Source organism: Fundulus heteroclitus, chromosome 2, assembly GCF_011125445.2.
Source record: "Fundulus heteroclitus isolate FHET01 chromosome 2, MU-UCD_Fhet_4.1, whole genome shotgun sequence".
In the NCBI taxonomy this organism is placed as follows: Eukaryota; Metazoa; Chordata; class Actinopteri; order Cyprinodontiformes; family Fundulidae; genus Fundulus; species Fundulus heteroclitus.
This window is the reverse complement of record NC_046362.1, coordinates 7,198,569-7,339,494: the sequence shown is the minus strand read 5'-3', so window position 1 is coordinate 7,339,494 and position 140,926 is coordinate 7,198,569. Positions and strand designations below refer to the sequence as shown.

At 41.1% G+C, this 140,926-nt stretch overlaps 9 protein-coding genes and 1 non-coding gene across 18 annotated transcripts in view; 7 read left to right on the top strand and 3 right to left on the bottom strand.

Annotated features, from left to right (window-relative positions):
• The window catches only part of tdg.2 (thymine DNA glycosylase, tandem duplicate 2), a 7,041-nt gene extending 5,200 nt beyond the window's left edge, over positions 1-1,841 (top strand). For both annotated transcript variants that reach the window (XM_012862526.3, XM_012862525.3), the window contains exon 10: positions 1,476-1,841. The gene's annotated coding sequence lies outside the window, so the exon portion shown is untranslated. The remainder of the gene's footprint in view (positions 1-1,475) is intronic.
• A 3,064-nt stretch (positions 1,842-4,905) lies between these two features.
• tdg.1 (thymine DNA glycosylase, tandem duplicate 1) lies at positions 4,906-14,895 on the top strand. Of its 3 annotated transcripts, XM_012862520.3 has the most exons (11): positions 4,906-5,058; positions 5,637-5,711; positions 8,429-8,595; positions 8,924-9,252; positions 9,351-9,420; positions 11,006-11,141; positions 11,287-11,369; positions 11,455-11,549; positions 12,386-12,557; positions 13,744-13,896; positions 14,098-14,895. In XM_012862520.3, the coding sequence occupies exons 2-11, from the start codon at positions 5,653-5,655 to the stop codon at positions 14,220-14,222; spliced, it is 1,389 nt and encodes a 462-aa protein (XP_012717974.2). In that variant the 5' UTR covers positions 4,906-5,058; positions 5,637-5,652; the 3' UTR covers positions 14,223-14,895. The 3 variants fall into 3 exon arrangements, with proteins under 3 accessions (XP_012717974.2, XP_012717975.2, XP_036002608.1); XM_012862521.3 differs by lacking the exon at positions 5,637-5,711 and having other exon boundaries at positions 4,907-5,058; XM_036146715.1 differs by lacking the exon at positions 4,906-5,058 and having other exon boundaries at positions 5,618-5,711.
• Positions 14,896-17,665: 2,770 nt separating this feature from the next.
• Positions 17,666-25,836, bottom strand: LOC105926195 (patatin-like phospholipase domain-containing protein 2). 4 transcript variants are annotated; one of them, XM_036146706.1, is made up of 10 exons: positions 25,233-25,407; positions 24,378-24,605; positions 22,094-22,159; positions 19,634-19,843; positions 19,357-19,417; positions 19,208-19,247; positions 19,035-19,174; positions 18,738-18,870; positions 18,075-18,153; positions 17,666-17,977 (listed from the first exon to the last, which is right to left on the bottom strand). In XM_036146706.1, the coding sequence occupies exons 1-9, from the start codon at positions 25,305-25,307 to the stop codon at positions 18,090-18,092; spliced, it is 1,017 nt and encodes a 338-aa protein (XP_036002599.1). In that variant the 5' UTR covers positions 25,308-25,407; the 3' UTR covers positions 17,666-17,977; positions 18,075-18,089. The 4 variants fall into 4 exon arrangements, with proteins under 4 accessions (XP_036002599.1, XP_036002587.1, XP_012717873.2 ...); XM_036146698.1 differs by having other exon boundaries at positions 17,667-17,977; positions 24,378-24,610; positions 25,233-25,833; XM_036146694.1 differs by having other exon boundaries at positions 18,090-18,153; positions 19,035-19,247; positions 24,378-24,610; positions 25,233-25,836.
• A 723-nt stretch (positions 25,837-26,559) lies between these two features.
• LOC105926204 (patatin-like phospholipase domain-containing protein 2) lies at positions 26,560-34,419 on the bottom strand. The gene is made up of 9 exons (XM_036146679.1): positions 34,207-34,419; positions 32,701-32,933; positions 32,373-32,438; positions 30,200-30,409; positions 28,831-28,891; positions 28,524-28,688; positions 28,282-28,405; positions 27,058-27,159; positions 26,560-26,820 (listed from the first exon to the last, which is right to left on the bottom strand). Exons 1-9 carry the CDS (start codon positions 34,391-34,393, stop codon positions 26,580-26,582), a joined length of 1,389 nt encoding a protein of 462 aa, XP_036002572.1. The 5' UTR covers positions 34,394-34,419; the 3' UTR covers positions 26,560-26,579.
• Positions 34,420-34,588: 169 nt separating this feature from the next.
• Positions 34,589-41,106, top strand: si:dkey-10o6.2 (isopenicillin N synthase family oxygenase). Its single transcript, XM_012862483.3, has 7 exons — positions 34,589-34,842; positions 34,919-35,043; positions 36,683-36,749; positions 38,529-38,685; positions 38,839-38,981; positions 39,269-39,379; positions 40,566-41,106. The coding sequence occupies exons 1-7, from the start codon at positions 34,690-34,692 to the stop codon at positions 40,743-40,745; spliced, it is 936 nt and encodes a 311-aa protein (XP_012717937.2). The 5' UTR covers positions 34,589-34,689; the 3' UTR covers positions 40,746-41,106.
• LOC105926243 (nucleobindin-2) lies at positions 41,025-53,166 on the bottom strand. The gene is made up of 13 exons (XM_012862482.3): positions 53,024-53,166; positions 50,628-50,765; positions 50,248-50,355; positions 50,017-50,149; positions 49,481-49,584; positions 47,240-47,425; positions 45,402-45,492; positions 45,184-45,242; positions 45,018-45,110; positions 44,547-44,636; positions 43,844-44,014; positions 43,430-43,484; positions 41,025-42,013 (listed from the first exon to the last, which is right to left on the bottom strand). The coding sequence occupies exons 2-13, from the start codon at positions 50,763-50,765 to the stop codon at positions 41,901-41,903; spliced, it is 1,341 nt and encodes a 446-aa protein (XP_012717936.2). The 5' UTR covers positions 53,024-53,166; the 3' UTR covers positions 41,025-41,900.
• Positions 53,167-61,874: 8,708 nt separating this feature from the next.
• pik3c2a (phosphatidylinositol-4-phosphate 3-kinase, catalytic subunit type 2 alpha) lies at positions 61,875-119,446 on the top strand. 3 transcript variants are annotated; one of them, XM_012862466.3, is made up of 33 exons: positions 61,875-61,981; positions 67,105-68,330; positions 83,135-83,226; positions 85,761-85,921; positions 92,569-92,689; positions 94,626-94,737; positions 94,884-94,963; positions 95,039-95,102; positions 95,434-95,580; positions 95,675-95,708; positions 96,281-96,524; positions 100,241-100,363; positions 100,460-100,627; positions 100,718-100,835; positions 102,576-102,718; positions 105,226-105,417; positions 105,576-105,669; positions 105,806-105,900; positions 106,327-106,507; positions 106,623-106,727; positions 107,121-107,213; positions 108,393-108,522; positions 108,994-109,130; positions 109,511-109,680; positions 110,702-110,858; positions 112,586-112,695; positions 113,197-113,404; positions 113,501-113,625; positions 115,315-115,432; positions 115,515-115,596; positions 115,813-115,919; positions 117,227-117,352; positions 117,436-117,618. In XM_012862466.3, exons 2-33 carry the CDS (start codon positions 67,185-67,187, stop codon positions 117,616-117,618), a joined length of 5,166 nt encoding a protein of 1,721 aa, XP_012717920.2. In that variant the 5' UTR covers positions 61,875-61,981; positions 67,105-67,184. The 3 variants fall into 3 exon arrangements, with proteins under 3 accessions (XP_012717920.2, XP_021172020.2, XP_036002542.1); XM_021316345.2 differs by lacking the exon at positions 61,875-61,981 and adding an exon at positions 65,446-65,527; XM_036146649.1 differs by lacking the exon at positions 61,875-61,981 and having other exon boundaries at positions 67,185-68,330; positions 117,436-119,446.
• Positions 119,447-120,938: 1,492 nt separating this feature from the next.
• On the top strand, positions 120,939-125,655 carry rps13 (ribosomal protein S13). Its single transcript, XM_036146628.1, has 6 exons — positions 120,939-121,035; positions 121,548-121,596; positions 121,679-121,757; positions 123,851-124,020; positions 124,362-124,462; positions 125,579-125,655. Exons 1-6 carry the CDS (start codon positions 121,013-121,015, stop codon positions 125,610-125,612), a joined length of 456 nt encoding a protein of 151 aa, XP_036002521.1. The 5' UTR covers positions 120,939-121,012; the 3' UTR covers positions 125,613-125,655.
• LOC118557351 lies at positions 124,631-124,758 on the top strand. Its single transcript, XR_004927825.1, has one exon. It is a non-coding gene; the product is annotated as a small nucleolar RNA SNORA19 (small nucleolar RNA).
• A 402-nt stretch (positions 125,656-126,057) lies between the features above and the next one.
• ppp1r15b (protein phosphatase 1, regulatory subunit 15B) lies at positions 126,058-130,313 on the top strand. Its single transcript, XM_012862527.3, has 3 exons — positions 126,058-126,469; positions 127,440-128,713; positions 129,376-130,313. The coding sequence occupies exons 1-3, from the start codon at positions 126,313-126,315 to the stop codon at positions 129,604-129,606; spliced, it is 1,662 nt and encodes a 553-aa protein (XP_012717981.2). The 5' UTR covers positions 126,058-126,312; the 3' UTR covers positions 129,607-130,313.
• The last annotated feature ends 10,613 nt before the right edge of the window (positions 130,314-140,926 follow it).

The window sequence follows — 140,926 nt, the reverse complement described above, 5'->3', positions numbered from 1 at the left end:
AATCATGCATCGGTGTGTCTCAGTAAAGTGAAAATATCAATAAGTAGAAGTGGAAGCCTTGACATACTGCTCTCCTCATTGGCATAATGAGGCAGAAAGGCATACAGAAATGTAGAAATGAGTGAATGAATGCATAAATAAATGAACGAATGAATAAATGTATGAATAAACACACACATGAATAAATAAGGAAATTCTAAGATAAAGTATCCAATTAATCATACTTATCGAGCATTCATTTATTTCTGCATTTATTCTTATGTCAGCTTGGTCCTCCATACTCTGCTGACCTTGAATTTGAGAAACCACGGTGGACCTACCCTAGCAGATGACATGAATTTTATTTAGATTCATCACACATAAAGTGCAATATTACAAGCCTTATTTTTTTTATTTTTTTGTAATTTTGGTGATTATGGCTTACAGAACATAAAACCAACCTTCAGGGCTCATGATATTAAAATATTCTGATAAAAGTTCAATATTGGAAACTCATGTTGTCACACCCTAATGAGCTAATTAAGCCAAAACACCTGCAGAGTATTCCTAAGCCGCTAAAAGGTCTCAGTGGGTGACACAACCATGGAGAAGACTGCTGACTGGACAGATTTCCAGAAGACTGCCACAGACACCCTCCGCAGGAAGGGTGGGTTTTCTGAAGTCCACAGTCAACGCAGCCATCTACCAGGAAACTCTGGAGCACTTCATGCTTCCTGCTGCTGACAACCTTTAGGAGATGCTGATTTCATTTTCTAGCAGGACTTGGCACCTGTCCACACTGCCAACAGTACCCAAAGCTGACCCGAACCCCATAGAAAATCAAGATGAGGATAAGAGACACCACACCCAACAATCCAGATGACCCAAAGACCTCTATGAAAGCAACCTGGGCTTCCATTACGTCTCGGCAGAACCACAGGCCGATCACCTCCATGCCAGGCCACATTGATGCAACAATTTATGCTAAAGTAGGCCCAACCAAGTATTGAATGTATAAAAATGAACACACTTTACACAAGCCTGTCTGTTTAAAATATCATTTTTATTGCTCTTATGTAATATTCAAATTTTCAGGGATACAAAGTTTGTTTACAGGTAGTTGAGTCCAAAATGGGAGTAGGAATTGGCAACGGGGCAGACTGACCTGCAGCTGCTGTGTAAACTTCACACTTGGCCTCAAGCAGTTAAAAATCTGAGCTTCTTTAATCATCTCCAGATGTCAGGGCCTTGATTTCCGAAGGAATCTTTAAATCATAAACTTCAGTTTTTAAAATTTTAATTACAGATATAAACTAGTTTTCAAGTGGTAATTTAATTTATTGCAATGCACCGGTACTCCCTGCTTACGTACTTGATGTTGATATACATTTTTGTTGATATTAAATTAGCAGCACTCTACTAGAGTTATGATTGATAACCTTTAAATGACTTGTAAAAGAATAACAACAAACTGTGTGTTGTGCTTTCTTTCACAGACGTTGTCTATATACACCAATCAGGAGACAGAAATGCGCAGCTGTGGTTGTAAGCTTAAATAATATACTGCACATTACCTGAACTAGTCACAAGGTCTATCAGCAAGGAAAGGATCAAATGAAAGAAAACTGTGCTGCACCCAAGGAACTGCATGAAGAGGCAACAACAGCTATTTTTCTAACACTCTGGTATCTGTTTTTATGGTATCTTTTATTACTATTTATTGCATCTTGTACATTTGTGTCAAGTTAATTATTTTGTATTTTGATACAACTGTAACTTATCATTTATCTGCTGTATACATTGATAATTGAACATATTCTTTGATTTGTAAGCACCGCTTTATTAAATCTCATGTTAAGATGCTCATTGTGTATTTTTTTAAGCGAGTAATGGCTTCTGAGCGATACTGAAGAAAACCCATAGACTCCTTAAGAAAACTAAGGTACACTTTGAAAACACAACAGGTCTAAGTAAGGGGGAGAAAATGGTATTCAATAACTTATGAAAGGGACTGGGGAATGTGTAAGAAACAAAAAGATCACACATAATGGAAATTAAACTGATCAACCTGAGATCAAAGATGATCCAAAAATATGACAGGGTAGTCTATTTAGCCAAACCCTTGTTGCAATTGCTCAGAATGGTACTCAGTAGTTTATATGAATGCATCAGGACACGCTGCTTATTTGACAGCAGGAGGCCCTGGGAAATCTCCGGCTATTAGAGAGTCGGAGACACAACCTCTACAATCAGATGGGCTCAGTCAGAATAAAGTCCCAGATACTGGATTCAGGTCAGATAACTGTGGGGACCAGTCATTGCTATTAATGCATTCACATCCAAGAGCTCCATGCATGCTCTCAGCACATGAGCCTGGCCATCGTGTTGCACCAGGAGGAACCCAGGATCCACTCCACCAGTATAGGGTCCAAAGATTTCATTCTGATACCTAATGGCATCAAACCAGTCGTCGATGACGAGCAGCGTAAGGTTCTTCAGGGCGTCATCAGACTCTTTTCACGTCTGTCACGGATGTGCAGAGTCTTGCACGGTAGAGGCTTGTTGTTGGAGTTCAGGCTGTGACCATGGTCCTCCTCACACAAAAGAACACATACTAGTCCTGGCGGCGGGTTAAGGACCTTCTACGCTTCTGCAATCTCGTCCCCGATCTTGAGATTGTCCTGGGAGACGTCCAGTTTTTTGGACGTTCCTTTTTTTGCTGTTGGTGGGAAGGTCTTATTATTGTCCCTGTGGTACAACTGTTATTGGTTTTTAGACTTAGACTTAGACAAACTTTATTGTAATTTTGTATGCACAGAGTGCGTACAGAACGAAACTTTGTTTGCATGCAGCTTGAGAATTTCAGTGAATTGCAGTGGATTTCAGAATAAAGTAACTTTGCAGGATAGTTTCAGGATAAAGTGCAGCAGTGATTTCACAGTACAGCAACTGAAATGTAAACAATGCAGGACACATGTGGTACAGAGTCCAGTTATAGCTTCAGCAGTTCAACAGTCTGATGGCAGCAGGGAAAAAGCTTTTACAGAACCTGGTGGACCTGCTGTGGAACCTCTTCCCAGAAGGTAGCAGGGAGAACAGTCCATGGTGGGGGTGTGTGGGGTCTCTGATGATGTTACGGGCTCGGGCCACGCAGCACTGAGATGAAATGTCCTTAATGGAGGGAAGAGGAACCCCAATGATCCCTTCTGCTGTTCTCACCACTCTCCTCACGTTCTTCCAGTTGGAGGCACTGCAGCCTCCACCCCACACAGAGAGACAGCTAGTTAGAATGCTCTCTATGGTACTTCTGTAAAAGGTCTTGAGGATGGGCGGGGGCAGGTGGGCTCTCCTCATCTTCCTCAGGAAGTACAATTGCTTCTGTGCCCTCTTCACCAGTGACGAGGTGTTCACAGACCAGGTGAGGTTGTCCGTGATGTGCACCCCCAGGAACCTGGTGCTGCTGACCACCTCCAGAGCTAAGCTGTTGAGCAGTGGAGCATGGTGAGGCTGGTTTTTCTTGAAGTCGACGATGAGCTCCTTTGTCTTCTCCACGTTCAGGGTCAGGCTGTTTTCTCTGCACCAGCCCACCAGCTGCTCCACCTCCTCTCTGTAGTCCTGGTCGTTGTCGTCTCTGATCAGGCCCACCACCGTTGTGTCGTCTGCAAACTTCACGATGTGATTGGTGGTGAACCTGGGAGTTTCACCATAGTTGCTGAAAATAATTTTGTACCCCCTTAGCTGCATGGCTGAACAGATCATTATCACAAGTGTTTTAATTGACTTGAGGCTGTAGCCAGATTAAAATGTGTTCCTTTAATTATTTTCATTTTAAGAAAGTAATGTGAAAATCATTAAGAGGTGATTCACTATTGTCCATATCTTCCAAAGTGTGCAAAGAGTGAACGCTGTCTTCCACATTGCTCAGCATGATCAGTTTGGGGGTAAGTCAGTGTTGGTCTGGGGAGGCGTATCCATGACCTGAACAGGTGAAACAATGGCCCCCTGACTGACAATAGGTATCAACGACATCTTTAGACCCATTGTTAGACACTGCGCTGGTGCAGTGGGTTCTGGGTTCCTCCTGCTTCATAATGCTTGGCCGTATGTAGCAAGAGTATGTAAGCAGTTCTTGGAGATTAATATCACTGACCTAAATTGCCACCAGTTGAGTTCTTGCGCTGACATTTCACCAAACTGGACCAGTCTGTTTCACTAATTTTTCAATTTCACTTCCACTATGACTTATAAGCCCTCTGTGGGTTGATCATTCCCCTTTTCATTAAATAATTTGGGGTCCTTTGGTTGATAACACATTACCAGTTCCACATCAGTATGGATATCCAGCTGGATCTTTTTTTCCTTCTTTTTTTGAACAGTGTAACGATAAATCATCTGACATGATCAGACACAGGCTAAAATGAAAATATACATATAAAAACTTTATAATTTGATCATTTTTGTTTTCAGATTAATAAAAATAAGTCAGGGTGTATTATTTTGTGGCCTGTTTCCCAAGGAAGACAAATATAACCTTGGATCTTGAAAGACTCGTCATACCTTTGTTCAAATACAGAAATTAAAGCTAGTTCTAAATCTATAAAGTGTAGTTTAAAATAGGGGTTCGACTTTCTGGTACTTTGTTAGTCTTTTTGACTGAACGTGGCCCTTTAAACATTACTATCGGCCAATAGGGGACAGTCTCGCGGTGTTTAAAAGTTGCGCAGCTCGTGCCAACAGTACAACCGGGGTGATGTGGATCAATTATTTGCCGTTCATGGCGCTTCAACAATTAAAAATATAGTTTGTAAATATAAAAACATTTTAAAACATCACAACAGTTTTTATTCACAGAAATATAATGTTATGGTAAATTTATCCTAAAAACATGTAAAGCCGTGTTTTCCCGCTCCCCCCTCCGTGTACGCCATGAGCTCTTCCCATGTCAAAGTTGACCGGTTGGCTTGTCATGTCTTTGTTGCTTCTGTAGCGCCGCAGAAACTGTGAATTCATGTGTGGAGCCGATGGAAAATAAGCCGCTACTGTCACACGAGAGGAAAGCTTAAACCTTACCCGCACAAGGTATGTTGACGTGAATAAAAAACAATGAAATGTATAGAGTTTCTTCCGGGCTTTTTCTCAATGAAGCGAACCCCCTCAGCCGTGCTAGCGTAGTCGACCAGCTAGCTGTGGGCTAGCATTAGCTGTGTTTAAAGCTCAGTTGGTAAACAGCGCGGGACAGACCATTCTCCTGAATACGAAACTGCTTTTTTAAATATTAAACTCGTCCAGTTATAGTATGTACCGCGCCTGTAATAGCAAAAGTTAGGCTGAATCTATACTGAGCCTATTTTCATTAGTTATGTGTTAGCATCGTGTTGGATAAGAAGAATAGCTTGAGCATCTCCTCTTTGTTGTCAAGGAAAATACTCTTGATAGAGTGGCATCAACAAAATAGCCGGTCGACTGTAAAGTCATCGCCCATCACCATTGTCTGATGTTATGTTTCTTTGTTCTTTATTTTGTACTTTCTTTGTTTGAATATGTGAACGCTAGCACATGCATTCACTTTCATGCCCTTCCCTAGACTTGCATGCTGAACAACATGTACACTCACTAGCTATGTCTCCTCAACATGCATGTTGATTTATTTGATAAAGTCCAAAGACCCTAAAGATGGAAGAAAAGCTGAACGGATCTCTGCCTGTTGTCTCCCCGGAGTATCTTCATCAGTGGTGAGTCCTCCTCCTCACCAGTATGGCCAGGAAGTGATCAGTGTGTGTGTGTGTGTATATATATATATATATATATATATATATATATATATATATATATATATATATATATATATATATATATATATATATATATATATATATATATAAAACCTCTTAGTGGAAATGAAGGCATGTGCAATTATTCACCTTTTTGTTTTCGTTTTCTCACTGTCTTGATCATGCAAATGGGTGTTGACCATGATTGACGATTGACAGTAATAAACGTCGTTGATCTCTCATATAATGTCGACCGATCTTTGAAAAACAGTATGTTTTCTCTCAAAATATAATTTTTTCTTACTATTTCATTGACTGCTAGATGACTGCACAAAGTTTTCCAGATGTAAAGATTTCAGCCATAGCTATAGTTATGGCTTTGCCTTTCCTATGTGTAATTACCAAAATGGCTATGTGTACAGTTTTTATTACATTGTGATTTCTTATAAAGATCTAAAAGCAGCATTCAAAACAGTTTTTGTAGCTGCTGGTGAAGATTCTCAGTCATCCAGGTCATGGTCATTCCAAAAAGAAAAAGTAAAAAACAAAGCAACTGGACTTGTTTTCCGTAGCTGAAGACGTTTCGCTTCCTCTCTAGGAAGCTTTCTCAATTCTAAAAGTCTGGAGTAATGTGCAGTTTTTGTAGCTTTCCTGCCATAAGTGATCACAAGCCCTTTAAACCCTTCGGTTAAAGACAAACTCTTAGCTCATGAGTCACCGACAACTTTATGTTCCTTCTCACTTCAAAATGACTTCTGTCCTAAAGACATCTGATCTTGAAGCCGGGTAGTTTTTTTTTGACTTTCGTCCCATTTCAAAGCTGCATTTTGTGTCAAACCACATGAGGTTGTGGTTGCATAGGTCGCAGATCTGGGGCCCCTTTCAGTCTAAAGCAGCTCTCCATTGATACTGCTTTAGTAAAACTTTAAAATAATCTCTTAATGGCTGCTGATGTGATAAAATGCTGTATTGTTTTTCCTGCTTGCTCTCAGAGTTGCTTTTGATACTATTGACCACACAACTTTATTGAATAAGCTAATGGATTGGCTGGTATTTCTGGCTCTGCATTGGTAGGGTTTTCTTCTATCTGTCTGGTGGGACATTCTGCATCAGGGCAGAGAAGTTATACCCTGAATCTGTTCCTGTAACCTGGGGGTTCCCCAAGGCTTAGTTCTGGGCTTATTATTTACTTTTTACATTCTTCCATTCATTGGCTTTATTAGCTCTCTTTCTTACATCTATTAAATCTTTGTGGATGATGTCTTTTGTATGCATCTTTTAAGCTCCACCTGGTGGATAGGCCAAAGGTTTGGAGCATTGACTGGCTTTGTGGGTTTTAAACACCAATAAGACAGAAACTTGCATAATGGCTCCTAATCACCTACATTCTAAAACTAATCAGAAAATGGATGTGTTTTTTTTTTTTTGCCAACTCAATCAATATTAATAAAATGTTGAGGCTACATTTTTTTTGAAAGACGTTGGTCTTTGACTCACACATCAGTTCTGTTGCTCATTCCTGCTGCTTTCGCAGTATATCGATATTGAAGGCCAGCATATCGATATTAAATAGAATTTTAAAAACATCGATATTAATCATTGTATGATATTGTAATGGACAGGGTCTTTCAGTTTGTGGCTCTCAAACCGGGGAACAGTTTGCCCCTGCAGCTTTGCTTTGCTCTCTCTCTGGACGCCTTTAGATCTTTCACAAGGCTCTAATGTTACGATTTTATTGTGCTTCTCCATATTTGCTCGCTGTTATTCTATGTGTCACTTAGATATGATTTATGTCAGTCAGAGCATTGCGTCTGGAAAAGGACCTTTATACATAAACTCTACTTACTTGTCGCCTCCTATATGCATGCAAATTCTGCATACGCATAATATATTAGGCATGTTGGATGGACATTAACTGTCTTCAATTCCCACAATGGATGTATGTTTTTTTTGTGGCTGCAATGCTCAAACCTACGAAGAAAATGTCGCTTTAAAGGACTAAGTATGATCAGGACAGGAAAATGTGGGTTAACCGTAACTGATAATCAGCAGTATCAGAATGACATGTTTTTCTGAATGGTGCAGCTCCACGCCTCTGTGAGACTGAAAACAGCTAACTTTAAGTCTTCTTCACTCAGTTATAACGTCCACACCAAGGAGCGTTGACGTCAGTGTGACCCGGTGGTACTTGACACGCTCGCTGATCTGAGAAATGATCGCTCAGGACCAATCAAGCTGAAACATAAACCTGTTTGGTTCAATAGCAATTTCTTGGATTATTTTTGCAAAGGCTTCATCCCAATTTGCGCCTATACGTTAAATTTGCTAAACTGATTCCATTCCTGTTGAAATAGTTCCAGAAAAGTTTGATTTCACTTCACATTTATGAATAATGCATGTAAGGTGACTGTAGAAATGTACATGCATTCCTAAAAGATTTATTGCCACCATAATATTGGCTTCTGCAGATGAGGTTCCATATAAAACTAAAATGCTTGATATTAACATGAATAACTGATAATTAAATGCAATTAAATGTTATCGTCTAATGTTACTTAAAAGGAAACGCAGTGATTGGCTGAACGAGGACGGCGGCATGCTCACAGAGCACGCCTGTGCCACTTTGCTTGACGTTCTGGTAGTTAACCTGGTGTTTCACCCTTATTGTCCTGCCGCAGGGTTCGGTCCGCCCAGCAGTTCCAGGCTCTCCAGGCCCAGTACGCCAGCCTCAACCCTCAGCATCAGTTTCACTACCCAGAGAATCCGCCTGCAGAGGCAGCCGTGGCACACATGGCCGCCCCAGAACCCACGACGGAGCAGATGGCGCCGGCTGACCTCACCAAACGTACTAGGATTCTCAATTATTAGCAGTAAAAATACACCATACTTAGTGTATCTAGAGCATCTAGTTCTACTTTTTCACGTTTATCAACTTTGCACCTGAATTGTGTCAATGACAGTTTGCATTATTACCTGTGCTGTTGACCTGTTGAATATGTGTGAAAATGTGACGTGTCATCGTTTACGATTGAACATGGTAGACCAATATTAAAGGAATTAAGTTATCTAGAGACGTTGTAGCGACAGCACTTTATCGCACTTCTGGGAGACGAAAACGGTCAGTCATGAAGTTCTAACCGATGGTTTTTGTCATACAACCTTTTTCCTCATAGCTCCAGCTAAAAAGAGAGGGAGACCAGCCCAACCCAAGGAACCAGGCGTACCGAAGCCTCCCAAAGTCCCCAAAGTCCCTAAAGTCCCCAAAGTCCCCAAAGCACCAAAACCCCCTAAACCCCCCAAGGACCCGAATGCACCTAAAGCTAAGCCAGGTCCAAAACCCAAGAAGGCCGCTGAGGCTCAGGGTGAGGGAAAGCAGGAGAAGATTGATGAGAGCTTCAAGAAGGTGAAAAGGAAAGTGGACCGCTTCAAAGGGATGACGGAGGAGGAGGTCATGAAGAAGACGTTGCCCGACCTGCTGGATTACAACCTGGACTATGTCATTGTACGGTCTAGTCTTCACTCGGGATTCGTTGTTTGGAAAAGGGTGTGCTTGGAGGGATTTCAGTGTTGTTAACCTAATAACGTCTCTTTGGTTTGCAGATTGGTATAAATCCAGGACTCATGGCAGCTTTTATCGGCCGGTGGTTTCCAGGTCCTGGGAATCATTTTTGTGAGTTCTGATTCTGGGGGTATTTTGAATTTGTGTCAAAGTAAAACAATATTGCTGTACCGCTGGAGTATTTTTAAGGTGGCAGCTTAAGCACACACGTAGTAACGTGGGTTAAAGCCACCACTAAGGCATTTTGTGTACTTTCTAGTTATTTATCATCATCCTCTTTAAGTTTAGCTGATACAGTTGGCGGGTTAAGTTGAAGTTATCGGGGCTGGCCAGCAGTAGAGCTGAGTTGGTGGATGAACGCAGCGTTACATTTAGGGAACAATTCCTGTTCTTTACATGCAGAATATTTCGCAATTACCTCTTGTCTCTTGGAAGCCCAGACTGATCCTGTGTTTATGCCAACATCCCTTTTATTTAGTCTGTATAAGTCACCAAAGCTGAGCAGCAGTGGTTTAATCAAACCACCTTCTTTCACTCAGAAATCTGGTGCTAACACCCATTCTGGGATCATGGCAGAACAGCACTAAATACGGCTATGAAGACCTTCATAAGCGTTGAGTTCAGCTTGGTTCTGACCTCTATCAGCGGTGCTCTGGGTCACCTTCATCTGCATTACCGTCTTTTTCGGACCATAAGGCGCATTGTCAATTTAAAGAAAATTTAAGGATTTTAAGTGTGCCTTATAGTCTGAAAAATATGGTAGTTTAGCAGTGTGAACGCAGTTCCTCCTGAGACACACCGCAGGACCCCCTCTGACGTGACTTAAAATGATTAAACAGGTAATGGATAAACAATTTAAGCACTGTTAAAATCCTATAGAAAATCCTTTTTTTCTATAACTAAGTATTTTGTCTCAAATGGGGATTTTATTGATCAGTGGATAAACGGACAGGGCATGAGTTTTCTTTTTTTAAATAATATGCAGCACATTGTAACTACTTTTGGAGCTGTTTCCATTCATGGTTTTGACTTCTGCCAGATTTGTTCCTTTACCATTTCATAGCTTTTAGTAATTAGCTCATATTCCATTGTAAGGCGACGTGGTTATAAAACTCAAATTCACTTTGTTTTGAGCGTTATGAGCTTTTTATCACTCACATTTTGTCAATCAATGGGTGGATTATAAAGTTAACAGAAAATAATATGCAATTAGAATAAATTATAATTAACACTTGTCTATTTTTTTGAATCTTTTAACAATAAAAATACTTGACTAGAAAGAAAAACAATCAGATTGGCACAAAATGGAAGTAAAAAGGGGGAAAAATAGCAACGTTTGGGATGAAATGGCAAACGGTGTGATGACCCTGAGCTGTAAGAGTGTTTTAGAGCACCTGCCAGCGAGCCATTAGTTTTTACTGTGATTGACCTTTTATGGGCAAAAAAGTGCTGACTCCAAGCTTTCTGTAGTCCCTCTTTTTTTAACTCTCCTTAAGGCGTTAAAGGGATTTGCTGATCGTTTTTGTTAACAGGCCGCTGCACCTTTTTATAAGCTACTGTGTGTGTTAGGGATCAAGAAAATAATAATACACAATTGCATGTAGATGCAATCTAATATCACCTTTGGTTGTTTTTAGGTGAGGAATGTAACTTTTTATGTGCTACACATAGATTTCTTTTCTGTTTTTTTTTACAGGGAAATGTTTGTATCTGTCTGGATTTACAGAGGAGCAACTGAACCACATGCATGACACAACACTGCCTGTTAAATACAAAATGGGCTTCACCAATATGGTATCCAGGGCCACACCAGGGAGCAAAGACCTCTCCAGGTAGGCATGTACACGGGTAGGGGCAACAAAAGCAAAAGCGAACCACTTCATTGGAAAAAAAAAAAGTGTGTGGAGCTCCGATTTTTCTAAAATGCGGCTTCTTATTTATTTTTGTTTTGTTTACGTTTTTTTTTTTTTCCCGCAGTAAAGAATTGCGAGAAGGCGGCAAAATTCTTGTGGAGAAGTTAAAGAAGTACAGACCCCTCATTGCTGTGTTCAACGGGAAATGTAAGGCCCTCTTCCAGCTAGTCGGTGACATTCAGAGATGCGAAGCTGGTTTGCTGCGACGTAAGATTGCATTTCTTTCCCCCAGGTATCTATGAAATGTTCTGCAGGGAGCTGTTTGGCAAAAAGCCGCAAAAGCTTGAATTTGGTTTGCAGCCGCACAAGATCCCAGAATGTGACGTGGTGAGCACAGACGTCTGTCTTGACATTACGCGCTAGTGTGAAACGACCAAGATCCCAACGCAGCAGGGGAAACGTCTGGAGAAACCACGAGAACTTCAGCACCGCTGTCTGCTTTCTATAGTAGTGTTCATACCTCTTGAACTTTTCCCCATTTTCTCGTTACAAACACAAACATCGGTGCATTTTATTCCAGTTTGTGTGACAGGCCTACATGTATGTCTGTGAAGGAAAAGGAGGTATGGATTTGAAGACCTTTGCAAAAATAGATCTTAAGCGTTTTGAATATTTTCTTTCAGCCTCTCTCATTCATTATTTGGTTAAAAACACAATTTACTGCATTTACAGCTGCAGCTCCTTAGGGGATATGTCTCTACCAGCTTTGCACATCTAGAGATTAAAAGCGTTCACCATTCTTTATTTACAGAAAAGCTCAAGATCCAAAAAAAAAAAAAAAATCCCTGAAGATTTTAGTTGTAACTTTAGAAAATGTGGAGAAGTTCAAGGAGCATGAGTGCTGATGTAGGGCAGTGTATAGTGTGTCTTACAATGCTATCAGCACTGTGGGGGGGAAAAAGCTATTGGGTATCTTCAAACTTAATCCCACCTTTGTTAATAAAATATTAGGAGATTGGGACCATCCCTACAACCAGTTTTTCCCCCCATCTGTCAGACTTCTTAAAAGTATGTTTTAATTTTAATAGCACAACATTTTCCATTAGGTTTTTGTTTAGTAAGACTAAATGGAAATGCTTTATGGGCAGGTTGGCGTTTTTAAACCACGGAGTTGCTTCCACAGCGGTCTGTGCAGGGATGAATCGTATGTGTTGCCCCTACAGGCCTTGTACCTGATGCCTTCCTCCAGCGCTCGTTGTGCCCAGTTTCCTCGAGCTCAGGACAAGGTTCACTTCTACATCAAACTGAGAGAGCTCAGAGATCACCTGAAGGGCATCCGCAAAGCCACTGAGATCGAGGAGGTCAACTACACATTTGATCTGAAGTTAGCTAAGGGTAAGCATGGTTATGAATGCGCATATGTAAGTTAGAGAGTGAGTAACCTTCACCGTTAGTTTACAGTAAGTGTTTTTAGGCTTTATACACTGCCTGACCAAAAAAAAAAAAAAAAAAAAGTCACCACCAAAAAAAGGTCACAAACTTTAATATTTCTGTCTCATGCTCCCTGATCCACTCTTTCACAATTCAGCCCGATGAATCCTGGCATCATCATCTTTGAATATGGCCGTGCCATCAGGGTAGAAAACATCCATTGATGGAATAACCTGGTCCTTCAGTATATTCAGATAGTCAGCTGACCTCATTCTTTAAGCTCATACTGTTGCTGAACCTGGACCTGACCACCTGCAGCAACCCAAGATCATAGCACTGCCTCCACAGGCTTGTACAGTAGGCACTAGGCATGATGGGAGCATCATGCAGGGTCAATCTGGACTCATCAGACCATGTGACCTTCTTCCATTGCTCCAGAGTCCAATCTTTATGCTCCCTTGCAAATCAAAGCCTTTTTTTCTGGTTAGCGTCTCTGATTAGGGGTTTTCTTAAGTCAACACAGCTCTTCAGTCCCAATCTCTTGAGTTCCCTTCATATTGTACGTCTGGAAATGTTCTTAGTTTCACTATTAAATGTAGCCCAGAGTTCTACTGTTGTTTCTCTTCTATTTGATTTCACTAAATGTTTAAGCGATCGCCGGTCACGATCATTCAGGATTTTTTTTTCAGACACATTTTTCTCCTCGAAGATGATGGGTGCCCATGTCCTCCTAGTTTTTAATACTGCGTTGGGCAGTTCTTAGCTGAATTTTGTTAGTTTCTGCAATCTCCTTAGATGTTTTCTCTGCTTGGTGCTTCCCAATGACTTGACTCTTCTGAAACAGACTGACATCTTTTCCACGACCACAGGATGTATCGTTCCACACAGTCGTTTATGAAATGAGAAGCTACTCACCGCACCAGTCTGTGTTAAATAACTTGCTGCCAGTTGAACCATAATCGCCCATGTAGTTATTATCCAATGGGAGGCTCGTATCTATTTGCTTAGTTAAATCCAGGTGGCGACTTTATTTATTTAAATTTTTTTTTTTTTGGCCAAGCAGTGTACGTCTCGATATTTAAATATGAAATTCAGTTTGGCTGAGTTTTGTCCGGCATCCAGTGCATTCTTCCTTTTGCCCTGTCCACAGAGGATGCCAAGAGGTTAGCAATAAAGGAGGAGCAGTACGACCCGGGATACGAAGACGCCTACGGCGGAGCGTATGTGGCGGGAGGCGCTGAAGGAGGCCAGCCTGAAAGCCAGACCAACGGCCACTGTACGTTCACCTCTACCCCAGCCTCAGGTAAGCACCCAGATAACCAAACCTAAAACAAATCTTTGTCAAATATCCAAACAAGGTATTTTTTTATTTATTTTTTTTGTTAAGCATGAATCATTGACATGATTCATCAAGACATCTTGACTCCTTTATCCATTCCAGGCCTTTTCTCTATCCAGGATTGGTTTTGCGTAGTGAATTCAATAATTTGTCTCCCCTCCTCAGAAGGAGCACAAGAGGCGAGCACGTCCCAGTCAGAGGGCCAGCTCCCAGACGGACAGTGGATGACCCAGTCGTTTGCTGATCAGATTCCTACCATAGGCAGCGGACCGAACGACGGCAGCGTGTGAGGAGGACAAGAAGAGCCCTCGTAGGCTTCCAGAGACACCAGCTAACTCACTTTTTAGACCTCAGTTAGTTAGATCTTAAATGTTTCCTTTTTAGCAAGGTGCATTATATACACTTTTAGGAGTTTTTTTTTTTTTTTTAAATGGCAGAATGTTTCTTCTGCCCGGTTTATTTTTGTTTGTTTTTTTACATATATGATGGTCTTCACTGCAGGCTGTTTAAATATGTGATATCAGGGACATGACTCACTGTCTTTGAAGAAATGTGTGTATTTAAGCATTTGTTTTTATCTCTGTGAACTGCACTGTGCTGCAGTTGAATCAACATTATAGTCTACTGTTTAACAGTAGACCAAACAGGTGACCTTGAAGCTTGACTTCTCTGTGTGAGGCGGTGCAATCCTCTGCAGGGAGGGAGGATGGACTCAGCATCACTGCTGCATTTATGGTGCTATGAACTGATGAAATGCAAAATTCTGACTTGTTAAAACCGCACACATCAATGCCGTGGGTCCCACAGCTGGACCTCACGAGCCTTTTAATGTTACACAGCTTATAATGGTTTTCATTATTCGTTTTTTTCTTTAGATGCTTTAGCATTATGGCGTTTATTAAATTTCCATGTCACTGAATTATATGAAACATTTCTTGATTAAAATGTTATTCTTCTGCCCCATCAGGATTTAATGTGATTTAATTTAAAGTTGCAAAATATTCCATAACTTAGTCATTCCAGGGTGTTAAACTGTTCTCCACGTATGATTGTACCCCTTTTTATACCAATGCGCTGCCATTTTTCCCTTTTTTACTTCCATTTGATCAGAAGTACCTACCTGTTCCTAATGGGGTTTATTTCAGTTATAAAAATAATCACTCATAAGCTTATTACGTTGCATAAAATGTAACTATTTTTGCTGAATGGCAATCAGGGCCACCCTGAGGCATAAGCAAACCAAGCTGCTGCTTAGGACCCCCAGGCCAGCAGCCAACTGCTGACGATTCTGATAATAGAACATTTATTAAAATCATCCACCATCAAAGCATAGATGTATTCAGGGTCAGTAAAGACAGGCTTTGACAGAATGCATGACTACATTAGAGATCTGATGGTGAAAAAGATATTTCAGTCCCTCTGAAAAGTTGACTTAAAAACCTTTCCCTATGAGCTATGTGGTGCCGGCAGGACTAAAAGGTACAGAAAAACCGATTTGAGCACCCAGGATCTACCCCTTCCTGTTAAGAAGCTATAAGCCAACGAGCAGCGTCATTGTTCTCCACCTAGTCCCCCCCCCACCCATGCTCCACTGAGTCATTTCTAAAGCGCACAAGAGACAGGAATGGGAACTGCACACAAGTGAATGTTAGAAACGCAGTGGAAATAAAGATAGAAAATTATCCGTGGGTACTAAAAAGGGACAAAACCTAATAAGGGAAAGATGATATGCACATATTATGTATGGGAAATTAGAATGTTCCAAAAATGGAAAACACCTGAGGGATAAATCCACAAGAAAAGAATTAAAAAGATACTCAAAGCTAAAGTGTAAGCTAAATGAGTATTACTGAGGTCTAAAGTCATAGATGATGGCACATTGCTCTTAAGATCAAAATTTCAACTTCACTGTTTTTGTTCCATTTGTTGCCACAATACTTTATAGAGACATTTATTCTGTATTTAGTCTGATGCAGCATGTGTGGTCCTTGACCTAAAAGGAAAAGTCTGACATTAATTTATCACGAGATTTCACAACACGATCAAGAACCGGAGGTTCTTGGTAAACTTTGTGATCAGAAAGTGGCTGAATGTGCACCCATTCTGTGTTTTACTTACTGTGTTTCCTCTGTAAATATCACGCCCAGTCGCTTAGGAATGCGCACAAGGAAGAATGAGGGGAACTAGAAAGCCATCTCAGCAGCTTGAGTAAAATTATCAATGTGTATCACGACGCCACTAACAATTGGAGGATGCATTTGCATGAACACAACCATTCATGAAGATTTCTCCTGTGTGAGACCGTAAATTGGAAGTAGCGATAGTAGTCTTCAAACCTGGGGTGCATCATGACCAGTCATTGGCCCTTATCCCCACCAAGAGGCAGATTCCTAAGGTGTGGTGTGAGGCTGACGCGGTATCTTTGCTTCAGTGAGGAAATGTATTCCCCTCTCATCCCTTTTTGTAGAGCTGAGTTGGAGCTGAAAAAACAAAGTGGAGCAACGTCTCGTTTCACATCACTTCTCTCTAGAGGCCGTAGCCAAGCTGTGCCAAAACACAAACAAGCAAGCCGCCAAAAGAGGAGGAAAAGCACAAGTGGACAAAGCTGGATGAAGAGGATTTTTTTTTTTACAAGTCTGTTGGGCATATTTGCTATGTGGTCCTGGTACAACCTGACAGCATCCAAGGTTATTTGAGGAAGGGGAATCTTCTATCTTTGAGCCTTCCAGTACAGATAATGTTATGTGATAAAAACCACAGTCTCCAGGAACCTTCATCTCACTTACCCTGATGAGAACGATGGCAAAGCTGACTCCAAGACATGCTATCATCCCTACAGAGATTCAAAGATTCTTTATTGCCACCACGCGTTACCATGGGGAAATTTCTGTTTGTCCACTCCAGCTAAGAGTACATATAATAAAGACAAACAAACAATTAGCCAATGAACAAGGGTTACAGTGTTTTTTTTCCCCCATTATAATGTTCAAAAGATTAAAAAATTAACAAGTTGAGCATTTAAAAGACCAGTCAGTAGATGAGAAAGTGGCTGCAGCTGAAGCTGATCTGGGATACAAACTGTTCGTTCTGGCAGATTGTAGGAATGGCTATGCGTTGGACTTTTCTACGTACACTCCGATCGGCCATTTTTGTTGACAGTGTTATCACCAACTTATCCACTTGTAACTTCGGCATCCTTCAGCTTGGACCACAAAGCTCTCCGAGAAATAAAAATGGTGGCTTCATGAAATTGGTAAGCCAGACCTCAATGACCATGTCAGCAGTTCTGCAGCAATACTGTGATCTAAGTGTTCAAGGAACGTAACGGAAACTGAACGGCTTTAAAAATGACCCAAAAGGAACAGAGATATCTAAGCAGATCCTGGAACAAGTACACAATAAAATGTATTTAAGGGTTTAAAAAGTGGATTTTGCATGTTATGTTTCCCATAAGACTGGAAGTCTGCTCTGGTGTTGTCCTTTCATGGACAAGCTGTTTGGACCAAACTATCAGCGTGAACGTTGAATGAAGACACCGCTGATTGCTTATAACCTAAAGCTTATATAAGAATTATCCCTTCAATAACCATTTCCAGTCCATATTAAGTCCTCCATCTGTTTCCCTCTCTGCCGTTTCTACTGTCCAGCAACTGTGAAAGTCCACTAATACCACATTTCTTAAAAAACAGTTTGCTATGCCTTCTTTACTTTCCATAACAAATCCGATCAAGGGATTTTCCAGTTTTTTTTTTTGCTTTGCATTTTATAGAGAATCCTAAATACACAGGAAAAGGGTTGCAGAAAATATTCCCTCTTTTATTAAATGAGGGAGCTTGATATTACAAAGTAAAATACAAACATTGGATTTTTTTTTTATATATATAATTGTGTGTTTCTACACCTGTGTCTGGCATCACTTTGCCGTTTTCCTGGGACACAAAAGGCAAGGGACCACATTAACTATTGGACTTAATGTAGTCTGGGTTCAGCGTCTGTGTCTCCATCTGTGATGTCAGCAAGGTCCAAGTCACGGGACCTATTTCCACTGTTCATTGAAGAAAGGATGAGAGAAAAGGAGAGATAAGCATTCTGTTAGTTGCATATTTTGCACTGACTTAAAGCTCTGAATTTATTAGACAAACCTGGGGTTACGACACCTAATGGTCCATGTGTGTCTGAAGAGACCTGCTACATGCATCGATAGTTTGTTCGTTCCACAGCCTGACAATCAGAACATCCAAATAAACAAAATACAGTTAAAAGCGGATATTTAAATACATTCTACAAAATATCCCTGTCTGACAATAAATCTGACTGAACCTTTACTGTACCGGTAGGATTACCTTTTTTACCTATTTGCTCAATGCCAGGATAATCTAGAACCTGTTTCTTATTACTTTCTTCATATTAAGAGTGTTACATAAATTGCCTTTTAACTTTATGGCTCAGATCAAACATTTTGGGGATCCACCCACCAGATTTTCATCCAGCCAGGCAAAACTGGCCCATTCCTCCAAAAAAGAACCAGTGCAACTGAGTACTGAGATAACGTCCTTATCTGAAGAAAGTAGTAAAAAATTTCAGATTTTATTGTGACTGACAAACTTGGATAATCCTAACAGCTAAAACAAGAAACGTTTCATATAACCTAATGTCAGAGAGTGGGGGGAAAAGTTTCATTTGTTACACAGTGAAGATACAACACCTAGTTTCAACTGTACGGTACATTTAAAATGTTCTAAAAGGGTCACGTTTTCCTTTCTGCTTTTGCTTTTTAGAAAAAAAACAACTCAAATCCACTTTACCTTTGGCCAAGCAGGATGCTCAGCAGGAGGGGAAGGGTCAGCATGTAAATGATGCGTTTTGTTGGGAGGAGGTCAGTGAGCGGAGACCAGCAGCTGCCAGTGTCGGGGTTGTACCGGCACGCCTCACACAGCACTGACGCATGCAGACACAATCAAAACCCCACTTTTACTGTTTGCCTCAGAAAACATTTAAAATGCAGTATCTTCATGCTGCGTCTGTGACCTCATGCTTCATGCTGTTCAACCTCGCAAGCCTCTGGGCTGCAGCTGGGTGACGGTGTTGGTTCACGGTCTTACCTTTCCCAACGCTGGCGGGGAGGATACCGGTGACTGTGCGGTTCGGCGATATCTGATCTTTTTGCCGACGGTTTCTTGCGTTACGCCGCAGCTTCGCCCTCAGCCTTGCCTTCTCTGCGTTAGCCAGTTCTTTCCCGTGCTCGAAACGAGGAGGTTTGGTCCAGCCTTCCCCAAGCGCTACACTCCGGGGGCTGTACTTCACACTGAGCAGATCTAGATTCATATATCCGTCACCGACGACATGCTTAGACCTGATGTTGCACAGGACAATAAAAACTGTTCAAAGGCTCGCCCCAGTGACGATGGAAGTGGGATTGCTCACCCCTTTCTTTTATGAAACGAAGGGCATCCATGTAGCCGTTCTGGCAGATCTCCGCCAGCTTCTGATCGACACAAAAGCAGAAGGAAGAACTGAATGTTTTCTCTGTTGCGCTCAGGTCTCAGTTGCACATCCCTGGTAAATGTCGACAATGACGTTAATTAACAGTGAGAAACTTTATGGTCAGATTTTGACCATAAAGCTTGACTTGGACCTGAATCGCTACTCAGCTCATTACAGACATTTGTCATCCAGATCAAATTTCTGCATCTCCACTCACCTCTAGAGTAGGAGGGAGGAACGACGAACACACGCGATGGACGTTGCCGGTGTTGACCTGAATGCTAACGTTGCCGTAGCTGACCTCAAAGAAGTTGAATGTGCCCTCCTTGGGGCAGATGTCGCTCTCGCCCGAGAACGGGGCCATGGTGATGGTGTTTCTGTGCTCAAACAGAGGCATGTTGTTGCTCAGAGCTCCGTCCACGTAGTGCTGAGAAAGAGGAGGTGTGTGAATGTAGGTGATCAATTACAAAAGCTCCTTTCAGGTTGCACATTTGTTCCCTAATCAAAATGTGTTCTTTACGCTTCAAACTACACTAAAACATCCCACCATGCAACCAAACAATTTTAGCATTGCTGATCCACCTTGGGAGGTGGTCACTAGCCCGTAACAACTATGAAATGCGAGGGGTAAAACTAAATTGCAGAACAAGTGTGACATAGTAATCTGACACTAAGCTAAGAGAGCAGCACAGTCGTCATGGGCCCAGAATATAGCCACAGGATGCTCCTTGATCCATCGCTGAATGTAGAAACTTCATACCGGACTTTAAGATAAGATAAGATAAGATAAGATAAGATAAGATAAGATAAGATAGGCTTTATTGATCTCACAATGGAGAAATTCACTTGCCACATCGGCTCATACAAGAAGGTGCAGAGTAGGAAAGGTGCATTCAGTTATATACAGTGAATCATATATACAATGGATCAAAAGAATACCAAAAGAAATAGGAATGGGCATATGATGTCTTATTTACATTCATGGTGATCTATATATATATATATATATATATATATATATATATATATATATATATATATATATATATATATATATATATATATATATATATACATACTTATATATATATCTATCTATATATATATATATATCTATCTATATATATATATATATATATATATATATATATATATATATATATATATATATATATATATATACGCCTACATACATACGTACCTACGCGTATGCAATGTGGATTCTGTGCCTCTCCACTCTTCCTCTAGACTGCGGGGCCTTGATTTCCAAGTAAGATGCAAAATTTCTATCTGAAAACAGGACTTTGGACTAGTGAGTCCAGTTCTTTTTCTCCTTAACCCAGGTAAGAGGCTTGTAGTCCATGTGAAGGATTGATCTGTGCGAAGTAGCTCATCCAGCCTCAGTCCACTCCTTGTGAAGCTCCCCCACATTCCTCAATAGATTGTGCTTGACAATCCTCTCAAGGCTGCGGTTCTCCCTGTTCCTTGTACACCTTCACCTGCCACACTTCTTCCTTCAACTCAGTTTCTGTTTATATGCTTGGATACAGAACTCTGTGAAGACTGTCTTCTGGACATCGGTCCAGTCAGCAGTCTTCCCCATGATGGTGTCGCCTACTGACCCAGAGTGAGAGACGTTTAAAGGCTCAGGAAACCTTTGCAGGAGTGTTGAGTTGATTAGCCGATCAGGGTGCGACACCATGAACATTTTCATTATGTGTTCAAATTTTCTGTGATACTAAATATTGTGTTTTCATTATAATCATAACAAAAAAAAGGATTGAATATATCGCTCTATGTGTAATGATTCTATATATGAGTCTCACTTTCTGAGATGGCTGGTAAAAAAATATTGTACTTTACGGACTTTAGTGGGCGAGCAGTGCTAGATTGCTGAAAGCCTTGAGCCAGCAGTTGTCCAGTTGTTTTTTCTGCTTGATTTTGTCTTTTTAACATCTTTATGGATTTTCCCTGCCTTGCCATATCCACAACGGACATCCACACATTATGGACTGTGACCTGGACTGTCTTCTTGAGTCCGTACCTCGCCCTGCCCCATGGATCTGCCTGCCTGTCACTGTCTGCCTCCTGGTATCTACCCACGTCTGTCTAACAGATCTGGTTTTAGGCTCTCATCGCCTGCTGCAGTGGAAGCCAGCTTTTCTCTGCCAGACTGTCTACAGTGGAGCTTTCCGTCCTGCACCAAGTCTCTGTGCTTTCCTTTATCGATGAACCTTTTAAAGCGCAACACCGTGTCTGGTTGGATTATCGGGCTCTGTTTGTCTGGCACATGACACCCTGAGCGCAATGACAAAGGTTTAAAGATGCAGTCTGCACGTCTCGAGGCTACATTTTATGTGCTTGTGGCCGTTAAAATTATTGGAAAAGTCCTGAATTCTGTGTTTTGGAAGGATGAATATTGTTGGTATTTTTGTATATAAAGCTAATTCAGATTTTAAAATGCCTGAATATGCCCTTTAACTTTTGTCGGTTTTTAAATCCATTTTCCAAGTTGGGTTACTGTTGAATTTCTCATGCTTGTCTGTTGCTTGTTTGTGTTTCTCTTGTAAAGCACCTTAAGATGTATGTTTACTTGAATGCTGCCATGAATATAGCTGGGTCAAGCTGAGCTGAGTTTATCATTGATGTGAAGACAATACACAGGAATCACACTCACCACTCCATGGTATGACGGCGGTATAAAGCCACAGTAGACCGGAAAGAAGCAGCTGCACATGAGAACCTGTAAGGGGTGACACGAAGCACACTGACTTAGCAACGGCTGCATTTTCTGCAGCTTTCTTCAGTGCATTCTACTGAGCTGTGGTTGAGACAGTAGGTACACCTGGTCTGGCATTCATTTAGCTGTGACATTATCCAGGGAAGACAGAACAACCGCTATTACCATCTAACATAGAAAGGATTCCTGGATCAATGTGTGCTTCTGTGCTTTCTGTGTCTCTGCTCTGTCTTCTCTAACCCCCAGTTAGCCGAAGCAGATGACCGTTCACACTGAGCCTGGTTCTGGTTCTGCTGGAGGTTTTTCCTTTCCCGTTAAAGGGGAGTTTTCCTCTCCACTGTCGCTTCATGCATGCTCAGTATGAGGGATTGCTGCAAAGCCATCAACAATGCAGACGACCGTCCCTGTGGCTCTACGCTCTTTCAGGAGGAGTGAATGCTGCTTGGAGAGACTTGATGCAATCTACTGGGTTTCCTTAGATAGGAGTTTTTTTTTGACCAATCTGTATAATCTGACCCAATCTGTATAATCTGATTGAATTAGATTTTGTAAAGTGCCTTAAAATGACATGTATCATGAATTGGCGCCATATAAATAAAGTTTAATTGAATTATTATTCAGATTATTTGTTTTAAAACGTTCATTAAGCATTATTTAATTTAATCCAGTTTTGTTTTGTTGTGTGCCGTTCAATTATGCATGCAGAGGCTTGCGTGCTGCAGCCCCAGTCTGACCCTGTGTGGTTGAATCCCCAGTCTGTATGGCAAGCCGTATTAACATAAATTCGGTTTCGTCTGACTATCCGTAATTACATTCCAGATATCTTAAAATGCATTTTGACTAGACAAAACTACATTTTGACTATCCGGAATGGTAATTTAAGATATCTTTATTTACATTCTGACTAGGAAGAGTAATAATTCAAGATATCTTCAATTACATTTTGACTAGTCAAAATTCCTTTCAAGATATCTCAAATTACGTCACCGGATTCGTCATTGAAAGCGTCACACATCCGTAGATGTAATTTAAGATATCTCGAACGTAATTATGACTAGTCAGAATTACAATTTAAGATATCTGAAATAAGACATTGCGTGTAAGCCCCTTATTGGCTGTAAGCTGCCCAAAGCTGCCTGAACATTCAATGGCGCTGGCTGTTTTCGACAAAATTGTAAGAAAATGCCACAATATAGAAAGAGCTTTTTAAGTATGGGATATGCAGAGAGGGCGAAAATAGTATACTTGAAGAATGCTTAAGAAATTTGCAAAGAATTTCGGATTTACTTGCTGCCGACGCACACAATGCACTGAAAAACGGCTAGCTGAAAGCGCTACTGTCGACTCATGTCCAAGCTGGAAATAAGGAATATTCCTCAGCCCGGACCAGTTCTGTTAATAACCAGATGCAGTTTTTATACTGTGGTAAAGCATCTGCCTCTTGGGAATTATGGTAAAGCCAGCTAGCTCTTGATTTTCACATTCGAGACGGCACAAAGCATTACAGCACCCTCCTTTAGCTTCTCTGAAAACAAAAGCGCACGCCTCCGGTTCCTGTGTGATGACATATGGCAAGCCGTTTCGTAATTCAAGATATCAGTAACGTCATTTTGACTAGTCAGAATGTCAATTTAAGATATCTTAAATGGAAAAGCTGAATAATTCAAGATATCTCTAATTCATTTAGAGATATCTTAAAAGAAATTTTGACTAGTCAAAATTACAATTCAAGATATCTTAAAAGGAATTTTGACTAGTCAAAATTACAATTCAAGATATCTTATATTTATTTTTTACTAGTCAAAACTGCATTTCGCCTATCCAAAAATACATTTAAGATATCTTGAATTATGGTGGCATTTGAGATATCTTTAATTAGAATTATGACTAGTCAAAACTCAATTTAAGATATCTTGAATTGTAATTTTGACTAGTCGTAATTTAATTGTAGATATCTGAAATGGGTATTTCAGATAGTCAGTAATTCATTCGAGATATCTTGAATTGACGTCTCCATACAACTCAATGGAAAATCTGATGTCATTTCGACTAGTCAGAATGTAATTAGAGATATCTCGAATAGGTATTTTGACTAGTCAAAATACAATTAGAGATATCTTAAATTGCTAAAACGTCTAGTCATAAAACAATTTGAGATATCTCGAACGTAAGGGCGGTAAAACCGAATTTATGTTAAAACGGCTTGCCATACAGTCTGTACCTGAATGAGCTCCTCTCTGGTGTCAAACGTCGACACCAACACATTCCCGCCATCTGCCAGTCTGGTGAGGGACACACAGAGCTTCCCCGTGGCCCGGAGGTGGGCGTCCTCCGGGAGCATTTCCAGCAGAGAGCGGCGTACAGTCTGCAGCATCCTGAAGGTTGGGTGAAAAACTCCCAGAGTGTGTTTCCTGGCCCCCTTCGCCAGGTTCAAAATACTGATGCAAAGCTGTTCTGAGGGGGGGGGGGGGAGATATCACAACAGTCTTTAAGTAATGAAATAAATTACAGCTACTTTCACTACAGATCTAGAAATATTTGTTCTTAAGGGGTATGAAATATGTTATAGCTTCATATGGATTTCCTTTAGTATGGAAAAGTTTGTACTTTTTGTTTTTAGTTTGTACTTTTTGTAAACTTCTGTAATAATCAAATTCTTAAAAAAAACCAATGACTTCACCGCCTGTTGTGAATACGGTGTTTTTGCTTTGACTCTCTTCTGTTATCTTCAAATATGATGTGAACTGTGGAATTTGCCCTCACGTCTGCACGGGTTCAGAAGTCGTCAGTGAACTCGCAGAGTACAGTATTAATAACAACACGTGGTTTGAGATCACATATTCCTAACTGGTGGGAAAAAAAAGGAAAACTAACGGATTTAGCTTCAAGGATAAATGTCAGAAAGTCTTTCATTTGAAGCTGTGTGGCAACATCATGCATGTTTTTTTTATACAGATGAATTTTAGGTTAGAAAAAAGTCAATTCCTAATGAATGTGTGATTATCATTATTCATTCATGTAGACATGTGAGAGATGCCAAGCAGCGTAGCGCTGGCACGTGCAGTAGCTGACTCACCAATAGGAACACCCACAGCCAGGGCTGCTGCCACGAGACAACCAGAGGAAGCTCCCCCAAATTTAGAGGCCCCATGCACCAGCTGTGGGACCCGCTCAAGGAAACAGCTCAGAGCACCGACATAGTAGATACTCCTGAATCCACAGCCAGCAAAAGAGATGTTCCACTCCTCTGACGGGTCAAACATTCTCCCGGCATCTTCCGTTCAGAAGAACATTCCTTAGCCCCTTTTCCTCTGAGCGATCCCCACAGCCCAGCTGGTCCTGGGCCTGGTCCTGCGCTGGTTAACAGCGTGCGAGGGGGAGATGTGTTGCATAAGCAGACCTTGAACTCTATCACTGGCTCATAGTTACTCATATCATATTGGGCTGGAAAATAAGAATGTCCTTTAATAGCCTGGGATTGTTTGTTTGACACGAAGAAGGTTCCCCTGACTTCTTAGTTTTAGGGGATTTAAGGTTACCCAAATTCTTTCTCAAATGCTCAATCTCAGAAAAATGAGTGAGTGAGTGTTTTTTTAAATTTTCATCAAGTTCTGACATCAAAGATTACTAGTTGCTTGCCTTTGAAAAAAATTAGAAAACCCTAATGATGGTGTGCTGGCTCTGTCTCACTGCTTAATTTAGTTTAATAACCATTTGAGGTGTAAGGGGGGAAATCTGTCAGTTGTTTTAAGACTACACCTCAATCACACTTCCTTCTTGTAACATCAGGGAGTAATCAAAAGTAATCTGGGAAAATATGTTCTGAAAGTACACTTAACTTTTACAGTCATAGATGGACATCAACACTAATGCTGCTAGTATTTGCTTTGACCGCTTGGGGGCAGCAGATATAAGCAACAACTTGTTTGAAAGAGCCTAAAAAGGGTAAAAAAAAATGAATCAGTAGCTTCTTAATGGGAGGTGACATTAGAACAGGATCAGAGAAACAGATCTGAATTGCAACATTATGTAAAATCATCAAGACTCATCAAATCATAAATGATAGGAAAACAATATGTTTTTCATCTGATTTATTCAAATTACCCAACAAAATGATCACATAACTTTAGAATTACATAATTTATTCCTCTGTGGCCATATTATGTTTTAATTAGTAACCTACTGCTAAACGTACATTTAAAACGTCTTCATATTTACAGAAATGTCAGAAAAGTGTATTTTTTTTCTGTAAATTATGAACGATTTCATCAGCATAGCATTAAACCAGGCTAGCAGCGGCAACATTTTTTTTTTTGGTGGAGTCATCATAAAATGTGCAACTTATGTTGCGTTTACAAATTACAACTTGAGTGCAATATTGAAAAGAGTGTGTTAAAAAAAAAAAAAAAAACGCATCTTTAGATTATTTTGGGTCTGACATTTTCGACGATCCCAAATTTTGGAGTAGACCCATCACTCTGCCTAAAGCCCAGCCTCTCCCTTCAGATGGAGGTGACTTCATCGTGGCTTCACCGGTCCCAGAGCTGGCGTTGCTGGATGAGGGGGGGCCTTCTGGACTCTCCAGGAAAGCATTCATTTCCTCTTTTTTCCCACATAGGTGCAGGTCAGACGGAAGGCTTGTGCATCTGCGCAGACGTGGTCGACTGAGGAGAAAAGAGAAAACCCACAACAACAACAGACAACAGAATAAAGTTTAGCTCGTGCAGTTCTTAATGTATAATATTGTCTAATAGGCCCAAGTTTCATTCATCAGTGTGCAAGAGAAACAATGTTTATATGTGTTTTGTGACACAAAAAATGTCTGAAGTTAAACAGCTTAACAGCCTGATTATTTATGAACAACCAAATATGGAACACATTTCATTCATTGCTTACCCTACCTGGTTTTGTATTCCAACCTTTCCGTCAAAGCTTGTTTGTTTGCATCCAGGCCAAAGAGCCAGCTAATGTCCCTCGGCACATCAGGAATCCATCCCCTCACTCTGGAAATTGAAGCCAATATTTTAGGAAATGATTTCTAATCTAAACTGCAGGAAAAAGACTAATTAATTAATACAAGTGTACCAGATAGAATTGTCCTCTTACCTGCTATGAAGTGCAAGGTCAATGCTAGCTTTGTTTGATATTTACATTTTGACCTTACCATGGATCATCAGATCAATATAGAAAGGCTAAAAAGCTTTTTGGTTTTTTCCTTCTTTAAGATTTATTGAAATTGAGTTTTAACATTACTATTTTTAACTAAATAATCCAAACTGTGTTGTTTTAACACAGCAGTTTTTAAAAGTGTATGAAAGTCTGGTTGACCAAAGTATCGTCCATTTATTGGCACCACTGGCTAAAATCTGTGAAAAGCTTTAAAATAAATGGTGAGCTTTTTAAGGTAAGGTAAGGCAAAGCAAATTTATCTGTATAGCACATTTCAGTACAAAGACAATGCAAAGTGGTTTACATGATTAAAATAGAACTTCCCTTTAACTTTAAACTTCCCAGATAATCCTCCTCACTGCGTGTGATGGTAAGATCCACTGAGTTCTCGTCCGGCCCTTTTTTCCTCCAGTTATTGATTAAATGTTAAATGTTTAATCATTGACATTTTTGCTATTTTCTTAAAAGCCTTTTTCTGAGTTATGAAGAATGACACATATAGCCCCTACTTGTCAAGCATGTTTTCTTCTTTTTCCCATTTTGGAGAGTAGCTATAAGATAGGAGCCAATGCAAAGACCACATAAATGCCGTTTCATATTTAGGTCAAAAGGAGACCATGAAGTCATGTCATAGTTAAAGTATACAATAAATAATTATTCACTTACACTTCATTTATCAGCATCAGTATTGGGAGCTCCACTGACTTTGTAAAAAAGATGCTTTTAACATGATTTATCAGGTTAAATATACCTTTTTTTTCAGTGTCCTAAAGGCAACCAAAGATCTAATTTTTTTAATTCTCTTTACCAGAGGTGCCGATAAATATTGAGCGCAATGTAATTAGAAAAGCATGTGGAACATCTTTATTGCATAAAGACAAAAATAATCTAGGTATATCAAAATGATGTGGCCCTTTCCCATGTTTCAGTGTGACGGACTGGATTCAGGGAGGAACCTCTGAGCGACGGAGCGGGTGGAGTCAAAGGCCAGATAAGACGTCACTTTCTTTGGCAGATACTCAGTTATATGAGTCAACAGGCCCCCAGCAGTATGCGTCTCCCTGCAGGCCTTACACAAGACTGGCACATATAAAAGGAGAGACAGATGAGTTGAACTGGGTCATATAGAACATTGGAACGCCCCCCTACCCCTGAGCAAGAAGAGTTCTTTTTTCTATAAAGCAAACAGACCCCTTACCCCTCTGAAGGTCAGCTGGGAGGTTCTGTGTAAGCTTCGGATCGAGCCACAGGTGATCTCGCCGCCCCGCTTTGCTCTGACCTGAGTCTTGCATTAGCTCACAGCAAGCATGTTTAGCTGCGTCGCTCCGCAAACCCGTCTGGGGAGCCTCGCTGCTGATCAGGTCTGAAAAACAATCAGAGATCAGCAGCAACAAACCAGCGGGACTCATGCTGTATGGACGTGGTCGCTGATGTACAGATGATGCTCTGTCTAATGCTGACGACGAACGGGTTGAACAGTCCCTCTTCTGTCCGCGTGTTCGTACCGTTCTCTTGCAGGAAGCGAAGGGCATCCAGGAAGCCATTCTGACAGATTTCCGCCATCGCCTGCAAGTTCCAAGAACTCGAGAAATAAACATCTGTTCGCTCTATTTGAGCAAATGATATAGATGGTTGATTTCTATTATTCAAAATGCATGCTGCGTGTGCTCCCTTTCTTCTCCTCTCATTTTGTTACAATACAGAAAATTCCCAAAGTGTTGCATGTTATAGAAATTTCTTCAATTACATTTTTTTTAAAATTGAATTTTATTAGATGTACACACATTCAAAACCTTTGCTTTGACACTCAGTTGGGTGAACCGAGCTGTGGTGCACCTGTCTTTCACTGACCATCCTTGTAAGTTGATCTGTGGTAAATTCAGTCAAATTGAGCAGAGCTCTCTGTTTAAAGTCATGAAGATGACAGTGCATGTCAGAGCAGAAACCGTTCTTTAATCTTGATGGCGGCTAGCAAACAACGATTCTGTGCATTTCCTCCACGGACTAGTAAGGAGCGTGAATCAGGACAAGCATGCTGAAGAATCGAAATAAAGAAAACACTACGTATTTTTAACTGAACCAATTACCTTCAGATAGCAGAAAATCATCATCACATATCTTATATCCAAATTATAATTTTTTAAATCTTAAGAGCTTTATAAGATTGCAGTGTTCTTTTTATTGTATATACGTGCATTTCTTGGATGTTTCTTTCTGTGAAATACGAGCATTTCAAATCTGTTAAAGTTGTCATTTGAGTCTCTTTTGATAAGTTTTCTTTTAGTAATTAGATGACCAAACCTATAAAAACTATCACAAAAAAGGAAATGATTAAAAGCTGAATTGCTTGGCCCCAACCCAGAATAAGGCAAGATGAATTAATTCAGAGATATCCTCTCCCTGATTTCTCCACCCGAGTTCAAAAGGAGACATACAAGTGGAGATCTTAAAAAGAAAATGAGGAAATCTTGTTGAGATTTCACTTTAAACCCACACAGAGACTAAACTGAGACTCCTTCTGCTTTATTTGCCTAACGCATGCATGGAGACTGACATGAGACACCATGAAGGAGATTTCTCCAGTGCCTCGTGAGCTGCAAAGGAGAGATAAAAACTGTGAGGAGAGCTTTTTAGGACCACTTTTTAAACTCATGCTGAGACCAAACTGAGGCCTTTTCTACTAGTTTTAATTTCCCCAGGGATAGCTGACAACCGAAACCCACACATGTTCGACTGTTAATAGAACGGATGGACTGGATTAAAAAGTTCTTGTTTGAAGTTGATCGTTACAGTTTCCATCAAAGTTGAATCTACTCATAAATCCCTCCAGGTGGCGGCTGCAGTCAGAAACAGGGGCCGGCTGTATCTTCTCACCTCAGGCTCCGGGGGGAAGAAAGTGCTGGTCACCCTGTACAGGTTCTCCGGGTTGACGTGGATGCTGACGTTGTTGAAGCGCACCTCGTGGAAGGTAAGCGTGCTCGCTCTGGGGCAGAGGTCGCTCTCGCCAGCATACGGAGAGACTGTGACTGTTCTTCCCAGCTGACAGCGAGGCAGGTTGTCACTGACGGCACCGTCCACATAATACTGAGAGGAATGATTATATGGCAAAAAGGTTAATTGATAGACTAGAATCAGATGCACAAGATTTAATGTATGGAGAATTTCCTCAAGTCCACAAATGATTCGCCTCAAATCTAAACATACACCCACACTAATATTTGGATAAATGTCCATTACCAAGTAGCCCAGAAACCACACGCTTGTTGTTGCCATTAATCAGCTTCTGAGATAATTGTGCATGTGTGTGTGTGTGTGTGGGGGGGGGGGGGGGGGGGTCGGACCCTTCGCCTTGACACACCCGGCAGAATTTAAATGTGCTGCTTTCTCAGCATGGAATCCGGCTTGGAGCATAGATCATGAATCCTACGTGAGTCAGAGGTCTTCGTCCAGTTGGAAAACTCAGCTGGGTCCGAGTGCCGTCGAATCCCAGCTGTTACCCTCAGGCTAGTTTTTAGTTTGGATGTTCATGTACAGTTCAAGGCATGGCATGAACTGGGAACTGCTGAAACACCAATACCGCTGTCCACAGAGAACCAAGGTTGACATCAGTATAGACTTAGAGCAGGGGACTGCAACCTGTGTCCGCAAGTTTCTCTTTGGAAATGATAAAGTACCAACTAATGCTTTTAAACATTTGTATAATAAAAAAAAAAATCCAGGATTTAGCGGTTGTTCAGTGTTTTCATGGAATAGTTGCATTGAATTTTCACCTCTGCCTATCTGCCAATTTTTTTTTTTTTTAGATCTGCTTTCTTCGTCCTTAGGTTGGAAACTGTCTGCTTTTGTTACATATTTTTTCACTATATATTAACATCCCATTGAAATATCCTGTTTTTCTTTACTTTAAACTCTAAAAAAATAGAAATAAAGTGATGGTTTTTCAAAAATGACAACACATTTCCTCCAGTAGAGTTTAATTAGCAATAAACTTCGAACGGCTTTTATTTAGCTGGACTGAGGAGAAAAGTGACTCTTTGGATTGCAAAGGTTGCAGAGCCCTGACTTAGAGGACGCCAACCAAGAGAGAAGCCCCTGCTTCAAAATCAGCATTTTCAAGCTTCTCGTGAAATGTGCACCAACCCACACACACACACTTCTCCGATGCCTTCTGGAGAAATGTTTCATGGTCAGATGAGACAAATACAAAGCTATTTAGCAGTAAAGATGAAATATGCCTGAGGGAATAAAAGTGATCCTTTCCAACCTAAGAACACTGTTCATATACTGCCAAGCGTGGTTGTGTTAGAATCACGCTGAAGGTCTGATGAGCCAGTGGTACTGGTACATGAAACAACTGGCTGGAGTAATGAAGATAGAAGGCTTCCCCAAAGTTTTTCAGTGGTACCTCAAATCAATGCACAGATGACTGAAACCCAAATGGGTGTTCAAACAGGACGATGGTTGCAATCACAAATCTAAACTGGTTTAGGAATGGATAAAGATGCAGAAAATTAAGACGCCACAATGGTTTTCCCAAAGCCCTGACATCAACCCTGGTATTACAAAACTAAATAGAAACTAAACAATTTGAAAGAGCTCTGCCTGCTCTGGTAAGTAAAGTAGTCACATACCAAAATAATTCTGTCAAGAACTTGTTGGGGTCTATAATAACTTGAGGTTTCTCTACAACTTGCTAATGGACATGTATTCCAGAAGAGTTTTTACATAAACCTGAGTTTGTATACATCATTTTGACCTGGTGTGGATCAGAAAATAACAAAATTCATAAGAATGTCACTTTGTGTGCCCAATTTTGGTTTTTCCAAAATCATCAAATCTTTTTTTCCCCACAAAGTCTCTGAACTTCAATGCTTTATTTTTCTGTTTGACAAATGAAAATGCATTCAGTCTCAGCATCCTGAATTCCTTTGTGATGCAAGAAGAACGAAATGTGACAGGATGGAGCGGGGACTGAGGCGCGCCCGTCCTTTATGGCCTGACGGTGTCAACGCGTGTGCTGCAGGTTGAGGTCTGCTAGTTCTCTCACCACTCCACGGTAGGTGGGGGGAACAACACCACAGTAAAGCGGGACAAAGCAGCTGCATATGAGGGCCTGGGGGAAAAAAAAGAAAGGTTTCAGTAGCACAAATCCCACTTTACCAAAAAAATGAACTGGTTTTGTCCGCCATTTTTTACCTATCCTTTCATCACACTTCAAAATCTCTAAAGACCATTTTAACCTACTTCTGAATCATTAAAAAAACAACTATTCCTACATAACTAACTCCCAGTACTCAGCTACACATATCTGGGCCTCCTCTGACTTCTCTCCTGGCCTCAAAGACAGAATTCAGCACATCTCATCATCCGTATACCTGAATGAGCTCATCTCTGCTGTCAAACTGAGACACTAGTAGGTTCTTGCCATCAGAGACTCTGGTCAGGGACAAGCAGAGCTTCCCAGAGACTCGAACGTGAGCGTCCTCTGGGAGTTTTTCCAGCAGGGACTCCTGCACCAGCTGTAGTAGGTTGTACGCTGGGTGCAGGGGCCCCAGCTTGTGCTTCCTGGCCTCTTTGGCCATGTGCATCAAATCGGTGCAGCACTTATCTGCACACACATCAAAGTAAAGCAATTAGATGCTGAACCTGCACCTTTTCAGAAGTATTTATGCCCCTCAAATCTTACCACATTTTCTCCCCTTACAGCCATAAACTTACATGTGCTTGATTTGTATTTTATGACTAAAATCATAGCTGGACATAATCATGAAGTGGAAGGAAAAGCATGCATGGGTTTAATTAAAAATAAAATAAAATCTGAATAGTTTGGCATGAATTTCTGTTTAGCCCCTTCAGTGTGATATCCCTAAATAGGTATTTTTTAAAGGTCTGATGAATACACCATTACCTTAGCTGATGGGAAGAGGCATGAAGCTAAACAGAATATCCTAGAAGAACACCTGCCAGGGGATCTAAAAGACTTGAAACTAGGACAGCGACAGCAAATTCACAACCAAAGCTATATAGATACAGACATTGTCCATCCAGTCATACAGAGCTTCAGCTATTTTGCAAAGAGGAATGTGTACCGATTTCAGCCTTTAGAAATGCAAAGCTAGCAGAGACATGCACTGAAACATTTATAGCTCAAATTGTATCAAAAGGTCAATCGTACAAGGCGTTGACTCTAGGGGGTGAAATGTGCTGTACTTTTTCACATTTCAATTTGTAAAACAGTTTGAAAACCACTAAACTGGGCCTATTTGTTTCACAAACTGCTGCAAGATGGAGTGAACTGGCTCAACATAAAGAAATGCAACTGAATTTTAAGCTATACACCTGTCTAGGGTGTAACCCGCCTCTCACCCACTGACACCAGCCCCCCTCGTAACCCCAACAGGGATAAGCGTGTTGGAAGATGGATGGATGGATGGATAGTTGTGCGTGTGTGTGCTTTTTGTATTTTGATTATCAACCAGATAATTTTTTCCAAAAGCATTTTGAAACTCTGCTGTGAACGTGCTAGTCTGCAGGCATTTATAGTTTGTAATAACTGGAGAAAATGTAAGATAAAGTTGAAGAATATTTTTCATCATCAGAGGCTTATTTACCATACCGTACCATACCCACTTTATTTCTAAAGCACTTTAAAACAACAACTGTTGTTAAATGTGCTGTACATACAGCTGAAAATAACAGTAAAATGAAAATAGACAGGTAAAACACAGGCAAGCTAAAATAGAAAAATAAGATATTTAGGTAATGCAGGCCGATGAGTGAACTTTATGAAGGACTCTGTAGCTAACCCATAGTTTTGATCAGTAAACCCAAAGCAGTTTGGTTAATAATAAAAAGGTCCATAAGCGAGGCCGCGCACTCACCCAGGGGGATTCCTAGAGTAACCACAGCAGCCATGAGGGCCCCTGCAGAGGCTCCATAGATCTTTGAGGCATCTTGAACAAAGCGAGGAAAGCGTTCAAGGATGCAGCTGATGACTCCCACATAATAAATCCCCATGAAACCGCATCCTGCGAAGGAGATGCTCCACTCTGTGTTCAGGTCAAACATGCTCTCATAGGCTGGACCTCACTATATGAACGTCAGGGCAGGGCGTGAAACACAACCACTCTGACAGCGGAGCCGCTCTTCACCTTCGCATTTCACCTGTGAGTCAACATCCAAAGGTGAAAGAGCAAGGCGGTGTCGAACCGCTGCACGGCTCCGGGAGCCCCGTTCCCATTGGCTGGAGAACGTCACGTGATTCCCCACCTTGCGGGCTGTCAGAAGCGGCCACTCCGCGTGCGTATTTTACTTTTATTTGCCCCCTCTCTCTCTCGGACGGGTTTAAGCGGAGCTCCACAGAGATGAGCATCCCTGTGGTGGACTTTGGCGTCTACAGCCTGCGTAAGGAGGATGTCACGGACGAGCAGCTGCGGACCCTGAGTGGAGAGCTGAAAAGAGCCTTCTCACAAGTTGGCTTCCTCTTCCTTCAAAACTCCGGGATCTCAGAGGAGGAGGTGAAGCCACCTGAGACACAACTCGCTTAAAAAGGTTTGGCAATAGCGTCTAAACGGTGAAATGTGCCGTTCACAGGTGGAGCGTGTAATGGAGACCTCCAAGAGGTTTTTCCTGCAAGCAGAGGAGCTGAAGAAGCCCTTCACCAGGAAGAGCTTCCCCAACAACCCTAACCACGGCTGGGTGGCGCTGGAAACCGAGAGGCAAGTCATCCAGAAGCGAGACCGGGCCTTCACTCTTACTCAAGTGCCTTCTAAAAATATTCACACCCCCTTTAAAATAATAATAAAATATAAAACAAACTTTTGCAAGAATCTCCAACTTTGATGCATTGCATACTGATATTTGGCGTGATAGACCAACGCATGGGAGTGAGAGGGAAATAATACATGTTTTTCAAAGTATTCTTTCAAGTAATATCTGAAAAGTGTGGCATGCATTTGTTTTTAACCCCTTCCAATCGGATGCCTTTATACGAAATTCACCAAACCCAGGTTCCACCTGTGCGTAAGGTGTGTGCAAACGTTGTGGTGGCAGCATCATCTTGTGGGCATGTTTTTTCCTCCAGAGAGACGTGAGACCGGGAAGGAGGTTCACCTTCCAGCAGGGAAGCAACTCTACAGACACCGGCAAAACTCCAGCAGAATCATTTGTTCACTTTTATTTAGACAGGTTATCTCATTGAAGACCGGTGGTGTCATTTACAAGAAAGCCTTGTAACATGGACGCAATACATCAGTTACATAGAATAACAACACAATAATCATAAAACATTATTGTAGCGAAGTTTAAAGCTAGAGTCGGCGGTATTTCTGGAAGTCCTTTTTTTGAATAACTGTGCATGCACCAGACCGTCTTACCGTGCTCTTCCGCTCCTCAGGGTGGTTCGCATAAAATCTCCCAAATCCACTCTGGTCTTGTTTCTTTCTACTGCGGCATTCCTCTTCTCCTCATAAACATGAACGCTGTTCGCTTCTTGTGACTCTCAGCCATGTTCAAAGTCTACGGTGAGAGCAGCGGCGCTACAATGAACGGCTAACCGCTAACCTAGCCGCTAAGCTAACCGGATCTACTTGCGCAGCCGGCAAGTGGAAGCCAGGAAGGAAAGAGCACGGACACTGGCATGACGTCAGCACGTCAGAATGATTGGCATGTGGGACAACCAGTATATATGGTGATACCCCCAGAACTTGAGGAACAGAGGGGGGTGAGAATATAACATCTATGGGTGAAAGTGGTAACAAAATTTTGACAAGTCCATGCCCTTCGGACCGAACGGCAGAGAATGGTTAGAGTTTTTACAGGCCTGCAGCAGAGAAAGACTCTTTAACATCCTTTTTGTGAATACGTAGTATACTAACTACTTTCAGGATGGAAGGACGATTTTACCCAGTGTAATAAAAAGTACAGGATTATCAACTATAGCTTTAAAGCAATGCTGTGTTTTTTGGGGGGGGGACAATTTAAAGACGCTCTCAGTCCAGTCTGACTGAGCGTTTTCTCTTTTGCAAAGAAGAATGGGCTAAACCTTCAGTCTCTAGGGTGAAGCACACATGCATCAAGAGGCTTACAGTTGGTTTTACAAAGTATTTACTCACTGGGCTGAGTGCCCATGCATGCCACAGTTTTTATTTATTTATGTTATTTGTGGAAACTGGAAAGGTTTTCCTCCGACTACACTATTATGCGCTAGTTCGTTTAATATACAGACATTGTGGTGGTTATGTGAAAGAGAGAAAAAAAAAGAAAGAAAATGCTCTAGGGGTATAAATACTTTTGGAAGGCACTATATAATAACTTTTTAACTTCTACTGATTGTTAATCTAGATAAATGCTTTTCAGGTTGAATCCCAGCCAGCCTGGAGACCTAAAGGAGGCATTTAACACTGCATCATTTCACCCTGACATTGTAAGGAATCACTGTAAATACTTTATGCCGCGTGCTTTTCTGGGTGCTTACATGTGTTTGTGTTCAGTCACGTAACCAAAAGAGCTCACGGCAGTAGTTATCGGTGTGAGGTTAAAGTACAATGCATTACGTAGCTGTTGCTATTGGCTATCTCTGTAGGATGACTACACATCTGTCTATAATAATGATCCACTTTAGCCGTGCATTAATGTTGTGGCTCAGAGTTTTACAGCAACCCTAACAAAGGAGGAACATTTGTACATTGTTTTTCTGTTTTTCTTAAATAAAAAAAAAAAAAAGATGTATACAAGTGGACATCGTTTCTTACGAGAATGTTCAGACCCCATTGAGCCTTTTCACATTAGACTTTAACTAGGCCATTCTGATTATATAAATGTGCTTTGACCTGAAATACCCCGTAGTAGCTCTGGCTGTATGTCTGGAAACCTTCGCAGCCTCTAACAGGTTTTCTTTCATTGTCCAATAAACTCTGACCAGCTTTCCTGTCGGTGCTGTAAGACATTCCCACCGAATTGGTCGCGCCACAAAGTGTCCCTGCTGGGACTGTGTGCTTAATGTGAAAAAAAGTTAAAAAAGGTTATGGATACTTTTGAAAAATACTGAACATATCTAGTTTTGCAGCTTATTTTTTATTTTTATTTTTTTTATCTACAGTCATGGTACAGACAAAGTTTTTTTCTGGTGACAAAAATGATGTTTTGTGACTTCAACATTCTTTATAGTTTACTCTATAATAGTTGTTTAGACCACATAGTGAACAGAAATTAGAAATACTTGTGCAAAGAGTCAATATTTCTCCTTTATAACATCTAGAAAATCCTGGCTAGAGTGAAGGTTATTTGCTGACCTTTTGAAATCTGGAGGCTTGCCTGCTTATGAGGCCAAAGTTTTAATGTCATTATATTTTGCCGTGTGACCAGGTTCTCTATCCTGCTCAAACAATAAGCCGACCATTACCAAACTATCTGAAATATTGGAGGAGATTGCCCTTTGGAGTACGTTATGTCCCCACTCTATGTTTCTAACAGCAGAATTAGGAAAACAGATCAATCAGGAAGAGGACTTATCTGAACCATTCATCCAAAGTCCCTCTATGTGGGCGCTACACAATACTGCACTGATGTTTTTCTTGGATGTCATTCCTGCCCATCTTGTCATAAAAGTATTTGCTTCCCAGCGGGTGCAGTTACATTCACACTCACCTACTGCCAGTGAAGACCGAGCTCTGCACTGGTTGCAACATGGTTCCTGCAGCACATTGCTGAGGAGAAGACGGTTATTGTGTTTGCATGGGCTTCACTGGATGACCTGAAAAGCCTTCTTCGCTGCAACGGAACCTCTCGCCTTCAAGCTCTTGATCATTTAAATAACTGTGTGCAATATTTTTTGCAGCAATTCCCTCATATGTTAAGCAATACTGTGGAAATGATGCAAAGCAATGATGGTTGCAGATGTTTCTTTGGAATTGACCGAAATGATTTTAAGCTCTGCTCTTTCGCAACACCACTTGAGCTTATGTGGAAATTAAATTGTCAGATGTGTTTGTAATCAGGAAAAATAGGGACTTTTTAAAGTAATTGTTTTATGAAGATAACCTTTTAAAGGTAAATGTTTGGCAGCTAAACACAAAAATAAGCATAACAGTATTGATTTAAAAACTAACGCTGCAAACTTGCCAAAAGTCAGCATTTCTGTCTCTAGAAAATCTTTAGGTCATTATGTGTCCTCTGGTCTAATCAGGTGTTCTCTGTTCTGCAGAAATGGCCGTCATCAGATGCCGTCGCGGGTTTCCGAGAGATCCACACATCTTTCTTCCAGCGCTGTAAAGAGCTGAGTCTGCGGGTGCTGAGGGTGATGGCCCTAAGCCTGGGCCTGGATCCAGATGTGTTCCTGCATGCACATCGTTTTATAGGAAGTATGTTCTCCACGTTGTCTCAATGTATAGGCGCAGCGATCCGTGTAAGCAGAGCTCATGGTGCACGTCCTGGAAAAAAGACGAGTCTTTGTGTATGTGATGTACACTTTGCGAGCTTATACACTTTTTACAGTGCCGCTGTCCCTCCTGCAGCTGATGAGAACGGCACAACACTACGCTCTCTTTTCTACCCGCCAGTGAAGAGTGCGATGGCAAAGGAAGGTCAGCTGCGATGTGGAGAGCATTCAGACTACGGCAGCATCACGCTGCTCTTCCAGGGCTCTGAGGGTCTGCAGGTACAGTCACTCCACCTCCTTTTATGGATGTTCAACAGAGGCATAAACAGGGTTTCACCATAACATTTTATATTGAAATCTACTGTATTTCTAACTCAAAGAAGTTCCAGTTTTTTTTTTTGGCATCTCTCTGTCCAAAATGAATTCCTAATTATCATATCCATGATCTAATAATTGCAACGTATGTTTTGTGAAGCATTTGGAAATAATTTTAGATAATTGAATTGTATTTAAATAGTTGATATTGTATGGTTTTAGTCATGTCATGTACCTTAACCTTATTACAGGTCTGCACACGCTCAGGTGAATTCGTCTCTGTGTCCAGTGTCCCTGGAGCCGTCCTGGTCAACATCGCTGACCTGATGCAGCGCTGGACTAGTGATCAGTTAGTCTCCGTGGTAAGACAAAAGGAACATGCACATTTTCTTGTGATATTTATTAGATTTTATTTATATTTTTTATATATATGATTTATATATTTTTATTATTCAAATGGTAACAGGGAGGTTAAACAATCGTAGTTCTTATCCTTGTGACATTTAGCTGCAGTGCTGGCACACTTATTGGCAGTGCTTGATAAATCTAAAGTAAAAATCCCCACTTCAATTTGAGAAATTTGTTCACTGAGGGGGATGGGGGTAGTGGGGGGGGGGGGGGGGGGGGGGGGGGTGGGAGTGATGCCACAAAAAGAAAAGGCCTTTTCTGTTCTAACATCAATTCAACATCCCCAGAGCAATAATACTGACTTCAGTATTGAGGCTGCACGTAGACATGATTTAGACCTGGGTCAATATTAAATCTATATGTAGCTACTGTTTTGACATATATATTTCATCTAGGTTGAAACTATGCAAAAGTCCAGATAGCACCAACCAAAATCTCAATACAATTCAATGTAGTTCATTTATATAGAGCCAATTCATAACATGTGGACTCTTTACAAAAAAATGAAATTCAGTTAAATTATACAGAGAGATTCTGTATCAGTTACTTACCTTCCAATTGATCTTAGTTATGAAATATTGCAGTCAAGTTCAGTTTATTATTCAAATCGGCTAAAAAGTTTTGTATCTAAGGAAACCCAGCGGATTGCATCGAGTCATCGACATGCAACATTCACTCCTCCGGGATGAGCGTGTAGCCACAGTTGTTTGCATTGCAGCAATCCCTCATACCGAGCATGCATGTAGCGACAGTGGAGAGAAAAACTCCCCTTTAAAACAGGAAGCAACAACCTAAGCCACTCTAACTATAAGCTTTGTCAAAACGGAAAGTTTTAAGCTTAGTCTTAAAAGTAGACGGGGTGTCTGCCTCACGGACCAAAACTGGGAGTTGGTTCCACAGGAGAGGAGCCTGATAGCTGAAGGATCTGCCTCCCATTCTACTTTTAGAGACTCTAGGAACCACCAGCAGACCTGCAGTCTGAGAGTGAAGTGCTCTGTTAGGAACATACGGGGTAATCAGAGCTCTGATATATGATGGAGCTTGATTATTAAGAGCTGTGAGTAACTGGGCTGTCCGAAAACCTGTAAGGTTTGAAGTTTGAGTGAATGTGGTTTGTAATATTGCTTCCTGCCTTTTCAGCGTCACCGGGTTTTGCTGCCCCCCGTTGGAGACTCCAGCACTCGTCAGTCTTTGGCTTACTTCGTCCAGCCAGACGATGAGGCCCTAATCACCTGCTGCGATGGCTCAGACAAATATCCTCCTATCACAGGAGGGGACTACCTCATGCAGCGCTTCAGCGAATCATACGCAAAGAGCTGAACTCGCTAATCTGCTCAAATGCTGCACAAATGGCAAACATCTCCATTACATTACGTCCTTCACATGCATGGAGATTTGCATGTTTCCCTTTAGATTTCAAACCGGCTTCAGTTGATCTGGATAGGATCTACATTTCCTGCACAGAACGCTGGGAAGTCTTATTGTTGAGCAGCGAAATAAAGCTAACTGAATTAAAAATTTTCTTAAAAGGTGATTTGAATAAGAATGCATTTATAAGAAAACATGTGAGCTTGTGTTGACAAGATACAAATGTTACACTTGCAAGATCATTCATTTTATTAGCAACATTCAGACCATGTACACCATGACGTCATTCCACAGGACTGGGAAAAAAAAAAAACTGTTCTACCAGTTTTCTGTTTAGCTGAATTGTTTAAGAAAAATAAAATCAAGATTAAATAAAACAATCTGTTGCATCTAAAGTCCCCTGAGAATTAACTCGTACTGTTCTCGTCTATCTTTAAACTTCTGAAGGTTAATTTCAAGTAGATTTAGAGAATAAATAAATTATCATGAGAACACAAACTCTTCTGAGCAATAACAGACACACTAAACACAAAAACCCACGTTAGAAATCATAAACCTGACATCGGTTGTAAAAAGTTAAAATTAAATATACAGTGTAGAGAGGATCTTTTCTTCGGTCAGCCAGTCCAGAGGACACAACGGCTACAAAAAACAGTAATGCGTAAAACAGGAAGTAATTTCAACGGAAATGGTTCTATACTGATATTAATTTAGTGATTATCTCTTCACAACAAAAGTACATGTTTACAGTCTTTGCCATAGATGATCTCACAGTGCCCAAAACATTAATTTGTCCCATGTTTCACTGGCGAGGATTTCCCACACAGGACACAGAGTCCTTGCTGTGAAGGAAGTTTGTAATAACCAAGTCAAAAGAACCAATTGTCCATAAAGGAAACTCTGGCTCAGTTCAGCTGATTTGGCCAGAAAAGGGAAGGTTGGCACTAAATCTGAGCCGTGAATCAGCTTCCTTCGAGGGCTCCTAATGCTTTGGCTGTTTTTGTTTTTCTTTAATCAGGAGAAGGTTTTGGACTTCCAAACAGAGAAGTTGGTTCACAAAAGGGAAAACACAAAGACGCTCACTCATAACGGACAGGGCGACGGGGCCTAGGAGTGTCCTGGCACTGGTACGTCCTGCTGTTGGTGACCAGGAGGCAGTGGTTGGGTGTTCCCTGGTACGACTGGTGCCGGCTTACCCTCAGCTATCGGGCCTCCAGACTCTGAAACAGGAAATCACATGTGCATAAGCTGATTTAATAGTGTTTTTGTTTAAATACTAAGAAATACACACCTTAGGGTTTCTGGGAAGTGTTAAGTCAGACATAAAGAGCTAACATAAAACACTTTTCCATTGATTTGCACCAGAGTCCATTCAGACTCAGTCCCAATTAATAGGGTCATGTTGTTTTCTCCCAAAATGTGAAGTGATGTTCACATTTTGTTGCATTACAATCTCAAACATCAATAAAACTCAAAATAGTGTATAATTATGTGTGGAAGGTAAACTGATACATAGCTTTTATCTATTGTATACTACTGAAATTTTTAAAAATGTTCAGTAACTTTTATTCTGATACCCCTAAATTAAATTCAACTTCCTTCCAAGTCAACTAATAAGTCAGTGGAGGACACCTGGGTGTAATTTAGCCTCAGGATGAATCCAGCTGTTCTTTGAGGGTCTCAGAGAAAGGAGAGCACCACTGATAGCAAGGAACACAGCAGACAGGTCAGGGAGACGGGTTAGAAGAAGTTTGAAGCTGGGGTTTGGCTGGGAAAATATCTAAATGTTTGCACATCCCACAGGGCACCGTTTGAGCAATCTTCTGATTCTGGAAATTGTGTGGGACAAAGCCGTTTTGAAAGAACGCTACGACAACTCTTCTTTCCAGGTTGCAACAAGCCATGCAGGGGACACTTGTGCTCACATGAGGCCAAAGCTGAACTTTGTTTAGCCAAAACCAAATACCAGATATGTGGAAGCTGCACATCAGCTTGAGTACACCGTCTTTATTGTGAAGCACTGTGATGGAAACATGATGGTGTGGGGGTGTTTTACTTCAGCAGGGACAGAGAAACCGGTCAGAGTTGACAGACTTGAGATGGAGGTTTAAGCAGGACATGCAGATCATCATAATCATCACATTCATGTGTTAGAATGGCCCAGTTAAAGCCCAGGGCTAAGTCCAGTGGAGAATCTAGGACAACTGGATCTAAGCTTCAGCTGCTTTGTAAAGAGTGGACAGAAATGTCTGTCTCCTAATCTATCCTAAACAAGAAACGGCTGTAATTGTAGTGAGAGGTGGTTCTGCAAGCTGTCCATATACTCCATATATGCACGTTGCACTTTTCAGATTTTTATTTGTGACGAATTATAACCTTCCCACTTCCGAACCCTCCTTTGTGTTGGATCTATCATATAAATCTGTAATAAAATCAATTTAAGTTTGTGACCTAGAGTGTCTTTTGGAATGTAACTCACGCCAGAAGCTAAAAACACGACTGTGTTCCTTGTTAAATGTTTCTACATTTCTGCGCCATACAAAACTTAGTCCTTTAACTGAGTCAGTATTTTTAAAGCGTATTAACCTCTCTGGGAGAAACTGACAGCAGACGAGAGTTGCCAATGTCATACTTACGTTTTACTTCAGCTTTTAAGCTCTGGCCTTTGATCCTTTCCATTTCATCCATTGCCTGAGCGAGGAAGGAAAGAAACAAAGATAGCACACAAAGGAATGCTCTTATTAGAAAAACAACGATGTACTACAGTACATCCACCATAAACAAGTTCACAGTTTCAGATTCATTTAAAAGAAGCGTCCACAGTTGGTGAGCCTTTGCTTATCTCAGGTAAGATGTGAAAACCCTGGAATGAACTAATTATTCAGTGAAGTGATTAGCTATAAGAAACTATGTTCTTTTGCATAATACATTCTAACAGAATCTGAAATGTGGATTGCCATACGATGTGTGCGCTGCAGCTGCAGAGAACGAAATAATAAAGTAATTTCCCCTTTTTTTGCACGCTTGCAACAAGAGGTTTCTTTATTCACCTGCTTCAGCCCCAACTTCTGGGTATTTAGTTCCTCCTGTTTTCTTTCAAGCTCCTCCCTCTGTTTCTGCAGCTCCGCCGCCTTCGTGTTGATATCGTTCTCCTCGTTGGCGAGTTGCCGCTCGTACTCTCTCAACTCCTCCTCTGTGTAAACGGGGTTCTGATCCAAAGTCTGTGAGGGGGGGGGGGCACAGGAAGTAAACAACGGGACTAACTTAACGTATCAAAATACACTTTATGTCGTCCAAAAACTAGCAACCACTCATTCACTGGCAAAATGCTGCACACCCAGACTGACTAAGAGGTTCAAATGAGCTCTAGTGCTCTTTTTCTGCCATAACCTCACTGTCAGCACAGCAACCTTACTTCAATTGCAAGAAATGTCAAAATCCCATAGTATTTTTAACTAGGATCATTCTGTGTGATATCATTGCTGACAATACGTCAACTTGTATTTTCACCGACTTTACAAAATATTGATTTTCTAAATCTGATTTTTTTTTAGGAGTGTGAGTTTTACAAATCCATCTACATGCAACATCATTCTGATTCTGAGGCTACCCTGTATTAACAATCTTACATCATGATTTTACCAACATATTACAGCTCTAAGTACACACCTCTCCAAACTGTGGCTTATTGAATATAAAAGTAGGATAAAGAGGCAATGATCCTCTGTCTGAGATGAGCCTTTCAAATCTCACCTCCCACTCGTCCTTTTCGTGGAACTCCTCCTTCTTGGTTGCTGCTATGAACTCGCTCAGCGACACCAGCCTGTCCTTGTTGGTGTCCACCTAATGATCCGCATGGAGAGCAGCGTTCATCAACAAATGATCGTTGGGTTAAGGCTAATGGATTATCTTTCTCGTTCATAAAATATATAGATGCACACGTTTATGTACCAGTCATAAACATCACTTCTGAGGAAAACTTTGTACATTAATAATAATAATAATTCAAATAGTTTAAATTAATGCTTTAATAGGTGCTAAAACTAGTGACTGAACTAGAACAAAGAGCTTTGGTTGATTTTAAAATGTTTTAGATTTGATTTCAGACTGTAATACGCTGCCGAGCTAACGGCCATGACCTCATTACTTGCCGGGCCTAATCAGCGCCGCATTAATAACAAACAGGACAAAGGCTCCATGCTCTGCTCGGCTGTTCACGCTGACCTCGTTCATGACGTGCTCCCTCATCCTCAGCCTCTCTTCCTCCATCTCAACCATGTCGTCCTCTTCATTCGTAGGGTCGTACACCTTCTCCAGCTTGAAGAAACATCCAACCGTTACAACGGAGGCCTCTTTGTGTAACTACTGTCCTAAAACGTGACAAAAGTACCTCTTTTGTGAAGAGAGCCTCCAGCTCGCTCTCGTCAAGGAAGCCATCTCCATTGCTGTCTGCAAGACAGAAGACAATAATTGAGGAGTAATTATCCATACTGAATTTTTCTCTGGAAAGATAGTATATTGATACAGATAATTTCTTTAGATTCAGAGATGGTTGCAGAAATAAGTGAAGATTGTTGTCATTGTGGGATCTTTAGGATCTGTGGTTACCGTGCATTTTAAAGAAGGTTTTGGGATCAAAGTCTTCTGGGTCCAAACCGTCTGCCTCCTGCCACACCTCCTTCAGCTGGTCCTCACTACCCTGAACACACACACACACACACACACACACACACACGCCACCTTAGTCCTAAATGTGGCACCCACTAATGTTTGGTAAGTAGTGGAGACACCATAGTAGCCATCAATTCAATTCAAAAAAATTTTATTTATATAGCACAAATTCATGAAACATGTCACCATAAGGCACTTTTCACTAAGGTGGTAAAGCCAATTTAAAGTGGTTGATTTCCTGCCATGAACTCCTCTTTTAAGTAAAGTATATATTTTCTATATGGTCCAGGTCAGGGCCACTCCAGAACGTTAGTCTGCATCATCCAAGTATAAACCATTATGATGTGTGGTTGGCTTCCTTCTTGTGTTGGAATGCAAAAATATGTGTAAGTTTCAGCCGTCTGGCCTGAACAGCCGTCCTCAGATAAGAGGAAGTTTATTTGAATGTCCAAGAACAACCCAGGAACCACCACGGCTCAAGGCTATCATAAACGACACGACTGTGTCTTTGTTCACCATAAAGTCAGCTTTAGTATCAACATAGGCTGAGTGGGAGACGAAAAATAAAGCTACACAGCATCCTGCATGGACAAGCCAAGTGGGTACTGGATAACAGCTTTACGGTAATCTTTGTGGTAATGGATGACAAGCTATTTTATTTTACTAGTTACTGGAACACCAACCAATTAAAATTAATTCCACCATTGTTGATGATAAAAAAAAATAAGATAAAGCACAAACATACCTACTCAGGGCCTTGTTAATCTGTACAAACAGCCTGCATTTACTCCAGGGCTGGGCAATATGTCTTAAAAATAAAATCTCCTATTTTATCATACCGAATCTGATTAAATCGATTTCTTTCTTTTCACAAAAATAAAGTAAAATAATTATTAAAAAAAATAGCTTTTATGTCAAGCATGTCATCTGGGAGTTGACCTGCATTCAAAGTGCAACTAAATACAAGCTGTGAGACATGCTTGTAAAACAAGATGGCGGCCCTGCCACTGAAAACAATGACGATATAAATGTATGCTGCTAGTGGTATTATGCAATGAGCTAAGAACAGGCTTCACTTCACTTGTAACTTCGAACTAACTTTATTGAAGTGCCTCGAATTATGGGAACAAAGGGTTTGCTCTTTAAAATATTTCAACAATATATTGCCATTCTCTTCATGGAAGCCCAATAAGTGCATTAGCAAACTAAAATTAAGATTCTCCAAAAATGAAATCTTAAATTCAAAATTTCTTCACATAACTTGATTTTTTGCCTTGCCCTGATTTTCTCTGAAACTTGCTTAAGTATATACAATATATCCTATATCCAAAGCCTAGTTGAGTGTATATGTATGAGCTGATGTGTGTTAAGCTAAAAAAAAAGTTTGGCTCAATGAAATCATTGATTACATTTGTACAGTAAAGGAAACGCCCTTCACACAATCCAGACAAGCCCACGAGACAAACTCAAAGCAGCCTTAGAATGCCACCAATCAACCACTGATCCAAATTAAAGAGGGTATAAAAATATGTTAAAAACAGTCAATTTATCAACGCAAGCAACATTGCTTTAAAAGACAGGAGGACACAGGCGTACAGGGCTTTCAATCAACTTGGTCGCTTGTTGTTGGCTGATGACGAAAGCAGATTGATTAATGAGAAAATAAATTAGATCTACCCTGTGTGACACAGACTGGCAGACTATTCTTCCTACTGTCATTTAATGCACTTTTAAATATGCTCTTTTCTAGGCGTTCATTTAAGCGGTTGTCTTACAGGGTGGTTAACTTTGGGATGGTTGGCATGTTTCTTCTTCATCTCCTCGTAGTGCTGCTCCTCCTTCCTGCGGTCCTCCTCGCTCATCGTTTTCAGGCGCTCCCTCCTCTCGTGCTCCTTCGTCATCTCGTACCTCTTGAACTCGTCGTGGTGCTTCTTGTCGTAGTTTTCCAGATCACTTGTTGCCTTAAACGTTAAGAAACAAGAATGAGTTTTCTTCTGGACAATACTGATTACGAGAACTGGTTGTGGCTTTTGTTGTAGATGTAAGGCTAAATAAATAAAAATGTTGCAGGGGTGTTTGTGTGATAGGCTCAGAAATTATGCATTGATCAAACTGTTTAGCACAAACATACTCAAAAACTCAGAGTGGGGGCTTTTCAGGCGCTGACTATTACATCAGATCATGGGAAAACACTGCAACCCAGGACGCTCTCAGCGGACTGCTAGAACATTGTGAATGGCAGCTTGGTGATATTTCTATTATGAATGGATAAAGAGTGAAATGCCTTATGAAGCACGTTGTGCACAACTGACAATTTCAAGATACACAAAACGGAGCTGTAAGTGCTGACTGTCATTTAAATCCTTGAATATAACGCATGAAAACGCTTAAAAAGAGCCGATTGGTACAGCGCCTTGCAGAATTATTCAAACAACCTGAAACTGAACCCATTTTGGTCACGTTATAACCACAGACTTTAATATATTTTATTAGGACGGCACCTAATGGACCAACACGAAGTGGGAACTCAATGGACACGGCAGGCAAGGAGAGTGTAAATCAGCACAGCAGCCAAGAGGCCTATGATCACCCTGGAGGATCTGTAGAGACCCACAGCTAAGGTGAGAGCATCTCCACAAACTGGGCCTTCGTGGAGCAATCCTAAGAGGAGAGCAATCTTTAAAACAAAGCCACCAGAAGTTGTGTTTGCAGTTTGTCACAAGCCACGTAGGGAACACAGCAGACACAAAGGAAACGGTGCTCTGGTGAGAAGACACCAATATTAACATTTTTGGCCAAAAATGCAAAAACACTATGGAGGTTAGCAAACTAACACTGCAAATAACCCAGAAGAAACCAATCCACATGGCGGCAGGATCAAGGTATGGGCACGGATTTCCTCTGGCAGGGACAGAAAACCTAGTTGGAGCTGATGGAAAAAGGAGTGAAGCTACATAAAAGGGCAATCTGGGAAAAACAACGGTTAGAGGCCGGAAAAAACATTGAGACTGGGGTGAAGGTTCGTCTATTAGCAGGACATTGACCCTAAACATACAGCATGAGCTACGGAGGAATGCTTAGGATCAAAGCATGGACACGTGTTAGAAAGCCCCCCTCAAAGACCTAAGTCTAATAAAAACAAAAATCTGTGGCCAAACTGGAAAACTGATGCCTACATACGCTATGCCACAAAGAATAGGCAAAATGTAGATTCTCTAAAAGGAGGAAACCTGGAATCTCAAACCCCCTCTAATCTGCCAGCTCTTCTCCACTGAGCCACCACTGTTTCAATAAATATATATATATATATATATAAATAATCAACATTCTGTATATCCTGTTTGTAGATCTTTTCTTGCAATGTTTGTTTCACAATTTGAAAAAAAATTTATATAAATCTAACACCTTTTTTAAGGCCTGTACATCTGAAATGTTCCTTATGTTCAGCTCAAACAAAGCACATTGCTAAAACTGTTCAACCCTTAACTGTAAACTGTGAGGCAACTTCCTCATCAATCTTAACGTACAGGAAACGCGTTGCTGCATAAAAAAAAAAAAAAAAAAAAAAAAAACTGTTTTACTTTCAGAAAACCTGACCTCTCCTAATATGGCTTCAAGTTACAACATTTAAATGAAGGAAGGACAGAACAGATGAAAGAGCCAACACGGGAGTAATTCTGATCGTTTAATTTAAATCAAGTTATGACTGAGAAGTGGAGAGATATTGTACAACGACCAGTGCAACAATTTTCATAAAAAAAACAATGAAAATTGCTCTGCAACTGTACATTTCCTCTTCAGGACCTTTTTTTGGTATATTCACTTACCTTCTAATGACCGATAGCCCTTACAGCCCTAATGTAGTGTGTTCAGGTTTAGAAGTATGGTGTGAATTAAGTTTTGGTTTAAGGTAAGTGTTGGGGCTAGGTATAAATGCAGATCCTAAAATGAATGGAAGTCGACACAAAGCGCTAACATGGGTAGAAACACAAACTTGTGAGTGTCTGTGTGCGTACCGATTGGATGAGGCGATCCAGGTCCTCCACCTCAAAAGTGTGTGGGTTCATGTGGTTGAGGTGCTCAAACTGTTTCAGCAGGGCCTGGTGGTCCGGTGTGTTCCCTGCATAGGGAAAGAACTAAAAAGTTAAGCCAATTAAGAATGAACAACGACTACTGCGCATTTTTAAGTTGTAAACCGAGAACTCAGCCCAGTATTTCTGATCCTTCGCCATACTTCAGCTAGCAATGATGAAGAACGCTTAAACAATTCATGTTTTCTTTCTGCTGAGCAGTTTACAAAGAGCCTTGGAAAAGTATTTGACTCTTACTTTTGCATTCGTCTGTCACATAAAAACCTCTAAAATTCGCTGATGTTTTTGGGTTTCAACAGGATGAAATGTTAAAAAGTGTAAGGGGATACTGATATTTTTGCAAGGAACTGTAGCTCCTGCATCTTGAGTCACCTACTAACTTGTATTACGGAACCAGTTTTGCCATTTCATAAAGCCCAGATGTGCCAGCGAGGCGGCACTAACTGACACCCTGTCCTCACCGTTCCCCTCCCGCAGGTCGTGTTTGGCTTTGATCAGCATCCGCAGCCTGCTCATCTCCTCCCGCTTCAGCTCGTCCAGCTTAGTTCGAAAATTGTGTTGAACAAAGTCCAGCTCTTTGGAAAGTTTCCCTTGCTGGAGGCAAAGAGTGCACCAACGGCAAAGTTTAAACTACAGAGCAAGTGCAAATAAATAGATTGGTAAACAGAGGGGTTCCGTCAGTGAGCAGGTACCTTGATGTCATCCATGTTGGCGTTTTTCAGCTTCTCTCTAAAGTGGGGGTCTTTCTCCAGGTACTCGATGACCTCCCTGAGGTAGCGGTCATAGTGCAGGCCGGTGTCCTGAAACACAGAAGATAGCTCACATTTATTTGGAAGCCTGACGCTAAATTCGTTACAAGAATATCCTCTTGGTCATTTACCGCTGACTAATGACCGCTAAAAGCTTTTTTGTTTGTTTGTTTTTCCATCAGCCTTTTTCCTCACAGTTGAGTGCAATTTGCATCCGTCTGACACAACGAACCCAGCCGGTTTTTATGTGCGCGGTGAAAGTAGCTGTAAAACCTCTTATTAGCAAGCACATCCCTGTGTTGGCCAAATTGCCGCTGACTCACAGCGCTTTGGGGTGGCTCCAGCTGCTCCACCTCTGGCTTGTCTTTGGCCTTCTCCACGCTGATAGGCACCGAGTGGATACACAGCCACAAACTGAGCAGCACCAGCCCGCAGCGGGCCAAGGCTTTACTCCACACCATCTAGTTACAGAAACAGGAAAAACAACGGGAGGAAAAAAGAAATGTTGGAATAAAATCGTCATTTGGTTTAATCGTACATAAAGTTTGCGTTTCTGTTGGAAAAGCCTGATAAAGACGTTGATTGTGAAGTGGTATGAAAGTAATGATACAGTGTAACCCAGCGCTTCCAGAAGACACCTCGTTCGTAAAACAAGTCCGGCTGTGTGTGCAGCTGTTCTGTGACAGCCTCAGAGGTTTGTTGTTATTCGATTTCAATTTATTTAACCTTTATTTACAGAGGTGTTCTCGTTGAGATCCAAGATCTCGTTTTCAAGAAAGATCTCTTGTTAGAGAACGTTACTGAACAAAAAGCAGACTCCAAGGAACCCGGCAGACAGGTCACGGTTAAAGTTGGAGATGTCCGAAGCAGGTAGGGCTGGGCGATATGGCTTTAAAATAAAAATTTTATTATACCAAAATCCGATTTTTTTGCCCCCTCCTTTTCATTTCTTGAAGAAATTATTTTAAAAACGGGCTTTTATGTCAAGCATTTCTTCTGGGGGTTGACCTGAATTCAAAGTGCAACTAAATACTAAATAAAGTAAAACGAGAAGGCGGCCCTGCCACTGTAAACATAGAAAATACAACAAAATGTTTGCTGCTATCGATATTACACAGTGAGCTGAGAACAGGCTTCACTTCACTTCACTTCACTTGTGCAACTTCCAACTAACTTTAAAAAAATAAGTAAATTAAAGTGCCTTGTCATATGATTGAAAAAATTTCTCTTAGCAATATTTTGACAATATATGTTCCTTAAAACAATATGTATATGGAATATGTTCCATTGCATGCTATTCTCTTTATGGAACTTCAATGAGTGCGTTGGGCAAAATAAAACCCTGATTTTCCAAATATTAAATCTTTCAAAAATGGTGAATTTGAATTAATCAATTACATCGATTTGTCGGTCAACCCTAGAAGCAGGGTTTGGTAATGAAACTACATCCTAATCTTAGAACATCTCACAGAACTCTGTTCAACACTTCGTCCCAAAATAGAAAGAGTATGGCACAACTGCAAACCTACCAAGCCTGGCTCTCCAGAGAGACAGCCAAGAGAACTGTGACAACTTTGGTGGAGCTGTAGAGAATCACAGCTCGGGTACATGCATCTATTGAATGGACAACTATTTGTCGTGAAAAAAATAAAATCTAGCCTTTATACAACAGAGGAACGATGAAAAACAACTGTGGAATAAAAAAGCATTTCAATTTGACCACCAGCAATACAACAACAAACTGAAAGGAGGTGTTCTGATCAGATGAGAGCAAAAGGAACCATTCGGCCAGTGGAAGAAGACCATGTACTGCCCTTTAACCTCAATACACCACCACCATCATGGTAGAGGCAGCAGTCTGCTTTGCACTTTCTTTTCTTGAGCAGAGACAGGGAAGCTGGTCAATGGTGATGGGAAGATGGATGAAGCTAATTACAGGGGAATCCTGGAAGAAACCCTGCTGGAGGCTGGAACACGCTTGAGATGAATCACCTTCCAGCAGGACAAGGACTCGGCACCTACAGCCAGAGCTAGCTACAATGTTCGAATGGTCCAGTCAAAGTCCAGCGGGGGAAATCTACTGAAAAACAATGCTTGCAAATTCAGACTTTCCATCCAGTCTGAGCTTGAGATATCTGGCAATCCTCAGAGACATACCCAAAGACCAGAGCTGTGATTGCACTGAAGGGTTCTACAAAGCATTGGCTCAAGGCGACTCGACACAAATGCGTAGCAGCGCCTTACAGATTCTTATTTGAAAAACAATGGTTGAAAACAATGCGTGACTTGTTTCAATGATCGTTGCAAGGTGCTTTATCCACAGAGGACAACGCCTTCATTTTCCAATCATTGCTATTTAGGAAAAGGCTCATTTACTCACAGATGAAACGTGGGCTCGTGTTACGCAAGTTGGTCTTAATCTTAAAACAAACTCTGCCACAAGAAATGCGCCCCGGGCAACACACACCACCCGTGATTACTGGATAAAGCCCAAACAAGCTTATTTTTGAAACGGTCGGAACCTTTCATCAGCGCTAAAGGAAGCAGATGTGTGAGTTTGCCTGTCTTACACACGTCTGCCGGGGCGAACAGGTTATTTATCAGTCATGTAAGGCGAATGAACGCTTTTTTTTTTTTCATTTTACCCAAAATGTAGGAAAGCTACAGAACAAGCCGAGTGGTTAACTAACCTATAACCCATGTGTCAAACAAGACTTACTTGTCAAACACTCGTTGCTTGTAGTTCCTCTTCTTATTCCTCAGCGAGCTTACGCCGTTAGGTGCTCTTCGCGGAGCCAGACGTTCACGAGCGCTTGTTGACAGCCGTCATCCAGTACAACCAATACATGGCTCAGGTAGCCACAACCTAAACAAAAGAGCTCCCGTTTACCATGGTAACGCCCCGCCCCCGCGCGCTCCTATTGGGCGGAGAAAGTCCACTTTCTTTGTAGAACTGTCGCGTTGGAAGCTGATTGGCTGCGGCGACTGCCACTCGAAGGGTCTCGAACTCGTAACGGCGGCTTAAGGTGAGTTGAGCCAAACTGTACGTGGCGTTCAGGCAACCCCAGACAAGAGGCGAGAAAGCTCTTCATTCACGAGTTGCATTTCCAGGATATGGTCTGAAACACCGTTATAGTGTTTTTAATTTGATGCGAAGCCACCATAGTGGCAAAACAAAGTTGTGTAATTTAGTGAGAACAATTTCGTAGTTGGTGTTGCGAAAAATTCAAGCTTCCTGCACCTGCAAGAGCTCTTCCCAAGAGCTGTATGGCGGAACTATTCTTTAGAACTAAGCCCCTAAAATGTTTTAGAAATTAGGCACGGTGGCAGGTTTTTTTGTAGAGGCCAAAAAAAAAAAAAAAAAAATACTATCATGGCTGCGTAAAATACCAGCTCTTTGGTTGGTATTAAATTTAAAGATGTATACCCAGGCTACTCTTTTTAGTAAGCTGGGCTGAACTTGTAAACACTTTATAATCACACTGATAAGTTCTGTATAACATTACACTGATACACAAAGGTAACTTGGGGTTAATTTACTTTGCCCAAGGGCACATCAACCTGACAGAGGAGCAAGCTGGGATAAAACCCACAACTTTCTGAACAGAAGACGACTACTTTTCCCTATGAACCTCAGCCTTCCCAGCATATTTGTGCAGAGATTCTTTAAAACACTGCCTTAGATTTGTGAAATCTTTATTCTATTTGGAAAACAGAAAAAAACAGATTGCGACTTGGATAAGAAGTTTTATATAATGAGTAGTCAGGTCTGGACTGAAGGAATAACTCTACACATTGCAAATTCTAGGGGTGCTTAAAGAGGGGGGGTCCCATCCACTTATTAAATGTCTTTAGAGTTTCTTTCAGTGTTTATTGAACTTAAAACATATTTATCTACTAGAGGTAGATGTAGACTAGTCAACATCCATAACCAGCAGAGTCAACACAAAATGTTATCAAAAAATTATGAGTTTTTCACTTAATATCCAACCTAACTGTAATCTAACTATACATGTGTTCCAATAGGTGCCACCTCTCCTTTTGTTGATTGAATTTTGATCAATTTTGATATTTAGCATTTTAAATGTTCTGTAAGCTGTTAGAAGGAGCAGCAGAGAGAGAGAGAGAGAGAGGCTGGCAGGTGCTGTCCTAAAGGGTTCATAAGCAACAGATGTCTGAGGACCTACTGGACCTATATCAATGTGATCAAATGTTGACAACATTTGCATCAAGGAGCCTGTTATAATTAAGATCTTCCTTGTTGTCACTAAATGGTTTAAAAATGTGACTAATATGGCAAAAGATTGCAATAATTGTTTCAAAAGGCATTTTGTAAACATACTGTGTGAATGCTATAAAGCAAAGAAGGCATTTTGTATCACTGTCTGATCTTAAATCAGTCTAACCATCTCCTGTTTCAGGTAAATTAGGATTACAAGAATTTTTTTTATTTGTGCATATATTTTGTCTGATTCAGAAGTTTATGTATTTCCTTAGTATTTTATGGAATGGCCCTCTAAACTGTATGACTTGGATCAAACATTGTTTTGGGATCCTTGCACAAACCAGTTTGCGCTAATGGTTCTTCCGATAGTTTGCTGGAATTTTGACCCATTCCTCTTGACAGAACCGGGGTATCTGTCAGGTCTGTGCTGCTTTGCTCACACGCGGCCTTTCAGCTATGACCGCAACTTTTCCGTGTTGTCTGAAAGCCATGATTCAAAGCCCTCAGTATTGAGATGAGGGATTATAAGGGCCACCCTGAAACCCTGACTTTATTCTGTAGGGCTTTTTCTAACTAATTTTGCTGTATGCTGCTATTCAGTGTGCATTTATTTAATACGTTCCTTTAAAACATTTCACTGTTCTAATGTTTTTGCTGATTTGTACTCTTCCAACAGCTGTTTGTGCTTCACTTCATTTTTTTAACATTCATGGGTAACACTATTTTCTAGTTTTCATATTGATCACATTTAGATTTACATGCATAACAGTAAAATATTTAAAATATTAGTAAGGCCTACGGATCACCACAATTTTATTAAAACTCTTGCAGAATATAAGTCACAAGATATAGAACAAAAGACAAATCCTGCAAAGACAACTTTTACATCAATATTAATGAAAAGCTCCAATTATCATAGTGACAGTCAGTTTAATTAAATGTTTTCATCAAGACAAAATGTATATATTATTCACTTTAATCGCAAAAACCTACAAACTTTCAACACATTGAAGAGTACATTGACCATTTCAATAATTATTAATATTGATGGATATGGATTAAACTATTAGAACAGAACAAACAAACGTGGAGGAAAATTTTGTGGAGGGTATGACAGTGGCTATAATACAGTTGAACTGTATTGAAAAAGGTGAAAGATTCTTATTGTTGGTCTAGAGGGGATATTTATTTATTTATTTATTTATTTATTTATTTATTTGGATCCCCATTAGCTGTCAGTAATCTGACAGCTACTCTTCCTGGGGTCCTTTTAAAATTATACAGATATACAAAACATATCAAATGATCATATCATAAGAACAACTATACATTTCAACTTATTTCACATTACAGTACAATCTGTTACACAATTATTCAAATATTAAGGCTTTCAACAAAGTATTTTTTTTTTAAGTGTTTTAAATGTGCCTTTCGTAGTAGCAGTCAAGATGTTATGTGGCAGTTTGTTCCACAGAGTCACAGCTCTGAACAGCACAGACCTGCACACTGCTTCTGTTCTTGGAATGGGTCGAGTCAAATCACCAGAAGCTGCCTGCCTGGTTAAATAATTGTGCTCATTTCTCACATAATGTAACAAGCTGAACAAAAGAGAAGGTTTTCCACAAACAACAATGTTCCTCAGGCAACACAAAACATTACATTTCAGTCTCTCCTCTACTCTGAGCCACGACAGACGCACATGCAGCTCAGCAGAGCTCTGAGTCCACACACAGGGCAGTCCCAGTGCCAGCCTGGCCGCTCTGTTCTGTGCGGTTTGTAGTTTAGCCAAATGTTTCTGAGCTGCACCTGACCATACCACAGAGCAGTAGTCCAGGTGAGACAGCACTAACGATTTAATCACCAAAATTCTAGAGGCTGAAGTCATGAAAGATCTGAATCTTTTAATGCATGACATATTTCTTCCCATCTTTTTCACCACCGTATCTACATGTTTTTCTCAGGATAGCTGCTCATCAAATGTTACTCCAAGAAGTTTCACCTCTTGAACCTGTTCTATGTCGATATCCTTTAGCACAATATCAAGTTTGTCATCACATTTTTTATTCCTAGCTTTAAAAAACATACACTTTGTCTTTGAAACATTCAAGGTTAGGCTATTCTCATTAATCCAGGCCAGAAGCACCTGCAAATCCAACTGCATTGTTTCTTTTAACTCTGATATCTTTGTTGCTGCAAAGTAAAGTGTAGAATCATCTGCATAAAGAGTTATGTTGCACCTTTTTAGGACAAATGGCATGTCATTAATAAAAATCGAGAACAGCAATGGTCCTAGGCAACTGCCTTGTGGTACACCACAATGCATTTGTTGAGGTGATGAAAAGCTTCCATTAAAAAACACATTGTGATCTAGATGTTAAATAATTTTGTATCCATGTCAGAGGAGTGGCTCCAAATCTGTATGCCGATAACTTTTCAAGTAACATTTGATGATGCACTAAATCAAATGCAGCACTAAAATCCAAAAACACTGCACCAATTATCAATTTTTTGTCTATGCTAAGCAACCAATTCTCCGTCATTTCTGTAAGAGCTGTACATGTCGAGTGATTTTCCTTATATGCATGTTGTGATTCAAAAATCAATTTGTTACAGTTTAAATATGTTGAAATCTGTCCAAAAACAACCCTTTCCAGCAATTTACTAAGTATAGGCAGAATACTAATGGGCCTGCTATTGACTGCCGAGAGACTAACATTGGTAGTTTTTGAAAGAGGAAATATTTTAGCAGATTTCCACATTTGAGGGAAGACTCCTTCTGTCAAGCTTAGATTAAACAAATGGCAGACTGGTGAAGCTATCACACTTGCAGCCATTTTCAGTAATTTACCATCAATCTCATCCATTCCTGATGGTTTGTTTTCTTGTAAACTTAGAAGCAAACTTTTAACTTTCTCTGTGCTTAACAATTGAAATGTGTAATTACAGCTTTTATTCTTAACAATCAAATCATTGATTATTTGAGATGAAGTGCCCAGATTGCTGTAACACTTTGTATCATTCATGAACTTATATATTTTATCATAATAATATTTACCAAAATGGTCTGCGATATCTTTACCTTTTGTTAAAAAACGTCCATTCACTTCTAAAAAAATATATTTAAACAGTGGATGGAAAACACATTTTTCAAACGTTTGAATATGACTGTTTGTCTGTGGAGACTACAATATTGATTTGCTGAATTTAAAAAAAAGAATAATTTAACAATAGGTTATCAGTGCTGCATGGGCTTGTATCAAAACATTACCAGTCCTAGTGGAATTACTTCATATTCTGGTGCATTAATACATAATTTATTGCCTAATGATATGGAAAATAAGGTATCGAGTGGGCTCCTACAAAACGACATGAGTGATCATTTACCCGTTTTTATTGTAAATATAATAAACTGAAAGCATCCAACCATTTCAAATTCAATTGAGTGAGGACATAGGAAAATATACATGCATTTAAAAATGACTTAATAAAACAGTACTTGGATGTGGTATATGAGGAGGGGGACATCAATAAAGTACATGAAAAGGTACTTAGGATATTTTAAAGATTATACAGTAAGAGTCATCCTGTAAGACAATCCAATAGTGGTCAAAAGCAAAAATAAAATTATAAAACAAATGGACAAAGCTGTTAATGGGTTTAATATTTTTTGGATGGTAGAGCCAATTAACCTGACTTTTGGCAGATGGATGTCGTTCCGGCAAGCTCCACACGGTTCCACACACACTCTGCAGAACGAAATCCAAATTGCAAGAGTCAGGATAGGGGTCAACATTGTCTGAAAAAAATAGATGCTTTAAAATCTGATCTAAGGATAAACCAGAAGGATAGGAATCCCAGCTCAATTTTTCTTAAACCTATAAAATAAAAATAGAAATAAAGCATCAACTGAATGATTTAAAAAAAAAAAAAAAAAGGAATTGAAGAAATTTGGCCATTCACAGATATTTGTAACTTGGAATTAATGGCAATAGATTCACTGCCAAAGAGCATGAAAAAAGCTAAAGTAATACCACTTTATAAAGCAGGACACAGACATCAATTTACAAATTGCAGGCCAGGTTCTTTTTCATCTCAGTTTTTCAAGATTCTGGAAAAACTGTTTTCCGATACATTCGATGATTTCATGGAGAAACAAAAACTACTATCTGGCAGTCAAAAGGGATTCAGAAAAGAAAGCTCCACATCTCCAACATTATTGGAATTGGTTGAAGAAATTCACATGCTATAGACAATAAAAGATATTGTAACGGAAATATTTTTTAAATTTAAAGAAAGCATTTAATACCATTGATCATAAGATATTTCTCACAAAACTGGAACAATATGGCATCAGAGGGATTGGACTAAACTGGGTAATGAGTTAAATATACAAATATTAAACTTTATAGTCTCACAGAAGGTAAATTTGTATCTGCATTTAACCCACGGAGAGCAGCATGCTGCCAACACTGAGTGGTGTACGGGGAGCAATCGTTGGTCTTGCTCAGGGACCCAGAGTAACAGCCTGAGTTTCAAACCGTCGACCTGTGGGGCCTCTGCAAGACACAAACCCACAGCTCTCTAAGCACCAGGCCACCACTCCCAGGCAGAAAGCAATTAGCACAAATGGGTGAATACAAATCTGCTTACATGGACATAAATTGTTGTGTTCCTCAAGGTTCGGTTTTAGGTCCTAAACTGTTCATACTATACATAAATGACATTAATAAAGTCTCAAATATGCTGAAATTTATATTATTTGTAGATTATGACAATATTTGTTCTGGGGAGAGTATACAGCAGCTTTTTGAGACAATGACATCAGAAATTTGTATTTTGAAACAGTGGTTCGATATGAATAAATTGTCAATAAATTTAAGTAAAACAAAGATTATGTGGTTTGGAAAACGAAAAATAGTGGATCAAATACAAGTAATGTTGAATAATACTCGTATTGAACGAGAATATGAATACAAATTTCTGAGTGCTAGGTGTGGATCATAACATCTGCCTTAAGCTTTACTTTAAGCATTAAACACATACAGTAACAGCAAAGATTGGCATTGCAGTGTTGGTAAAATAAGACATGTCCCAAACCAGGAATCCCTGAAGACACTATACGGTCCAACGCTGTCATCATATATGAATTACAGTGTGGAGACAAGATAGAATTTAAAAATTTCCTTCTAACGTATAAAGCCCTTAATAATCAAGCTCCATCATATATCAGAGCTCTGATTACCCCGTATGTTCCTAACAGAGCACTTCGCTCTCAGACTGCAGGTCTGCTGGTGGTTCCTAGAGTCTCTAAAAGTAGAATGGGAGGCAGATCCTTCAGCTATCAGGCTCCTCTCCTGTGGAACCAACTCCCAGTTTTGGTCCGTGAGGCAGACACCCCGTCTACTTTTAAGACTAGGCAAAACCGGTTAGATTATGTACAGAGTAAGAAATAATTAGTCACAAGAAAATATTTTTTTAAATTGTTAACGAAAGGAAGGGGAGTTTTATAAAACATAAATCACGTGCAGCAATAAGGAGCATGTGCATAGTGGTCTGGCATGAATTTGGGAAACAATATGGATAAGGACTTGAAAATGTTGTATAAATATACACATGTACTTTACAGCCACTTTGCGCTCTTTTACAAAAAAGAGCAGTCAGTCAATAGCAGCCAATAGAGATTTTTTTATATTTAAAAAAAAAAAAAAATATATATATATATACATAAAAAAAACTCTATCATCAAAGTACATAGATGTCACAGTTGGAAGCATCTGTATGCAGACTGTTTGTGGATCTTGTAGCACTAACATTATATTGAACATGATTAGATGTGAAAAGACTTTTGTTCTTAGCTGAAGATCAATGTAGTTATATGGATAACTTATAGGAAACAGAACAGATGATGTAGACTGCATAACAATAACATAATTATAAAGATACATAATGTAAGTGTAGAAATTGTGACATGGAGGGCAAATTAAATGTGTAAATATTTATTACAAGGGGCTTTACATGGACTCTACATTCTAGTCTGAAATACCTGATATATACTCTGGACAAGTCAATTAGGGGTAGGATTTAATAATTGCTTCTTCCTACTCATTTTCGAACTGAACATGAACTTTTGTATTTATGTTTGTTTGATTATATTTTTTATTCATTTCATTTTTTTTCTCTCTGATATGATTTCTTTTTTTTTACACGTTCAAAATTAGGATGTCAGTTCCTGGGCATCAATATTGAAACAGTTTGTGATTGAAAAAAAACCTCAAAGCAACAATCTAATCTAGAGCACGAGTAGTGCGACTGAGTAGAGTAGCCAAGCACTGTTGCATTACTCCAAGATAAATTTCAATTCAAAGTAAAGAGTGGTTAAATGAAAAAAAAAAAAAAAAAGAGCACAGCGTATTTGGTAAAATGGCAACTCAATCACTAACTATTTGGTCATAAAATCTGATTTAATTTGTGAAAATGGAGGAATCACCCATCCACTGTCTATACCCACCAAAGGGCAATTGCAATTTAGAGTAACCAGTTATAACAGACTAAATTTTTAGACTGGAGGAGAAAAGCGGAGTACCCAGAGAGAACCCACACATGCAAGGGAAGAACATGCAAACTTCATGCAGAAAGACCCGAGGCTGGGATTCGAACCCAGTGCTACCAACTACCTACCCTCTAATTCTGGTATTATGAAAAGTAGAACATAAATGTGTAGAAATGTTACAAAACAACAAGTTTTGCAAGAAGACACACACACATATCCAATTCAAATTGTGTCCCAATTAAAGCTTCCAGATTTAATTGTGACAGTACAGTGTAAAGCTCTTTCATTGACAACATCCACTGTTTACTGCATATGAACGTGCCTCCCATGGCTCAGCAGGCTCAGCAGATGGAAATCTTTAACAAAAAGTGTGGGTGTGTGTCTGGTGTTTCATTTAATAAAGTAACTTTATGTGGGTAGACTTGCCAGCAGTTGTACTGAAGTAAGAATTGCGTTACTTCAAAATAATACAATACATTATTCAAACTTAAGTTAAAAGGTGTGGAGGACCAACTCTGACAATAAACACAGAAATAAATAAATGATCAACAAATAATGATGGGGCATTAAAGTATTTTTTTTTTCTTCGGGAAACGATTTATGTAACTGACTATCTGAGTGAATGTGAGCGCGTGAACCACCTCTGTAATCTAACGAAGGCTTCTTCTTTTATGCGCTCGTGCATCTCCCACTGATGCGCTGGCTGCCTTTGCCCGCGCGGGGGCGCTGTTTACCCGCCTGACTTGCCCGGGCAGAGATGCCGCTTTCGACGCTTCATCCAAAAGTCGGCCGACTCCGCCGACCAACTCAACAGGAACTGACGTCTCCTTTGTGCGAGTGGATGGAAAAAAAAAATATGCAGGCTGCAGGAAAAATGGCTCCAAATACCGGACCGCTGAAAGGTGAGAAACAAAGCTTCGTTCTGTGCTGTTTTACAGCAGGCCTCTACGACAAAAAGTTGAACTTTGTTGAAGAGTGATGCTTGCTGCTTTTTGCTGCCGTCGTAGGGCTGACTGCCTCCCGTTTAAGGAAGCCTGTCTTTCTTCCCTGTTGTGGTTAGTTGGGCAGGAGCGAAGCTGGCAGTTGCCGGAGTACTTTTTAGACCATTAAACCATATTCTCTTAAGGCCGGGTAGCGGAGCGGACAGACGCGGATAAAGTCGGGGGGCTGTTGGCGTAAACATCGCGTTTGGCGCTACTGGTTCAGCTGGTTTAGCAGCCGAGTTAGCCTCCAAAGTTGGGAGTTCCGTTAAAGCGGCTACCAAAAGTAGCAAAAGGAGGCTATATGTGAGCTAGTTTCCCAAGTTTACTGATTGTTGGGGTGGCGGCGTGCTAACAGCGACCCAGCTCTGATTCTTAAAGATGCCAGCAGGGCGAAGATGAGATAACGCCGACGCAAAAACCGTATTTCGCGTCAAGCGGCAGAGAGCAGCTCGGGAACTGATCCAAGAGTCTCTGCTCCCTGTTCCGAATCAGCAACTTTAAGTGCTCTTTCCTTCACCACTTACGATTCTGTTTAGAGGGCATTTCTTTGCAGGCTCTTTAAAACAAAAAACAATCCATAATACCATCAATGAGCGTCCCCTTTAATCTCTGCTGCAGTGCAAACTAGATAGGAAGTACTTTAGTGTGTTTGTTATGCACTCCAGCTGTTTTGCCATCAGGAACTTATTGTTATTATTATTTTTAAAGAAAACAAATTTAAGAGTGTAGATTGTTGCGTCTGTTTGTGGATTCAAACACAGAGTCATGTGTGTGACTAAGTAGCTGTGGTGGTCAGCTTATCTACAGCCACATCATGTCACTTTTTGGTTTGTTTATATTCAGTTTCAATCTCCTGCACAGGTCAGCATTTCTGTGACACAGCCACACAGGGTGAAAAGAGAGTTTTCAGTGTTCCCTCTATTGACACCTTACAAATCTTGTCATGCTTTATGACCACTTTACGTAAGTGGTCAAAAAGGAAAGACCTGCAGTCGCATTTTAGTCTAAATCTGAGGTGGATATAGAGAAGTGTACATTAGGCTCTTCTCCATTCAAACCCTGTTGACCCATAATTGTGCATACTGGTGCAAATTTGCAGTTTTAAGCTGTTTTTCCTGTTTATTCACAATCAGATGTATATGAATTTTACATAAACTTGGACTAGGGCTGGTCGATATCGACCCAAAAAACCCCCAAAAAACCTCCATATTTTTAGTCTGATTCCGATATATGATATTTATCTCGATATGTTTTTTTTTTCTCATATGTAATTATTTTAGATAAAGTCATAAAGTAAAGGCATCTCTGAATCAAAGCTTTAGGAATTTTTTTTAACAAACAGCTGTACATGAATATGAGAAGCACCTGAAAAATAGCCTACTGAAATACAAAAAAAAAAATCTAAATCTAACACAACATGGACCATCTCGATATAAACAAGATAGCCTCATCTTATATCTCTTTAAAAAGAAAACTTGATATTTTTAAAATCTCAATATATTTGGCCAGCCCTACATTGGACAGTCAAATCAAATTGGTTTATAAACACAATAGATGTCATCTCAAGGCACTTTCCACTGTCAGTTCAATCAACTGGCCAAAAATGTAATATCTAAGGAAACCCAGCGGATTGCATCGATTTATTAGCTACGTTTACATGCACTGAATGTCACGATGGGATTGAAATGTATTCGGATTAAAAAACAAAAAAATAATGGGATTGCACTGTTTATATGGGCACGCAATCAATCTGATCACGGTGTGCGTTTATATGCACCAGGCTTTATTCAGAAGAGAAACACTTCGACATGCGCAGGGATCAAACTTCCTTTGGAAAACGTTTATCTGTTTTTGCTGAGAAACAAAAAAGTAGCCAACAAAGCTTTAGTGTACGAGTTCGTTTGTCTTCCAGGCGCCCAGGCTGTACTTGCACCAGGTATAGTTGAAATGAAAATGAATAAATAACAATCCTAAATTCTTGTAATGTTTCTAATGAAAAGGTCGCATTGGGAGCACAGCCAGTTTTGTTCCCCGATATATTTCCACCACTCCGAGCAGAGATGGCACACGTGAGGCGCACTCAGGTCAGCTCGCCACAGTCAGAACACCTTGATCTGGACAACAACGCACGTCGATCGGATTGTAAATCGGCATCAACCACCCTCTCATTTGGGTTACAATATTAATCCGATTGAGCTTGATCCGATCACGATATTTTGATTGGCGTGTTTACGTGACGCGTTTTTATTCTGATCACTTTTGTCCACGTAAACGTAGCTTGCAGCCTTCTCTCCTTGCCATTTTAAAAGATTAGTCAAAGCTTTCGAAAGCTGCTGTAATTTTCCTTCATGCTGTTCCTACAGTAGTCATCCTTTCAAAAAAAAAAAGTGCATAAAGTTGCAGAGTTTCCTCTGGCTGATCGTAATAAATCAGTGTAATATTCTGGGAAATAAGTAGCTTAAAAATTCTAAGTTTAGTCGAGGATTATTTTCTAGTGTTTGTTTTCTGGTATGAAAATCAAAGGCGACAAGAAAACAAATCTTACAGACTGTCACTGAAATATGTTACTGTTGCAGTTGTAGGAATAGTTGCAGCTGGAAGAAGAAGTGGAAGAGTTTTAATATTCGACTTTGCTCTTTATAGGTGTGTTCTCTAAAGGTCCATTTCTGGCTAGATTAGACTCAAACAGATCCTTTGCAGTCTCTGAAAGTGATGCTTTCTCTCTTTTCATGTGATGAACTGGGTTTCATTATTGTTTGGTAGTGAGATTTTTGTTAAGACTCCAGAGTTTGGGTGTTGTTTCAGCGCCTGCTTGCTCTGAAAAGTGGCAGCACTGGAGTTGAGCCGTGAATGTTGCAGCGATCCTGCAGTCCAGAACTACCCACGGGAAAACAATGTGCAAGTTTCTGAAGTTTTATCAGACAAGTTTCCGTTGGTAGTTACACTATATAAACATTAAAAAGCCTCCTTATTGTATAAAAGTAGCAGAATGCAGATCCCGTAGCAGCGTCCGAGGAGTTTCTGCAGAACAAGAGGCCACCGGTCACAGCAGGGTAAAAAAAGACAAAATAAAACGTAATCTACATGGATTTTTATGAGGTGTGGTGTTAAACTGGGCACTGAGCTCTCCCAGATAAACGGAGCCACTTTTGTCTCAGCTTGTTGGGGTTTACGCAGCCGATAAGACAATCTTGAGCCACGGCTGTAATGTAAGGCTCACAGAAGGAAGAAAGCAAGCCGGTGGGGTGCGGCGGGGGGGTTAGCATGCCAAATTCCTCAGCTGCACAATAGTGTTGGGCGAGCCTGAGTCCCGGCACAGCCGGCCTTCTGCGCCACAATGGGAGGGGAAGCTCAGGAGAGGCCCGTGATGCCTGGGGAGGGAAGGAACTCGCTGCACTGCCGTCGGTCAATGAATGGTCGCTTTGAGGACACGCTGTGTCATCTCCAACCACCATATGATCTGAGGCAAGTTTGTTCAGATTGTTATTGCCAGGCTAGTAAATATGTCAGCATGAAAAGAAAAAAAAAGCCTTTTCTTTCCTACAACTCGTGTCGGAAGGATTTATTAAATAATGGAAACCGGTCTGAGCAGATTTACTAGTGACATTCCTTTTGAGAATAACTTGTAGATGTGTTCATTAGCCGTATTTCCGTAATTGTGACGAGTCAGATGTCTTGTCCTCATTAACAGCCCTATGCTGCTGTTTTCCGTTCAGGCGCGTTTGGTACGGAGGCCCCCCAGATTCAACGCGTACCCTCTGATGTGAAAGCGAACCAGATTGAAGACGTGTTTCCTGTGAGCCACCTGCCTGCGTGAACGCTATAGATACTGATCTGAGTGGTCTGGCCCACACCATGCCCCAGATTTTCAGAGCAAGCAGGCCGAGTTGCATGTGTGACAAGCCACAGTTGGTCAATAAGCAATTAAAATGCGCTTAGAGCAACAGAGCGTTGATGATTTTTAAAGGCTAGCTATAGCTTAGCGGGTAGATTAGAAGCCCGTTTTAGATCGTCGCTCCAATTTAAACACACAACCAGGAATCTTTCCCCATTACCGATCACTTTGTGGTCGATCCGCCGAGTTCTCGGCTCTGAGTTCATGCAGCCGGGGCTACAGAATAAAAGGCAGCTGACTTGGAGGGTAACTCAGCCCCAAGTCAACTTTTTTTGCTAATAAACTGGTAACATGGTTGTGTGCGTCTACATATCATGATCATTATTTTGACAAATTGCTGCATATTTGCTGAAATCCTGTCAGTGTGGCGCCCTCCTAAGGCTGAACAGGTGTCTATTGGTTCAAAGGTTTTTGTGACGTCACCCAGAATAACTGATGTCGGTAGCTTCGCTGCTCTGAGGTATGAAAGTGGCTCCGTCTCGTACGCCTCCGTGGCAAGTTGGAGTTTGAATAGTGAGTTTTTTGTGCTCCTTTTTATCGATTTTTCCCGGTTAGCGATTTATTAGCTTAGCATTAGATCCGTTTGGCGGCTTTGGTGCGCACCTACTGACGCCATCTGCTTTGAGTCATTCCTCCGTGGCGCACCTGATTCCCAATCCAGCGGTACGTCTTTTGATGTGTGCGCCGTTGGTGGGTTGACTTTAACCCCGCATTTCAGGACCTCTAAGCTGGTGCGAAGGACGCAAACGGCACACAGATCACACCACAAAAAGGATTGCATTAAAGGAGACGGAGATGTAACTGGCTGTCCAGTATTGGGTCATTTTTCTCCCCTTAACCAGTGGCTGTCCGGTCAGAAACTCAAAACCGGGTTGTACCAACAGCACTCCTTGGTGTGAATGTTGTAGTTCATCTTACAGAATTGGTGATGTGTTGCAGTCAGAGGATACACAGTAGGGATGCAAACCAACAATCAATGTACTATTAATTGACCACTGATGGTTTATTAGTTTAAAGTTGGTTCCATCCTATGAACTTATAAAGTCTACTTAGGAGGACCTTCTTTAAGGAGTTTGGAGTGGCTGGTCATTAGATTCTGTATTTTCCAATTTTTTTTTATGCCCATTTCTGTTTTCTTTTCTTTTAGGTATTTAAATCTTTGCACTGCCACCCTTTGGGCCACACCGACTTAAACTCTGTCCCCCATGGCTCCCTCCACCTGACAGAATGGCCCAGACACCGAACGGTAATGGGTTCAAAATGGACGTCCCCAAGCCAAAGGGGGTTGTGGGTAAGGAGGAAGCCCTCCGCATGGAAGAAGAGGCATTGGCTAAATTGAGACGGGAGAAGAGACACACGGCTTCGGTTTTGACCCCCTCGCCTTCCCCGAAACCTTCGAGGGTCGCCGCTCCCACTGCTGCTCAGCCTTTGCCGTCTGCTACCGCACCCGTCAAGGACCTCATCGTCTTCCCAGAAACCAAGAAACAAGCAGAGGGGGACAAGTTCAAAGACATCGATGTGGAGAAGTTGACTAACGAGGAGCTGGAGAAGCTCCTGCTCGACGACAACTTTGGCGTCAACAGCAAAGCGCCCCGCCCCTCGGCGCTGCTGGGGTTCAACCTCAGCGCCTCTTACCCCGGTGGCAATCCCTGCAGTTCCTCTCCTTTCCAGAGCAGTCAGTGGACATCGGTTCTGCCCGCCCAGTCCAGTTCTAGCATTAGCACTCCCACCCATCAAGCCAGCCCACTCTTCCCTTCTGCTCCATTTCCCAAACCAGGCACGTTTCAAAATGGTTTCACTCCACCCATGTCGTCCTTCATGGCCCTTCCGCCTCAGCCGACATCCTTCATGGCTTTACCCCCCATCCAGGCTCCCGCCCCCATGGTCTTCCAAAAACCAGCCGTGGACCCGGAAATGGCCAAACTGTTCGACAAGATCGCAAGCACCTCGGAATACTTGAAGAACGGCAGATCCTCCTGCGCCGATGTGGATTCTTCCCAAGTGGGCGCAGCCTCTCTGGCGCCGAACCCGCCGCCCCCGCAGGCGGCGGCTGTGGAGTCCTCTCAAGTCCGGCGCTTTGAGTGGCTGGACCTGGACCCGCTCACGAAACACAAACCCGAGAACGAGGAAGCGTCCGCGGCGCCAGGGAGCGACGCGCAGGTCGCCCCCGGGGTTCCTGCGGGGGATCCGTGGGACGCGGTGCTCGAGACGGAGGGGAGCAACGTCGGTCGCAGCGCTAGCCCCGCCCTGAAGGGGAAAGTCTCGCAGACAGCTCAGTCACCGCAAAGGAGGACTTCAACCGGAATACCTGTTACACGGAGCCACTCGCTCAATATCCCCGGGACGTCTTGCCAGCAGAAACCAAACAATCAGGTAAGCTGATCGACTTTGGCTGTTTGTTCTTCTGACAGGAAATGGATCCTTTCAATGATTTTGGTTAAGGAAGTTGGGGATGTTGGTGTTCTGCTCGCATTGTAGTCGAGTCAGGAAGGAGTTCGAGAAACGGGATCACTTCTAATTAGGTTCTTTACTCTGGCCGAGTACCTGCAAGTGACTTCGGTACCGACTGCTTTAGTTGAAAAGTTGTTATGAGCCAGGAGGAGTCTGAAGGTGCATCTCTAAAGTGTGCACTCCCTTGTTAAAATGCCAGGCTTATGCTTAGCACAACATGATAAATCATTTGAATAAATAAATCCACCCTGGAGATGCTGTACCGTTCAACCACTAAAAACCCAGTTATTAAAAAAAAAAAGCAAAGATTTCACACAAATACTTTTTTATATGACTCCATTGTTCTATGGTAGCAGTCTAGCAGCACACCACACCTTGGCCATTGTTTGCCCTCTCTGTCTCACTAAAGGTCTCTGAACCTGTTAGATTCTCAGATAAAGACGCGCATTTTCTGTTGGCTTTAGCTCTGGCTACTTCAGTGGGAGATGCTGCAAAACAAAACCCTGATCTTCAGCTGTTTTAGCAGCGGCTTGAGGATTTTGGGTAAGAACCATCGGTTGTTTGAAGGTTTTTATTTTCCGCAAGTAAGCAAGTCCCAAACACAATGCTTCCAGCCCCGTGTTTCATTATGAGGATGTTGTTAACTTGTTGATGCTCAGAGTGGTTCTAATGCCAGACTTACCTTGTGGGAGAAATGTCCCAAAGGTTTAGGTTTGTTTTCATCGGGCTATAACACACTCTTCCACAAGCTCAGAAAGTTTGGTTTCATTTATTATTTTACTATTTTTAATCACCTACTGTTCAGCACTTTTTTAAATAAAGTTATTATTCAGATCTAAATAGTCGCTGGCATGTGTGAACTCAAGAAGACTGAATGATGAAAGGATCTTTAAATTTACTAGTTCAAAGGTAAAAAATTTTGTCTACTGGGTTTCTATCACAATATTATTTGTAATAGTTAATTGCTTGTAGTTGAAAAAGCTATATGGCTATTAGCTTGCTGAAAATAAAAATAAATCACCAGAGTGGTTAAAGCTAAGAGCTGGAGAGATGTACGCTGAATATCTTAACTTCTGTGAGTTATAACGCTGTTGTCCAGTATCAGCAGTCTGGACTTTAAAACCAGGCCGTTATGAGTTCTGTTTGGTTCTGCTGAGCGGTCCAGTTTTGGTTAATCCTGCTGGTTGAATTAGTCCGTCAGAGGCGCTGATTGCGGTTTCCAGCTATGAGACCAGGAGAACACAGGAGCAGGCCGTCCTCAGGTGGCAGGCTGGTTACAGCAGCTGACGCCGTCATTTGGAGTAATTTTCAGTCGCTAAACTCAACGGTCTACATCTCACTAGTTGCTGGCTTCCACCATTCTCAGTGTTACTTTTCATTTTCAACAAGCTTGTTGTGAAATGGCTTTTTTATTGCAAGGAAATTAGGGAACTATTACCGATAACGACCTCAGAGAACCTCACTTCCACAAAAAATCACCCAATCCCATCTAACGCTTTAAACCTTCCAGTCCTCAACCATCCTGTATGTTTTTACAGGTCCCTGTACAGGCCATTGGTTTGATTCGGATTTGTTTAAAAGGAGAAACATCTAAAACTTGCTGGGCTCCTGAGCCCCGAGTTTGGAAGCCGTCCAAACTCAGAGAAGTGTTCTTTTTAAACAGCTGAATTAACATGGATGACTAACAGATTGGTGTGTTTCTATGTGCATTAAACCAGATCTATTTTGCTTTATTAATGTAACATCAGAGGAAATAATGATTTATAATAATCTTACTTGCGACACCACAAAAATCTTGCATTTTAAGGGAGGCAGGTGCACTTCCATATGCGATAAAGTTGAGCCGTTTGTCAATATGGCCGCCATCTGAGCTGAGGCGTTAAGGCGACGCAGGCATGTCAGCCATGCTGAGACCAGCCAGCGTGTTTAAACTTTGTCTGCCCCCTTCACCGTCACATATTTCTGTCACCATATATCAGCACTTATACACAGTGTTTATATGTGTTACATTTATAATTTCACTGGATTGTCTGAAATAAATTATTCATTCTGTCATAGTTTTTCATCACCGTTAATTTTTTTAATGTTTATTGCTGTGTATTAATTTGTCATTGCATCCTCTTCCTGCTCATTATTCTTAAAAACTCTCCCGATCAAAGGATTTACTTCTGTTGCTCTCCGTCACACCACAATGCGTATTAGCTTTCCAACAGGGCCCTTTGTCTTTTATTTCCAGAATTTCTCAAAGGCTGTAATAAATAAAACCTCCTGAAGTTTTGCACGGCGGATTTAGCGTTTCGCCTATGAAAGGCGACCAGTCCGTGGTGCACGCCCCAGTGAGCATCCCTGGGCTGAGGAATGCCTCTACACCCGACGTGATGAAACGGGGCTTGTTTACTCTTGCCCATATGTTATGTCTGGGTTTGCATGCGTTTGTCGTGCAGTTTGAGCCGTTTTAACCCCACGCGCTCGCTCGTTCGGGCTCCGTCTGTGAAGCGTGCCGCCTTTATGCTCAGCAGGTCACGGCGGTGTGCGTGTTCGCTCGCTGCCCTCGTTCCTTCCGCCGGTGGCCAAGTTGTTCTGAACAGGAACAAGCCTGTGCAGGTCCTCAGCGCCCGGCGGCGGCGGCCGGCGGCTCAACGGCCCAGACGGATCACCCTCGTGCCGTACTCTCATCAGACGGCGGATAGCAGGGAAGTCTCAAAACGGGCAGCGTCTGGGGAGCTAGCTGCTTGATTTTTGTCATGCACATATCTCTGCATTTCTATCTTATTCATGAGAATGTGCTGTAAAGCTGGAATGTACAGCAGCAAAGCCAAAAGAACAAACTGAACAGTATTTTATGTTTTTATGGGTAACTATTCTTCTAATGCTGCTAAAATGATCTGATTTTTTGAGATTTATAGTTATAATAGTTTTGTCTATCCTGCCTTTAGTTTTTTTTTTTTATAAACAGACTGAAAACATAAATGTAGTTGTTTCGTTAAAGTATGCTTTCCCCTTGCACATATTATTACACTCATTAATTCCCTGCTGCAGGAAGAAAACATCGGTGCCTTTGTAAGAGCAATAGGTAGTAGCACTCCTTTAGCTTCCCTACTGTGTCATTCCATGTTTTTCATGTCTTCATATACTCCTAACGGCCAGATTTGTTCGCCCCGTAAGTAAGGATAAAGATTAGTAGTAGAGGTTGACCGATAACATCGGCCGGCCGGTATTCTATGACGATATCTGTGTTTTTATCCTGTGTCGACATCGGCCGATACGTGCTTCCATTCGCTAGTCCATTCGCCAGATCTCTAGCTGGCCGCTGTGCGTTCCTTCCCATGGAGAACCGTGTACGCACATGAAAACAATCACCAATAGTTACGTGTACAGCATAACTTTACATCAAATAATGTCCGTACACTGCAGCGGTGCTCAGTTTTTTTCTCCTCCTTCTCCCCCATTACCCTAAGAAGCTCTTTTCTTTCTGTGACACGTTCATTAAGTGCGACCAACGCGCCGCCGTAAGAGTTGTCCATCCATCCATCCATCCATCCATCCATCCATCCATCCATCCATCCATCCATCCATCCATCCATCCATCCATCCATCCATCTATCCATCCATCCATCCATCCATCCATCATCTAGGCACACTTATCCCTCATGGGGATAAGAGTCGTGACACGTTTTTTTTTTTTTTCCAGTGTACTTTCCAAACGTCGGTCTGAAGCTGTTAATATTAGACTTGAGTAACACTGTGACCTTGAGGACGGACATACTTGTAAGGAACCATTCAACAGTACATATGAAGAAAAAAAAACATGCTTTGACATCTTTAAATTTCTAATTCTGGTGTGTTTTTGTTTTCTGTGCATCAAGGGATGTTTGGGGTTTGCCTATTTTTTTACCAGCTTGTCTAATTTGCCTTTATCTTTGTTTAAGAAATAACTGTAAGGGTGAACTTTGTTTTGTTCCGCTTCTTGTGACACAGGCTGAACCGATATGTTATAAGTGATACTTTCTAGCGCGGTATACCAAAACAATCCTCTTTGTATCTCTTTTTTATCTGATAGCCTTTTGTTTTTGTGCTTTTACCGGGAAAAACTATGAATCACCAGGAATTCCCAGAGACGCCGACCCCCCCCCCCCCCTTCTTCCTTGTACATAGTGTTTGCTGTAAAGTAGGAGAATACTGTTAGCCTGAAGTAACAAAGCCTGGAAGGTGTTGGGAGAAACAGACTGTAACAGGACAGAATAGGCAGCAGGATGTTAAAACAAAGCTAATGAACTTGACTTCATATCCCCCCCCCCCCGACTTTCACTCTATTTTCATCATCCTTTTCTGTTTGACCTTCACTCTGTGTAATTCTTACTTTCCCCCAATGTCTTTGTTACTTTTTCCCACCCACTGCATCAGTTTTCCTCTTCATGTGGAGGGAAACCTTGAGATGATGATGAGCTGCAGTCAAACAAATGACTTTATCTCTTCCTCTGGCGGTCACGCCTCACTGGGTGTATTAAGACTTCATCAGTGGAACAGCCAACGCCTCAGACGTGCCTCTTCAAACCTTTGAGTTTAACTTTGTTTTAGTTAGTTAGTTAGTTAGAGTGGCCCTGGATGTCACGCATCCCTAACCACACTCTGCCACGTCAGGGTTAAGACGAGACAAGCTGGCATTAAAGTCAGTTTAGGAGCGTCGCTCCACCTCGTCAGCTGGAGCGGCGGATTGTTTTTTTTATCTGAGCTTGTTCTGGTAAAACATCCTGTGGCGCTGAATACGTCAGCTTCTGGTTTCTAACAATGCAATCTGGATTCTAACCAGTGGGACCGCGGTTATTTGAGGTTCTACCTGAGGAAGTGGTGCTGGAGCGTGTGCTGATCTGGGATCAGGACCGGCTGAGCGTGCTCGTACCTGTCTGAGCCTCCGTCTTTCCTTCTAAATGTCTTGCAGACTGATTTTTTTTTTTTTTCTGAGATGACCCGCTTTGTCTCGGCCGTGTGTTGTTGTTGATGTGTTTGTGTGAGAGAAACCGAAACCTGCGGCATGTCGGCGTGTACTGTACTTTTTTTTTTTTCCTTAACATAACACAGACATAAATTCTCCGCCCCCGCACACTTCCGGGGCCTTTCAGAAGCTTTTTTTTTTTTTTTTTTTTTTAAACGCCTCCACACTTCAGACGATGCCCCATTTTTTTCTTTTATGATAGTTTAATTGCGCGCCCTGCACAAATGTGAAAGCCTACACCTTAATTGACTCTCTCTGAATGTTGCTGCAGTGGGCAAAACGGCAGGGTTGAGGATGATGCAGCTGTTAGAGGATGTTGCATTGATTCTTGTCCGGTATGACTCACCTGACGAATGGCACACTGTCTCCTAAACTTTGACCCCTTTTACGTGCTAGATGGGAGCAGAAGTTGTGCAACTAAACAAAGTAAGCACAATCCGTATTAAAGCACGTAATAAAAGCGGATAAAATGCGTTTAATAGCCGCGCCTGGTTCGTTTGCCCACTGGATCACGTCTTGTTTATCACAGTAAGGGTGACTTAGATAGCGATCCTGTCCCATACTTCCTTATTGAAAGAAGAAGTGGCTCTGCTTTGAGAGAAGTTGGTTCCCCTGACAGGCTCTTTTTTTTTTTTTATACCTTAGCTTTGTATAAGCTTGGAACGTGTTCCTTTCGTATGCTGCCAAAATGTTTCGCTGACACGAGCCGCTGCCGCTTCCAAAAGCCATTAGGGTCAATATTCTGTCGGCGCTTCGTGGCAAAACATCTCTCAGCATTTCCCATATGGCTTTAGGCTGTGAAAGTGAATAGAGGGTGCTGCACGTTGGTGATGTAAAAGCTTCAGGTCATTGTTGATTGTTTTTAATACGGCTGAATATTTATACAGCCTTCAATGCCTCAGCAGTGGAGGGTGTTGTTTTCTTTTTTCGGTTTGTTTTCAGGGTGTCGACCCTTTTCTGTTCCTCCCATGCAAACCCGATACCCGAGGAATGCCTTGGTGGGATTTGTTGAGATGTGGCCTAGAAGTTCACCACATGGTCTCTGGATATGAACTGACTGGAGGTCAAAAGTATTTTTCACGAGACGTGTTGCGGCCTGTTTGCTGTTGCCGGCAGTAAACTTGTAACAGGGCAGAATAATACCTCGCACCCAGCAGATTAAAACTAAGCTTTTGTTGTTAAATCCCAGTTTTCCACAGAACTATGTTTCTTTCCTTTTGTCCAACTCTAAATCTTAGAAGACTGTAGGTTTTTTACTGACGTCTGCCATCAAATTTAAGGTTTGATTCAGGTTTGGCAGATAAAAACATGCAGTCAGTATTAGACTTTTTGGTTTAGAAAGAAATGAGTTGTCTGATATTTAGGAGGCTGTAGTTTTCTCATGCTAAGTGTGGGATTATCACTGGGTTCCAGTTGAAGTAGCTGGACATATTTTATTTCATGTTGTCTTAGACGGTGACCGTGACCTGTGTCTTACTTAAAGGAGCATTGTATTTAAAGGTTAAATATTATTTATTTCCTTTCCCCATTCATGCCCTTACAATGGGGTACCGCGCGCGAGCTATTTTTAGAAACACAACGTCACGATGACGTCACATCACGTGGTACGCAGTGGGGCAAACTCCGGAAAGCCGCCGTTGTTTCGCTGTAAGAGACGTGCGTTAGCCTTGGTTTTACTCGGTAAACGACTGCTTTTTCCAAATCTAAGACCATGGTTTTTAAACATTGTTGCTATGGAACGTGCAACAGCGACTCGAGTTACGCTGATCGGCCGTATATGAAGGATGTTTTCTTCAAGACTGCCAAGGAGAAATGTGTGCGCTGGGTACACCGGGGCGGTCGGCCTACACAACAGTTCAACCCGGAAAAAGTTACCAAATTCAAGTACATATGTAGCAAGCATTTTGTTGGAGGAAAGGGCCCAACCGAAGAACATCCTGACCCAATTCCAGCGACATCAAGTCAAGGTAAGAGTATTTTGGTGGCCGACATGTTAATAAAGTAGCGCCTGCTACCATGACAGCATATAGGCTATCATGGTAGCAGGCGCTAACATGATAGCCTGCTACCAGGATAGCTTACTCAAAAACATTTCAAATGAGACAAACATTAAACATATACCCATTCCTGGACGGTGATTGCAAACAACAACAAAAAAAAAAACGTCCGACGCTGCCATGACCGCCGCGCAGGAAAAAAAAACAAAGCTTACCGTTCATCAACTCGGCCAGTTTTCCAGTCTTTTTAAGCCCTCGAACCTCAAGCCATCGTTTGAGCTGAAGGTTGGTGTGTTCTTCGACAGTTCGACCAGTAATCCGTGCGCCCTGGACATCGTCTTGGGAAAGTTTAACGGCTGTAAAGTCGGTCATATCGCTGGTTCTGTTGCGCTTGTAATAGCTGGTTGCTACGGGCGTTCTCTCCTGTGTGCCCTACCTAAGCGGCAAAAGGGGCGTTGCTCTTGAGACGGTGACGTCACGTGCGCGGTACCCCATTGCCCGACATGTAAGATGACGTATCCTCCATTTACCGCAGTTGCCTCTATAGGCTGGATAGTCAGTTTATGAGAGAGTGATTCGGGCCGAGTCCTCTGGACGTGCACATGGGAGTGACGCGCTGCACGCTCTCGTTCACCTGGCTATTTTGTTGAGTCTCTGCCGTAATCGACGCATTAGCGAGATATTTAATTATTGACTATTGTAGTTAGGGCTGCACCAATACACACACCCCAACGAGATGGAAATAAACATTACTTGCTAATGTTGGCCCAGCTTCACGTATGGGACCAATACTATGTGTTAAAAAAATGCCTAACAGCCGACATTAATGCCGATATATTGTGCATCCGTAATTGTAAAGACCTATATATGTTGATTAGCTCACATTTTCCTCGCTCTTTTCTTTCATTTACATCTTCATGATGTCCACATGGCTCTCCCTGAGCTTTAACATCACAGTCACTTAAAATTAGAGTCGCCAATTTTTCCGGAAATGCAAGTAAGAAACGGCAAAGTCCCTTTTTTTGAAAAACTGTGCATCAGCAAAACCGTCTCGCCTGCTCTTCCGCTGCTCAGGGGGATTGTGAAAAAAAAAAATCTGGTCTCTGGTCTAATTTCTTTCTACTGAGGCCTTCCTCTTCTTCTAATAAACATGTACGTGGTTTGCTTCTTGCGACTCTTGGCCTTTTCCAAAGTGTACGTTGTGAGGAGCGGAGCTACAATGAATTGCTAACACTGAAGCTAACTGGATATAAAAAACACTAAAGTGTGCATGCGCAGCCAGCAAGCGGAGGCTAGTAAAGAACGAGCAACGCAAACTGGTGTTACGTGAGCACGTCACAATGAACGGCGTGTGGGACACTCAATAAACAAGGTGATACCCCCGGAGCTCAGGGGACAGAGGGGGCTGTGGGCAGGACGAGACATGAAGGCATCTGATTGGTTCTTTCAGTTTGGATCGAATGGCAGTGATTGGTCAGAGTTTTTACAGAGATCAAACATTTCTCACCCTCTCTCTCTGAATACATAATGTATTGACTACTGTCAGGATGGAAGGACCCAGTATAATAAAAAGTGATTCTGAGCAGGATTACCAACTATAACCTCAAATGGATATGTAACTATACAGATGTGGGAATACATTTCAGGAGATTCATCCAAATATGCTGAATATGTTATTGGCAAACAGAGTTTGAATGAGTTACACATGAAACATAACACACTACCAATTATTGCATCCGAGCAGTCCTTTACCCCTGCCACATAACACACATTGAAATCGTGGCGATAAATGTTTATTTGGAGCGTCGTGCAGCTGTAGATAAGTATCTCATCTAACCTGTCCCACGTAACTAAAAGAGGCATAGGCTCATATAAACCAGGCACTACCGTTCTGATTATGCAGCAACAAAAGTCACTTATTCACTTCTACAATAAAGACGGGGCCGTTTAAAACTGTGGCATTTAAAAAGTAAAAGCCTGCTGACCTAGAGAGAGATATGAAGTTTAACCAGTTCAAATTGTAATGATGACCCCAACATTTAAGAGCATGGTGGAGCCTGTGTTCATGTGCAGAAATAATATCTCATTCCAAGATGGTTTCAAGCCTGCATATAATCTTATTGCTTTCACAACTGTTGCTAAACTGGTATTTAAATGGTAAAACAATCCCAGATGAGTTCTGTACAAAACGAACCACCGTTACAGCATGATTGTTGTCATTTCTTTCCTTAAGGATTGATGAGAGATGTGTTTAAACCACTTTAACTACCGGTGGTTTAAATTAATGTTCTATCATGTTCTTATGGTCTACGGAAAGGAAATGTGGTTTTATGACCTCTTTATCTTATGATGGGTGTTGTTTTGTTATGTGGGTTGAATCAAGAGTCATAATCTTCACGCCCCAAAAAGGGATCCAAGTCCAAATGTTTCTAAATATAGTGAAATAAAAAACTTTAAGAAAACAATATGCAATTGAATCATATTCAAGATTTGACATTTGTATGTCTGTATAGCTCCATAACTTCGGAGAAAAATGAACTCAGGGGTACGAAAAGGATTTGGAAATGAATGAATGAGGGGATGAAATGGCGACGTGTGGGTACAAAACGGGGAATATGAAGCGATGAAAGGCTGAATGAACGTGGAGCTGCTGGTTACAGACTTTTTTTGTTTTTAGTTGTTCCAAAGACCTGAAGACTTTACAATTTAAGAGGGACTGAGTGGCAGAATAGCCTAAAGCTTTGCTCAGTCAGAGTGCAGCAGCTTGTCCTTTGACATTCACAAACAATTCATTCATTTTCTGGGATTTCTTTTTCTATTGTGCTTGGAAGTTGGGTCACAACGGGGCATGTAATGAATGATGGAAGAGTAACAGTGCAGTATTTGTGATTTTTTTTTTCTTCTTCTTTCCAATAAGTCGTCACACACATTTCTGCCCAAAGTATCTAAAAGTTTGAGAGTCAAACAGAAGGTTTTGTAAAACAATTTTAAAGCTAGGACCGCAGATTTTGATTTATCTCGACTTTTGCTTTTTTTTAATTCTTTTATAAGGCTAGTTGTGTAGTTTCTGTATGCCACTAAAGTTTTGATTCCCTTCCAAACCCTCAAGATCTTGAGTAACCTTCTGAGGGGGTCACGCCCAACGAGTTGTGAAGAACTTCGTGTCTTCATGTCTTCAATATTACTCAGTAGTGCGAAGAAATCTAAGTTTGGTGTTGGACTTGAAATCAACCAGTAGCCTTATTCATCCGGCTGTACATCATATCAGCACAATAGATTTGCTGGTTTTTCAGTTTTGGCGATTCATGCAGACCGAACAGAAGTGTGCTGAGTAATGTTTTTGATTTTTCTTTTTTACTTTTTTAGTATTTATTTCTTTAGACTTAGTCTTTGTCAGCTGCACATTCATAAAATTTCATTGCAAGGCTCTGAGCAAAGGCAGAGGTTTTTCACTACAGCACCTCTGCATCACCTCCCACTGAACAGACACTTGATAATAGTTCATCTCTGGTGGTTTTATGAGGTCGAACATGCCCGCTGGCAGCGTTTACTCTACAAGTCATCCCAGAGGGACAGTCTTGCCCCCTTAGCACCGCACTAGGACTGGGCAATAAATCGATTTTATCGATTAAATTGAAGTTGCAACTCTAAAGAGAAAACTTTTTTTACCCTGACACAACATGTATTTGATCGCGGCTCACCGCCACACCAAATAAAAGCCACCGCACCTTCACAATCAATTCAAAAAATATGTTAAAACATATAAAGCATATGATATAGCATAGCTACTGTATATTTGCGCACATATACTAATCATAATCAGAGTTTAAAATGAATTTAAATATCATGAAATGTTAAAATTTACTTTATTTTGAAAAACCGACCCCTCCGGCTCCTGTGCGTATTGCTGCAAGCTGCTCCCTGTAGAGTTGGAAAACTAGAGACGACACTCCAGTGATTCCTACTTAGCCAATCATATTTGGGGACTTTTCAGACCTCCATCAGCTTTTATTCAAAAAAGCGACTAGAAACAAATCTAGTGACTTTTATTTTCTGTGTTTTTGACGATTTAGCAGCGCTGTCGCACAGGCAGCACTGTGTGCGGGAGACTCATCTTTGTTTCAGAGGAACCTTTTATTTATTTAGCCTTATTTTAAGTTTGCACTTCAAGCCCAATAAGGAAATTCATTTTGGTTTGTTAATATTTTCGTGTACAAATAAAAACATTTATTTGAATGATTTCCTTGTTGTTGTTGTTTTTTTTTTTTTTAAATAATTAAAATTGTGATTTGGCTGAGCAATTGGAGATTTTATTTTTAGGTCATATCCTCCAGCCCTACACCACACGTCCATGGTGTTCGTAGTCTTTCCAAATAGCGCCACAACATACCGTGAGCTATTGTGTGTCTGCTACTCGACGTTCAGCCTTTCTTCGTTGTTTCACTGGGAGATGCTAATAGGCGTTAACCACTTCCTTGTTTTAACCCCTGCTACGTATGCGCAGTAAGTACTTCCGTTAAAATTGTAAATAAACACAAAGGGCTTTACTTGCTAACAAAATAAGCAAAGACAAAGCATAAAACACCAAAGTAACAACTAATACCCCAGCAGGACATGATGATCTTTAATAAAATCTTAGTATGCAACCAGAGTGCGCTACTGACGTATAAATGGAAAAAAGTCAAATAACGTGGCTTTGCGCCGTAAAAACAGATTTTGTCGACCACAGCACTGGGACATCAGAAATCCTTAAATGTCCCAAATGTTTCTGCCTCAACAATGGAAAGAAGAGTAAATTTATTAACCTCAGTCTGCTTCCCTTCAAGTCTGAAGAAAGCTGTAAAAGCTTGCATATCTGCAGACAGTAACGGGTATCTGAAGGATGCTTCTCTTCTCTGCTCATTGATTATAACATTGTTGGGACCTTACGTTTTCACGGGAGAGCTGCCATTTGAGTGTTATTTGGTCATTTCTCAGTTTGGCTAAAGAGTTGCACAAGAGTTTTCTTAAGCCAACTAAAATGTTGAGTTGACCCAGAAAAATACCAGGAATAGTTTTACATTTGAGTCATTTGTTTAACAAGAAGTCAGTAGGTTTGTAGTTGGTTATCTCTCACTTTAAGGTACAATTTGGATAGCCAGGGAAGTCTAGAAACCACAAATTATCCCTCTTTTTTTATTTCTATACCCTTTTCTGTCTGGAAGACATTCACCTTAGTGCTGAGAGTGAAGTTTAGTCCACTCTACCCATATTTCTTTTATTTCACAGCCAGGTTTTGATACGAGTTTTCGTCTTTCTCTATCATTGTACTTTTTACAAGACCTTGCAGATGGAACACCAGTAGGAGTATAACTACAAAAATGATTTTTTGTTATAGATTGATAACTTAAACTTTGGCCCTTTTTCTTGTTTAGTTGACCAGTGGCATTGGAGAAAAACAAAACAGGAAGTAAGAAAAGTTAAACTTGATTTCCTTATCTTAGACAGCAATGATGTGTTCAGGGTTGACTTTGAGGTTATTTACTTTGTGAGTCTAATTCTTGAACTCAAATCCCCATATCTGTTTTTATACAGATAGGGTGTTCACATCTGGCTGAAGCAAGAAAATATTCAGCCACGCCGCAGAGCCTCAGCTGGAGCGCCATCCGACATGACCATAAAGCATGAGCATAAAAATGATCACTGGGATTGGCTCACATGTGTAGCGTTGTCCAGTCAGATTACTAAGAACAAGCGGTGGTATAATCTTCCTCACTGTTGCACAGTGTGTTCCTGGCCTTGCAGTCAGCGTCGTGGCACATTACCGGATGTGCTGAGAAAAGATGTTAGATTAGTCAGCGTGTGAATCTAAAGGAGCTGTTCCCATGACTTCAGACACGCTGAGTTGCCGCTCTGTTTCTGGCGAAAGACGATTGCGTTAAACAAAGACGGGCCTTTTTTAATGCATCACACGCCAAAGCAAGCCTAATTCCAGCCATAAATACTTCTCACATGCTAATCGTGCCTTAAGTATCTATTTGGATTTCTTGAAGCAAAACAGGCAATGCTGATTTCTCCTACTTATTCCATATTTTCTAACACCACTCCCTCTTTGGGCTCTGGCTCCGTAGCGCTCTGCCTGTCGCACAGACACCCGTTAGTCCTTACTGATTTCTTAGATATTACATTATTATTATATTTATCATATGGACAAAAATGAAGGAGTGCATTATTGTGAAAGGACAGCATAATTAAACGAAACATGCAAATGAAAATCTATGAGATGGTCTTCATTTGTATTGAGTCCCCATCAGTTTGTGTGTACAGTAGCAGCCATAATTACAGCGACACATCTGTCTGTCGTATTACAGCTGTATAAACACTGCGATTCATTTCCACACAATTACTCCCAATGCCATTTCTGAACGTCAATGGTTGCACTAGAGTTTATTCAGGTCTGTCAGAGTAAAGGGGGGTTAATACCACACCAGGTGGTTTAGCTTTTTCTACCTTTGCCTATATAGCAGGTTGTTGTGACATTTTGCTCTTTATTTGCCCAAAAAAATTATAAATTCAGACAGGAAGGGGTTTCTCATCAAAATCCAGAGGAAACGTTTGGGTAAAAATGGTTATTCAGACCGTTCTATCAAATTAAAATTGAAATACTGATTAGCTATTGATTTTACAAATACAACTCCTGTTGCAGATGAGTTTTGCCAAACATATAAATAACATCCGGCTTATTTTTGACACTTATAAGGGGATAGAGAAGGCTGAGTGAAAGTTTTGCTGAGAGAATCAGATAGTCAGAAGCTAGCATTTGTAGTTTTAGCTCTTTATATCTTTCCACAGTCAAGCCAGACACCAGGTTTCCGATTTGGCTCCAAGTGGACCTAAAGAGTTACCGCTACAGCCTGAAGAAGGAGTAAACTGTTATCGACGCATTCCCTCTCGTCCTTTTTCTTCCATCTTCCCCGTTCTCTCGGCCTCATGTGGGCTGACGTCAGACGGGCTTTCAAGCCTTGACTGAGCACTTTTTGCTGACAGCCCAGAGCCCACAGCAGGAAGGGGCGGAGTCCTTACACTTCTCATTTCCTGTGCCACAGGAAGCACATTCCTCAGCTGCTGACAATCAGACGGCATTAAAAGGCTGAGAGTAGCTGGGATTTCTCTGCTGTGGGCTGACCTCCAGGAATTTCTTAAGAGTCATTCCAAAGGGAGCCGTCTCAGGATTTATTTCTCTGTGTACGACGACGGAAAAGTGCTCATTTTCTAAATAATTTACTAGAAAAAAAAATCTAAATGATTTCCTCCATTTAATACATTATTTTTCTGGCCTTTGATGACACTGCCTTATTGCATAACATTTTTATGAGCTTTAATTTAAATCAAAATGCTCGCCCAAACACCAAGGCGGCGTCGCTAAAAGAGACGGCGACACAAAAGGTCTAAAGATTTACGGCTTTGGTTTCGTGTCAAGGCGTTACTCTTACTGACTTGTTGATTCACTCTGTAGGATTAATAGCGCTTAGGTGTTTTTAATAAAATAATCCCTTCATCAATCTTTAAATGCTCTAAAGCTCTTCCAACATTTGCCTCTTTTGCTAAGATGTGTTGAAGATTATGTATACTTTACGACATACAAGAAATAAAACATTTTAATTGAAATGTTTCAGTCAAGCTATTTTTCCTTTGTGCTTTTTTTTTCTTTCTTTCTTTTGAAACATGCTAATGTTTGTGACTCTTTGCTTCTTTAGGGAAAGGGGAAAGGTTTGGTGAAGAACGCTGTGCTGGAGGAACAGGACGCCCAGAACCTGGAGATTGTTACCTTTTGTAAAGACTTGGCAAGGTAAGATAAGATCCACTCTACTGGCAGGACAATAAACCTCTCTGTCACATCTGCAATGGACCAATATTGGTACAAAATATTGACAGATATTCATGCAACGCCCTAGAAAATTACTGGCACCTCTGGATAAGATGCTTACGAAGCCTGAACATAAGTACATGCTTTGTTTCAGTTGTGTAATCACCATGAAAATGTCAGAACAATACAACCCTAGAAGGGAATATCGTTATTCAGAGGGAAAAGGTCCCAGTTTAAGAGATTATTGTTTTTGACTAAATGACCAATGCCAAGTTGGTGCAAGCATCTGATTAACACTTTTTACAAGCTCCGTTTGTCAGTACGACAGCACTTAGTCTTCTACAAACAAGATCAATATAAGAAGGTTTGAGCATGTGCAGAGAGCGACCTTTGACCATTTCCCCTTGAATCTTCTCATGTGCTCTTTTTTTCCCCCCTCAGCTCACTTTAAGTTTTTTATAGGATTTAGGTTTGTGGACAGAAATGGCCATGGAAGACTTGTTTTTTGTGTCACGTGAACAATTTATTTAATTTTTTTCATATGTTTTGGAATCATTTTCCTACTCAAAAGACCAAGTGATTCACTGATTTCAGTTATTTTGCTGAGCTTAAAAGATTTCTTGTTTTCAAATCTTGCGATAAGTCATAGAGTTTATGAGACAACGTGTCCTAACAATGTTCCAAGTGCCTTTGGAGGAGAAACAGGCCTACAGCATCACAGATCCTCCACCGTACTCAACTGTGCACATGAGGTTCTCTTCCACATATTCAGCCATTTTATTCCAGACCATCAGAAGTGTTTGTTCTCAAAAACCTCATTGTTAGTCTCATCAGACCAAAGCACACATTTCCAGTTAAAGTCACAGTAAACCTAAGCAAACCCCACATATTTATTTGTGCGTCCCAAGCAACCAGTTGGCATATAGATGGTGTCTAATGCTTGTTATGGAGACACGGTGACCTCGAGATGCTACTTTTGCTTAGAAGCATCATTTATTGCCAGGAGTTTCAGTAATGGAGGAAGGTGTCTGTCTGGTTGAAGAAAGGTCACAGTAGCTACGTTTACAGGGACAAAAGTAATCGGAATAAAAAAGCGTCACGTAAACAAGCCAATCGGAATCTTGAGATCGGATTAAGCTCAATCAGAATGAAATTGTAATCCGAATGAGAGGAGTGGTTTATGTCGATTGATAATCCGATCACTGTGCATGGAAACGCTTGTCAGGATCAAGTTATTCAGAATGTGGCAAACTGTCCCAAGTGTGCATGTGCGGCTGATGTAAACGGGAAGTAAACAAAACTGTCGGGGCTCCCGATTCAATCTTTCTGTTGGAAACATTAAAAAAGCTCAAAACTGTTACTTATTCAGTAACCTTTCAACCATAGAATCTGGTGCAAGTCCATCCTGAGCGCTCGGAAGACAAACAACCTCATATAATACAGCGTTGTTTACTATTGTTGGTTGTTCATCAAAAACGGAAGTTTTTCTTCTGTTTTTTTTTTTTTTTCAAGGGAAAAATTATTATTATTATTCTGAATAAAGCCAGGTGCATATATTAGGATCGGAATAAAAGATTATGTTTCCATATAAATGGTACCATCTGATTATTTTTTTAGGCTATTAATCTGAATATGTTTCAATCCGATTGTGAATTTTTGTACAAGTAAACATAGCTACTGTGACTTGTTTAGGGAAAGGGTATTACATTACTCTAAATACAATGTAGCTTCAAGTGTAAAACAACCAAAATATATTTCCTCCTGATTCTTTCACATTGTGTTTACAGCTTTTTTACTTGAAGGGAATAGAGGACTCTGTTATTATTTGAAGCAATAGTCAAGTTGTTGCTTTTCAACATAAACAATTTATAGTTAATTCAAGATAAGGGGAAAATTAAAAAGTATGCAGAAACTTCCTATTTTTGCTTAGACAGTTCAAGTGAATGCATACATACAAATGCACACATTTTGGCTTCATAATGTGATTGCGGTTTTGTACATCTCTGGGGTCCTTTCAGAGTGTCTCACCCCAGAGTGTTTGGTTTGGGTGGAGTGATGACAGAGCCTTGTTCACTGGCGTGCTACAGTCAACGCCCCGCAGACGTCTGGGGACAGCGCCACATCCGGCATGCTCAACAAACTATTTGCATAGTTTACGAATCAAAATAACTTTTTACATGTAAATGAGGCAAAGGGGAAGTTTTCTTGGTATTTTGACATTCTAGCAGAAAATATCCGGTCAGACATGTTAGATTTCAAAGCATTTTGTTTGCCATGCACACGGTGCATTAAAATATTCACTTTTCCTTTTTTACTTCCCCATCCATCCAGTTTTTCCTTTTCATTCTGCCCATGATTCCTCCAGTAGTCTTATCCAAATCATCTGATTTATACGCCTGGCTGGCCTTTAGTTCCCCCTGTTGTTTTTTCTCTCACTGGGCTAGAAGACTAAAATATATATATATATAAAAAAATGTGTTGACTCTTTTTGCGCTTTGTTTCTCTTTCTCTTGCAGCCTACGTTCCAAATTCCCTCATGAAGACACTGAAACCAACCCTGGCTTCGTCCTCAGCCCCGTCATCGCGCAGAGAGAGAGCAGACCTGACAATAACTGCTCTGTCAAGGTTTCTATCGAAATCCCTGAATCACAGCAGCCTGTAACTTTCACCTGTGATGGTAAGCATCTGACAAATGACATAAAAAACATCATTTTAATTTTTCAAACATCTTTAGCAAGATGAAAAGCATGGGTAGAAGTCACATTGCCCACACATTACGGCTAAATTCTGAGATGTTGTACAGTGTGAATGCCAATTTTATATGATGGACATTTTAAATGAATCAAAGCAACTACTTCTTGCTTTTAGCCTTGTCTTTACATTGTTTGGATCTAAAATATCTGACCATGGGATAACTAATACAAAAAAATCTTGAAAAAAACAAAAACTTAGGAAAATCATCAGTACTGATTAGGCCTGCATAATGTGTCACAAATGTCCCATTTTTGCTGCATCCATGCAATATCGATGCCACAAGAAACTGCTTGAACTTCTATAGAGGTTACAGTTATTTAAGCACTATGCAAGTAATACACTGTATATGGTCATTCTTGTTGATTAATGTAGCTTAAAATTATTTACAAGGTAAGTTATGGTACGGTGGTTAAATCTTAAAGAGACCATTTGATACAGTATGTATATTTGCAATGCATATAAAGGAGAAGGACGTTAACATTGGTAATTGATGATTTCTTGACAGTCAAACCTTTAATGTGTCATTCACCAACATTATTACATGTTTTCCTAATATGGTGCAGCCCCAGCACAGTTGGTACACCGTCTCGGTTAGCTGTGGTTGGTTGATTTTCTTCACTTAATGATTTTCTCTTTCTTTAAAAGGGTCTAGCTAAGGTTTTACAATGTGTTCTCTGGGTCTTTGGGTAACTACGATTGACTGACCCCTTTTGATTTGCCCACAAACCGACAACCCCTGATGGTAAGGACTGTAAAGGCTCTGAGCCAGCTTCTAGTATCTGTTAACTTGACATTAACAGAGACAAGGTCAAATTTAGGGCTTGATTTGGGATTAGGTTAAATTAAGGGCTTGTCATAACAAAGACATTTTAAACAATGTCAATTTTGCTTTAATAGTGTCATAGTTTACCGAATGACAATGACAACAGTCCTAAACATTCATAAGGAGTCATTTATGTTCATAACAGGTGTTATGTCATGTTTATGACAGTGTAATGTCAGTCTTATGTACACCCCTTCAAATAAAGTGTGACCAAAAACTGTCTTAATCTGACATTCCTCTCTGAGAAGGCTAGATCAACAATTACAGGCTCATATGAAATAGTTACTACATTCCCCAGTTTACACCTGGATTATACCTTCCAGTATTCCTTTAGTTTCTCTGGGTTTCCTTTCCTTTCCTCCTTTAATATCGCTGGCCCAGTCACTTTCTAGCTACATATCCCTCCTTCCTGTCATGGTATCTATTTCCTTGCTTCCTTGTTTTTTTCTGTCTGTTGTCAGCAGTGTGTTGACCCACATAGTTGATGTTTGGATTCCTCTGATAGGACAAAAATCTTTTATAGAAACAATGGGCCAATTGAGGAGTCCGTCTGGAATGGTTCTCTTTCTGCATTTCTTTCTAGGGTTTTATGTTCTTCTCATAGATTAATATTATCAAGCAAATGTTCTTGATTGTCTCTTATCCTTTATCTGTTGCAGCTGTTTCCTTTACTGTGTAAGATTGTAGTTAATTTGGCAAAAGTTACGAAACCCTCCTTTCCCTGATTTAACTTTGTTAAAGTAGACAGTGATCGTTGTTCACATTACTTCAAAACAACGTATCTAAGTATAATAAAATTTGAAATTCAAAGCCAAAACTGGTCAAATGTTTAAGGATTTTTTTAAGATTTCTGAACGTATTGTAGACTGTACACACAGCCACAGTCCTGATGCAGAAAGGTTGGCAGGGAGCAGTGGCACATCTGTTAAAGAGAACAACTTTATGTTATTACTCGAATAATCAGGGAATTATTTGATAGATTACTCCTGAACTAAAATGTTTGACAGATGCTGCCCCTTCTTATGTTTAGATGATAAAGATAATACAATCGATTTGCAGATTGTCTACATGTTTTAAGTCTTCATGATCCAATAACATGATATTGTCCACCTCTGCCTCCTACTAAGAAAACTCCTGACATGCTACCCAATGGGTAAAAACAAATACAACATATATAATTAAAGATTTCAAATGTTGGCATGTCTGACAAAACGCTAAGAGTCACCATAAATACCTTCCTCTAAAAGGAAATGTATTTTATGGTCCACAGACTTCTTTTAGAAAGATCCTAGCCAATAGTTCTTGTTTTATCTTGAAAGGTTAGAGAAGATGGTTGTGTTGCATCCCAAACTCTAAATCTCAAAAGCAGACAAAAGCCCCAAACCCAACATCTGTGTCACCCATTTTTGTTTTCTCTATGCAATTTGAAATCAGGCTGCTCTGTTCCTTCACGCAGTCAATCATTTTTATGTTCAGCTTCACCAAACTTATTCCAGGAATACCCTCCTTAGCTTTTCCTCATTTTAAAGCCATGATCCATCTTCCTGTGGCTCCAGCAAAACATTAATCTTACCTGCAGGTAAAGCTGTTTCGGGGGCTTCCTCACCAATTGCAACACCAGCTCGGCTGCGGTCTAAAAAAAACATTTGTTCCTATTGCTGCTGCGTGCAGAAACATTTTTGCATTGTGCTAAGTAGAGTACCAGTGGAGCACAGATTCCACTTTGGTGTGATCAGCTTGGGCTGTGCTCAAAGTTGTTCTCTGAATCACTGGATCTCAGGATTTTCTCTCACTGCCTTTTCTCTTCCTTTCTGTCTCACTATACTAAGTTCAGTTCTGTTGTTGGAGGAAGAAAGCTAAGCTCAGCGAATGTGTTTTCACTGTTAAAGCCTCAAATACATCCGTTAGCAAAAGTATTGTTGATGTTGTGCGGTTATGCTAAACTAACTGTTTACTATAGTGCAAGGGTGTCAAAATCAAATACACAGAGGGCCAGAATAAAAAATAAAAAAAATGGTACAATCGAGGGGCGTAGTGGTTCAGTGTTTATTGAAAACAACTACAATTTGCTTCTTACACATCCTGAACCTGGAACTAACAAGGCTAAGTTGGCAAAAATTCTTTGCTTCACAGAAACAGATCAAATGTCCTGTAAAAGAAAAGAAAAAACAAAGCAAACTAGAAAATGCATTAAAGCAGGAGGGTGCATTTTATACAAATGACTTTCTTTTTGTAAACAGCAACAGCAGCAGCAGCTAGGTGCACGTTTATTAGAAATAATGTAGCAGTGCGTGCAAATCACTTTATACAGTAAAGGTACACCTGTTTTACGTGAGGCATTGCCAGATTATTTTAAGTTAAAAAGCTGCAACATTTTCTTTAAACTCATAAGGACCATTTGTACCTTTACTGTTTTTTGTATTTGCTTTTCAAATTATATAAAATATTGACCAAATATCTTTCCAATTTATCCTTTCCAATATGGGTTATTTAGTACTGAACTTGGATTTTTGTACCTTTTTTATCTAGATAATTTGATGTGTGTTAGGTAAAAAGAAAAAAAAGAGAAAAGAATATGGTAACAAAAAAATACTGTATTTTTCAAACCATAAAGCACACCGGATTATAAGGCGCATTAAATATTCTTCCAAGTGTGTAATATCACTCTGCCCTTTCATGTACATAGCTCTCTCCAGAGAGTAAGCTATCTGTCTCTGTTGGGAGGACAGAGTAGTTGGACGACACATCCCTGTTTCTAACATAAGGTCAAAATAAATGTAACTTTTATATTGAACTAACTTACTAGGTTTATTGTTGCTAGCTTGAACTCTGAGCGTGGGCTGCCTTAAATGAATGCACTTCTAGTTTCAACATTACAGTCAAGCAGTCTTGTAGACAGCTCAGGGAGCCGATCAGCTAGTGACACAGTGTCCCATAATGCTCCGAATATCCATTGAGTGGAGCGGCTTTGTTGCTAACCAAAGTCATACTTATACATTTTGATAGATTTTTGAACACAACATCTATAAGGCGCACCATAAGGTTTTGAGAAAATGTAAGGTTTTTAAGTGCGCTTTATAGTCCTAAAAATACAGTAATATAAAAAATAATATAAAAAAAATAAAAGGGAATTTAAAAATATTTAAATGGGATTTTGAAACACAGATTTCATATGACCCAGTATATGGCAAATTGTGCCCGTTGGTATTCTATGCTGGTGTCAAAACGCATCGGGTTTTTATTTTTGTCCTCTTCTTTTAGCCTCACTAAATAAACCTCAAGCAGAAAGCCTTCACAATATTTTTTTTTTACTTTTTAATTCAGAATGCAGTTTTGAGTTTGACTGAAGTGTTCCAGATCAGCTGTATTTTCAAGAGTTGCTTCATTTACAGTTGTACTTGACACAATTAGGCAAATATCAGACAGAAATGAAAATCTATTCAAATCTATAAAAACTTATAGTTGTATCTTTTTGTTTCTTTATAGGCCTTATTTTAACATAACATTAAATAAGAAGAGGAATATGTTTTGCCATATCGCCCACCCTTAGAGGCTATAAAACATAAGATCGCATTAACCCTAACTGTCTGAACATCTGTGTGTGGCTGTAGGAGCTGCTACGGAAGCAAAGATCTTTGTTTGCTTTGTGTCACGGTGGAATTACAGCCCTCCCGTTCACGTCTTTATAATGTTTGCCTTGTAGATTTACTAAGCGCTGAGTGACTTCTGGCTTTACTCGCCCTCCTATTAGCTGCTGCATGAAACTGGATCTGAAATCCGTCCATTTAGTTATTTAATTTTGTTATAAAACGGTCGATTTATTTCAGATCCCGCTATCCTCCTGATTTGGCTGAAGTATGTTTTGCATTGGAATAAAGCGTTTTGTTCTTTAGCCAATCGGCCAGCACCATCCATGTGTGAAAAATGAACACAGGATATTTTTTCTGCGAACGCTAGCAGAGTTAGCCATGGCTTCACTATTGTGTTCGAAACATCCGTGTATTTCATGTGCTACCAGCACCACCGCTGGTTCTGAAGTATCGAGAAAAGTCCATTCCCCTGAAGGGTGGTGGTCTGTTGTTGCTGGAGTCAGAGGTGGTCTCTGCCGTGTTTGTCTGTGCAGTAACCTGAACCTGGATGCCGAGTCCAAAGCAGAAATGTTTCTGGGTGCGAACTCTGTCTGTGTTTGCCTCTGAGCCTGTGTTTGTGTATAGTACCTGTCTGACGAAGTGGATTAGCAGCAGAGTAATCTGCAGTGTGTCAGGTTACGCTCTCTGCCCCGTCCTCTCCTGGATGGACGTTGACTTCTCATCCCCTCTCAGTCGGTGTGATTACACTGCAGTCTGGTGTCATTTCCTTTTATTTGAGAACACGTTTATTGTTATTAGCAAGGCTTTGTCTATTATAACTTAATACGGTATTCTGTTGTTGGAGAGATATGTCGATTTTTTTATCCAGAAAAATAAATCATAACATGATTTTAATAACTTAAAAATTGTGTGCTAATTTTTGGCAACTTTCACACCTGAAGTGTTAATGAATTGTTTATAGCTATCGAGTTTTTTTTTTTTTTTTTTTTTGATGAAGCACATACTCCCTTACCTTGCCGGCAAACTGAATTCTCGCTGTGTTTGTGCGTTCACAAACACAGAGAATCCGTCTTGTATTACATGTATTACATATGTATTACATATTCTAACTGCTTTATAGAAAAGCAACAATTGTTTCTTTCACTGCTGAAAATGTCAATTTTTTGCTATATATTAACTATCATGTTTTCTTTTTGAGTTAGACTTGTATATCCACCAAATCTTGTAAAATTTGTTAATAATTTTCAAATAAAGGAGCTATTTGTGTAGAATATTATACCTTCTGTCAGTCTGCTCTTCATAGAGTAACCCTGAGAGTATAGGCATGCAGTCGGCTGCTTAAGACTTTCAGCTTTCCAAATGAACTGAGTGAAAGGGGGGACTCCTTTAGTTTTCACACTATAACTGTTTTTCACACCAGAAAATATTCCCAGTCAGTCTAATTTGTCTTTATTCTAAGGGAATCAAAAGTCTAGGAGTGTTATTCAAGACGTAGTAACAAGTGGGGTAGAGGAACAAAACTCGATTGCTGTACCACTTTCTCTGGCATGTTCTTAAAAGGACTTGAACTTGTAGGAAAGGTTTGACCGAATAACCAACACTTTTTAATGCCTCGGTGAAGCTGGCCGATATTAGGTAAGTGAGTGATAATGCTGGAGAATATTGCAATTAGAGTATAACTTGCTATTCATTTAATTTCCCTGTAGGAAGTATTTTTGAATTGAATAATAAAACATTTCACTTGACTTGTCATGTCTTTCTCCTTTGGGTCCATTGCAAACATAGATTCCAGGTAATTAGTGGTCTAGTTCAGCTACTGGGAAAAATGTTATTCAATATTTCCATCCTGATGACATGTTTTTATTAAAGTCTGCTTCTGTATTAGCAAAAAAACAACTATTTAGTTGTTTCTGTCTTACTGACTCAACCAGAACATCTTGGTGGCTCCCTAAAACATTTTCTACTGTATAACACGAAAAGCATCAACACATGTATCTGCTTTAAGTTTCTAGTTGGCGTATCCTTATTGAAGTTGAAGCAGTTCTTTGCAGTATTAATATTGTAGACGGTGATCTTGAGATGTACTGTGTATTTGCAATGCTCCTCTTACCTCAGTCCATGTTTCTGAATATTGTCCTCCTGCTATTTCCTCTCCAGTGAGTTCTCCAGTGGAGCTGTTGATCAGTCAGACTCTTTGCTGGGTCCATGATGACCTGGACCAGGTGGACTTCTCCAGTTATTTGCTCAAAGTCTGTGGTCGGCAGGAAGTGCTGCAGAAGTGAGTATTTCTAAAACTGCAACATATCTGGAAGCCCCAGTAACCTCTCTTCTTGTGAGGGTTTACGGGGGTTTTAGTTGTTTTTCATATGTCCCTCTCTCTCTTTTCCATCTCTCTTAGTGTGTCGCTCTTATTTTGGCATCCCCCCACGTCTTGCACAAATAGGAATGGTGGTTGTTTTTCTACATCTTCCTTTAACCTCCTCCACTGCTTTTAGTCTGAGATTCATGCAAACTGCAGCTCTACTTGGCAGCACTTAAAGGCCACAGTTCATTTAAGTGTTCAGAGTTAAATGTTACATATTTAATCTAACAAATGTTGAGAGGATGACTGTGCTGTCACAGACTGCCCTTAATTGCTATATATTGAACCTTATTTCCACACGCAATTATCTTCAAGCCTAAAAGACTGCTTTTAAATAAGAAGCATCAAGTTTCCTCAGCCATTTTCAAAGGATTTTTTTCAGCAACTTCGTGTTCATTATTTAAATGACAATCATAGTAACACCAGCCCTCTCAACATGGTGTTCTGGTCTTTGTACTTTAAATAGACTGCCAAATGTCATGTAGCATTGTCTGAGTGAGTAATGTACTGAGTAGGAGTGTAATCCAACTCATGAGAAAAGACATTATACAATATTCATATTCATCAGAATGAGACATTCATTGCTCTAACCTCATCAGAATGAGGTTAGAGCAATGTTTTGGGGGAAAGTTAGAATTTCATATTAGGGTTTTCACTCATAGAGTTAATCTTTCTATCAAGGGATCTATAATCAGCGTAGGGCAGTCATTCTCAAACCTTTTCCAACACGTGCCTCCTCAGTTATTACCAGTTTTACCACCGTAAGGCAGGACTGTGGCTTGGTCAGGTTGTTGTGTTGTCGTTAAAAATCAGCACAGCACTATAGGTTCTTGGGTATGATGTAATTGTGCGTTCCATTTATCTCCAAAGTAAAACATTTTTCTAATTTAAAGGAGGAAAAATTAAAAGTAGAGTTTCCAGAAGCTTACATTTAAAGTTGGATAGTCTGAGGTTTCTCACCAACCCAAAATCAGAAAGGGCCATGTTGCTTGTTAAACTTGCATTGTGGCGACTTTTACCTTAATAAATCTTTCAAACACATACGCAGCTTCTTTTGATCGACGTGTTACACATTTTGGTGTATGAAAGTACAAACTGTAGTAAATCATCGGTAATCTATCTAGGCTTTTTGGTTGTAGCAGCTTATCTGGGCACAGATCATATCAATTAACAACGCTTAAGTTATGTTTAATGAGGTTTCCACTTCCAAACTCCTGAGTTTGTACAGGAACTTCTGAAACTTCCGCTTTAAAACCACGGCACTACTCTGTATGTTGCAGTTTTTCTGCTTGTGCAATTCTAAAGAGCCGCTAATGGCAAGAAAGCATTGAAAATTCTGTCCTTTTATGTTTTCACAAAAAAGCTTTTACAAATCTGAAGGATCTTAGTTCAGCATAGACATTTCTTTCTTTTTTTTTTTGGTGCTTTTGTTGCCGAGTGACGCTTTGGTTGTCAGCATACTGAGAAGCCATTGTTTGTTGACACCATCAGCTCAACAGCGCTAATCAGAATCTACATCCTTTCTTGCAGAGTGTATTTGCAATATTTACTCATAATAACTTAGAGTTACTTCGCCAAACATTATCTGTTGCTGAAAGTAGCTCAGGGGCTGAGCTACTTACAACTGTTTATTGTTAAAGGTAATTAAGTTTTGTTTGAGTTTGTTTTTAAATGTGTGATTTAATATCCTATATTAGAGTGTTTCTGCAGTCTATGGTTTAATGAAAGCATGTCAACCAACCAAGTAAATGTAGTTGACCGCGTTGCGCCCGTCAGTAGGTCCACATTGTTACTTTGGATGGCCAGGATTGTGATATCGCTAACACTGGACCTCTGCCACCCTGTGCCGCAGTAAACACAGCCTAGGCAGCCATGAGTACATCCAGAACTGCCGGAAGTGGGAGAATGAGATCACGCTACAGCTGCTCTCTCACTCGACCATGAGGAGGGACTTGGGTCGAAGCGTAAGTTACTTTTACCTCTTTCAGCTACCTGAAGCATAAGGAAGTTGAGCTATTGTCCCACTGCATCTGTGGTTTAATTACGTCAGTTATTATCTGTGATGTTTGATTTCTCTGTTTTGTTCGCTCCGCTTTCTTTTTATTTGTAGGCAGAAGATGATACCTCTCGAATCGACCTCGAGAAACATCTCAGCAACGTGGACAGGCCTTTTAGGGAGAATGTCACCAGGTACAAGAGTCCCCCACTGGGTGGGAAGCAGATGTGTAAAACTGGTTTATCATAATAATCGTTATCTGGTTGCAGACAAGGTCTCGCTGACTATCTGGAGGGTTATCACAACCAAGTCAACATCTGCTTAGAAAATGAGGTACATGTTCTCCCTGTAAGCAAAACGTGGTACGAAAAGGGTTGATTTTGTAAAAAAAAAAAAAATTTTTTTTTTTTTAAATATTGTATTTGACGTTTTTCTTGTTCTTTTATCTCCATAAACAGTAATCTGTTGAACCTGCTAACAGTATATTATAGAAAAACAGCAAGAAATGATGAGAAGTGAAACAATTAGAGCAGATTTTTCAGATGACTTAACAGGATTTTTGTTCTTCTTCCAAACTTTCTTACTGCGGGGTCATTAAAAGGACCTTTGAATCAGAGCAAGGAGCAGATTGAGACCTTTTCGTTGCTCTATATTTTGTGTGCAGAGTACCCAGTACAAGACGGTGGACCGGGTGGTGCAGACCGTAAAGAACCTGTGCTGTGCTCTAGACGAGGTGGAGACCCAGTCCATCACAGAAGCCATTAAGAGACTCCGTCACTCCGTCAATTTAGCCCGGACACGCTCACCCAAGGTGGGCCCCTCATAAGTACATGTGCTAACACATTCGGTGGTGGTGTTGAGTTAAGATCATGTCATTTCTAAGACCAGCATGCATTGCTTTCTAGTTGGGGTCAACATCACCTGGTCAGTCATCAAATAGTAAGTTATGTGCATCCATACAGTCACACATAACCTCCACTCACGCCATGCTATAAAAGATGGATTTGCTGTGTTTTCAATCACATTTTTTTCACTCCAGTCAAAACTAACTTACAGTGCCTTGCAAAACATTTATACCGCTTGAGCTTTTTTTTTTTTTTTTTTTTTTTCACATTGTGTCACATGCCACACAGAAAGACTATTGTGTTTCGTCAGGCTTTCAACGTTTTTCTTAGCAATGAAACTAGAATAAAAGTGCGGTGGACATTTGCACCCAGGTAAACTCCAGTACAATCCAAACAATTGCCTTCACAAGTCAAATGTGGTGTTTAAGTTTAAAGCAGGGTTAGGTTAGAAAACAATACCCCATGCTGTAAACATGTAGAAGACTTCAGACCCTAGTAATCAGCCGCAGCTGCCTTTTAAGGCCAAATGTATTGTATTAAGATAAAAAAATAATGGTTCAAGGTGTATAAATGTGGGTTGCAAGGCATAGTAATGTTCTCATCTATCATGTTATTAGCCTTGCATCACTGAAGTCTGGCACTGACCCAATCCTGACCTGTCGACAGGTGGCTCTAGTCCTGTGGAGGAGAGTATGGCCTTGCTGACAAAGGCCGTCTACGACCTGGTCAAGCTCTACCTGCGCTCCTTCTGCCCTCCGTCGCCGTCCTTCAGCTTACCCGCTTTGGGCCAGCCTGCAGAGGAAGGTGGCGCTGTAGAAGGGAGGAGAAGCAAAGAGGCTTCTGGCACCACAGACCACCTTCAGTTCACTCTGTTCGCGTTGCACGGCATCCCAGGCCACTGGGTCAGCAGGTAAAACACTGAAGAGACTCAATACCAACATAAAGGCTGAAACTCTCGCAGTATCTTCATATAGAAATCAGTGCTCAGCAGCAAAAGGTCATGGTCACAATATTTGGTTGTTGTTCCCTTATATAAAACCAAAACATGAAACTTTACACCGATTTGATTAACCGTTCTTCAGCTTATCGTTTCAGTTCTTTATCTTTTTGTAATTCTGACCCTCATTAATATTATTTGTATTATCACAAAAGAAGAAGTTCCGTGACATATTTGGGTTTGTAAATGATTTAGTCGGTACGCGTTTAGTAAGGAGCTCGGTGCGTTGTTGCTGTGACGCTATAATATTACAGCTCGGTCTCTTGAGCTGTGCTATCGCTGCAGCGAGCCTCGACTTCTTTTACCACACAGACGGCTCTGGTGCTGCTCCTTGTGTCTTATTTTTCCGTGCAAGTGTCTCGTTTCACGGCCGACCTGATCTCCTGTCTCTGTGCGAGAAGCAGATCTGATCCAGTTTTTCCATGCGAGGTCCTGTAACTCATCCGTGACCAGGATCCTGCATGGGGTCAGAAAACCGAACGAATGTTCTTCCCCCTTCACTTGGATATAGATTGTAAAGCCCAGTTAAGACCCCCTTAAAAATAATTTTGGTATGAAAGAGCAGGGTTTGGTTGGTGCAGTAAGCCTGACAGCGAAGGAAGCAGTTTAAAAAAATACTACTTTTGAAAAAGCTTCTTTACTGTTTCTTGTTTTCTTGTCACTTTTCAGAGGGTTTCATTAAAAGACAAACTGCTAAAATCGGGTCTTTTTTTTGCTCCAGCACACTGTTTCAGGCCAGGAGCAAATATGGCCACAGCGGCAGCCATTCCGAAGACGCCTTAAAAAAATATTCAGCTCTCTGCAACCCGAGGCCGGAGCGGGACACGCTGAGCTCGGCTCTCCTCCCGCGCAGACGAGCAGCGCCGCGTATCCGTTGCCGCGCTGCTACGACGCCGCCTTATTGAGGTCGAAGTGTTTAGCATTGTTGTGGCTCGTGTGTCGTCCATCTGTGGCCTCGCCGCATTGCCAGCTTGCAGAGCCACCAGAAGCAGCGCGGGGCTGCCAACACAGATGGCACCAAGCAGTGGCTCGAGCTTGTTGTAGCGTAAAGTGTGCATCTGATTTACTTGTTGTTTTTCTCCATAGTCACACGCATGGATCTGTCATTAATTAAAGCGAGTTTATTTTTAGTCCCGTGGAAACAAACCAAACGCTTCATCACGGGTATTATTGCCTCACATCTGGAAATATAAATAACGTCCTCTTAAGGCAACGCTGTATTAACGTTACAGCATCGACTGTTAAATCCCAAGCGTACAAAGATAGGAGCGCTGAGGCCGTCTGGATGGCTCAGGTGGTTTTACTGGCTGCCTGTTTATCCATTGAGATTAATCAGACTGCAGCTCAAACAGATGTGGCCTTGCCTGTTGCTTCCGTCACAGCAGATATTTACTCAACCCATTGCTAATAAATTAACGGCTCTGAAGAGGTGTTTTGCTTTTACGTTTTTGCTTTCCACTTTTCACGTGCGTACATATTCGCTGGTTGGTTTTTTGTATTTTTTTGACATCTGTATGAATGACACGTTCTTAAGGTTTACATGAAAAAAAGGTTTTCATGGCCTCTAAAACGTTCCCACATTGTGTCACCTTTAGCAGCTGCAGTTTGTTTTGTGGAGGATCTGATGTCAAGCGGCGACACAAAGTGGCATGATTTTGCTTTTACACATAAAAATATAGATAGTATAGCACGCATATATATTCACTCCCCCTGTGTGAGTGCTTTGTTGGTCCAGCTTTTCTCTGCAGCTACAGCTTCGTGTTTGTTTGTTTTTTTTTGTTGTTTTTTTCCGGGTTTGTCTCTACCACCTTGGAACAGTTCAGAAAGCAACATTTTTATCCATTCATGGCAAAATAGCTGACAATGAGGCTGATTGGTTGAGGAGCGCCTGGGAGCAGGAATTTTGAAGTTTTGGCACGGATTGACTATGCCAGTCTAACACTCTTTCCCTTGTAGCTCGGTCTGGATTTTTAGGGCCAATATGGTCTCATCAGACCCGAGCTCCTTCCTCCACGGGTTTGCCGTGTACCCAGCATGGTTTTCAGGCAAAGTGCAAATGGAACTTGTGGCTTTATTTCAGCAATTGTTTTCTTTTTGCCACAAATGTTTGCCTGGTCTATGGCTGATGGTTGTCCTGCCAGCAGATTTAGCCACCTGAGCTGTGGATGTCTGCAGCTCCTGCAAAGTTACCACGGTCCTCTTGGCCTCTTACTAAATCAAAGCAGTTTTTCTCCGCGTGTACCCAGAAGATACATTATCCAAACATTGAGAAGAGCAGAATCTCTCCACCCAGTGTTTCTCAAAAACAAGCGCCGTTGTTAATCAGCTGCCGACCTGAATCCTCCCCTCCCTGTATGTGCCACCGGCTGAATGGGAGCACCGTTGTCCCTGCTGGTGTCCACAGTCGGCACGGTCACAAAAATCTGGGCCGCACACAGACGTCTGCGGACGCCGCTGGCAGACCCCAGAGGGCAGGCACACATGACAAAGTTTCTGTCACACAAGCTTCACGACCAAACAGACTGCAGGGCGGACCTGGGGGTATGAAGCCCAACGCTCCTCCTGTCCTCTCTTCTCGGTTTAGGTGGACGGTCCTGAGGGGTCTGCAGTTCTGCTATATTGTAGTAGTGGTTGGTGAGATACTCAATGCTTCGGGATACTGCTTTAAACTTCTCCACAATGTTCTCCCTGACTTGTCCGCTGTGCTCCTTGAGCTTCATGATGCTGTTTATTCACTAATGGTTAAAAATAGTAAATGGCCTGTACTTGTATGCAGCGCTTTATCAAGTCCAGATGACCCCACGGTGCTTTGCGCTGCGTTCACTCATCCGCCGGCACGCTGACGGTGGTGAGCTACACTGTAGCCACGATGACTGACACAAGTGAGGCTGCCATACGTTGCAGGACGAACATCCTGGCTCCTCGCGTCACAGTCGGCCCACATGCACCAGCGACTGAGTGGATAAGCACTAATGTTCTCCAGCAAACCTTTCAGGCCGTCACAGATGAGCTGAAATCATGCTGAGGGGGAATCACACGGGTGGCCTGGCAGCATTTATTCACAGCAGATGCTGTTTAGGTGTGTCTGGATCAAGAGATGCTGAAGATAAATATGTCCGACTGTTTTTATCTCTGCGTTTATCGTTTTCATACCACTTGACAGCTCTGGCAGCCGACCTGTCGTGTCGGTCTGTCGCGCAAAATCTCTGAAACCTAGATTGAAGGTTGTGTTTTGTAATGCGACAAAAATGTGAAACAAAAATGTTCCAGGGGTGGGAATACTTTAGCGAGGCACTGTATGTGACTGTAGGACTATTGTGGGAATTGCTCAACGCTCCTTGAATGGTGCTGTTGGGATTCACCCACGCGGGATTTTTGCTTGTTAAAATTAGACCGACCAGACCACTGGGGTCTAAGTGGGCAGGTTCAAAGACTTCCTGAGTTGCCTTTGAGCAACTCGCTCAGTAGAAAATATCCTGAGCTGAACAGTGTTTACATGCATTAAGAGATTAGTCCAGCACTGTCAGAATATCACCTTAAAGGAGCTCTTTCTAGGTCAATTCTAGACGGTGGTTAATGATAAATAAAATATTAAGCATTACTATTGTTTCTTGTCTTTTTTTTTTTAGCTATGAGAAGTACTTCCTGATGTGTTCGCTCACCCACAACGGGAAGAACCTGTTCAAACCAGTCCATTCCAGGAGAGTGGGCACGTATAAAAGCTTTTTTTACCACATCAAATGGGATGAACTGTGAGTCCTCGCGCTCCCCCCCCCCCCAGCTTTTATAGATGCTGCTGTTTTCACTGACTTGCTATGCTAATGATGATGCTGTGCTGTCTCCCCAAGGATCATTTTCCCCATCGCTGTAGCAGTGCTCCCGCTGGAGTCCACGCTGACTCTGAGTCTGTTCGGGGTGCTCAACCAGAATGCCAGCGGCTCACCAGATTCCAACAAGCAGCGGAAAGCCCCAGAGTTTTTAGGCAAAGTCTCTATGCCCCTGTTTGACTTCAGACGGTGAGGAGGAGGAAGGATCTTACCTGCTTGTAACAACATAAAACGTGGCTTTCCTTAAGTGTCTCACCCTTTTCTGACTGTGTTTAATAGAGTGCTTGCACGAGGCACGAGGTTCTTATGTCTGTGGACATCTGCTCAAGGAGCCGCTGGCGCTGCTGGGGCTACAAGTAGCCGCAAGAGGCTTCCTGCTGAAAGGATCATATTACAGGTTAGTTTAATGGGATTATCAGATACAGTCATGGGAGAAAGGCAGGACACCCTGTGACCTCCCTGCCATTTTATTAGCATATTTGGATATTTCATATCATTTTTACCAAAGGGAGAAATCAAGTAATCATGCAGTGAAAGGGAGTGGCATTCTGCAGGTGCTGGTTAAAAGCTTTTAGAGCAAACCAAAGACATTTAGAGGGGATTGCTTAGAAGAGGTATGCTACATTTGATTTCTTCTTTTGATTGGCCTTAGTTTTTTTTTTAGTTGTAGTGATTTGTATTTACAAAAATATTCATTGGGTACCTGTCCCTGATTTTGGTGTGAGATTTGTGTAAATATGGTCTATATTTTTTTTCTGATTACCTCATTTCATGGTTGCTTCCTGTGAATTGCTCTGGTTCAACTGGTCGTGAAAGGCAGCCAGTGGTTTTCAGCGTGCCACGAGTTGTTGTCCACATGACCCGCATTTCGAAAATAAATCCACCTTAAATCGGCCCTTGCAATGAACATGGAGTCCTGGCCTGTCAAAACGAAAAAACTGCACAGGTTAAACTTTTATGGGTGGTTTACAAGGAGAAAACATTTACTTTTTAAGAGAAAACTGGTGGCCAGTCTAAAGTTTAACAGAGATAAAGTAGAACGTGTCCAGAACTTCTGGTCTTTTATGGAGCGTTAACTGCTACTACTGTGTGGACGTGTAGTGAGAGACAGGAGAGAGACGCAACGGATGGCTAAAATGGGACATGACCGTTCCGACTGCCGACTCTCTGAAAAATAAGGCTTCACAATTAATCACGATTTAAAAAAACGCAATTTCCATATCGCAGAGGTCAGCAATTTTTGGCTATGTAACAATTAGTGAATAAGACGTCCTTTAGGTGTTTGTAAAATGTTTAAAGTGGGTTTGCCTCCACATGGAAGGAAGAGAGTTGCAGCAGTGAGATAATCTAATTTCATTACATGTTTTAGAGTTTATATAATCATACATAGCATTAAGTACAGGTCAATCAGTTTATTACATAGACTTGCTTGTTGGTTGCTTGTAAAGTGCACTTTGTGTTGAACAAGGATTGATGTCCAAATCAATTAAAAGCTGTTTTCTTGAATAATATTCTGATTAATAAAAACATTAAAAGTTCTTGTTTTAAATGGTCCTTGTTTACAAACATCTTTATTTAGAGGCCATTTTTGTTGCTTGTGGTTAATGCAGAGAAAAGTCAAAATTGCAATTTTGGTTGAATTATGTCGTAGGCAGAACGCAATAATTTCTGCTCCAAGTTTAGATGCTGTGGGTCTTTTAGCAACTAATCCGCACGTCGAGGAAACAAATTGATTTGTTGTTTGTATATGTTTATAAAGACATGATAAATTAAACTGGAGGAAAAATCGCATTAAATCGCAATATCAACATAAAAAATCGCAATTCGATTATTTGCCAAAATCGTTCAGCCCTACTGAAAAATATCCAATTCGTATACGCATTAGTGCCACATATGGAAGTGGCACAGATCAGATTTTTTGGGTGGTGAAAAGTTTGGAATTGAGCCGATCACATTGCCGTAAAAAAGCCATGTGTGTCATGTGCCATGTGTACTCACTGCACAAACATAACACGTAATGAGAACCAGCAGTTTGGGAAAGTGATGAAATATGTGTAAGAATATCAGGTTTTCTCAGTAGTTGCTTTGCACTGTGAGCATGAACCAATCCTAGTTCTGATACTGTCTTTGCCATCAGGTGGACTTCCCCAACTCAGCAGTAGATGTTTTATATGTCGGACCCAAGGAGGCCCCCAGCCCCGAGCCGCACACACTGGAAGAGCTGGATCCAGACCTGAGACGGAAGCTGGAGAAAATCTGCAGCCGAGCCTCGAATTTTGGGTACCAGTACCGTTTTTTTTTTTTCCAAATATGTGAAAAGGGAGATTCTACAACAAATTTGTTCTGAGACAAATGACATTGAATGAAATCACTGATAGCTGTCAATGCAGCTGGATGTTGTGAACATGTGAGGCCTGAAGATGGGATGAAATTGTGGTGTGAAGACTTCTCAGAACGTACTGGAAGTGTTTGCATTAATGCTGAGTAAAATAAATCAGATTTATGTTTCGTTTTATCAGATTCCCAGTTTGTTTTTAGTACGTTAGTGAACAGAACGTTTTGAGTTGAGACAAGCTGCAGGCAGTTTTTTTGACCAGTCGAATTACACAGGACTTCGTAGAGCCATCAGGAGACGTTAAACCATCTGATTGACCGCCACATTCCTCCATCAGCGACTGTGTACGCTGCTCCAGTGTGTCTGTTCTCGCCAAGCGGCTTCAACCCCCAACTAAATGCTCTAATCCCGGCTGCCGACCAAATCTCTTCCTCCTCGCTGCCAACATCCGTGAGACTCGGCTGGCGGTTCAGACAGAGCTCTTTGTCGTCAGGCTCCAACATCCTGTTTTCTGTCCTGCTCATTCATTTCTCCAGCAGCCAGAGTCACTGACTTGTACACAAGCAGTCCACATTTCTGTTTAATGACAGAAGAGGAGTGGCACCTATTGGTAGAAGGGCAACTTTCAGTAGTTTTAAGTAGGGCTGAACGATATTGGAAAATAATCTAATTTTTTTTCTTAATATTGCGATTTGATGCGATTTTTTTTTTCAAGTTTAATTTATCATGTGTTTTTAAATATATACAAACAACAAATCAATTTGTTTCCTCGCTGTGCGGATTAGTTGCTAAAAGACCCACAGCATCTAAACTCATTTCAACCAAAATTTCAACCAAAATTGCAATTTTGACTTTTCTCCACATTAACCACAAGCAACAAAAATGGCCTCTAAATAAAGATGTTTGTAAACAAGGACTATTTTAAGCAAGAACTTTAATGTTTCTATTGATCAGAATATTATCCAAGAGAACAGCTTTTAATTTAATTGGACATCAATCATTGTTAAACATAAAGTGCAAAGTCCAACCAACAAGCAAGTCTATGTATTAAACTGATTGACCAGTACTTAATGCTTTGTATGATTATACAAACTCTCAAACAAGTAATAAAATTAGATTATCTCACTGCTGCAACTGTCTTCCCTTCCATGTGGAGGCAAACCCACTTGAAACATTTTACCGACACCTAATGGACGTGTCTAATTCCCTAATTGCTACATAGCCAAAAATTGCAGACTTCTGCGATTTGGAAATTGCATTTTTTTAAATTGCAATTATATTGAAAATGCGATTAATTGTTCAGCCCTAGTTTTAAGTGGAGAAGTGGTCACAATGTTAAATATTCAACAGTAGACAACAATAATAAATGCGGATTACAAAGTAAGCCAGTCCTGCTTTTATGTTGTGGAGAAAACTCCAGCTTTCACTCTTTTGTTTTCAAACAGTTCAATTAAAATTATTCATAGCCCATATTTAGGTTTAAAGCAATCTTCTGATTTCACCTTCACGTTTCTTCTGTACGTCCTGCTTCTACTCAAGAAGTGCGAGCTTCCACAGCAGCTGCTGGTCATCTTTAACACGGCCCTTGTTCAGTCTGTGCCATGCTCACCCATCACTGTGTGGTTTGACGAGACCAGACTGTTATTAGGTCCGCAGAGGGGATCATCAGGGCTGACCTTCCCTCCAGAACCTGTACGGGTCCAGGGTCAGGAAAAGGGCAGCTAACATCTCCGCAGACCACACGCATCCTGGAAACAAACTGTTTAAACTTTTCCCCTTCAGGTCAGCGCTGCAGAGCTCTGTTTGCTAAAGCCAGCCGCCACAGAGACGGCGCTGGACGCTAGTCGACCGTGTCTTCCTCTTTTGTTGATGTATTATTGTGGCGTCCAACGTTAAATTATTTGTATTCGCCTTTCTGTGTGCTGTACTTAAAATGTCTTCATTGAGATAAAAGTGGAACCAAAGCCAGATTCCTTGTATGAAGCAAGTTCTGATAAAAAGACTTAAAACTGCTGGAACAACATGACAGATCTTTAGCAGTTTAATGTGTTTGCTTTCTAAGTAAGTTAGAAAGCCGTACAACGTTTATACAGACAGTAATAACTGTCATTTTGCTCTTTTCTGTTTTTAACTGCAGACTTTTTTAATCCCGGTTAACATTTGTAGCGGAAATATGCTTTACCATGATCCTTTTTTCGTTTTTTTGGTCTAATGTTTTGTCTCAAGAGGCCACACTTGGTAAATCCTGATATTCAGTGGGTGACCAAGTGCAACACACGCTGCATTTTATGCAGTCTGCTGATTTATTCTCCCAATAAACGCCGCTTAGGTTCCAATCTAAAATACTTTTTGGTTTAAATCTAAAACTACAGCATTTAAATTGCTTGTTTTAATGCAAAAGGAACTGTTCCCTGCTTCATGCTCCCGTTTTTTTTTTTTTTACCATCCACAGGTTAAAGCGGTCAGACCACCAGGTCTTATGGGACCATCGGCTCCACTGTCGTCGGGACCATCCCAGCAGCCTCCCTAAGGTCTTGGCCAGTGCGCCCAGCTGGGACTGGGCCAGCATGGCTGACATCCACTCCCTGCTGCACCACTGGCCCTCTCTGCCCCTAGTCACTGCACTGGAGTTACTTGACTCAAAGTATGCATTGTACACACATCTCATGCCTAAGCCCTAGCATGCATTTTAGATTTGGTCAAAAGAGTCTTAGTGGAAATGTGATTCTGCTGCCAAGGTGTGAAATTTCAGAGGGAGACTAAAAGTTTGATGTCTGTTGTTTGCGTTGTATGTTTATGTAGGTTTGCAGATACTGAAGTGAGAAGTGTGGCTGTAAGCTGGATTGAGAAAAGCAGTGATGACGAACTTGCTGACTACCTGCCACAGCTAGTACAGGTAAAACTAATAATACGTGCACTATAGAGCAGAGCGAATGTTCTTTAAGAGAACTCAGATTTCTTTCCCATGTTTGTAAAATTTCCCATGTGCAGATTTTAAGTTCAAAATGCCTTTCTTCTGTCGTCTCCTTAAGGCAATAAAGTTTGAGTGTCACCTGAACAACGCCCTCGTCATGTTCCTGCTGTCCAGAGCTCAAGGCAACATTAACATCGCCCACTACCTGTACTGGTGAGTCTGCAGCAGCACTGAATTACAAGCCAAGCACAAACAAACGGCTACTCTTCTGTGAACTGATGGCCACAAAAAATGCCTTAGTTGGATACTAGAATTACTCCTTTTTTAAAAAATATTTGCTTGAACATACAGAAGAAACTCTGTAATCTTAACCACGTCGTCTCTATACGTAGATTACAACAGGATTATTTATGCGGACTAAATCTTAACCACTTTGGTCTCGACAGTCTTGAATCATGGAAAGAGCAATTGCCGAGCCAGGTCTTAGTGAGGTTCTTCTAAGCCTTTTAACACCGTCTTACTCTGAAACAAGAGGCAGGCTGATATGATTTTACGTTCACAGTGACAAAAAGTCAAAGTGTGAGTTCTTTAGCTGGACTGTGGTGTCCTTTAAACGGTGGATGCATGTGTTCGCTCCAGGCTACTCAAGGATGCAGTGCAGGACTCTACCTGGGGGCGGCGCTATGAGCTGGTGCTGGGTGCCCTGCTGTGCCTGTGTGGAAGCAAACTGAGGGCAGAGCTGGAGAAACAGACTCACCTGGCCACTCTGCTGGGAACGGTGGCCGAGAGGGTCAGACAGGCGGGGGGATCTACCCGACAGGTCGGTCGCTTTTGTGCGTCTCTGTGTTGAGTGGCGTAAAGTTAACAGGCGATTCCTTTTTTTGTGTTTGTATGTGCGCATGTGCATTACTTAACGTGTTAACGTGGCTGTTTAGGCGACGCTGCAGGAGGGCCTTGAAAATATTCAGAACTTTTTCCAGAGAAACAGCTGCCGACTTCCCCTGAACCCGAGTCTGGTGGCTAAGGAGCTAAACTTCAAGGTGGGTTATGCATTAACAGGTCTTAGATTCATCCAATTAACACAGTTTATAAAATCTAGAAAATATAAGAAGTAAACCTTGATTGAACCAGGCAGGCAGTTTTGTTTTTATTATCACATTGAAGTAGGTCATTTAAGTAGTGTACTTCTTTCCTTGTACTAAAAATGGAGGAGTCGACCAAAGCTTTGTGTTGGACAGAGGATTGTGATTGGTTAATAATCTTTGCTGTCTTTGTGGCATGGGACAAGCATTTACACGCTAACTACTAATTAAATGTAAACCTCTATTCTGCTTTGTTTTGTCGGTCTAAGACTGTGATGGAAATCCATGTTATGTGTTTTCTTATAATAATGAGTTCCTAATGTTCAAAATTGTTATCCTGCTTGTTCGTAGGCCTGCTCCTTCTTCAACTCCAACGCCGTTCCCCTTAAGCTGGCTCTGGCCAATGCAGATCCATTAGGAGAGGAAATCAATGTTATGTTTAAGGTCCGCCGTACGCCTACACACTTTCATACACAGCCACGCCGACAGCGGGACATTATTAAAATGCAATCAGCTCACAGCGCCGTGCAAACGTATTCCTATCCCTTAACTTTTTACATTCTGTCATGTTTCAGACACAAGATTCAATGCATCTTATCGCAATTCTATCTGATATACCAGCGCAAATTTCTGCACAAATGTGTAGTGAACAGAAAATAACTAGTTTCAAAATATTATGCGTGCAAAACTACTACTGGTGCATCTTTGTACTCACCCCCCTTTATTCTTATATACCTAATTAATCAGGCTATGAAGACCAGTTTTTTTTTTTTGTTTTTTTTTTTTAGAGAACATTAATGAACAAGCAGCATCAGGAATACCAACAAACTCAGCAAACGAGTGACAGCTAAAGTTTTGCAGAAGTTTTAACTGGATTATGTTGTAGAAACACATCCCAGTCATGATAATCCATCCAAAATCCATTAAATCAATGATCTGGATGAATAAAAGTCTATGGTACAACAGCAAACCTACGAACACATTGCAGTCAACCTTAACTAACAGGCTGTACTGCATGCAAAAAGGTTATGTGATTAAAAATTTACACTGAACATCTCTTTGAACACACTGTAAAACATGGGCAGTAACGTCATGGTGCCGGGATGCTTTTCTTGTCCAGGGAGCTGAAGCCGATCACAGCTAAAGGTAAGATGGATAGAGCTATAAACAACTCGATCCTGGAAGAAAACCTGTTGAAGGCAGCAAAAAAATAAAAAATACAGAAATTGGGGCAGAGGTTTGCCCACCAGTGAGACAACAACCATATAGCTGCTATAAAATGCTTTAGTTCAAAGCGTGTAGATGTTTCAAAGTGGTCCAGTTCAGACCCTAATCAAATTAAATAGGTCTTTTTGTGTCAAATATCGTATATAATCCCAATAAAATACATTGACAGTTGGGGTTTTAATGTGACAGAATGTGAAATAGTTCAAGGAGTTAATGTTTGCAAAGTACTGTGAAACAACACCAGGGACATGGGTTATTTTGGAGCTGTCACAAGAACCTTTCCCTGCTTCCCAGATTAACTCTGCGCCCCCTGGTGGCTGAAACGAAATCCAGCAATACTAACTAAAGTTGGGTGATTTTTGGCTTTACCGCTCAGTTGCTCTGTTTATGTGTCAGGTAGGAGAAGACCTGAGGCAGGACATGCTCGCTCTCCAGATGATTCGCATCATGGACCGCATCTGGCTGCAGGAGGGGCTAGACCTCCGCATCGTCAACTTTAAATGCATCTCCACTGGCAAGGATAAAGGTGACGCTCGTCAGATTTTAAACCGAAGTGCGCCTATATCAGAGAAAACCATGAACACTGTGACCAGTCAATGCAACAACAGTTTTAGTTTTCCCAGGCCTGTAACAGCGCTCTTATTTATGTATGTACAAATGTATACACGAATGTATATGCACATATATACGTGTAGGTACGTATGTATGTAGGCGTATAGGTACATATATATAAGTATGTATATATGTTTTTATACACATAGATCACTATGTATGTAAATAAGACATCATATGCCCATTCCTATTTCTTTTTGTATTTTTTTTGTATCCTTTTTGATCCACTGTATATAACTGAATGCACCTTCCCTACTCTGCACCTTCTTGTATGAACCGATGTGGCAAGTGAATTTCTCCATTGTGAGATCAATAAAGCCTATCTTATCTTATCTTATCTTTTTATGTTTGCACCGTGCTGATAAAAGATTTCTGGCTTTTGAAGGTATGGTGGAGCTGGTGCCTTGCTCTGATACCCTCAGAAAGATTCAGGTGGAATATGGCGTCACCGGATCGTTTAAGGACAAGCCTCTGGCCGAATGGCTTCGCAAGTACAACCCTGCTGAGGATGAATATGAGAAAGTACGCACACACACACAATATGCTAACACCGGTGTCTTAAAGTAAGGTTAAAGAAATACCACCCCAAACCCACCGTTTAAATGCCTCGTGTAAAGTCTATAGCCTAAACCTTTATTACTCTTCTGTCTCATTTAGGATTTCATGTGTTTATCTATTTATGGGAGAGAATCCTCCACCTCTGGGGTTGTTCTTTCACTTTAATTTGACTGGACACCACATAGCTACCTTTGAACTTTGTGCCTGAAGCTAAACTTTAAACCCATAATTTAGTTTTATTATATTGTAAAAAATAATGACAAAACACTTGTGTATACACACATATATATATATATATATATATATATATATATATATATCCAACCTCTTCTCTATCTTCGTAGGCATCTGAGAACTTTATCTACTCCTGCGCCGGTTGCTGCGTTGCAACCTACGTTCTTGGCATCTGTGATCGCCACAATGACAACATCATGCTGCGCTCCACTGGTCACATGTTTCACATCGACTTTGGCAAGTTTCTGGGCCACGCCCAGATGTTTGGCAGCTTTAAAAGGTGATGACCATACGGTTTGTGGTAGATTGGGTTGTTGCTGGTCCGATAAAGTGGGCTTTGGTTCGCTGCTATCAGTGATTGAGGGTTTGTTCCTTTAAGGGCGGACCAGGATGTTGATGACTTGCGGTTTTGTTTTTATGACTTTGTTGCTATCAGAGCAGCTAAAGTGTCCTGCATCAGCTGATTTGAGTTGCATCGTTCACTCAATGGCGTGATCAGAGCAAAGGCAGTTGAAGCTGTCGTCTGCGCTCGTCCAGGAACACGCGTAAAAAGTTGAATGGGGCTGCCAAATTATGCCTTAAAATATTTAAGTTAGGTTTCAAAGCAGTTGTTTATTTTATTTTTAATAAAGAGTACTGCAAATTATAATGTCTACATAACCGTTTGGTAATCTTTTACACAATTAACACACAAACAGCAATAATAACAAAAGTAATTTAGTTCAGGATTTTATTTAAAAGTGTCTCTGGCTCCAGTCCTCCAAGTATCTCCTCTCTGGTTTTTAGGTCACCGAGTTTTAAGTGCAGGAGAAGCTGCCGTTGCATGAATAATGAATGTTTCAGGCATGACCTGCTTCTTATATGCAACATCCACATACTCAGCACTTTCACAAGACATGTCTTATTTTCATGGTTAAAAAGAACTCATCACATTTAGATTAAGATTAATTCAGACTCATGTCCCATGTGTCCTACACATACAGTTGGCATTGACACAGTCTCAAGTTACCAGTTCCAGGCAGTTGTTTTTCTTTTTTTATTTTCCTTTCTCCTCCTCCTCTTTTCCAAATAAAGGAAGCTCTTTGGGGAGTATCGACGTTGCAGAGGTTGTAAACAGATGTTTGGTGTTTATTCTGTGGAAAGTTCATCAGCGTCTGTAGGGTGTAACGCCAAACACCTGCGTATCCGAATACACCGTTTCCACATTAACGTCAACATTCAGATGTATTTCCACATGTTTTTTTTTATTCCCCGTCAGAAGCCTGTCACCTTAATCGCCCTCTTTCTTCTGTCTGAATCAGGGATCGAGCTCCATTTGTTTTAACCTCCGACATGGCGTACGTCATCAACGGGGGCGAGCGTCCCACCAGCCGCTTCCAGCTGTTCGTAGACCTGTGCTGCCAAGCCTACAACCTCATCCGCAAGAACTCCGGACTTTTCCTCAACCTGCTGTCTTTGGTGAGGCTTAGTAAAAGAGCAATCCCTCAGACAGTACACAGTCTTTAAGGGGAAAATTGGTTGGTTGCTACTTTTTGGATTGGAGTGTGTGTGAATCTTTGGGTTCAGAACTGGCACAGCGTTACATTAGCTCTCTGTGGCCGGGTGGTTGTAGATTATTCAGGTCATCATAGCCGCCCTTCTGTTTCATATCTAAGCATGGGCCATGCAGAGATTCTCACAATGTGCTAACCTGGAGTAAAAATATCTCTGTGCTTTGACAAAATAACACAAAACAGAAGAGCAACACCTATTGCGTCTGCAGCTAAAACACCTGGTCACTTCAGCAGTTTGTCTGGTATTAAAGGATTTTAAACTGTACTAACAGTATGCAGGATATTTTTGATGGCTTTTTAAAATCTGTGTTAACCTTAAAATCTGTTAGCGGTTTATGCCTAACCATGCCTTGTTAAAGTTTATTCACATTAGTGCTAGCATTGAGTAAGCAGTAATGGTGGCTAAAGCTGCAGCTGAGCAACACGTGTCGATATTGCTGGCAGCAGCAAGTTCATTGTTGCCATTTACAGAAAGGGTTGGGAGATTTAATTTTACGGTTTTTCAAGTCTAAACAGGTATGTAAGGAGATTACCTTTTCTATTTTCTTTAAGATACAAGACAAATTTCTGGGGGGAAAAAACTGAACATTGACATTGATTTACACTGAGATGATTTGCCAGCTGAAAACCTTTTTGTAACTCATTAACCCAAAATAAAAGTGCACTCATTAAGATCCAAAGCTCTGTTTTAGAAGCCAGGCCAGACACAGTCACTCCCATTTTTTGGGATTGCAAGCTGTGATCTAATACGCTGACTTTAAACCAATCCAGATTTAACATCTCTGTGTGACATTGTGTACGTTTTGGACCTAAGCAGCTCTTGTTGAGATGCCAGAAATGTAAGTAAATAGTCCTTTACCACACTGTTGAATTGTAAAACCGCTTCACTATTAAGGTGTTTAAAGATTTGTGGAAATGATGCGACCCAACTTGATCTGTGTTTTGTAATTAAAAGTCCAAATGTTTTCTTAACTGCTGGAAAAACTAGAAAGTTGTGTGTGGAAAAGTATGAAAATTTCTAAAGGTAAGTTTCTAGTAACCATGTCCAGAAAAACCCTGTGTGTCGTAACTGCATCAGGAGCCTGGTGGGAAAGGACATCTTAAAGCTACACAATGAGGAGCTGACACACAAATAGCCACTAACTACTTAAAGTTACATTGTATGAAAACATGTTCCCCAATTAAATGAAAGCTGTTTTGAATCCACAAATCACAGATTTTATCAACTCATCCCTCTGAAAGCAGGAGCACCTAGAAAACGAGTTGTTTGTGCAGTAAAGATGATGCAGTGCAGTTTGCATTCAGGACATCTTTAAGATTCTACAAAATGTCTAGTTTAAAGTTGTGTGTGTTGGGTAATATTAAGAAACTTTAGCTCTTTTTTTAAATAATGCTTAAGCCTTTTTTCTTTCTTTTTTATTATTTTGGCCTACTTTTCAAAGAGCCTGCTTTCGTTTATTTTGCACTCGCAGGAATCAGAGTAGTGTATGCAACTCAGTAGCCATTTTTATTTTATTTATTCATAAACTAACGCATGGAAATGTTCATCAGTGGATTGTGCTCTATGTTTTTTTTACATTCAGAGTCTGTCTTTTTATAAAGTTTGTGTTTTTTTTTTTTGTTTTTTTTTAGATGATGTCATCAGGGCTGCCCGTACTGACTGGTTCCCAGGACCTGAAGTATGTGTTTGATGCCCTGCAGCCTCACAACACAGATGCTGAGGCCACCATCTTCTTTACAAGGTAATCACATTAACCTGCTCGCAGGGGCAAAATGAAGCGCAAAGGTCTCTTTGATTTTGCTGGAAAGGCTCAGATTTTGAAGCAGGGCTGTCACACAAGTTTTGCACTACACTACGACTCCAGCTTCATTGTTTGCGACAAATTGGGCAAATGAAAATTACATTGATACATTGATGAGTATCTTTGAATAATTCATTTATTATTGATTATATCAACATATGGATTATTTTGACATCCCTACTTTGAAGTAGTCCCATGATCAGAGATTTTAACCTGCTACAAGCTCACAAACCACCAGGTGGCATACCAGAGTTATGGTAGAGACCAAATGGCAGCTGTCTTAATTTGCAAAAGATTGCACATGGAAACATTTACATCATCTAAAACAATACTAATTGGCAGAAAATAGTTATTTACTTATTTTAGAGTTTTGTTGCCATTTTCACCCTAATCTTATCTCACTGTTTTTTCCTCCTTTGTTTTTTCGTTCTTTCTCCACAGGCTGATCGAATCCAGTCTGGGAAGCATAGCAACCAAGTTTAACTTCTTCATCCACAACCTCGCACAGTTACGATTCTCTGGCCTTCCTGCTAACGACGAGCCGATCCTGTCCTTCTCACCCAAGACGTACACCATGAAGCAGGACGGGCGCATCGTCCACGCCTCCATCTTTTCCTTCCAGAAGAGATACAACCCTGACAAGCACTATGTGAGCCCCACCAATACTGTTTGACGTCATCTTTGCATCATTTTATATCAGGACTGTATTAAAGCAGACTTTTTTCTTTCTGTCCTGTGTGTGCAGACCTACGTGGTGAGGCTCATGAGGGACGGCCATAACGAGGCCCAGTTTGTCTTCCGCACTTTTGACGAGTTTCAGGAGCTCCACAATAAACTGACTATCGTCTTCCCCCTCTGGAAGCTGCCGGGGTAACACATCACCCTCACTGACACGTTTATTAAGTTTAGCTTCCAAGTAGAAAACTGTAATGTTCAAACTTTTTCTTAAATCAGATGATCAGCCTGTTACCAAGAAAACAGTTTGATCATTAGCTGTAGACCAGATCCGGTGTTAGTCTGGTTCTGGTACTCGCTTAGAACCAGTTCTTTGTGGTCCCCCTGCTGCAAATTATGGCTTTCTTACTAACTTTGAGCTCAGCCAGAGGAAGGAACAGTGTTTGTCAGAAGTCAGAGGCGGCTTTATGGAGATAAACAACCAGCTGAAATATTATGAGAACCACATTTACAGCTCCAGAGTTAGTTTAGCTTTTGATGTCCATTTTAAGACAGTGAAAATAGTAAAACTTCAACATTAATGAAAAATCGAGTTAACTGTGAAATAACACGTGCTCACTGTTTTTTAACTTTTAGTGTGATGAGATCCTTCCTGAGAAATTTTAAATGAGCCGCTACACTCACAGCCAAAATCTTCAGCTGAATCCATGAAAGTCATTTCGGACTCAGTCCTTAAACACTGTCTGGCTTTTATTGTTAATAATTGTCGTTCATAAATGTCGCACTAACCTTTGTGTTCCTTTTGTTAGCACTCCTGGTAGCCGTCAAATCAGCTGATCTAGGATTGTAAATTGTTCCGTAGAGTCATTTTCTTTGTTAGTTAAAACGGGATTTATAAGTCAAGATGGCGATATTGGGGCGTCAGTTTTCAATAGCCTGTTTTCCATTGCATGGACTTTCAGCCATTACCCGGGATTTTGAAAGGCCACTGTGCATTTTGACTCAATTTTACCCATGTCATTTTAAATTCCTAGGTCCACACTTGGATAAATGGTCCTGGTCTGGTGGTGGGACTGTCAGATTCCCCTAGGATTGTTGAGGGGCGGCGTTAAAGCTGATAATTCAAATGGAAGCAGTAATGGCGGAAATGTGCTTTCAGCAGCTGCGTGTCGGTATGACTGGGCTGTACAGGTGCAGCCTGCAGTCTCAACCTCTCCATCCTCCGTAAACCACCACCCAAGCGTTATGAAAGTAATTATTCATACACTGGCTTGTTTGAACATCCGCCTTCACGTACACCAAATTCCCGTGTTTGAATATCAACACACATACTCTCTATGTAAATACTGATGAGCTTCTATGTAAATACTGATGAGCTTCTGAGCTTGTCAGGTTGTTCATAGCGTTCCCGTCTACGGACTCAACAAAGTACGAAAATATTTTGCTCGTTGTAACATTAGGCCATTTAGTCATATTATCCTCCCAGTTCAATATTGTAGCAGGGGGAGGAATTGATAAACCAGCTTTTATGAGAACTAAATGAGAATGTGCCCATTTTAGAGCCATCACCATCCAATGTAAATAAACGCTGATCAGAATTTGCTGAATTGCAGAAGTAAAACGGAAATGCCCGTGAAATTTGTGCATGAGAGACTCCTGGTTCTGGTTTGCTTCTGACTAGGCTGATTTGAATAAAATTTCCACAGCCTTTCAGAGCAATGGAAACAGAAAGTGTACAAACTACCTGGGTTTCCTCGTATCCGTGTAATTTGAGTTAAAACTGATCACTGATTTTTTTGGGGGGGTTTTTCGGGAGCTAGATACTATTTTTAAATCTTGTGAAACCAATAAACGGAATATGATGATTTATCCTTTATTCTGCAGTTTTCCAAACAGAATGGTGCTTGGTCGCACCCACATTAAGGAGGTGGCTGCCAAGAGGAAGCTGGAGCTCAACAGTTATGTCCACAACCTGATGAGGAGCTCCCCAGAAGTGGCCCAGGTACGTTCATGCTCTCGCTTTCCGTACGCTGTCGTGGTTTTGATTTAGACTTGTTGAATGACCTGCTTTTTTTTTATCATAGAGTGACCTGATCTACACTTTCTTCCATCCAATTGCTCGGGATGAGAAAACAGAGGGCTTAGAAACCCCACCCAACATACCTGGTAAATACCTGTCTGACCCACATTCTTCAAGTGTTTGGCGTTCCACAGACGATGTGCCTGGTTTCACTTTCTTTACCACACTTTGTTCTTCATCATCAGACCGTCTAGTTTGAAAAACGATAATCCTACAAGCATTTTTTTTTCCTGATCTGTCTGTTGTGCGAAAGTCCCAATGTTAAGGTGTGTGTGTCACATGGTTGTGTTTTACTGTCTCAGAGCCGCTGCTGAGTCCGACCTCTGGCCGGGTGGAAGGAGAAGTGAAGCTTTCTATTTCATACCGAAACGGTACTCTGTTCATCATGGTCATGCACATCCGAGACCTGGTAAACAAACTTTAAAACATACGTGATTGACATCCCTTTTTTACAGTAGTATGTCTCTTTTTTTATGTGGATCTTTATGACATCATTCCTGTATTTTTCAGATATTATTCTAAATTGACATGAATACTTGAGTTCATCTTCGTTCCATGGTGAAATGATTAAACAACAAGCACTTTCAATAAATTTGGATAAAAAGAAAACTAAATGGTGCACAAGTTGGAGTTGATTGCATATTTTCTCTCATTTACACACATTACACATTTAGGTGATAAATGTCTCAATGCTAACGCTCAGTCACAATCCACTGAAAACATCAGTATGGTTTGCCAACCATGTCCCATTTTAGAAAAAAAGGGTATTTTTTTATTAGTTCAAAGTCTAAATCTATCTCTCTATCAAAGGTCTGTTTGTCTGGAGGGTAAATTATGTTTTTCAGAAAATATAAGTTGCATAAAAGGAATGAGAGGATTGCATCTAGTCAATAAATGAATCAACGATTAAGGATTTAGTGATCAGACTAAAATAATGATTAATTACCAACAACAAACCCAGGGCCTGCAACACTTTGCTCACTGCTTTACTGAACAAACATGAAAGGTTGGAGAGGCAGTCTGTACATCCATATTAATTTCAGTAAGCTGTCTCCAACTAGAACTGATTTTGACAAATGTCCCAATTCAGCCAAATAATCTGCAAAAGTTTAGAAGAAATCATTCGGCTGCTAAGTTCCTCCTCCTGCTGCGTCGATGTTCTCCTCACAGCTTTCTTTAAGAGAGTTTTGCCTGTAATAGCTGATTTGGCTCAGATAATAAACACGTCCCTTCTGACAGGTGTATTCCTTCAGGCCCTGAAAACAGAAATTATCAAACCACTGTTGGAAACAACAATTTCCACAAATTACTGCATCTGTACCGTGTCATACGAAGCTCTACCTGTACCACAAGAATCTAAGCTCACCTTAACTTTATGTAATATAAATATATTTTTAATGCTTTTGCCATTTGAAATCTATATAAATACAAGTATGATTCAAAAGGAAGAGCAACTGAATAAAATAGCATTTTAAATGCAGCTCACTGGAGGGTTATTTCTTTGGACAGGCTTGAGGGCCCCACATATGGTCCTGGGGGGCTACCTGGTGCCCGCCGGCACCATGTTGGTGACCCCTGCTTTGGGATATATGTATAATCAAGACCCAGCTTGAATTGACGAAAATCTTTAATACATTCAGTTGTGCACCCAGTTCTAGTTTTTGAAAATCATTGAAGTTATTTGCTTATTTTGCAAACTTCTCCCTCCACTTTCAGGTCTCCGAAGACGGCACCGATCCCAACCCATACGTAAAAACCTACCTGCTCCCCGATCCGCAGAAGACTTCAAAACGCAAGACGAAGATCTCCAGAAAAACCCGGAACCCCACCTTCAACGAGATGGTCAGAAAAAACCCGCCGCGGCTCGCTGCGATTACACGCTCAGATAGGATCGGTACTTACTTGTGCTCTTCTGTTCTCCACAGCTGGTGTACAGCAACTACAGCAAAGAAACCCTGAGCCTGCGGGAGCTGCAGCTGAGCGTGCTCAGCGCCGAGTCGCTGCGTGAGAACTACTTTCTGGGCGGCATCACGCTCAGGCTGAAAGACTTTGACCTCAGCAAGGAGACTGTCAAGTGGTACAAACTGGCAGCCGTTCCATACTTCTGACCCTGAACCAGCCTCTGACTCTGCCTCTTCAGACAACAACGGACGCATTCAAATTATATGGGAAGGGCTGCAGGTGGAGCTTTACTTGAAAATACCGGCTACTCCAGCTCTCGTTTCGTAAAAACAAAACCCCCCGAAAATCAGGAAAAGGATTTATCATCTGTTGTTTTGTCATAAGATTTATGGCTTTGTCAAACCTGGAATATAGTTGGGAAGAAAAATGTTATAAGAGGAATCAAATTAAGGATTGTGTAGTTATTATATTTACATAACATTATTTAACCATGCTTGCAGGGGGGGAAAAAAACATGTATCATAAATATCCTGGATTCAACCCGACCTGTTTCTGATGAGTTTGAATAGGAGATCTCTTATACTTGTTGCGTAGCGTTACTGCTTGTTCCCATATGACATGAATGTGTCTAGAGTTCCCTAAAGGGGCAACAGAAGTGAATAATCTACAAACCCTGAAAGGGGAGCCTCGTCTCTGTTTTCTCCCTGCCTGTAAAACTAATCAAGATTGTTTATGTGACAAACAATCTTCTTATTTTGCCTCCTTTTTAAAAAAAAACTATAACAAAGAGCTGTAATATTTTGTACATTTTCTTATTAGAGGACCAAAACGGCTTACTTTCAGAAGAGTTTCTATATATACTGGTGTTTTTTTTTTGTTTTTTTTTTTGTTTTTTTTAAGGAATAGAAAGGAGAAACGTTTCTACAGGTCATGATTTATTAACTATGTAGACAGGTAAAAGACAGTGGTGGTTTCCTGCCTTGCAGCAAACATGTTAAAGTACAATAGCCCATCAAACTGGATTAGAGGAAATCCAAAATTACCATAAGATTTCCTCGAGATGTGCCAAAACTAACAAAGCGACAAAAATAAACTACTCATTGTAGGGACTCGGTAAGGGTGCCTTTGTTTGTTCTTGCAATCTGTTTTTAATGCACAATTTAACCTTATTGTTACTAAATATAATTTCCTAAACAATGTGGCATGTCCTTATGGAAAAAAATGAACGTACCCCGTGAAGCTGTATATGTAGTTTCTGGTGGAAGGCCAGAACAATCAAGATTGTTGTAACAATGATTTATATATTTTTTCCCTAAATGCACACTTTGTTTCACGGTTTGACTTCTTTCACCCGGCACACCTTAAAGAGGCAAATGTAAAGGCTTTGAAGCACATTTCTTTCTATGTTCTGAACATAAGAATTATCATGAGATAGTTCGGTGGCAGGGGGTGGGGGGGACACACCAATTGGGACGGGAGTCTATCCTGAAATCTGGAAATGAGCTGTTTAAGCTCAGGCAGCTGAACCACACCTTCTCCAAGTGCCTATAGAGGTCTGATCACACTGTGATGAGTAACCGGGCAAAACTATCAGCACAAACTGGCAACGCAGTCCAGGAAAAGCAAGGTTTTAAGTTTTAAATGGGAAAATATTGTGAATTCTGATCAGCAACTTGGATGTAAAAACGTCTTCACAGAAAGGGAATATTATCCTGTATAAGACCACACACTGCCCTCCTCTCTCTGTAACTATAACATCTAAAGTTGTGTTCATATTTAATAAAGAGATAAAGATGATTCTTTTTTTTTCTGCAATAGTTTTTAAAAGATTTCACATATGCTTATGGCACATTAATATTACTGCCTAGATCTGCTCTTTTAGTACCTGTTTGGAAAAAGGAAGAAAAAAAAAGTTAGGAAAGTTTGTGTTAACATGGCCAGTTATTTATTTTTTAATTGGTGACCTCTAGCCTGAACGGATCAGTGTGTACTGTAATCTCTTTCATAAAGCAAATTAAATGTTTTTGAACAAATGCAACATGTTGCTTCCTGCCTGTGCTAACTTTGATGGTTGCGATTTTATATATATATATATATATATATATATATATATATATATATATTTATTTATTTTTTTTTATTGACAATGAAAAATTTAGGATACAGTTGAAAATATATTTACTAAGCTTTAAGACTTTTAACTTTTTGTCACTTTCTAACCTTGAATCAATATGTTTTTACTTTGTTCAAATTCAGAAGATTATATTTCCTCAGAATTTGATTGCATTTGGTTTAAATTGTATTGCTTCAGTCCGATGTTTTGGGTATTCTTCCACAAGCTGTATGATAATGAGTAGGCCCGTTTATATTAGGATGCAGCAGTCTGTCACTGAAGCAGCTCTCCGGGCCTCCAACAGATTCATTCTAGCCTTCCTGATGAGCTTATCTAGCCACTTTCAGCTACAGATAAGCTGCTGCTCCAACAAACTACACTATAGAAGATAGCTGATGACCCCACAGAGTCAAAAAAGGTCTTCAGGAGCACCCGTGTTCTCCAAAAGATCTTGGTCTCCTTGGCAGATAGAGTCTGCTCTCACTTCCTGAAAAGAGCATTAATTGTGTTACTCAAGTCCTGTTTATTGTCCAGGTACACACGCAGGTACTTTTAAGAGTCTGCTTTCTATATGCCAGTTCCTTGGATGTTCGACCGTCTTTGTATGGTGATGCCAACTGCTATTATTCCCAAGAAGAGATTTTTGGGGAGACGGGGAAAAAGAAAAACCTCCAACTTAATTGAAGGGTAATGAAATAGCAGGTAAATGTTTGTCTTCCAAAAAATTTTTTAAGCCAGTGGATTATACAGATGTTAAATCTCTTCCTGTCAACCAGCTTTGCACACCTAGGACCGCAACAAATTTGCAATTATCCTATACAGTGATACTGGATAGAGAGCACCCCCCGCCCAACTCATCTTCTAGGCCAGTATTTAACCCCATCCATCTTCCCACCAACTCCTGTTGAAAAAAAGCTTTCCCAACCGCATGGTCCTGCTACTATTAACACTTTACAATTATGAGCCACTTTGTGTTGGTCCACCATGTTTTTGAATGTGAAAAAGTTCAGGGATGATTCAGACCCTTTTAACTGGCGGCAAAAATGGGTAATGATTTTGGCGTTTATCTTTAGTTTATATATATATATATATATATATATATATATATATATATATATATATATATATATATATATATATATATATATATAAAGTAGTAAAACACCAAGGGCCAGCTTAATTAATTTTCAAATTATTTAAAATTTTCATTTATATTTGCCAACAATTCGGTTACCAGGATGAATAATGGCCAGATTTTTCGGACACGGGCAAAAATATGGAAAATCTAGTAGGCCCTTCTATAACCGCGACAGAATGGCTGTTCAATTTTATTTAATACATTTTAATGATAATAATCATTAAAAAGCAGAGCCAGATCCTTAGAGCGTCTACAGGAAACCAGACCTTACGTACCTACGCAACTTCCGACGCAGGCGCAAAACCGTTTTTTCTGTCGCGTGTGCGGCCTCTCTTCCTCTACCGCCATCATGGGTCGCATGCACGCTCCCGGGTGAGCTCTTCTTTTATCATTTAAAAGTAGATTTGAGCGGTGGCAGGTCGCTTTTATTTGCACAACAACGCAGTTAAACGCGTAAAGGTCCACTGTGGATTAAAATATTATATTTTAGTTGGTGGTAAATATAGGAAAAAGCCGCCTAGACGGACCTTCAGATGAACATCCATTTCTAGCTAGCTACCATTAGCTGCTCACCGCACTCGCTGTTCAGTGGGATGCTACTTTTTTTTTTAGTAAGGTTTTCATGGTTCGACATTGTTCAACAAAAAAAAGTTTCAGGTCCAACCGCGTGAATTGGTGTGATTAAAATGAAGGTTCGTCGATGGATGCCATGCTCTAGTTGCGTACCTTAGGCAGATGTTTGAAGCTAGCATTAGCCGGCCTAAATGCCTCCACGAGTCCAACAATAGCATTTACCCATGATAATTATTATTTTTTTTACTGCATTTGTGTTTCCCAAAAAGCGTCAGGTGAGGCTGTAACTTGTTACTTGTTTCCGTTTGCAGAAAGGGTTTGTCCCAGTCAGCTCTGCCTTACAGGCGCAGTGTCCCCACTGTAAGTATGCCTTCTATTTTCCGACTGATCTGCCTTTTATACACTGCTGTGCTGCTTAATAACACACATGTTGTGCTCGTAGTGGCTGAAGCTCACGTCTGATGATGTGAAAGAGCAGATCTTCAAGCTGGCCAAGAAGGGTTTGACTCCTTCTCAGATCGGTAAGTTGTATTAAATGAAGAACTGCTGGTCGCCTTGTTACAGCATGTGGAGGATGGCACTGGTGTGAGAGATCCTTGAAATTCCTCTTGGGTTCTGATATAGCATAACTCTATCCAGTCATTTCAATGTAGGCCATAAAACTGTTGGATTTGATCCAACGATCAAATCCAAGAGCTTTGACATTTCAGATTATGCTAAGATCTTGTATGTAGGCCATAAATGAATAGTTGGAGCATTTTAAAAGCTGAATGTTTGGGGAGTAGTTTCTCCTAAATTTACATTGAAGCAAAGAATTATATTGTTAATGTTTTCCCTACGTTAATCTGTGGGGCCTTGTGAGTCAATAAGATCACCAGTTAAATACAGCTATCAGAGTAAAAATGGCAGCTGCAAACTCACTGGTGGTAACACCCAGTTTTTTTGTGCAGAGCAAAAGAAACAAGTGGAAAAGGACAGCCTGTTATGACAGGCATATTAATTGCTTTCCTTACGGTTTTAATTGTTTGTGGGTTGAAATATCAGAACGACCACCAGCTTGGTTAGGAAATGAATAAAATTACGTTGCAAGCTGTTTTTTTGTAAGTTGTGACAAGATATGGGGTTATGAAATTTAAGGTTCTGCAGTATATTTTTCATCAAAACATCCTTGTGGAACACAAATGGGCTATTTAAAATCAAAAATGTTCAGATCCTGATAGTGACTCAGCATCATGTGTAGGATGCCAAATACAGAACATTACAAATTATCACTGCAACATATGGCCACAACGATTAGTCAGGGATGTTCTGTTGATAATGGTTGAAATTAGTTTAAAACGGCTTTATTATAGTTCAGTTGGGTGCTTTGCTCATACTTTGTTGCTGGAGAATAAAGATCCTTGACCTTAAAAAAAAATAACAGTCAAATTTATTGTCTTGTGTCAAGATGATGGGACCAACTGGTGATTTAAGTGGTTTGGAAATTTTTGTTTGTTCAGACTTTGACGTTTTTCACATAAAGCAGTGCCTGCCATGTTTAATTGGATGCCAGATTAGCTAGCATTTCAGTTGGGTTTTTGGTCGACTAGATGAAGTTCTGGTCATTTTACTCCTTCATCATTACATACTTTGTCCTCTGAAGAGGAAATGAAATTCTACTGGAAATAATTAGTCTGATTTGACACCTGATGACTATAAGCTATTACATAAGTCAGTTTAGTATAACAATTGTATGAACTGGACGAACAGATTTCAATTGCTATCATGGGAAATGTGGTGTTTATAAGTTTCAGGAAAATGTTATGCAACTAACTGATATCTGAGCATTTTGATTCACCTTTTTAGAACAAAAAATATGTAACTACAGTGAGAAACTGATCCTAGGTCAAGTAATGAAATGGAAGTTCTTCTGGACAGAAGAGTAACAGATGGGCATGGGGGCACAAATGGGCCAAGCAACAACCTGAATCAGAGCCATTGTGAAAAAAAGCTTGTTTTGCTGCACAATGTTGCACAAAATTAGTCCATCTCCTTTGAATTAATTTTTAAATTGCTGTATTCTTAGATATACTGAAGGAAGGTTGAGATGTTGAAATTGATTTACTTTGGTGAGGTCATTCACTGTAAGGGTGGCAATATGTACTTAAGATCTTTATATTTGGTATTTGTTGTGATAACATAACAGCGATGATAAATAATATTAACTTTTTGACTTTTTTTAGGCAACTGTGGCTGTGTATGTCTCAGCAATCATAGCGCCCCAGAAACAAATACTTCTCTTAAAGTCAGCCCATTTTTAAAATGAGCTTCTTGAGGACGCCTGGTGTATAAATAGTTTCTATCAATGAAAAGCAGAAACTAACGGCATTCAATCATATTTTCCAACTTATTGATGCACTTATGTGGGGGAAAAGTTATTTTGACAATACTCACTAATTGGAATTTAGTGTTTGTCCAAATTTCTATAGGATATTTTCCATGAACATAAATGGACAATAAACAGACATTGTTTACATCATTCAGTGTTTACCTTTCACGCTGAGGTTCACCTTAGAGTTGTTTTGTGATGGAGTTTCCTGCCTTCTTGTCTAATTGACTTTGTTTCTCTGCTCAGGTGTGATTCTGAGGGATTCCCACGGTGTTGCCCAGGTGCGTTTTGTCACTGGCAACAAGATCCTGAGGATCCTCAAGTCCAAGGGTCTTGCCCCTGACCTGCCTGAGGATCTCTACCACCTTATCAAGAAGGCTGTGGCGGTCAGGAAGCACTTGGAGAGAAACAGAAAGGTAACAACAAATCCTGGATAGTAAGCAGAGGTGCTGGTGTCTTTATAGCTCCATCTTTGACTTCATTAGTTAGCTTACTGTCACTGTTTGGTGTTTTGAGGAGATACAATAACAATATAACAAAATATAACAATCTAATAACCACAGTAGCTGAAAGTATTTTTGATTTCCTAATTGGCCCCTGGTGGACAAATTGAAAGGACTTGCATTTGAAATGGGAATCAGTTTAGAATTTCTTTGTGTAAAAAAGTGTAGAACACATGGTGAACATGCTCTGGCCTCTTAATACTTACCTGGTTGGATGTTTCTGCTCTAATTCACATTCATGGTGATACTTGCAGGACAAGGATGCCAAGTTCCGCCTGATTCTCATTGAGAGCAGGATCCACAGGCTGGCCCGTTACTACAAGACCAAGAGAGTACTGGCCCCCAACTGGAAGTAGTACGTATTGGTTTTTCACTCAATTATTTTATTTGTTTTATTCTCTAAATGTGAAAATGCTGGAGTAAGTTACCTCAATTTAACATTTCAAGTGTTCAGTCTGTAAAGCAACATTCTGACAGAAAAAAGGCTTATTCTGCTGAATTGTACTAAATATAGTCTGAAGGAATGCACAAATCATTGTCCTGCTCTTTATGGTTAAGAGTTGTGATATTTCTGTTGTGCTAGAAAAAGCTGGAGGTAAATTAGCAGAGTGGCTACTTGGTGCCTTCTCTGCCAGTCCCCTTCAGACAAATTAATAACGGTGGCGTTACAGTTTAAGAACTAGTCTGGGACTCCAGGGCTACATTAGACTCTGCAGTCCTTTTTTTTTTTTTCCTTCATTTTTTTGTTGAAAACAGACATGTTTAATTACTTTTCTGAAGGTTTTCTACATCACAATGGTGAAACCGTTCTCTGAAAATGCACAATTTAATAACTGGGCCCAGGTGGGGGTTAGCATTCATGCACAGGTTGAGTTTCAAAGAACATACTGTAGTGTTTTAGCTGTGGGGTTAACGTAGCTAATTTATTTTTTTCTTCTCTGCCTACCTGATGGGAAAAGTTCCTTGGAAGCTTTAGTGTTGGCCTTGTTGATCAACAGGGTCAAAGGTTTTCTGGCTGTACCTGACATGTTGGCAGAGTTAAAACTTCCAGCAGCAGACCATTGAAATGAGGGGCAGCTGGGCAGCTGAGTGATAATTAAGCCTATTTATATAAATCTCGTCACAAATGGGCGTCTTTGAATAACTTTAGTATTGTTTGTCTATAATCCTAGTCATTATGATAAATGCCATTACAGTAAAATGTCTATTCATACATGTTTCTGTATTTCTGTATCTAACATTATATATATATATATATATATATATATATATATATATATATATATATATATATATATATATATATAGATATATATATAGATATATATATATATATATATAGATAGATATATATATATATATATATATAGATATATATATATATATATATATATATATATATATATATAGATATATATAGATGTGTGTGTCAGAGTGAATATTTAACTTATTTTTCTCTCTCTGTTTACAGTGAGTCGTCTACAGCTTCTGCTCTGGTGGCATAAACTCAGCCCTTTTTGAATTAATAAAACAATATAAATTCAGGAATGTGTGTCTGTCTTGTTTTTTTTTTTTTTTTTATGCTCAAATATCATTTAAATCTCAATACACCATCAAAGTTCCCTTTTGAGTCTGGTTCAGACTTGTTACTGAAATGTTCTTTTCGATCAATTTTCTGTTCATAGCAATGTGACATATCAAAGTAATGTTTTGTTTAGCTGAAATGAAAGCGCTTCGAGTTATGAAGTTTGTTTTTTACTGATTTAAAAGTCTTGCGATTTCTTTACGTCATCCTGTTTTTAGTCAACATAAATATCAGGGGCTGGAGGACTTTCCCAGGAAATTACGGGCACTTTCTACGTGACGAGGCGGGACCTCGCCTTGTTGAGGCCGGTTGACCAATCGCTGCTTTCGCGTGACGTCACGGAGTATATTTATTAGCTGGTGTCGCAACAAGACGACACTCTCAGTTCTACTCCAGCAAAGACAACAGCAGAAGAACCATGGCGTACCCGATGGAGCGGATTTGACGAAGAAAAGCGAAAATGGCAGCAAGCAGCCAGAGAATGAAGCGACAACACTCGAGCGCAAATCTGTCACCGACAAACCCGCGGAGTCTGTTGGTTTTGGACGAGGAATACCAGAATACGTGAGGATATTTTCGTGACGGTGGCCGTAATCCGAGAAGAAAGGAGCGGAGGGAAAATGGCTACTACTGCTGAGAGCGGCTCAGAGCGGACGGCCATGGAGAGGTTCGGCGGCGGAGGGATGGCGCTGCTTCCCTGGACTAAGCAGATGCTCACCGTGCTGTGGGAACAGCTGCGGCTGCTGGTTCAGGTCATCTATTACACTTTCATTTCAGGTGAGGACAAGGCGGAGGGACGAGCTTGACGGCTCTTTGCTACATTTATCCACTGCTTAGTGGCTTTATTACATTAACACTTTCAGCAGACACCTGGTCGTTCAGAACCACCGAAAGCAGGATTTAAAAGTAGATATTGAACAAACATCTGATTTTAAAACCAGGCACGAGTCTTTAAAAACAGTGACATTGTGCAGAAAAAGCACTGAAAACACATTTTTCACATTTTGATATAATTTAACTGTGAAGGATTCATGTCATGTACGAGCTGATGGATGATTGGCTACTGGACATGCGCAAAACTGTATTAAATATTCTTGCACGTCGACGATTGCGACGTTTTTAGTAATTCTGCGTCTAGTTAGCTTTAATACATTATCTACAGCACAACGAAGGAAGGAATCAATCTGTTGTATGCGTATATATATATATATATATATATATATATATATATATATATATATATGATTATAAAAAATAATATGATTTCTTATTTAAATTATTCGGGTTTGGTATAAAATCGATTTTATTTATAGGCTACATCACCAACCCTTTATTTATATATATATATATATATATAAAAGGGTTGGTGATGTAGCCTATAAATAAAATCGATTTTATTATCCCAAATCCAATTTAATTTAAATACATTATATAAATTATTTATTTGTGAAACAAGCTGACAGATTTCCCCCCCCCCCCCCCCCCCCAAATTGTAAACAATGGAAATGTATATAATCTTTTTATATGGGACAACTGCACCTGAATCGCCAGTAATGTATCAAACATCTGGATCCAGAGATTAAAAAGTGACAAAACATCAAGCACAGTCAGTGCCAGATCCAAATGGTATATATTTGCTGTTACTGCGATGTAGCGATATAAATTGTTACTAAGTGATGGGATTTAAAAAATGTTCTTATGACAGATTATGTGTGTAAACTGAGAGTTTTTTTTCCCTCTTCTCCAGTTTTTCAGATGTTCCGGTTTGAGGTCCACGTCAGAATCACAGACGAGACGGGAGAGCACATCCAGCACATGGGCACGGCCTCAAACGCTCCCGAATCCTTCCTCTTCTCCTCCCTGTTCGACGGCGACAACGGCGTCATGGTCGGCGGCTCCAACCCCCTCTCCAACTTCTGCGCCGAGGTCGGCGACCCCTTCGCCGGGAAGTCCACGGCCGAGGCGCTGCTGTCCAGCCTGCGCGCCGACGACCTGTGCTGCGGGCTCGTGGACGACTTCGTGTCCAGGGCGGCGGGGAAGGAGGAGAGCATCCTGCTCGGACACCAGTCGGCCTGGAAGGTGGGCTTCCCCGGCGACTGGAACATCTTCGTGTCCGGCGGCGACAGCTGCAGCTCCGGCGACGGCTGCCACAGGAGCTGCGATCAGGTCCCCCGGCCCAAAGAGAGAGGCTGGAAACAGGAGACTTCAGAGGAGGACAGGAGCTCTCAGTGGAGCAGCGAGGAAGAGCAGAACGTGGCGGAGTTTCAGAGTGAAGAAAGCCGGGAGCTCTGGGAGTCGCTGTCCAGATCCAGCGACCCGTACAATCCCTTCTTCTTCTCCGCCTGCATCTCAACCAAGCCGGACATGGGCAAAGGCAAGCCCGACGTCAAAACCAGCGGCGACCCGGATCCGAGGGCCAGCGAGGAGTCGGCGGGGCCGCCGCGGCTGAACATGTGGGCGTGCCGCTCTGACAGCGAGAGCAGCTGGAGCAGCTGGGCCGGCTCCGAGTGCTCCAGCCCCGACGTGGACAAGGAGGAGAGCGACAAGCTGTGGGAGTTCTTCAGCAGCCCGGAAGACCCGTACAACCCCATGTACTTCACGGCCAGCACGGCCAGCAGCCCCACGCTCAGAACCAAACCCGCCTCAGTATGCACACAGGCCTCGCTTCCCGCACCGCCCGCCAAGCCCGACGCGGAGACGGAGGACAACCAGAGCAGCTGTCCTCCGTCGGAGGACGACGAGGAAGAGCTGCTCTGGAAGTCTCTGGGCCAGAGAGACGACCCGTACCACCCTCTGAACTTCCAGGCTGACGCTCAAACGCAGAGACCACCCGCAGAGACCAGGAAGCAGACAGAAGCTCCCAGGAAACCCAGAGGAGAGAAGCCCGCTCTGCCAGACAGAAAGTTAAAGCAGCACTGCCACCCAGAGAAGAGGCTGGTGCCCTGGAGGAGACCCCAGCCAGCGCCTCCCACGCCTCCTGACAGGCAGGAGGACAGCGAGGCCGGCACCCGGCAAAAAAAGGTTAATATACTTTCATTATTAGGCAAAGTTAACCAGACTCTAGAGCTGAAACTCTAGAATCCGATAAAAAGAGGGCAATTTCAGGTTTACCTGCGTATATAACCGTGCTGAGTTCAAGTGCAACTGGACTAAGGGAGTGTCTGCTGCTGAGAGTGGGAGATAAGAGCTCCCGTTTCAGCTGCTGCCGTTCAGACTGGCTTGTTTGCTGTCGATTAGCAACGCGGCCGGTCGCCATGGCCACATCGGTCATGTGACCCCCGGCCACATGAGTCGGGAGGATTTGACTGCTGAGCGTCAGCGCTGTTGTGAAACCAGAGTCCAGGATTACTCTAAGTGCACATTTCAGAGCTAAAATGCTCCGGCTGTACGTTCCAGATCCGCCGATCAGATCTAACCTGCTGGGTCTTCTGAGGGTTAGAACAAGGAAGATGAGGAGAAAAAATGCTGCTTTAAAAAAAAAAAAGCATATTTTGATTTAATGGTATTTTTTTCAATCAACCTATCACCATTCAGAGCAAATTGATTGTCTGATCTCCATGTCTAATCATCAGATCGGTGCATCTTAATTACACAAAACTACATTTTTTCTGTCTCTAAACGTAGAGCTCTGTCATAAATGATGTTTTCCAGAGAGCTAACCCTTTGTCTGTCTCCGTCCTCAGGTGCGGTTCTCCCCTCTCGTCCACGTCCACGTCATGAGGACCTGGCCCTTCGCTCGCCAGGCGTCCCGCAAAGGCCACTGGGAGGAGCTGGCCCGGGACCGGGACCGCTTCCGGAGGCGGATCGCGGACACGGAGCGCGCGGTGGGCCGCTGCCTGAGCCGGCCTCACAGGGAGAGGATGCGGGCGTACCTGGACAGTGCCTTGGATCGGACGCAGGGTCCCGAGCCGTGAATGTCTTTTCCTTATCGTTTGTGGACGTGAATATTTTTGGGGATTGGTTGCAATGCAACAGTGATATTTGTTCTTGATTTTTAGGCCAATTAGAAATGTGACGTAAAGGCCATCGTAAATGTTCTGTGTCAAGTTGACCAACCGTGTACCTCAAGAGGGTTTTTCTACGTTGTGTACCTGTTGCACTGACTGACACTTTCTCATGTTAACCTCAGCATTAATGTGTGGAATGTTGTTTTTGTATGCCTTATATACTGACCTAGTAATGTAACTTATTGATGCTCCGCGGAGCCTGTCCTTTCTATTTTACCATCGGCTTGAACTGTTTGTACCCGTTTTTATATGCGTAAAGAAACCAAACGGTGATGTCATAAGGACGCAGAGCTTTGCGTTACAAAGTGTTTATTGAAACAGATTTGTAAGCATGACGAATACTGACTTCTAGTGCAATTTTGTTTTTGCAAGTCTTGATATATTTTATGCTTTTTTTTTTTTTAAGTCCTGTGTTTTTATTTTGTTTCTATGTGTATTTATTTTATTTTGGTTGTGTTTTGGGTGGAAAGGCAAGGCGGCGACGTGATTCAGAACACTTTGATCGACGTGACTCGCTCGGCTTCTCGTGGTGACATCATGTAGCTTCAAGTTTGTCGCTAGAAAAAAATGGATTGTAGCTACTGCGTTCAGTCAATAAAATTTCTTACACTGCAGTTTTTCTCGTTCTGATGAAGGTGCGGGTAGAAAGAGGAAGGAGGGGAAACGGTGACGGTTGGACCAGTTTGAGCCTTGGACCGCTATGTGATGCTCACATTAAATATGGAAACAAAGATGTTCAACAAAATCTATTTCCTGATAATTACAGTTATATTTGCATTTCAACTTAATACATAGACTTAAACTAAACACTAAATGCATTAGTTCACAGGAGCTTGGTTTTGGAGCCAGATGGACTAGTCAGGCTACCTGCTCTTGTAGCCTGTCGTTCCCCCTTTAGTCTTCACACCGTGATTTTAGCCAGCTAGCTGGTAGCATACAGCAATAGGTGGGGGAAGGGCCACACTGTGTTGCTCTGTGCTCCGTACAGTCAGAGAACACCATTTTCTCTGGTATTTTTGGTCGTAACTGAGAAGCCTTAGCACCTTCAGTTCTTTTGATCCCTGGTATGCGTTGATGCTGACCCCATGCCTGACTGCAACGGTCCCCTGATGGGGGGGAAAATCAAGACAAACCAAGAGCTGCCATTTCTACCTCTGAGCTGCTGATGCTGGGAGACAGAAGTGAGGTGTGTTGACATGCAGACTAAATCTGGACATGTCCTGGGCTCCAAATAGAAAGGTACCCCCCCCCCCCCCCCCCCCCCCCCCCCCGCCTGCAGACCGTTCACACAGCTTCCAGAAAGCACCATGCTGTCAATGGACAGGCGCGTCTTTGGTGGGTGGAGGGTATTTTTAGGCAGAGGGCATTTCCACTCCACTAAACATCTGAGATGAATATGTTGAATGTGTTCGGCCCATTGGAATATGGATTTCCTTTCACGCATTTAAAGAAATCTGCTCACATCGTGGAATTGCACATCAGCGAACATAAAATACAACCAGACCTGCTTTAATGTCTGCTAATGTAAAACCAAAAATTCTTTCTGAACACGTGTTTTGGCTTTCCATCTGCCTTCAGAGCACAGGGCCCCACCATCATTTCCTTTTCATGTCTCACACACACACACACACACACACACACACACACACACACACACACACACACACTCAGAGACGCTGAGAAGCCTCTCGTTTCCCCACCGGGGCTGATCAGCCTCTGTGCATACTAACTGCTGTAAGGCTGTCATCAGACAAGTGTTGAAAACACAAGTATGATGAAATGACTTTCCTGAGGGATGAAATCAATTAGCATGTCTCAGCCCCCCCCCTCCCCCTCCCCCGCCCGCCCACAGCCTGGTGCAAAGGTGAGCAATCAGCCATGGGCTGTGACAGCTCAGCAGCGCGTCCTCTGATGCTGTCATCCCAGCACTATCCTCCCTGCTGCTCAGCATCGACTCCGCCACTCTGAGAAAACATGAAAGACTCTGCTCACAATCACAGTTGTGTTTTTATTTTTTTTAAAGGAAGCAGATCATCCAAACACAGCCTTCGGCTTTCATGGAGTCCCAGCATCATTTTCTGAGATTAGCTTGAAGACTTCGACAGCTCCACAAATTAATTCACTCTGGTATCAGCCTGGGAATCCATTTATAAGCAACTCCTGAGTCTCTTAGAAGCAGTTTTGCCTCGATGAAACACAAAGAAATAGTCCGTACTGGAAGCTTTAGCTCCTCTGTCACCGTCTCAGAAAATATTCACCCTAATTCTAATCTAATTAAGATAATCTAGTCTAATCTGGCTAAAAACGATTTTAAAGTATAGAATTAAAAAAAAATCATTAATCCATAAATGTTACATTACTTCTCTTTGCACCATGTGGCTTTTATTTTATTTTTCCACCAATGTGGCTTTGCTCAGGCCTCTGACCGAGGACCACTCAGGCATCTTGGAATCGTTGCTGTCCAGACAATTTAGCCGCGGACCTTTGGCCTGAACCTGGATCCGTGTCATGCTCTGTTCTTCTATTTCATTTTTGGCTGCGCAGCGTATCATTTTCTGCACCCTATTTGTTTCCCACTTTTTATTCCACTTTTTAGCCAAAGTACACCTGCTCAGTAAATCAGGGCCACCTGTTTAATCCCAGAATGCATGACCCCTCTGAGTGAATGCCACACGGCTATTACTTTGAGCCCACATAATGATTCAGTTAAACAGAACCACCAGCAAACATGTTGTTTCTATTATTTTACTATATCTACTAATAGACAGTGATCGATCCGGACGAGGGTGTTGGACTCCAACCATTCTAAACACAACTGTAGATCAGGACTTTGACTAGGCCACTCTAACGCATAAATGCGCTTTGATCCATACTTTACATGGCTGTCTGCTTTAGGTATTTGTTTTGCAGGAAAATGAAAAGGTATTTTTCACGCGCTTCAATTCGTCCTGTCTCCATCGATCGCCCTCTAAACTAGAACCAGCTTCAACGACCCCGGCGATGAAAAGCATCCCCACGGCATGACGTGTTTTTCAGCGTGGGGATTGTGTGGTCACGGTTCCATTTTAATCTCGTCTAACAAGGCCGCTATCTTCCACGTGTGCTTGGTCCCCCACATTTGTCGAAAATCAAAAGGGATTAAAAGAGTCTGGCCAATGCCGCACTGCTTACATTTGTATCTGCAAAAAAAAAAAAAAAAAAAAATAAAATGAAAGCAAGGTTTTATCTTTCTGCCGCTTTGCTTAAATCCACCACTTATGTCGATCACATTAAATCTAACTAAAAATGATGGATGTTGATGGTGTTAAACACTTGAAAAGCTCAGAGGATTTGAATACTTTTCCAAGCTGGGGTGAATAAAATGAAAAACAAAGCTGCGTCCCCAGCAACAAGACTGCTGTGGTCGTTGATGTCATCAGTGACTGACTCCCCCTTAAAGCAAGACGACTCCCACAACTCCTCACCCACTGTCTTTCTCACCAGTCCAGCCCTTCTTCTCTCGCCTCTCTCAAACCCACCCATCTCCGCATCTTTTCCTGCATCTCCCTCCTCATCGGCATCGTAAGCTGCGTGGCCCAGGCGACCCCCGTCTCCAGGCAACCGGATGGAGCAGCGAGGCGCTGAAAGGATTGCAGGTGATTGCAGCAGCAGCAGCGGCAGGCTCAGCCACAGCAGGGGCAGTGGGTTTTCTCCAGCACGCACACACAGCCGGCCCCACGCACACGTATACTTGCCTCTGTGAAAGCTGTCTGCCACGAACGGGTATCTCTCGGGTCACAATTAAATGATGATGCAACCTCCAAGCAGCTATTGTGTCTGACGCCAGCTCACACAGGCAGAGCGCATGAAGTGCAGCAGCAGGCAGCCAGGTTATTCTTCCTGGGAAGCCACGGTTTGGTCCAGAACGTTTCCCCCTGGCTCTTTGTTAAAGTCGCCGGTGCCAAATCCATCCCATCGATCCGCAGCTCGTGTTGTTTTTGTTTCCTCAAAGCAAGCTTTTGGTGCACGATGCGCTTCAGTGGGAGCACAGTGCACCAGAATGACAGGACGCTTGCACCCACCGCTGGGCCTTCATGGGGCAGTCAGGGCAAAACGCCAAGTTGTTCTTTTGAGATCATTCTGAGGAAAAATTAAATCCAATAGAATAGAATAGAAATAGCTTTTATTACCCCACTGTGGGGAAGTTCAGGTGTGGCGGCAAAGTGAAAGCTTGCATCGACACAAAGGCAAAATAATAACAACTATAATAATAACAACACTAAATATTAATAATAATAACAATAAAAATAAGACATAAAATGAACGGCAAATCTACAACACAGGAGATAATACTGTACAGTTATTAAAATATTATACTCATTTTAATGAAATGTGCAACTGTGAAGGGTGATTTAGAAAATTCACTAAAACAGTCACGTGTATTTATACATAAAAAAACAAACAAAGACAAACTGTTTACAAGAATAACAAAAAAAAAAAAAAGAACTCTTACTCATCGCATAAAATAACCAGTAGGCTAAAAACAGTCATGGACATATGTGGTAAACACTTCAGTTCCCACGCACTGCTGTCTGACCAACACCCAGAGTCCGTTTTTAGAGGTAGACTGGATGAGTGTAATGTAATACACCCACTCGACCACAGGGGGGCACGCAACAGTCCAGGCCCCAGGACGTGACAGTACGCACGTCGTACGTCAGATCAGAGAAGGGCTCTGATAGGAGCCATAAACTGCATGTAATAGATATATATCGATGTGGATCGAGGTCTTGTTACACTCATACACATTTATACACCTACATACAATTTTATTAACACCAATAGTACTTCTAATTCAATCCAAGTTCACTTCCCTTCTTCTTCACTGCACCCGTTGCCGATAACCATTTTTATCCTTTTCTTAAAAAGATTGGACTTTGTTTAAATGTCATTGAGTTTGTTCCTGATCCCTACACCGCTGACTGAAAAGCACTTTCTCCTCCTAGTTGTCCGAGCCCTCGTGGTACTGAAGTTGAGGTTTTCCCTGTAATCAGAGCTGTTCATTCTAAAAACAACATCTTCTCAGGTCTCCTCAGTGGCACAAGGTACAGATCTGGAGCATACTCCACATTTTGTGAACGTTCTGGAAACCAGAGGTAGAGTTAAACTCTGCTGCCCCCTGGTGGCCGACTTCAAAACATTACTGTTCTCTTCCATGCATGGCTATCTGACAGAACACCGGAACCTTTCGGGAAACAGTCACATTACTTCTTAAAAAATCACAGTAAAAAAAAAAGTTGAAACTCATATGGATTAATTCACTTAATTCAATTCTTTTGATTTATATAGCACCAACTCACAACAGATGCCATCTCATTACACTTTAAAAGACAAACAGATCCAATTTATATGCAGAAATATTTTTGTAAAACCGATGCAGTCATATGGACTAACATTTCCATCCAAATGCATTCCAATTAAATCCAAGATATTAAACAAGGATTTCAAACCCAGTTAATACCGCCAGTTTTCTGTGTAAAGTAGCAAGTCCAAGCAGTTGCATTGAGTCTTTGAAGCAATCCCTCCTCAAGAGCGAGCATGAATAAACTGTTGATTACATAAAGTTGTTCAGCAGTCTCTGATCCTCATCAAGCATGCAGTAACAGGGGAAAGGAACAACACCCAGTCAACCGCAAGAAATCTCCATCAGAACCTGGTTCAGTATGAGCGCAAGTTTGTTTTACAGCTAACAAAAAAAAAAAAACATACCCAGAAAATGTCATCAAACCAATAATAATAATAATAAAAATCATTCTCAACACAGAAATATACAACTGTCATGTGATGGCCTATACAATCACTTTAGACACAAGCGGTCATTGCTAAAGAGGCTGACTGTTCCCAGTGTAACAGATCCGAGCATATTTATAGAAAGTTGAGTGTAAGGAAAAAGTGTGTGGGAGAAAAAGGTGCATGAAGACACTGGGATAATCACAGCTTTGAGAGGATTGTGAAGAAAGGCTCATTTCAAACTCCCAGTGACACCCGTGCGTCGCTAGATGCTTAAGAATCACTAACGTGTGAACATGTTCAACGAATAGTACGTGAAGAGATGTAAAAGAAAAAAAGATTCTAGCTTCATATGACTGTGACTGGGTTATTCACTTACTTCTGTGCGATCCTGCCCACCGATAAGCATCCCCTGTTATAACAGGCCAACCACCGACTGATTATGTAGTTGGATGTGAGGTTAGATAAAAGACCAGTTTTCTAATCTTGCCTTTCAGGCCCATTAAGTCAGCGAAGAATCCACTAAAAGCCATATAAGACAAGTCAGTAAGCAAGAAAGTGTCATGATTTGGGGTTTTGTTGGTTTGTTTTGGACTCGGACACCTGCCGCTATCCAAGCAGCTCAATCACCAGTGGTCAGCCCGGACCAGTCCCACCTGCTGCCACTGACCAGGTCAACTCTGCTCACCTGTTCACCTGCCGCCATATACCTGCCTTCAGATCGTCACATCGCCTCACTCACGCTCTGCTGCCGCAGGGTTTTCAGGTTGTGTGTGCTCCACCTGCGTCTCCTGGTCTGTTTCTGCATTCAGCATTTACAACAACTCCCCCTTTTTTTTAACGTAACTCTGTGTTCGGTTGAATTTCGGGTTCGCACCTACGATCGTTACAGAAAAAGTCATAACACAACAAATATACATAATCTAAGATTTCCCGTCCCTTGACGTGAAGCAGATTATTTACCAGATGCAACCAGGAAACCTGGAAGCCATCGGAGACGATAACATGACCATATCATGATAGAGCATGCTTCTTTTTGGGTCAGTCTCATCGCAACGCCCCACAAATAAACAAGCAACGTTAAGCACACCTCTTCCATCGCCACTAGAGGGAGACAGAGGCAAGCAGAAAAAGGGCTTTGCAAGGTTTAACAAGGCACTCCAAAATACTTTTTATCATCAAATTTGATAAGGTAGCAGCTGCAGTCATTAAGTATTTTTCAAGCTTTCAAGTGTTTTGCAATCGATCTAAGCTTTATTTACTGAAATGTCCTGAAAAGGGTCTCATACACACAGTTTTCATTTCTACAGTCAACTTTTTAATCTTGACCTGGTTATCAGGACCCTTCATAACGACCACCATGAGAAATGTATAGAACGTTAACTTAACTCTTTACTCCCCCCATCCTCTCCACTATCTGTTAAATACAAGAGATAACAATCTGAGCAACATAATTAAAGTCCTAGGAAATATCTTAGTGCCTTTAAAAAGTATTTATGCCCCTTAAACATTTACAAGACATTTACAAGACCTGTATGTTTTTAGATTTTCTGGTATTTTATTCCGGCCATGAGGGGCTTTCACTGAACATGAGATCTGACCAATTGTGCTCAGTCTAAAAGGTTTTCATAGTTTTGTTGCCTCAGAATGGAATTAAAATGGTTTGTTGGAGAATTTGCACCATTTCATTTACAGCTGTGAAGTTTTATTAATATTTCTTATTGTGAAGCAAACAACAAGTAGGACAAAATAACAGAAAACATGCATAACCGTTCATCCTCCTATGGTCCGTATTTTGTACTCAGTACAAGAGGATGTTGGTGTCTATTGATTTATGCCAGTTTTTTTTTTATTTCCCTACATTGGTTTTATTAATATTACTGAATTTATTGCTGTTTATATTTGTGTTTTTGTACAGCACTTTGGTCTCTCTGTGTTTAAAGTGCTTCATAAATAAAGTTGGCCTGCTGGTTCTGTCGCCGCCTACATCTCCTGGTTCTCTGGTCATCCCGGTAAACCAGCGCTTTCTACCAGGATCCTCTGCCAAAACCCCTTCAATAAACCCTTTAAAACGTAACTCTGTGTCTGACTGAAAATCAGGTTCACCTGCATTAAAGCATGACAGTAACCTGAAGTAAATATTCCTATATGTTGAACCCCTCAAAATGTATAAAACAGGTATTTATATACCAGACATTGATTATTTATCTATCTTTTATTCTGCACCACTCTAGACGTTCTGTGAAAGTGTTATGTTTGAAAAATGAATGGTTTTGATGAAAAAGTTGTAGGACGTTTAAAGATTTTGATATTTCTTACAACCCCATCATCACGTTGTCCCTGACTTTTGGAGAGCTGGACCTGGACTATTTTTCTGAGTAAATCACAGATTTCTTTTAGGGGAAAAGCGTGTAGATCAGTATCAAAAGGTAAAGGGTTGCTGTGAGCAGAAGACAAACGCTGAGTAAGTAATGTTGCTGAATGTAGAACAAAACTGTTTCAAAAGCTCTGCTATTCCACCAGATTCCTGCAGCAGTTTCCTATCCAGCTGAAGTCCTAAAGATTTTGTGAATTTAAAATGTATGCCTGCTAGTTTCTTGAGTTGTTTCCATACAATTTTGAAATCGCCTCTGGCCTCTCAGACTATATTCATGAAAAAGTAATAGCCAGCCTTTCTCAGTGCTCTCACTACCATGTTTCTTAAAGGGCGCATGGCATCACTGTCTAAACTATTTCATGTAGTTGATATTCTCCAAAGAATATAATAAATAAAAAATAACATCACCTCTTTGTAAGAGGCTGTTTTGGCAGGCCAGATTTCCCTCCTCAGTGAAAGGTTGACCTAGTTGACTTCACTCTGATCGGCTACAACCATATTTGGGAAACTGGTCAAACACACCTCCACACCCTTTCCCCACCTCCATCCACACCTCTCTCCTCGGTGCAACAAACCTATTATTATGGATGGTGGAAGTGTTCCTGTTGCAGGATGTCAGAGAGGCGAGGCCAAGCCGACCAAAGGCTTTAACCTGGCGGAGCGATTCATCATCCTCACAGTGGGACCAAAGTCCACGGTCCACGGCAGCAGAGGACTCGCTGCTCCGCTGCTTCAGACAGTGCTCATACGTTTATCAGACGAGACAGCATTTAGAAATCAATAAACTTATTGTTAATAACAGCGATGTGGTTTTTAATAGAGATTAGAGTCAGGTTGTGATCTGATAGCCCAGATATCAAGTTGAATGTTTTAATTTCTTGCTGAGGTTTGTTGCTAAATAGTGAATCTGAGCTTTTCAACTCTGGTAGGACCCTCAATTAAGTGATGAATGTACTGCATTAATTTTTCCGGTGCAATTTATCCTCCCAGTCAATATCAAAATCTCCCAGAAGGTTTTGATATATTTAAGGTTGGAATTCCATAATCAAAGTCTGAAAATAATATATATATATATAAATAAAATGCACACACTTTTAGCATCAAAGGGGGCTGTGATGTTTAAAGTACAGGGGGCCCGATAATTCAGCCGGACAGACAGTTTAGCTTAAAAGGTTTATTAGTAGGTGTGCAGCGGAGCAGGTCAGGCCAATGACAGGCGGGACGTGCAGGTGATGACAGAGAGGGCAGAGCGGAAAGCAGGCGGTGCACACGTGCACTGGAGCAGGGATAGGCAAACTGAGCACACAAACACCAGGGAACAAACATGTGGGCAGAGAGACGATCTGGCACTGACTGGCTGTGAGAAGCTGGAGTACCCAGAGAGAACCCACGCAGGCACAGGGAGAACATGCAAACTCCATGCAGAAAGACCCAGGGTTGGATTTGAACCCAGGACCTTCTTGCTGCAAGGCACCACTGTGCAGCCTCAGCCACATAAACACAAACAGATAGCACGACAGGGGGTGATACAGAACGGTAAAAATCATTTGAGGTGACAGAGTGACCCTTAGCCCAAGGCATTCTGAGTGATTACTTTATGACTGGAGAAGCTGCTGCCTGCCACTGAGCTTCTGCTGCCGCTCGGATGAGGCCTGAAGTCAGTAGGTTGGCTTTCGGGTTTATCTGGCCGAGGCTGAGGGTCACCTTGGCTGCCGCCGAGGCCCGGCCAAGGCGTTGCGCTAGCTGGGCATCATCTCCTGTCACCTGCATGAGATCATAATTGAATCCCAACATGTTGAATCCCAACACCCTGTTTATAAGCAGGTCAAGGGAAGCGCACACAGGAATCATGAGCCTAAAAGATTAATCATGACAGGACTGATCGATGCTCTGTGGATCACCACAAAACACAGTACTCCTCGTGGCACTACATTCTACACTCTGAAATGGGAAAAGTGTTGAGAAAAGCTTAACAAACATCAGTGTGAGGCTCTGTTAGAATTGGTTTTCTTTCATTACAGCGTGCATGCTGAAGTTTAGGCGCTGAAGCTTTCAACTTTCCTTCAGGTGATCATTTTGGTTTCTCTCCTTCTTAAATCAGGAGGCCGGAGCAGGAAGGGCGGGGTTCTGTCAGCCTGCGGGCTTGTAGACAGGCTGCACAGAGAAGTCATGCGGAGCGCCGCCATGCATTATTCACTGGGAATTTACATAAGACTCAAACGGGCGAGAAACATGCCAGAACTGCCTGTGTCTGCACGGGTTCTCCGTGTTTCAGAACCTCCCTCTGGATTTCTGTGCCTCGGGTGATGGTTGCTGCTCGCTCGGCAGATGTTGATGGGTGATGTAGACACGAGCTGTAAAACCTCAGAATAGAGAGAGAGAGAGAGAGAGAGAGAGAGAGAGAGAGAGAGAGAGAGAAGGGGGGGGGGGTGTTCTGTTAGACTGGTCTTAATTTTGGATTTTGAGGAATTACCAGTAATTAAATTACTCTGGAGATCCTTGATTGTGAAATAAAAAAAGTATGAGCCTCTACAGACATCAAATAATTTCCCTTTTCCAGTGAGAACTGACTTTTGTTTAATGGTTTTAGGTCATTGACTGTAGCGAGCTGCCAACAATTTGCAAAAAAATAAATAAAAAAAAAACGATTCCACACCAAGATTGGTGCAAAAAGAAAGAAAAAAAAAAGGACTTATTTTCATAATCACCAAAGCGGACCGCCTCTATAAAGACGTGTGTTTTGACAATTAAAGCTGCAGCAGGTTAATCTTGCCTGCAAGCTGAATTCCCGCCGTATTTGTGCGTTCACAAACACACGAAAATCCACGTTGTTCAGCTCCCGCTTCAACTGTTTGAGACCAAAAACCAAAACAGGTCGGGACGTACAGCTGTGATGAAAGCAAGAGCTGCTGAGCCCACATCAACACGACAGCGCAGGAGGACGCACACATAGCTGCTGCTATCACATCTGATTTATCAGAACCCATAACTTGTTGTGGTTTCTTATGGCGCCTGCTGGTTACAACATTTTTATTTGATGCTGTGCTTGACTAAAGCCAACCTTTGGTAAGCGGGTACTAT

What these genes read in the sequence shown, in the direction of transcription:
- LOC105926204 (XM_036146679.1), bottom strand. Translation starts at nt 34,393, where the DNA reads ATGTTTGACCTGAACACAGAGTGGAGCATCTCCTTCGCAGGATGCGGT. An exon ending in TCGCTTCCTGCAAGAGAACG is followed by an intron (nt 28,689 to 28,830) that starts GTACGAACACGC and finishes ATTGTTTTTCAG; the next exon opens with ACCTGATCAGCAGCGAGGCT. An exon ending in ACCCGCTCCGTCGCTCAGAG is followed by an intron (nt 27,160 to 28,281) that starts GTTCCTCCCTGA and finishes TTCAATTTCCAG; the next exon opens with AGTGAGGGGATGGATTCCTG.
- rps13 (XM_036146628.1), top strand. Translation starts at nt 121,013, where the DNA reads ATGGGTCGCATGCACGCTCCCGG. An exon ending in GGTCGCATGCACGCTCCCGG is followed by an intron (nt 121,036 to 121,547) that starts GTGAGCTCTTCT and finishes TTCCGTTTGCAG; the next exon opens with AAAGGGTTTGTCCCAGTCAG. An exon ending in CTGGCCCCCAACTGGAAGTA is followed by an intron (nt 124,463 to 125,578) that starts GTACGTATTGGT and finishes CTCTGTTTACAG; the next exon opens with TGAGTCGTCTACAGCTTCTG.
- tdg.1 (XM_012862520.3), top strand. Translation starts at nt 5,653, where the DNA reads ATGGAAGAAAAGCTGAACGGATCTCTGCCTGTTGTCTCCCCGGAGTAT. An exon ending in GCCGGCTGACCTCACCAAAC is followed by an intron (nt 8,596 to 8,923) that starts GTACTAGGATTC and finishes TTTTCCTCATAG; the next exon opens with CTCCAGCTAAAAAGAGAGGG. An exon ending in AGGTCCTGGGAATCATTTTT is followed by an intron (nt 9,421 to 11,005) that starts GTGAGTTCTGAT and finishes TTTTTTTTACAG; the next exon opens with GGAAATGTTTGTATCTGTCT.
- pik3c2a (XM_036146649.1), top strand. Translation starts at nt 67,185, where the DNA reads ATGGCCCAGACACCGAACGGTAATGGGTTCAAAATGGACGTCCCCAAG. An exon ending in ACATCTGCTTAGAAAATGAG is followed by an intron (nt 95,103 to 95,433) that starts GTACATGTTCTC and finishes TTTTGTGTGCAG; the next exon opens with AGTACCCAGTACAAGACGGT. An exon ending in GCTCCCCAGAAGTGGCCCAG is followed by an intron (nt 115,433 to 115,514) that starts GTACGTTCATGC and finishes TTTTTATCATAG; the next exon opens with AGTGACCTGATCTACACTTT.
- ppp1r15b (XM_012862527.3), top strand. Translation starts at nt 126,313, where the DNA reads ATGGCTACTACTGCTGAGAGCGGCTCAGAGCGGACGGCCATGGAGAGG. An exon ending in CTATTACACTTTCATTTCAG is followed by an intron (nt 126,470 to 127,439) that starts GTGAGGACAAGG and finishes CCTCTTCTCCAG; the next exon opens with TTTTTCAGATGTTCCGGTTT. An exon ending in CCGGCACCCGGCAAAAAAAG is followed by an intron (nt 128,714 to 129,375) that starts GTTAATATACTT and finishes CTCCGTCCTCAG; the next exon opens with GTGCGGTTCTCCCCTCTCGT.
- LOC105926195 (XM_036146694.1), bottom strand. Translation starts at nt 25,419, where the DNA reads ATGTTTGACCCGTCAGAGGAGTGGAACATCTCTTTTGCTGGCTGTGGA. An exon ending in CGCCGTCATACCATGGAGTG is followed by an intron (nt 19,844 to 22,093) that starts GTGAGTGTGATT and finishes CCTCTTTCTCAG; the next exon opens with CACTACGTGGACGGAGCTCT. An exon ending in CCCCGCCAGCGTTGGGAAAG is followed by an intron (nt 18,871 to 19,034) that starts GTAAGACCGTGA and finishes TGCATGCGTCAG; the next exon opens with TGCTGTGTGAGGCGTGCCGG.
- si:dkey-10o6.2 (XM_012862483.3), top strand. Translation starts at nt 34,690, where the DNA reads ATGAGCATCCCTGTGGTGGACTTTGGCGTCTACAGCCTGCGTAAGGAG. An exon ending in CCGGGATCTCAGAGGAGGAG is followed by an intron (nt 34,843 to 34,918) that starts GTGAAGCCACCT and finishes TGCCGTTCACAG; the next exon opens with GTGGAGCGTGTAATGGAGAC. An exon ending in GTGGCGCTGGAAACCGAGAG is followed by an intron (nt 35,044 to 36,682) that starts GCAAGTCATCCA and finishes AATGCTTTTCAG; the next exon opens with GTTGAATCCCAGCCAGCCTG.
- LOC105926243 (XM_012862482.3), bottom strand. Translation starts at nt 50,765, where the DNA reads ATGGTGTGGAGTAAAGCCTTGGCCCGCTGCGGGCTGGTGCTGCTCAGT. An exon ending in CCAACATGGATGACATCAAG is followed by an intron (nt 50,150 to 50,247) that starts GTACCTGCTCAC and finishes CTTTGCCTCCAG; the next exon opens with CAAGGGAAACTTTCCAAAGA. An exon ending in AGGCTCTCTTCACAAAAGAG is followed by an intron (nt 45,111 to 45,183) that starts GTACTTTTGTCA and finishes TGTTTCTTCAAG; the next exon opens with CTGGAGAAGGTGTACGACCC.